Source organism: Oryza brachyantha, chromosome 8 (assembly GCF_000231095.2).
Source record: "Oryza brachyantha chromosome 8, ObraRS2, whole genome shotgun sequence".
Taxonomy (NCBI): Eukaryota; Viridiplantae; Streptophyta; class Magnoliopsida; order Poales; family Poaceae; genus Oryza; species Oryza brachyantha.
Window position 1 is genome coordinate 2,945,549 of NC_023170.2, and position 138,811 is coordinate 3,084,359.

At 40.4% G+C, this 138,811-nt stretch overlaps 17 protein-coding genes, 2 non-coding genes and 1 pseudogene across 21 annotated transcripts in view; 10 read left to right on the forward strand and 10 right to left on the reverse strand.

Annotated features, from left to right (window-relative positions):
- Positions 1–74, reverse strand: part of LOC102710520 (ethylene-responsive transcription factor LEP-like) — a 525-nt gene extending 451 nt beyond the window's left edge. The window contains exon 1 of the mRNA XM_040526592.1: positions 1–74. This exon is cut by the window's left edge and continues 451 nt beyond it. Within this exon, the coding sequence (XP_040382526.1) occupies positions 1–74 (74 nt within the window).
- Positions 75–9,130: 9,056 nt separating this feature from the next.
- Positions 9,131–12,483, reverse strand: LOC107304701 (phenolic glucoside malonyltransferase 2-like). Its single transcript, XM_015840025.2, has 2 exons — positions 11,667–12,483; positions 9,131–9,924 (listed from the first exon to the last, which is right to left on the reverse strand). The coding sequence occupies exons 1-2, from the start codon at positions 12,369–12,371 to the stop codon at positions 9,241–9,243; spliced, it is 1,389 nt and encodes a 462-aa protein (XP_015695511.2). The 5' UTR covers positions 12,372–12,483; the 3' UTR covers positions 9,131–9,240.
- A 2,763-nt stretch (positions 12,484–15,246) lies between these two features.
- LOC121055190 (phenolic glucoside malonyltransferase 1-like) lies at positions 15,247–17,280 on the forward strand. Its single transcript, XM_040527088.1, has 2 exons — positions 15,247–16,118; positions 16,376–17,280. The coding sequence occupies exons 1-2, from the start codon at positions 15,327–15,329 to the stop codon at positions 17,063–17,065; spliced, it is 1,482 nt and encodes a 493-aa protein (XP_040383022.1). The 5' UTR covers positions 15,247–15,326; the 3' UTR covers positions 17,066–17,280.
- A 2,450-nt stretch (positions 17,281–19,730) lies between these two features.
- Positions 19,731–21,764, forward strand: LOC121055140 (annotated as a pseudogene).
- Positions 21,765–22,008: 244 nt separating this feature from the next.
- On the reverse strand, positions 22,009–22,933 carry LOC121055185 (nuclear transcription factor Y subunit B-11-like). The gene has a single exon (XM_040527078.1). The coding sequence runs from the start codon at positions 22,908–22,910 to the stop codon at positions 22,134–22,136; it is 777 nt and encodes a 258-aa protein (XP_040383012.1). The 5' UTR covers positions 22,911–22,933; the 3' UTR covers positions 22,009–22,133.
- Positions 22,934–34,324: 11,391 nt separating this feature from the next.
- Positions 34,325–40,606, forward strand: LOC102710808 (LRR receptor kinase BAK1). The gene is made up of 11 exons (XM_040526669.1): positions 34,325–34,470; positions 36,211–36,343; positions 36,417–36,488; positions 37,083–37,226; positions 37,879–37,950; positions 38,076–38,147; positions 38,229–38,341; positions 38,465–38,596; positions 38,674–39,015; positions 39,096–39,490; positions 39,734–40,606. The coding sequence occupies exons 1-11, from the start codon at positions 34,395–34,397 to the stop codon at positions 40,046–40,048; spliced, it is 1,866 nt and encodes a 621-aa protein (XP_040382603.1). The 5' UTR covers positions 34,325–34,394; the 3' UTR covers positions 40,049–40,606.
- A 1,921-nt stretch (positions 40,607–42,527) lies between these two features.
- Positions 42,528–44,682, forward strand: LOC102705366 (CRS2-associated factor 1, mitochondrial). The gene is made up of 5 exons (XM_006659112.3): positions 42,528–43,114; positions 43,221–43,348; positions 43,517–43,742; positions 43,820–43,947; positions 44,043–44,682. Exons 1-5 carry the CDS (start codon positions 42,577–42,579, stop codon positions 44,304–44,306), a joined length of 1,284 nt encoding a protein of 427 aa, XP_006659175.2. The 5' UTR covers positions 42,528–42,576; the 3' UTR covers positions 44,307–44,682.
- Positions 44,683–49,337: 4,655 nt separating this feature from the next.
- LOC102711092 (IST1 homolog) lies at positions 49,338–52,508 on the reverse strand. The gene is made up of 6 exons (XM_006659821.3): positions 52,240–52,508; positions 52,018–52,150; positions 51,805–51,908; positions 50,982–51,153; positions 50,751–50,891; positions 49,338–50,679 (listed from the first exon to the last, which is right to left on the reverse strand). The coding sequence occupies exons 1-6, from the start codon at positions 52,302–52,304 to the stop codon at positions 49,618–49,620; spliced, it is 1,677 nt and encodes a 558-aa protein (XP_006659884.2). The 5' UTR covers positions 52,305–52,508; the 3' UTR covers positions 49,338–49,617.
- A 1,402-nt stretch (positions 52,509–53,910) lies between these two features.
- LOC102705651 (DNA polymerase I A, chloroplastic) lies at positions 53,911–63,238 on the reverse strand. The gene is made up of 12 exons (XM_015840662.2): positions 63,033–63,238; positions 61,444–62,167; positions 60,822–61,019; positions 59,130–59,797; positions 57,723–58,152; positions 57,040–57,135; positions 56,230–56,322; positions 55,954–56,148; positions 55,371–55,463; positions 54,983–55,195; positions 54,807–54,896; positions 53,911–54,574 (listed from the first exon to the last, which is right to left on the reverse strand). The coding sequence occupies exons 1-12, from the start codon at positions 63,164–63,166 to the stop codon at positions 54,413–54,415; spliced, it is 3,096 nt and encodes a 1,031-aa protein (XP_015696148.2). The 5' UTR covers positions 63,167–63,238; the 3' UTR covers positions 53,911–54,412.
- Positions 63,239–63,573: 335 nt separating this feature from the next.
- Positions 63,574–63,645, forward strand: TRNAW-CCA. The gene has a single exon. It is a non-coding gene; the product is annotated as a tRNA-Trp (tRNA).
- Positions 63,646–64,524: 879 nt separating this feature from the next.
- LOC102705934 (phosphopantothenate--cysteine ligase 2) lies at positions 64,525–67,618 on the forward strand. Its single transcript, XM_040527137.1, has 9 exons — positions 64,525–64,790; positions 64,873–65,002; positions 65,093–65,137; positions 65,268–65,353; positions 65,546–65,598; positions 65,713–65,772; positions 66,334–66,435; positions 66,946–67,065; positions 67,249–67,618. The coding sequence occupies exons 1-9, from the start codon at positions 64,643–64,645 to the stop codon at positions 67,501–67,503; spliced, it is 999 nt and encodes a 332-aa protein (XP_040383071.1). The 5' UTR covers positions 64,525–64,642; the 3' UTR covers positions 67,504–67,618.
- A 1,561-nt stretch (positions 67,619–69,179) lies between these two features.
- Positions 69,180–75,629, reverse strand: LOC102706216 (protein RAE1-like). The gene is made up of 12 exons (XM_006659114.3): positions 75,554–75,629; positions 74,756–74,822; positions 74,573–74,659; positions 74,433–74,498; positions 74,135–74,328; positions 73,491–73,632; positions 73,290–73,370; positions 71,661–71,789; positions 70,754–70,831; positions 70,134–70,205; positions 69,819–69,899; positions 69,180–69,718 (listed from the first exon to the last, which is right to left on the reverse strand). The coding sequence occupies exons 2-12, from the start codon at positions 74,804–74,806 to the stop codon at positions 69,671–69,673; spliced, it is 1,029 nt and encodes a 342-aa protein (XP_006659177.1). The 5' UTR covers positions 74,807–74,822; positions 75,554–75,629; the 3' UTR covers positions 69,180–69,670.
- A 1,507-nt stretch (positions 75,630–77,136) lies between these two features.
- On the reverse strand, positions 77,137–86,455 carry LOC102711371 (transcription factor TGAL10-like). Of its 2 annotated transcripts, none has more exons than XM_040526840.1 (9): positions 86,343–86,455; positions 85,193–85,272; positions 79,220–79,454; positions 79,001–79,111; positions 78,812–78,871; positions 78,643–78,720; positions 78,500–78,554; positions 77,843–78,405; positions 77,137–77,744 (listed from the first exon to the last, which is right to left on the reverse strand). In XM_040526840.1, the coding sequence occupies exons 2-9, from the start codon at positions 85,243–85,245 to the stop codon at positions 77,592–77,594; spliced, it is 1,308 nt and encodes a 435-aa protein (XP_040382774.1). In that variant the 5' UTR covers positions 85,246–85,272; positions 86,343–86,455; the 3' UTR covers positions 77,137–77,591. The 2 variants fall into 2 exon arrangements, with proteins under 2 accessions (XP_040382774.1, XP_040382775.1); XM_040526841.1 differs by having other exon boundaries at positions 85,193–85,299.
- Positions 86,456–97,720: 11,265 nt separating this feature from the next.
- Positions 97,721–100,548, forward strand: LOC102711642. The gene is made up of 2 exons (XM_006659823.3): positions 97,721–97,970; positions 99,526–100,548. The coding sequence occupies exons 1-2, from the start codon at positions 97,767–97,769 to the stop codon at positions 100,546–100,548; spliced, it is 1,227 nt and encodes a 408-aa protein (XP_006659886.3). The 5' UTR covers positions 97,721–97,766.
- Positions 100,549–101,236: 688 nt separating this feature from the next.
- Positions 101,237–105,839, reverse strand: LOC102711911 (putative disease resistance protein RGA4). 2 transcript variants are annotated; one of them, XM_006659824.3, is made up of 2 exons: positions 102,108–105,839; positions 101,237–101,999 (listed from the first exon to the last, which is right to left on the reverse strand). In XM_006659824.3, exon 1 carries the CDS (start codon positions 105,829–105,831, stop codon positions 102,127–102,129), a length of 3,705 nt encoding a protein of 1,234 aa, XP_006659887.2. In that variant the 5' UTR covers positions 105,832–105,839; the 3' UTR covers positions 101,237–101,999; positions 102,108–102,126. The 2 variants fall into 2 exon arrangements, with proteins under 2 accessions (XP_006659887.2, XP_015695439.1); XM_015839953.2 differs by having other exon boundaries at positions 102,081–105,839.
- Positions 105,840–112,370: 6,531 nt separating this feature from the next.
- LOC102712194 (double-strand break repair protein MRE11-like) lies at positions 112,371–117,709 on the reverse strand. The gene is made up of 19 exons (XM_015840026.1): positions 117,554–117,709; positions 116,798–116,955; positions 116,531–116,621; positions 116,258–116,377; positions 116,105–116,173; positions 115,918–115,994; positions 115,724–115,826; positions 115,531–115,638; positions 115,381–115,443; positions 115,233–115,304; positions 114,687–114,755; positions 114,213–114,275; positions 113,722–113,776; positions 113,528–113,610; positions 113,262–113,375; positions 113,094–113,165; positions 112,850–113,002; positions 112,575–112,727; positions 112,371–112,406 (listed from the first exon to the last, which is right to left on the reverse strand). Exons 1-19 carry the CDS (start codon positions 117,707–117,709, stop codon positions 112,371–112,373), a joined length of 1,815 nt encoding a protein of 604 aa, XP_015695512.1.
- Positions 117,710–122,115: 4,406 nt separating this feature from the next.
- On the forward strand, positions 122,116–125,482 carry LOC102706674 (sm-like protein LSM7). The gene is made up of 6 exons (XM_040526982.1): positions 122,116–122,138; positions 122,234–122,245; positions 122,378–122,459; positions 124,435–124,506; positions 124,852–124,904; positions 125,212–125,482. The coding sequence occupies exons 2-6, from the start codon at positions 122,243–122,245 to the stop codon at positions 125,296–125,298; spliced, it is 297 nt and encodes a 98-aa protein (XP_040382916.1). The 5' UTR covers positions 122,116–122,138; positions 122,234–122,242; the 3' UTR covers positions 125,299–125,482.
- A 1,929-nt stretch (positions 125,483–127,411) lies between these two features.
- On the forward strand, positions 127,412–127,492 carry TRNAL-AAG. Its single transcript has one exon. It is a non-coding gene; the product is annotated as a tRNA-Leu (tRNA).
- Positions 127,493–127,682: 190 nt separating this feature from the next.
- Positions 127,683–131,685, reverse strand: LOC102712467. Its single transcript, XM_015840232.2, has 9 exons — positions 131,160–131,685; positions 130,567–130,725; positions 129,994–130,041; positions 129,814–129,876; positions 129,591–129,683; positions 129,357–129,500; positions 128,964–129,071; positions 128,095–128,146; positions 127,683–128,012 (listed from the first exon to the last, which is right to left on the reverse strand). The coding sequence occupies exons 1-9, from the start codon at positions 131,511–131,513 to the stop codon at positions 127,978–127,980; spliced, it is 1,056 nt and encodes a 351-aa protein (XP_015695718.1). The 5' UTR covers positions 131,514–131,685; the 3' UTR covers positions 127,683–127,977.
- A 207-nt stretch (positions 131,686–131,892) lies between these two features.
- LOC102712747 (vacuolar sorting protein 18) overlaps positions 131,893–138,811 on the forward strand; it is a 9,405-nt gene continuing 2,486 nt past the window's right edge. Inside the window, exons 1-17 of the mRNA XM_006659826.2 lie at positions 131,893–132,121; positions 132,216–132,428; positions 132,541–132,680; positions 132,772–132,867; positions 133,279–133,346; positions 133,458–133,559; positions 134,522–134,660; positions 134,773–134,913; positions 135,004–135,123; positions 135,296–135,352; positions 135,453–135,512; positions 135,879–135,986; positions 136,252–136,412; positions 136,818–136,896; positions 137,543–137,605; positions 137,769–137,902; positions 138,573–138,678. Coding sequence (XP_006659889.1) covers positions 131,944–132,121; positions 132,216–132,428; positions 132,541–132,680; positions 132,772–132,867; positions 133,279–133,346; positions 133,458–133,559; positions 134,522–134,660; positions 134,773–134,913; positions 135,004–135,123; positions 135,296–135,352; positions 135,453–135,512; positions 135,879–135,986; positions 136,252–136,412; positions 136,818–136,896; positions 137,543–137,605; positions 137,769–137,902; positions 138,573–138,678 — 1,965 coding nt within the window. The 5' untranslated portion in view covers positions 131,893–131,943. The remainder of the gene's footprint in view (positions 132,122–132,215; positions 132,429–132,540; positions 132,681–132,771; positions 132,868–133,278; positions 133,347–133,457; positions 133,560–134,521; positions 134,661–134,772; positions 134,914–135,003; positions 135,124–135,295; positions 135,353–135,452; positions 135,513–135,878; positions 135,987–136,251; positions 136,413–136,817; positions 136,897–137,542; positions 137,606–137,768; positions 137,903–138,572; positions 138,679–138,811) is intronic.

Genomic DNA, 138,811 nt, shown 5'->3' on the forward strand with positions numbered 1-138,811 from the left:
ATCATCATCTGCTGCGGCGTGACCGCCGCCGCCCCCGCTTGCTGCTCCGTCCGCTGCTCCGCCGCGTCCTCCATTGCTGACAGCTTAGCTACCACTGCCTGTGCGTGGTACTGTGGATAAGCTGCTAGGTTTAGGGTTTTTAGCCATGGATTTTATAGGAAAGCAGCGAGGTGACAAAAATTGGTGGAGACGTTGCGGTCGAGTTGGCTGCATGCATGCATGGATGATTCGTCGTCAGGATGGCTTCAGAAAGCGTGCTTAATTTTTTCCTCCGTGTTTTCCTCGACATGATAAGCCCATGGGACTAGCTTTGATGAGTTTGCATATTGTCAAAGTTCATTCTACTGTCGAGTACAAAAAAAATATCATCATTAATTTGTAATCCCAATCACACCAAATTTTCTCCTTTTTTTTTGCAAAACCAGAAGAATTTAAATTCAAAAGTAGTTATAGAAATGTAATGTTTCAAAAACAGCATTCACAATGCTCCACCGTGACGAGTGGTTTCTAACTCGTCATATAAAAGGCGCGTCGCTATGGAGGATAGAAGCAGTAGGCTCAGGTGGATTGAGGGGGATTCTCCTGGTCTCTGCATGGCACGATATCTTATACAGAGGTAGATCTAGCGGGGGGCTGGGCGGGGCTCTAGCCTCCCTACACGCTGATCCCCTATGAAAAATAGAGGAGAGGGGAGGGGGAATAAGGGGGGCTGAAAGAGGAAGAAGATAACCAACCCCCAAACCTTTGGATCCTAGATCCACCACTAATCCTAGATAGAGTATCTGCTAAGGCACAGCTTGACGACACGTTGGGTTGAGATGCAATACCATACCGCCCAATGGTCCCTTCCCCATTGTCATCTTGCTCATGCAGTTATGGTAGCAATGAACTCGTGTCGACGACAATGACATCAGGAAAGACCAAACTAGGGTGAATGCTACTGGCTAGATTTGGAGGGTCGAGGGACGGCTGCTGGGAAGGACATACCAGGAGAATTAGGAGGATACACCATCGTTGTCATCACCAAACCTGAGCTTGTAAGCATATAGTAGATAGGGAAAAGGGGGTTGCCAATGAGGAGCTATTGAGCTCTTTGCTATCCGACGTGCCTCCATTGAGCAACTCCCATATCCACTCAATCCATGCGGAATTGTCACTAGATGTCCATCGAGGAGCTACCGAGTTCCTTTCCAATCCCAATGCACCGATGACAAGCTACTCCCCATTCCCTCGATCCATGTTGTCAAGAGGTTGTTGGCCTCGGCCCACTTCAATCCGTTCCGTTGACCTTGCCTCGCCCCGAATAGCGCCATGACGAGGACGATGACATTCAATGGTTGGGCTGCTAGGGATGCATGCGGCATTGTCGTATCCAGTAGTTATGGCAGTGAGATTGGAGGGGGAGACACGGCGAAGATGCGGAGGCGGCAAGCTTAGAGATGGAGAGACGATAGATATGTGGCAGCGGCAGTCCGCATCTCTTGTAGCTTCCATGTCGCCTCTATTGAGCTAGTCATTGATCTACCACAACTAGATCTGTAGAGGTCCTAGGGAGAGAGGAGGGGAGAGCTCACCATTAGGGAAGGAGAGTGGAAAGGGAGAGTAGACAGAGTGAAGTTGGAGAAAGCGGGGCAGAGGGAAAAGGTATGTTTTATATTAAAATCTAGTTTTAGGTATGTTCAATGTGGGGCTTCCATGTAAATTAAAAAATTACGAGGGATGAAACAAAAATGGCAATGACCGATATGAAGAATTAAAGCCACATGTAAAGCTACCTGCTTTATGGGTAAAGAGATTTTGACATTGGTCTACGTAACACCTAGAGACCACTCGACAACTGTCTTGCCTTATGAATGCACTTATTTATTCTAGAAAGAGTTTATTTTCAAGCAATTAACGTATTAGAATTTGAGAAAATAGGAAATATATATATTGACGTTTGAAAAGTGAAAGATAAATGTAGTGTAGTTTGAGAAAGTGAAAGCTGTTTTAGTTTTCTTTAACTTTGTATTGGTAAATGTTAGATGTGTCAAAAAAATTGAATGTTTCTAGGAAGACATGCTGATTGGGCTCGCTTCCAACTCACTATGCAGGCATCATCGACAAAATTATGAACAGGTCACAAGTCACACCGTGGCTCTGGCATGCAACATCGGCTGTTGTATAAAACAGCTGATCACCATTCCTCTCCGTACAAATGTAGCAGACATACGAATGTTCTGTGCACCCCTTTTTTGCTTCTTCAGTTCATCCAGGTAGTACAGAGCACTAGTACTGATGAGTACACAACTGACCAAAGAAACAGTTCATCCACAGACAACTCAGAAACCTCCAAGAGATGTTCTGAAAACAGATTAAAGAACACAAAATGGTGCCAGTTTTGTTGGGCTTGGGCATCAGAATCAGATTAATATGTATCCCCAAGTTGGGGAGGCAGAAACATGTGTCAGCCAGCTCTCTGGGTCTTTGGTAGTTGGCACTTGGCAGGCAGGGGTGACACAGTTTCATGTCAAGAATGCATAATCTGGGAGACACTTCATGCACCCCACTACTTCAGACAGGCACCTCAGCTTGAGTGCCTTTACAGAGTCAGTGTTCCCTTGTTTCCTGAGACCTGTGTTTAGAGCAAGTTGTATAGTCAACTGCTAGCTCCAATTTATCTATAGTTAATCTAATAGTTAATTCATACAACAGTTACCTACAAACTATTAATATATGGTCCCACATGTTATACACACACCGTGCCTTGGAGTCCGTGCTACAGCTGGCTACAAATTAGTAGCTCACTACTCTTCTATCTCCTCTATTATCTCTTTAAAATATGTTTATAGCTGCTATTGTACCTGCTCTTATACAGACCTAATGCAGATGACATCTAGTGCAGATTCATTTTGAAAAGCAAACAATGAGAACAAGGACAGCAGGATAATCAACCAACGGCTGGGTTCAAGTTTTACCATGTCATCTAGGATAACACTACAGATAAATTATTTTGTCAAAAGTTGACTCTAAGGAAATACTACCTCCTCCGTACAAAATCGTAATTATTTCTAGATTGTTTGGCATTAATTAAGGTAAAAAAAAAGAAAAGACTACGGTACCCTCATTTAATAAATGAGGAATGGACTGATGTGTGAGGGTATGTGGGTATGAAATGAGAACTATTTTGAATGTAAAGTGATTGATATATACAAGTATGCTATGAATAGTTATGAAAATAATTATATTTTCGTATGAGATTAAAAATCCAGAAATAATTAATTTTATAACGGAGGGAGTATCATACAATAAGATTATGATCTGACGAGGCAATAAGCCAAATTTGTCTCGGATATCTTCTCGTACCAAAAGTTGTTTAGTGCGGAAAGTTTCATAAAAAAACGTAACACATAAATTTGATAATGTTTCAAGCCAAAACAATACATGGATTTTCATATTGAGTTACTTATCAAGAGAGACTGCAGGTGCTATCCATAACTGCATTACTAAGGCCTTGTTTAGTTTCCAATTTTTTTTCCAAAAACATCATATCAAATCTTTGAACACCTAAATAAAGCATTAAACATAGATGAACCAAAAAACTAATTAGACAGTTACGGAAAAAATCTTGAGACGAATCTTTTGAGCGTAATTAGTCCATGATTAGTCATAAGTGCTACAGTAACCAACATGTGCTAATGACGGATTAATTAGGCTCAAAAGATTCGTCTCGCGGTTTCTAGGCTAGCCGTGAAATTTGTTTTTTTATTCGTGTCCAAAAAACACTTCCGACGTCCGATCAAACATTTGACGTGGCCCTTCTCCTAAAAATTTTCTCAATCTAAACACCACCTAAAAATTGGTAACTTTAAATTTAATAGTACCAAATTTTGGTTTCGATATCTAGCTACAATCTATATACACTTTCCGAATCAGTCATTACTAAGCATAATAATATGATAAAGATGAAGTTCATAGGTGACATTTTGGCATTCAAGCCATGATCTTGGCCAACTTCACGTAAAAACTATGGATGCATTCAGTTCCCAAAAATTTTTAGGAGAGATGTCACATTGACGCGTACGATCACACATTTGAAATATTAAACGTAATCTAATTACAAAACAAATTTTGGATTCCGTCTGAAAACCATGAGACGACTTTTTGAGTCTAATTAATCCGTTATTAGTACATACTGGTTACTGTAGCACTTATGGCTAATCATGTAATAATTAGGTTCAAAAAATTCGTCTCATGATTTTCCTCTTAACTGTGTAATTAGTTTTAATGTTCATGTATATTTAATGCTTTATTTAGGTGTTTAAAAATTCGATGTGATATTTTTGAGAAAAGTTTTTGAAAACAAAACAGGGCCATTAAAGACATATAGGCCGGGATGGGCTTGGGTCGTTCCAGATAATTTATAGTCAGCTCTATTTCAAACAAAAGTAAACTAAAGTTTCACTCTCTAAATTATTTGCGGGCCGCCCCACGGTTCGTCTTTTCGCTGATACCTATGATTGTAAGTCAAAATTTAATTTTAATCTTAAAGTTAGGGATGATTTTAGTGTTTTTATCATAGCTTATTATTTAGTCTTTTTTATATCACCACTACAAGAATCATGTTAATTGAAAAATTTCCGTCACTGATCACTGAAAAACTGTCACCAAACAACATCTGTGATGGTTTCAGAAATCATCATGGATTGAGCATCATGGATTGACCTGCGTGCCGGTTTGTCGAAAAATATCACAGATTAACAGAATCGGTGACGGTTTTAAACCGTCATGACAGAGCCCAAGGCCTAGTTAGTCCAACCAAGCCTATTCCTGTGACGAAAAATAACCGTCACGGATAGCTGCCACATGGAATATTTTTTGTCACAGATTAGCTGCCACGTGGATATTTTTCTATCATGGATTTGAATCGCCACGTATGTGCCAAGTGTTCGCCAAGGTGGATGCTGATGTGTCATCAATGCCACGTAGGATTTAGCCTATGTGTTTTGTGGCCCAATTCGGTTTCTAGGAGCTTTTGGCCCATTTATGACCTCATGATTTTTTTTTTTTTGTTTTGGGTGATTTGTTTTTTTGTGGGGTGTTTTTTGGGCTTTTAGTCATCATTCAGCCCAATCCAAATTGGGCTACTGCTAGATTTTAGCCCAACTAAAATTCAGATGCTGCTAAATTTAGCCGAATACAAATATTTCATCCATAATTCATGGAGGGAGAGAGAGGCTGCGGGCTGAGGGAGGGAGAGAGTAATACTTGGGCCGAAAAAGGCCCAAGTACAGAGAGAGAAATTTTAATTTATTTTCTATTTATTTTAATAGGTTAAATGAACTTTGTGGTATTAAAATTAGTTATTGATGTTTGAAAATTCATGGAAATTTCAGAGAATAATTTAGACCATGTAGAATATTACAAAATACTTTCCAGATATGATTTTAAAAGGAAATTTGTAGTTTCCTCATTAATTCACTTTATTAAATTGCTTCAACTTTTAATATATTTTTCTAGAAATACAGTATATAAATATATGAGGTTTGCTTCAACTATCTAGCGAATATAGAATCCTACCATAACACACTAGACAAACTAGCACAGTTGTGGGGTGGGTTATCTTCAACTAGCAGGTTTGATTCTCGTTGGGCGCACTTTTTTCTTCTATTTTATCAATTCGAGTTCTTTTTTCCTCTTTAATTTTGAAATGCCAACTCCGAATTGTTGGGCCATGCTATGGGCAGCATCCTAGGCCAACTCGAGTAAAACATTGGGACAAATAAAAATATTTAAGTGCACATTGGGACATTTAGAACAAGTGGTTCAAATGGTATTTGAACAAGTCTAGGTTCAAATCCCACATGATGCGGATTTTAAGCCATGCGCACCATATTTTTTTTAGTTTGCCATGTTATGAATCATATACATGTAACATATTAACACAATTATTTTGTTCAAATTTAACGAATCGTCTTTTGGGTTTGATTCTTCTGGCAATCACATCTTTTATTTTTCTTTGCACTAAATATGTTTTATTGTTTTTCGTTTTGGGCTAACAATAGTACGATGAATTTAAAATTATGCGTTGTGACAGTCCTGATAAAACTGTCACGAGTTAGCGTGCGTGAATATCCACTGGGCTCATCCGGGATGAAAAACAAAATATTGTCATGGATTACTTTTGTCAGTGACGATCTGTAAATCTGTCACGGATTAACATGATTCTTGTAGTGCGCTTAGAACATGTATATAAAAAATTTATTTATAAATTATTATTGTTTGTACATATGTCTTTTAGCTTTTTAGATCAAAAATCAAACAAACAAACATGGTGATTGCTTGCCTGGGTCGTCGCACCTCACATGCTAGATGGCTTGATGGGCTACTTGACTATGAATGACTGAATGCGAAACAGTTTTTAGTATACGGGTGTAGGTACATCCGTGTGCTTGCATGCCATCTAAATAGTCATTAATAAATATAAAAAAATAGTAGGCTTCTGTGGCAATTATATATAAAAAACAGTAGGCATAAAAAATGATTTAAAAATGGTAGGCCCACGTGGGTAGCTGATAGTGGGCCCACCTGTCAACTGCACACAAAAAATGATTTAAAAATGATTTATTTCTTTTGGGTAGCTGACTGTGGGCCCACGTGGGCCTGTCATTTTTAAATCATTTTTTGTGTGCAGCTGACAGGTGGGCCCACTATTTTTTGATATATAATTGTCACGTAATCGTCATGTCAATACCACGTGGGATGAAAATCCAGTCAAACTAGCCATGTAGGCGCCAAATCAGCCAAAACCGCTCTCAAAAGCGCTAGGGACCTCTTTTGCGCCGGTTTTGATAGTTTAGGAACCGGATATATCTGGTTTTATGGTCCAAGGACAAAAAAGACGATAAGTTAAAGGGATCTCAAATGAACTTATTCCTAATAAAAATGCACGAGCATATTGGCCCAACGTAGACTTGCCTCTGCATAAGAGTGTATACAGCAGGGCCTGTTCTTTAACTAAGTTATCTCATTTTTCTTGCACATGCTTTTCGAACTATGTTTTCAATATATATATATATATATATATATATATATAGAAAATTTAGTTTTTAAAATCATATTAATTCACTTTTAAAATTGAAAAATCCAATAGTGAACGGTCTTTCAATGAATCAGTAGGTAATTAAGGTAAAGGATAACAAAGGTAGAGGTAGTTTCACGAAGACAACTAAAATACACTATCAACTTTGACGCTAAACACACAAAATATATTTACTTGACAAACTAACGCACGAAAAAAATATCTATCGATCAACAATACAACGACTCAAATTTGCAGGCCCACTTTCGAATAATCCATCCAAATGACACGTCAAACATACAAGAGAAGAAAAAAACACACACACACACAACAGTTTGCCTACACTACACATGATCTCGATAGCAGCGAGTGCGACAAGCTAAAGATCGCATCACAACCTTGGATCGTCCAACATACTACTCACCTAGCCTTCACCGATCGATCGCCTCCGTATACCCAACGATCCATGTCATATGACTCATCCACGCACTATCTTCCAAACGAACGTTACAAACAATTTAATGATCCCGTCACCGTCGACCGATGATGACCAACACACGTATCATTACACACGTAACACTACGGATATCTATAAAAAAATGTTTCTTAATAGATAGTCGAAGAATTAAAGTCTAAAAATGGTTTTGTTTGTAATCCCTCATTCCTAGCTTCCCAATGCAGATTTAGTACTAACCAAAATATCATTACCAAGTACAACCAATCATTAGCATTTCTCTGTAAATAAAAAGCAGGTGGACTAGCTTCACCACCACCAAGCGAATAAACAAATAGGGACAGGCATCACATTGCCGTCTGCAACTCTAGCAAGCAAGACTCTCAGTCAATTGCCTAGGAGTACTCCTAGAAATCATTTTTCTTTTTTGGGACACGATCCCTCCATATATACTGGGACGGAGTATGAGATATCTCCACTTTACTAACTACGGACAACTTGCAACATAGAGGTTGGCCAAATAATGTCATCTGCCCGCTATATATGTGGAGTACACGATGAATCGGCGCAACACCTGACCATGGATTGTGTTTATGCAAGGCGGGGCTTGGTCGCTAGTGTTCCAGAAATTAGGTATCCAACCAATGATCTAAACATCTATCAAGGGGACTTCCTGTTGTGGTAGAAAGAAGAGTGAAGTGCACCAACGGTCTCTAAACTTGTGTGCATGTATCTCTAGGTCCCTAAACTCTTAAAATATATTTTTGGATCCCCAAACTTGTTCGGGGGTGTTATATAGGTCCAAACGTGCTCCGACCCACTCCATCCGCTGACGTGGCATGCCACGGTGGCACCTACGAGAAGGGAGAGAAAAGAATAAGTAGGAGAAATACTGACATGTGGGACCCACATGGCACCATCAACACGTAGGCGCCACCGTAGCATGCCACATCAGCGGATGGAGTGGATCGGAGCCCGTTTGGACCTATATGACACCCCCGGACAAGTTCGAAGACCCAAAAATGTATTTTGAGAGTTCAGAAACCTAGATGACACATGCACACAAGTTTAGAGATCGCTGGTGCACTTCACTCTAGAAAGAAAGTACGAAAAAGGTGCACACGAAGCAGAGAAGAACCTTTGATGGATTGGTGATCTACAGAAACGCGCACATCTTTAGCAATGATTACAACAAAACACCAACCGATGTCTTGGAGTGGGTGCTGCAATTAATTCGAGACGTGGAAAGCGCTTTAATTTTGTAACAATACGTTACGTGGCCCTGTAAAAGAAACTCTCTTCTCCCTTTAATTAAATGGGAGAGCTCCTGTCGATTATCTAAAAAAAATATCCCCACTTTGTTACTTATAATGTTATTTTAAATAACGAAGGATATATATTGATCCGGTATTTGTATCTGACATAAATGTACAAAACCATACTTTTAATTTGTTGGACTAGATCATCCAATTGAATTACAAACAAAGCAAAATAAAAAATACCAGAGAGAAATTAATTATTAATAATGGCAATTGATATATGTAGTATGAGAGAGGTACTCTGTTTTGAATGTCTTACTAGTTATATCTATATTTATTTTTTATCAATATATATTATTTATATATATATAGATAAATTAATTATTAATAATAATTATCTATATATATATTACAATGCTAAAAAGTTTTACGACGTGTTCTGAAAGAGAGCCAGTAGCCATGAGTGACTAGTATAGCCAGCCAAGGACCTCGGCCTTGAAGGCGTCCACGTGCGTCGGGTCGATGGACACGGAGAGCTGCACCTCGCCGTCGCGCCGCCCGCCGACGAGCACCATCTCGCCGTCGTGGTTCATGGACACCAGCTCGACGCGAGCCGGCTTCCCGAACCCGAAGTCGGCGGCGTCGTACGCCCGGAACCGCGGGCTCGCCGCCACGTTCGCCAGCCGCGAGAACGGCAGCTGCTTCACGCGCGCGATCGCCGACCCGTCCACCCCGGCCAGCGGCGCCGCCTCCATCTCCGCCACCGCCGCCTGCGCCGCCCGCGCCGCGCGCAGCAGGCCGCGCTCGCCGCGCAGCTCCGCCGCGTCGGGGCAGCTCGCCAGGCACATCCTGACGCAGTTCCCGAGGTACCCGTCGCCGACGCGCGGGTCGAGGCGCGCGCGGAGGTCGGCGAGGAAGATCAGGTACGTGTCCTCGCCGGCGGCAAGCCCCTTGGACCGGACGAACGCCACCCAACCCATCGCCGCCAGCGCCACGAACGTCGACACCGGCTTGTGCTCCGCCGCCGCCGCCGCCTCCGCTGACGCCATCTCGTCGATGCGCCGCTTCAGCGCCCGGATGCCGTCGGCGCCGAGGCAGAACGTCCGGCGCGCCAGCCGGAACCGCTGGCTGTAGTCGTACTCCCCGCTCGCCTGCACGCATGCATGGATCCATGGCGGCGACGGTGATCATCCGCCGGCCGGCCAGTTCTTGATCAAAATTAACACTGTAACAAGTGGTTGAATTAACCGCGCCCTCGGCGAGGGACCGGACCACGACGCGCGCATGCCATGGCTTGCTCCGCGACGTCTCCCCGGCGAACTCCGCACGCGGTTGGCATGGCGGAAGAACCAAAGGGAGAAGAAGCCATGCTTGGATAGCGTACGAAGCAAAGGTTGACGACACTGGCACTTCACGAGCAAGCTCACACATATGCGTGATGAGTTTAAAATTTTGTTTTGAAGAACCGACCAAAACTTTTTTTTATCTCACTCCTGGTAATTGGTCAAAATTCATTTAAATTGATAAAAAATTCAGTTGATGTTTTTCACAATTTGAAAACTACTCACTCCATGTTTGAGAGAACGATGATTTGATCGTTTGTCTAATTCAAATTATTTTTGGAAGTAAAATTTTGTTTTGTTTTGATGTATTTTATCCATAAAATTGCTTTAATCATTTATACAATTTTGTAAATAAGATAAAGGATAAAACGTGCCATCGAAATGCCAAAACGTCATAGAAGGGGTTTGTAAAACCAACAACAGGGTTCAACAACATTTGATGACAATATAATTCAATATGATTTGACAAAATTTGGTGAGATTGGACAAAATCAAACCGTATGTTTTCTTCTTATTTCAAGTTAATCAGTAGTCCCTCCGGTCAAATTTATTTGACGTTGGAAATAGTAAACTTGGTCCTCCCAACATATAAATTTGGTCGGAGATGATATTAAATTGCACCCTCAGTTTTATAATAGTTAATTAATAATATTTCCGCACTAGACAAATGTTATTTTTTAAAGACTTCGGCTATTACTCCACCGTTGTTTCATAATGTAAGTCTTTCTAGCTTTTTCTAAATTCATTTATAGATGAATCTATATAATTTATATATGTGTCTAGATTCATTAGCATCCATATAAATCTACGCAATGCTAGAAAAACTTATATTGTAAAACGAAGTGAGTAATAACTTTAAAATATTTAGTTTAGAAGAATGGAGATTATGTATAGATTTAACTTGAAAGATAATTTAACAAAACCATATGTTGTTGCTATATATATATATATATATATGTATGTATGTATGTATGTATGTATATATATATGAAAATTAGATTCTACTACCAGGTGTAGCTACTCCCTGCACGTCCATGATGAAAAATATTTTCATAACTGTTTCTGCTCCCACGCAACAGAAAGTATAGACACGGTTAAATATCATGTGAATGATACAACTACATGTACAGAGTTTGTACTTTCTGTTGGAAGAAATATGTATAGAGTTGTTTCTGCATCTTAGTAGGATAGAGGCTTCCATATAGGAAAATTAGATCCTACTAACATGTGTAGCTACTCACTGCACGTCCATGATAAAAAATATTTTCATAACTGTTTCTGCTCCCACCCAATAATAGAATAGTAGTTATGGTTATTTTTCAGACCGTGTCTTTCTAAAATGATAAATTATGAAACAGCATGAAGTATTCTATCAAATTCTGGATGAACTTCTGTTATCGAGAAACAGTTTTGTTCGCGTTTGATGTATGCATGTCACGCAAAATCTAGTTAGTTTTGGACAAGTTATAGACTTATAGTTAAACAGGATTTGAATTTTTTTAAGACAAACATGATTTGAAATTAAAGCAAATGACCGGGGTTCCTTTTACCTCGGGAAGCTTGGGCGCGACCATGTTGAGCATCCGACGAGCGAGCTCGCCGCCGTCTTGGTTGGGGATGGCATCCTCGCGGCTGTAGTGCGGCTTGGTCACCGGCGAGCCCATGCGCGCGGCGGACGACCACGCCTCCATGAACTGCCACACGGCGCGGCCGTCGGCGACGGCGTGGTGCACTGACACGCCGAGCGCCAGGCCACCGCCGCCGCCGCCGCCGAGGCGCGTGGCCTGCACGGACAGCACGGGCGCCGGGAGCACCCGGGTGTCGAGCTCCGGCACGAGCGCGACGAACGCCGCGACGTCGTGCGCCTCGTCGCCGGCGAGGCGGCGCACGTCCATCGCGTCCGCCTCCGCCTCCACGAACGCCACCCCGGCGTCGTCGTCGTCGCCGCCAACGGCGGCGCAGCAGTCCACCACGACGTCCCCCGTCTCCGCCACGTACGCCAGCCTCCCGGCCAGCGGCCTGTACAGCGCGAGCGTGGCGGCGAGCGCGCCCTTGACCCGCTCCACCGCCGCGGCGAACCCACCTCCTCCTCCTCCGTCCGCCGCCATCTCGTACAGGAACACGCGCTGGATCGGCGGCAGCACCACCCACGGCGTGTCGAAGAAGGACAGCTCGACGCGATCCGCCCCCGGCGCCGGCGACGACGGCGCCACGCGGTTCACCACGAGCACGCGCACGCCGGCCGCCTCGCCCATCCCGCCGGCTCAATCACTTCGTCGCTTCCGCTGTCACTGGAGCAGCAGCTGAGACGACGATTCGATCCAACCACTGGTCGGCTCGACCGTGACCATCGAGACCATATTTATAGGCAATTCACCAAACCGAATAGAGATGAACTCCATCAAATGTGACACCATAAATTTCGTGGTTGGTTTGATTCACAAGTCATTAATGCATTATAATACTCAAGATTCAGACTGTAAAAATTATACGAGTGAATTGCATGGACGGTAAAAAACATGTAAAGCGGGTGCAAATTAGTACACCAACTTGAAAAATGGATATTTTCATACAACAATTTGTATGATACGTGCATACCAAGGCAAAAAATGCACGTGGAACTAAAAAATTAAGCAAATTGTATCTGAATAAATACATCTCTACAAGTAACTTGATTTATTGGTAGGAGATATATAGCTAGCACTGTTGGTTGCCTAAAAAATTTGAACTGAAAAAAATATATAAGTAAATTTCAAAGCTTTTAGCAACCATGGTAACTAAATAAGCATGAACAGTATGATCTTAGGGATGAACAGTATGATCTCAGGATTAATAGTTTATGACTATGTTTCCTTGCTCCTCGTCATCATTATCAATTCTTGGACATTTGATTTAAGAAAAAAATAATTATCTTGTGTGGTTGAACTCCAATTTCATACCACAAGAAACTCTCATCTTTAGGTAATATGGTTCTACAATTATCCTATTTATTGCCACAACAAATAAAAGAACACATTGTTTTTCATAATCATCTTGTGGCATGTTATTACTATAACAACAACACACGTGCATAGCTTTTTTTTAACCTACACATGCATAGTTAATCATGGTTTACACGAACTAGACAAGTTATTATACTGAAGTGAGCATTTTACAAGTTATTGTATTAGATTGTACCCACCTCACAAGTTCATATATTATTAGTGTAGTTTACTCAAGTTATATTATTAGTACATTTATCGATCATTAAGAACTTTAAAATAGGAAATAACTGCATTACATCTGTGAACTATTCCGTGAGTACGAATTACTCCCTTAAACATAAAAACGGATACTTTTCACCCTCAGCTGTCAATATCTGATGGATAACCCCTCAACCAGCTGTAAGGGCGGTTTTGGTTTAGATTAGTACACATGGATATCCGAAAAACGGCCACGTGAATTGGAACTACAGTAACATATAAAACATCACTCGTTTTAGAGCAAAAAGTGTCATTCTCGTGATCAAAAATATTTATTGTATAGGAGGATAAGATTCCGTCGAATTTCTAAAATTTCGACAATCAGTAATTAATTAAATGATTAGTTTAAATATGATACAAATAGATTTCCTCAAAAAATAAATAGTATCATAAACTTATTAGATTTTATAAATGTATTATAATTTACATGATTTATGTATGGAATAAATAATCATTATTGCTTATATATTCGACGTAATCCACGCATACTAATATATTAATTATAACGCATCCATTAGAAACTTTTTATTTTCGCAAATTAACAGTCAATGCTGGAGAGAATAATTCAATCACAGTTGATAGAGACGAACTGTAGCATTTCGCTATATACCAAGAGCTTGGAAGTGACGAACGGGCCCATAGCCTAGTGGTTAGAAAGGCTCCTCGTTGGAGCGAATTTTTTAGAATTCTAACGGTGTTGTGAGCGTATGCTGCATTATTGTACTGTGTTTAAAAAACGCCGTAGAAGAGTACGTACTACACTTCATAGGCGTATTTTGGTCGTATATATGTGCAACCAGGCATAGATGTGATCGAGAAAATCGAGAGATTTATTCAGGTGATCGTGCGTACGTAGTTCCTCCCTGTTTTTTATATATTCAACTCGTTGATTTTTAGATTTATCTTATTTAAAAATTTACATAATTATTAATTATTTTATTGTGATTTTATTTATTCTTAAAGATGTTTTAAGTATGATCTATAGTTCTATGTTATTTACACAAAAGTATTAAATAAAATAAATAATAGACTTAAATAAAAAATAATATTATTAAATTAAAAGACAGGGAGAGCTGCGTGTACCTCCAAATATCCGGTTGCAGACAAGGGTTTAAGACCGTAAGAGATGACGTCAGAAACATTAGAAGGTTATGGAGTCTGCGTTTCAGATTTTGCTTTTTTCCAACCAACATGTTGCAGGGATAAAATCGAGTATATTCTAAAAGTGACGATATTCTGTGAAGCCAATATAGATAGTGGAATTTATATCCTCATTTTTATTATGCTAGCTGCAGGCAGGAGCGGTAACAGGCGTAAACATTTTTCATATCAAATTTAAGGGTTTGGGTTTAAAATAGGTTGCAAATAAAATTATATAGTGTTTTGGACTTGATTTTTTAAGTATTAAATAGAGTTATGAAAGAACCCAAGGTTCTTGGCCCATTACCACTCAATAAATAATTTTATTACTAAATCTTAAAGAAAAATATTTTCACCATATGAACTTTTTGGCCGTCACCAATACTGATATGGCCAGAGAATCATCCCCCATATTTTTGTCATAATTATTATTTTTATATACCCACGTGCTGACAGTTAAAAACTGTGTCATTCTAGTTCTTGAAAATACTTATAGGGGGTGACAAAACAACATATTTAAAAAAATTATAAATAATATTTTTATATACGTATTCTTAGCGAATGAAAAGTCAAAGCTAGAAAATAAACTTTTGTAAAAAAAACCTAAAAATCAACTCTAAATATAAGATTAAAAATTTAAATTTTAACTTATAAGCATAAGCAAAAGCTAAAAGATGATAATGGACATGTACATCTAGGTGTGTTAATCGACCCTTTATTTTGGGCTAGAAAATTTAAAGGCTAGATTTAAAAAGTGAGTTTTATAGATTTTTGAGCGATTGAATATATAAGGACATATGAATCTTGGACATAGAAGTATACAGCTTCATGTGGCTGACCGCTGATCAGAGCCGCCACCACTTCTCTTGGAAACAATTGCAGCCGCCGCCACTTCAATCAATTGCTCGCGTCGCGTCCCCCATGGCGCCACCACCGCCATCGGTCACGGTCATCGACGAAGCCCGCGTCGCCGTGCCACGGCCGACGCTCGCCGCCGCGCCGGCACCGCTCAAGCTGTCCCCGCTCGACGCGCAGTGGGTCGCGCTCCCGCTCATCCAGCGGGTGCTCCTGTTCGACGACGTCCCGGCGCCGTTCGAGTCCGCCGTCGCGTCCCTCCGCGCGTCCCTGGCCGCGACGGTCGCGCGGCTCCTCCCGCCGCTCGCCGGGAGGCTCGTCCACCTGCCGGACACGGGGGAGGTGGCGGTCGACTGCTCCGGCTCCCAGTCCCAGGGCGGCGTCAGGTTCGCCGTCGCGGAGTGCGACGGCGCCGACGCGGCCCGCCTTGCGGGGGAGGCGGACCACGACGTCGGGTTCCTGGAACGGCTCGTGCCGGTGCTCCACGCCGACGCGCTCCCCGCGGAGACGATGGCCGTGCAGGTCACCCGGCTGGGGGGCGGCGGCGGCGGCGGCGGCGTGGCGGTCGGCGTGGCGCTGCACCACGCTGTGGTGGACGGCCGCTCGGTCTGGAGGTTCCTGGAGGCCTGGGCGACGGCGTGCCGCGGCGAAGACCCGTGGAGCGCCGCGCCGGCTCCGACGTTCGACCGCGGCGCCGTCGCGTTCCCCGGCGGCGAGGAGCTCACGAGGGACGTCCTCCGGAAGCACGCTCCAAACCTGCCAGTGGTATGCAAATCCACACAAATTCACCTTCATTCTTTGAATTTGAAAATCTTTTACCCCCTTTTCTTTGAATTTAAAAGGACCATGTAATTTTAAAATCTAAAATGATTTTCGAAAAAAAAAAGTTTCAATTGGCAACTGATCCCAATTGTATTAATCTCATTTGGCGTAATTACTTTCATAGATTTGATTATTTTTTAAAAAAACACTCGTAATTAATTTCTTAAATTTGGGTATTTGGCGCCATTTTTGATGAGCAGGCGACGATGCCGCAGTTCCTCGTCGAGGGCCGCGTGAATCTCTCCCGCCGGACGTTCACCATCGCCGGAGCGCAAATGCACCGTCTGAAGCAACGCGTCGCCGGTGGCCTCACGGCCTCGCCGGCGCCGCCATCAAGCTTCGTGGCACTCGCGGCGCTCTCCTGGGTCTCGTTCGTCCGGAGCAAGAACTCCGCAGGCGCCATCGCCGACGACGACGAGGAGGTCTACCTCTTCTTCTTCATCGACTGCCGCGGCCGGCGCGCCGCGTTCGACCCGCCGGTGGGGGAGGGCTTCTTCGGGACGTGCATCTCCGGCTGCCTCGCCGTGGCCACCGCGCGGGACCTGCTCTCCGGCGACGGCGGGCTGGCCAGCGCCGCGGCGGCCGTGCAGGCGGAAGTCCGGCGCGCGGCGGAGGACCCGCTCGCCGGCTGGGAGTGGATGTCGCTGGTGGGGCGGATCCGGCTGACCCGGGTGGTGAACATGGCCGGGTCGACGAGGTTCCCCGCGTACGAGGCCGCTGACTTCGGGTGGGGCCCGCCGAGCCGGACGGAGCTGGTGACGATGAACCACGACGGGCAGGTGGTGCTCGTCGCCGCCAAGGGCGGCGCCGGCGGCGTGCAGGCATCGGTGTCGCTGCACCCGGCGCACATGGACGCGTTCAAGTCGCATTTCGAGGGCTACTTAGATTAGGATGCAAATCGATCCAGTTCGAAACGGAGTGATCATGTTTCTGGTATTTGCATCGAAATTTTGTGGTGTTTTTTGAATGAGATTTGCTTCGGTAGCTCGAGGTATCAAATCATTTCTGATCGTTGCATCTAACAATGCACATGCTATTCAGCTAGATCCAATGGTACAAAACGACTTAGTAGCTCGAGATATTTTTTGAGATATTTTTGGTTAGATCGGAGCAAATCTTTTTTTAATTACTTATAGCCTAAAATACGTCGTTGTCAAATTGCCGACCAAACTGTTAAGGTTTTGAGCAAAAAAAAATCATGTCCGGACATCTTAGGTTGAACGTGTTGACAAGGAATAAGGATTTTCGAAAATTTTCCTTCATCGGCCAAAAGTCTAGTTTCCGACGTCAAGAAACGACATTTACATTCATATATGTTAAGCCATAAGTTGCATCATCTGTTTTGTCTACTGGTGTAAAAATCAAACAAAATACGCTACTCCCTCTGTCCCAAAATAAATCAATCTTTTACTTTTTACCTATAATATTTGACTCTTCATCTTGTTAGAAAATTTTTTATGATTATTTTTTTATTAGATGATAAATCATAAATCGTACTTTATATGTGACTAATTCTTTTTTAATTTCTTAAAAATTTTTAAATTGAACGGATAGTCAAACGCTAGACACGAAAACCTAAAGTTTATCTTATTCTGGGACGGAGTGAGTACATTAGTGGCTTGACAATGGGAGGGGTTAGGGCTAGGCTGGGCTGGCCTGACATCTCCGAGCAGGTACAATAGCAGATTTTAAGCCATCTATAAACATATTTTAAAAAAATAAACATAAGATAGAAGAACAGTGAAATACAGATTTATAGTAAGCTGTAGCATAGACTCCAAGACATAATATGTGTATGACAGGTAAGACATGATAGTATATGTTTTGTAGATATCTATTATATAAATTGACTATTAGATTGCTCTGGTGTTGGTGTTGGCCTGGAAGAAGAAAATGAGCCAAAATAGTCCTTGAGCCCGAGTCCAGCAGATACCTGAACCTGATTAGGTGGACGACGAGGGCTGACGAGATTGGTTAGTCTGGCTCAATGTTGTCATGTGTCAGTGGAGACGGGTCGACGGGAGATCAGCAGCTGAGGGAGGTGTGGGGTACATGACCTAATTAGAAATGATGGGTGAGAAATTAGGGCTTATATTGCATTCCCAGGCCCACTCACCCATGGGGGAAAATATTCAAACTATAATAGTTTAAAGATATTAATGGTTAAATTTTTAAAAGTTTTAGGTTGCTAAGAACACGTATATAAAAGTTTTATTTATAAATTATTCTTGTTTGCAAAATCGTCTATAAAATTTTTATATACGCATCTAAAAGCTAAAGCTAAAGCTACAAAATAAAGTTAGATGAAACCCCCAAAAATATTCCAGCCGCGGCCCGACGTTCGGCCGATCGAGGCTACCAACACTAGGCCGCATGGAGGCCCAAGCCCATTCCACCCAGTCAACAAACTCAACGTGCAGCTTTTTCTTTTTTTCTGATCTCACGTATGCCAGAACCTCTTAGAGGATCTCTAACGGTCCACAAATCACAAGTTGTACTGTATTAAAAATATCTCGACAGAAATATAGCAATTCTGTTAACAAATTTTGAAGGGTGACATGATCGAAGGCATGATTAATTATATTTATGGAGTAGCGTTGTTTCCCTACCGCACTTTAGAAAAAACACATAGAGAAAAGTCAAACAACATATTTATAAATAAAATATAACTTTTGAATAAAAGCTTTATATGCTTGTTCTTACCGTCTAAAAGAAAAGGCCGGAAAATAAAGTATGATAAAAAAAATCACTAAAACAACTTTAAATTCGTTAAAAGTTTAAATTTTGGCTTATAAACAAAAGAAATGATACACTCAATGTGTCGTCATATATATGTAACTGCTATAGATACGTCCACCGGCGTAACAACTAACAAGTACTTCTTATATGTTTTTTATTTGATATTGTTGATTTTTTTCTAAAGTTTGTTTTTTTCAATTTCTTTTGCAAATATGCAAAATTACCATTAGTACTAAATTAAATCGTAACAAAATAAGTACTAATTATATAATTTTTTTGAATAAAATAAAAAATAAATGTAAAAGTTTAGTGTATCTTATGATACCAAAATTTTAAGCTAAAATTTTTTATACCTAAAGATATTTCTTAATACTGATAAAAAATCATAAACATAAAAAAATTAGGCGTATGTCTTGAGAAAAATATATATGACCTAAAAATGATGGCGTTTTCGACCGTTTTCACTCAACGGACATGGACTGCCGAGCCCACCGCATCTTTGGCATTCTGACAGCCTCTACCATGTCCGGAGACACGTGGCACGTTTATCCAATTTAAAATGCTCGCTACACGTGATCGTATATATACGAGCAGCTACCGTATCAGGTTGTAAATATATTTTAATAAGAAAAGATGAAAGAGAAAATACCAATGTGCTATAGATTTATAGCTAGATACGGTACACGATATATAAATGACAGATGGAGCATGATATTAATATTTTATAAATAATTATCGTATAAATTAACTATAAATAAATTAAAACTAACAGCTGCCACTGACCAACTAGCTGCTGCTGTCGTATTCGCATCTACCATGTCGTCGTCGCCGGTGAGAATCCTGAGTGTGACCCATGTCACGGCGCCGGAGTCGGCGGCGGCCGGCGGGGAGCCGCCGATGATCAGGCTGTCCGCGATGGACGCGCTGTGGCTCACGCTGCCGCTCATCCAGCGCGTCCTCATCTTCGTTGACGGCGGCGACAGCGGCAGCGGCGGGATCCCGCCGCCGTTCGCGTCGCTCCTCGACGGCCTCCGCGCGTCCCTCGCCTCGACGCTCGCGCGGTTCCCCCCGCTCGCCGGGAGGCTCGTGCACGTGCCGCGCGCTGGCGACGTCGCCGTGGACTGCTCGTCGTCGTCGGGCGGCGGGGGCGTCAGGTTCGTCGCGGCCGAGTGGCTCGACGCCGACGCGCGCCTCCTGGCGGAGGATGCCGACCACGACGCCGAGGCGTTCGTCCGGCTCGTCCCGGCGCTCCACGCGGGGACGCTCCCGGCGGAGGCGCTGGCCGTGCAGGCGACGCGGCTGGACGGCGGCGTGGCGCTCGGGGTGGCGATGCACCACGCCGTCGCCGACGGCCGGTCTGTCTGGAGCTTCCTCAGGGCGTGGGCGGCGGAGTGCCGCGGGGACGCGCCCGACGACCCGCCGCCCGTTCGACCGCGCCGCGCTCAGGCTCCCCGGCGGCGACGACCTGACCAGATCCGTTCTCCGCAAGTACGCGCCAAATCTGCCTCAGGTATGTTTTCGTACGCTTTCATAATTTCCATGTATTTTGACCAAATTAGGAGTTTTAAGCCACAAGTTTTTGTTGAGACCATCAATGTCATTTCATTTGTGTAAACAGTACAAATATGTATTGATCTACGTATGTTTGAATTAGGTTCGAAAGAGTAGATTTCACAAATTGCAAATGTCTTGTCAAAATTATCAGTTATTTCAACCTTAGTTGCAAAAAAACAGCAGCAATAGCAAACTGTCAAATCAAAAGGTATGCAAATTTATTTCCTATTTAAGTTTGCAATTCTCTGGTAAAACCATTAGCTATCATTGCAGTTTATTAAAATGCCAAAATAAAGCTAAATCGAACTAATCCTTCCTCCTTCGGTTTGTAATTAATGTACACCGTTAACTTTTGATCATTTCTCTTATTGAAAAAATTATCATTTATTTATTATATTTTTTATAATTACGTGTATTTTTAAGCTCAACTTATATTTTTTGTATTTTATTATATAAATAATCAAACTTAAATTAAAAAGATAATAGCATCAAACATTAAAAATCGGAGAGTACTTTTGACATAATACTATAGTTTTATGAAATCTATTCAATCTGAATCGAACAAACTAAATTTAATTTAATTACCCGCATGAATTTGCGATGCAGGTTACTGACATGCCCAACTACCTCGTCAAAGCCCGCGGGACCGGCTTGCAGCTGTCTCGCCGGACGCTCGCCGTCTCCGGGGAAGACATCCGCCGCCTCAAGCAGCGCATCGAGGACATGGACACGCGCCGGCGGCTAGCGCAACCCACGTCCAGCTTCGTCGCCCTCGCGGCGCTCGCGTGGACGTCCCATATCCGGTGCAAGCGCGGCGACGTCTCCCCCGACGACGACGTCTACCTCTTCTTCTTCGCCGACTGCCGCGGGCGGCTGGACCCGCCGGTGGAGGAGCGCTACTTCGGGGCGTGCATCGCCGGGTGCCTCGCGAGCGCGGCCGCGCGGGACGTCCTCGCCGAGGACGGCGTCGCCGCGGCAGCGGCCGCGGCGCAGGCAGAGGTGCTGCGCGCGGCGGAGGACCCGCTCGCCCGGTGGGACTGGATGGCGACGGCGGCGGTGCTGCCGCTGGAGCGGACGCTGAGCGTGTCCGGCTCGGCGCGGTTCCCGGCGTACGAGGCCACCGACTTCGGGTGGGGCGCGCCGGTGCGGACGGAGCTGGCCACCATGCGGCGCGACGGGCAGGTTGTGCTCGTCGGCGGCAGGGGCGGCGACGGCGGCGTGCAGGTGTCCGTGGCGCTGCACGCCGCGCGCGTCGACGCGTTCGAGTCGCACTTCCGGAGCTGGCTCCAGGATTAGCACGTGATGACGCATATGCATACGTGTCCTGCACGAATCTCGATGCGGGAGAAGCGGCCACGATCTGTCCGGCTTGCTTAATTAATTGTGTCATTAGCGTGTTTGATTTCATCAAGTGTTGGTTTAATTATGGAATCTTTGGTTCGCTTGGGTTTGAATATTAATCGAGATCTCCTAGTTGAAATTTCAAATATTATTTTTCTGGAATTTTTAAACTAACCTACTATGAAACATTTCACACAAAAAAATGGCATTAGCAGCAACAATTGATTAACAGGGTAATTAAGTGATAATAGTAGTTTAATTGCGTCGTAATATGATCGCCTATGCATGCCTAGCTAGCTAGCTAGCGAAGTCGATCGATCCGCTTCACCATTCCACGCCATGGAGGTGGCCGGCGAACCCCCTCTCCGCGCCGCCGCCGCTCTCCTCCTCGCCGCCGATGCCCTCGTACTCCATCACCCTCGACCCGTCGCCGCAGTACGCCTTGCTCCCTGCCGCCGCTGCCGTTAGCGGAGCGTAGAACGCCGCCGTCGTCGTCCCGGCCGCGGCGCCGTACGCGGCGGCGCCCATCATGAGCCCGACGTCGCCGCCGCCGTCCTGCGGCGGCGCGAGGGAGGCGAGCTGGGAATGCGCGTCGACGACGGCGCCGTCGGCGCCGGCGCCCTCGCCGTGGCGCGCGCCGAGCACGGCGGCCTTCTCGCCCTCGGCCTCGCGGTAGCGGTTGAGGTAGGACTTGAGCGGGCCGACGTAGACCTCGAAGCCGAGCGTCGTCATCGCCCACAGCAGGTCGTCGCCGTTGATGGTCTTCCGCTTCTCCCGCTGGCACTTGTCGGAGGCCTCGCCGGTGACGAAGCTGATGAACTCCGACACGCACTCCTGCACCGTCTCCTTCGCCTCCTTGGAGATCTTGGCGTTCGCCGGCAGCGACCGCTTCATGATGCGGCTCACGTTCGCGATTGGCAAGAACCTGTCCTGCTCCTTCGCCGGCGAGTCGCCGCCGCCGCCACCTCCATACCTGGCGCTGCTCCCGCACCCGCCGGCCGCCGCCGCCGCCGCCGCGGCTGCGCCCGACTCGTTGTCCGACGGCGGGCTACCCACCGGGCTCAGTAGGTGGTGGCTCTGCTGCCCGCCATAGCTCTTCATGTGCAGTGCAGCTAACAACACAACACTAGCTTAGATAGAGAGAGAGGGGGGGGGTGTTAATATGGGAGTTGAGGATGGAGTGGTGCTCTCTCCTTTTAAAGTAGGAAAGGAGGTGAGGAGATGCGAGTGGGAGGACGGTATCGATGCGGACACAAAGCCAACATAAGGACATCATATAATATGTGTGTCGCGACATTCTCCTTACGACGCGTTAACCCGTTAGAGCAAGTATAATAGTAAACCGTAAGTCGACTAAATATTAAGATAAAAGAGATGTGAGAAAAGAGAGAGGAGAGGAGAGGTAGGCCGTAAACTTACAGCGGGCTCAGGAATAAGAAACAAGAAACTCTATAAGAGACAAATGAGTTATATATTAAGTATCAAGAGCTAACTATTATATGGATGAACTGAGAGAATATTATGAAGAGTCTTGTTGGCTATATTATTAGCCTTGCTCCTGGGTAAACATGTAGGGATAATTACAAATTTATCACTGATTTAAAACGCTAAAAAATTAAAAAATATCACTGGAACAATCATTCTAGTGATATCCTTGTAATTTTAAAAAACTAATGGTAAATTTGTAAAAGCCCCAAACATGTAATAGTTAACTGATTAAAATATAATCATACTTAGCATGTTACATTTATTGAACTTATATTGCCTATCCTTTTGTCGGTAGAGTCGAGGCAAGTAGATGACTGACTTATATTTATGGTAATTTCGTGTTGCGCATATAACCTAAGATAAAACGGAGACGATAAAGAGTGGGGTTCGGTGAGAAAGGCAGTTGCGATTGCCGACGGGCTCGAATATTGTGTTGAAGAACATGAGACCAGAGTTCCAAAAAGATCAAGACAGGGGGGAAACCAAAAAAATATTCCAAAGGATATCATGGCACAGTCCACAGCCCGGATGATCACCACTAGCTAGCCACCGTGTCACCTCAAGAAAATTGGTATCTACAAGGATTTTTGATTTTTCTTTTCTCAGGTTCCTAGGCCAATGGGAAGGCATCACATTAGTGGCATTGATGCAATGCAAATCTTTCTACCCCAAAAAAGGGGGTCACTCACTCACACTTACATCTCATCTCATATAGCTTGGCTTGGTTAAAAAAAGATTTTTTAAGGTACCCTTGGACGATTATGTACTGTCCATTATTTTGGATCCAACGGATCTGATTTTCACCGGTGGTATGAGTAGTGGAAATTTTATAAAGTAAAATTAAAACTAAAATATATAATTTTATGATAAACTTGTGTTATATATCATATTAAAATAGATGGATTAGTAAGTATATATTATCGAAGTTTTAAATAAAATATTCAATATACTTATAAAAATACATAGTTACATTTAAAAAACAGAGAGATTTGTTAGTAGAAGGCACCGTAACGGTGTCAAAAAAAACGAACAGAGAGATTTACATATTGTAAGCCCATTGCAAAAGATGGCATCTGCAAGTGCACAACATTTGTGAAAAAAAAATTGTGGCATGATGAAAATATCCCTGCTCTCTACTTCATTTGTGATGGAATATGGTATCTTGTGCATTTCATAAAAAGAGAAAAAGGCAGGACAGAAAAAAGGGCAAAGGGGCCTTTCTGTGAGATGCTTCTCTTATCCCCTTTTCCACTCTTTTTTTTTTGTTCATCTTGGCTTCAAAGTTCTATGGATTATTCCTGCCATCACATCGCTCAATAATAGAAGAATATATGTGATGACAACTTGGGGGCAGAACTACGCGGATTAATTAGCATAAACCCTAGAAGCTTAAGGTTGAAATTAAATTAGGTTTCAGTTTCCATTTCAGCTGCAGGCTTCTGCACTAGGAAATCAATTCATGGGGGAGATGTTATGCTCTTGGAGGGGTTTGAATGGTAAACGGGCGACTAGTTTTAGCAGCTGGAGAGCTTTGTTTAGTTAAAAGAACTGAGAATGTGCCATTTGTCAGATTCTGGAGCAAACTACGTACTGTCGTAAGAGCAGGTACAATAGCAGGCTATAAGAGTATTACCAACAGCTCATGCATCTCATCCTCTATCCTATAAATAGAGGATAGAGACTAAAAGTTGAGCTCCAGCAGAACATCTATCCTATTATCTATTTTTAGATGTCATCCATATTAAGATAGAAAAACTCTATATTTAGATGTTCTCTCCAATCCTCCAAATAGATATAGATGATGCCATATATAGATGATCTGCTGGAGTACAAAGGATTATGAAAGATGAAAATGTTTTAGATGATCATTCAAATGAAGATATGGATGATCAAATTTAGATGAACTGTTGGGGATGCTCTAAGCTAGCTATAAGCATATTTTAAAGAGATAAGAGGAGAGAGAAGAGAAGTGGACTAGTCAGCTACAGCACAGGCTTCAAGACAAAATGTGTGTATGACATGTGGGGTCAGATATTAATTATGTAGTATATAACTATTGTATGTTTTGACTATTAAGTTGTCTATAGACCATTTGTAGCCAGCAGCTGGCTATACTATTGAACTTGCTCTAACTACTTATTATTTAGTGTTTAATATATTGGTCTTTCTCAGCTGGACTCATTTCCTCTGTTGTGCTCTGACAAATATTTTAGATAATGAAATAACATCCGGCGTCTCTGCATCAAGAGATTTGTATAACCACTCATTTTGTAGTTGTAGTAGGTTTAACCAAACATAGGAAGCCAAAAAAGTATTCAAGCTTTCTTAAATAACATCCAAGCTGCATATATATAGGCTGTTATTAAATCTTCATCCATGCTTGACAAGGGTTTATCCGCTCTTTTTTGGAAAAAAAATGTGAAACGATGTATTTATAAAATAAAAAATAATTTATAAATAAAACTTTTATACACATGTATTAGTTATCTAAAAGCAAAGGCGGAAAAATAAAATATAATAAAAAATTCTAAATTTAACTCTAAATTTAATATTAAAATTCAAATTTTGTCATATAAGCAAAGTGGAAAAATGATGTGATATATTCCATTGACAAAACACCAGCAGCAGTACTGCAGGCGTGTGTCAACACCGTCGGATCGGCTATGTGGACGGTCAAGATCAAAGTAGGACTCGTTTTAATTAGTGCCTTTTTGGAATCTATAAAAAATTTTAGTGAATATTTCAATGGATGCGTGAGTCATTTTTTGATATGAACCTACACAAAAAAAATATTTCAATTTTTTGTATGAATCTAGAAACAAATGGAGTGTTTCTTGGGACGGAGACACTATTGATCTTTTTACGCTTTTTCATGGGAAATACATTCTGAAAAATTTGGAGATATTCGGAGCAGGAAGATGCAAAGGCTAGAAATGTGACCCGTCCAAATTATATATAAAAAGTTACAATGTGAAGATCGCTCTAGAGTTTGAGCAAAATTCTGGGTATTTTCATCCATAATGCCCATCCAATACTCAATTACTCAAAACTCTGGATAACATGGCAATTGGGCCTCCAAAACAATCCTTCAAAAGTGTCATTAGTGTGCTACTCTTCTTCATTTTTCAAGGAGTGTCAGGAAATAAGTCTGAAAAGAGTACAAGACATGGTAAACCTAAAGGTGTTTATCAGGCCAAAGCCCAAAATCAGCCCAAAAATTGAAAAAAGGACCCAAGTGAAAGTAGATGAACTTTGTCAAAAGTTGGTCCTTTTGTTGGCACTTGCACTTTTTTTTGCTCCTTTTTTCCCCCTCAGCTTTCAAGCTTTTGCCCAACACGTGGACAGAACCTTCTAAAGCAACCTGTACTTAACAAACACAGATTACAGAGCACAACTCCCACTAGCCAATAAAATAGTGTAATAAATGTTTAGATTATCAGAGCTAACCATGCACACAAATATAATAGTAATCCACGTTTCTTCATTTTTAAGTTTTTGACTTTTCATCATCTCCGAGTTGCAACTTTAGCAGCTTCTTGATGGATGGGAACAGTAAAGTATACAAGTGGAATTAACATCATAAAAGTATAGTTAAATTAAGATAATGTAATAATATATAAGAAGCTTGAAGAGGATGGCTGGATGGGTGCGGTGGTGTAGTTATGGCTGCATGATCTGAATTTGTATTCTAGTGTTCATAATATATTTAAATGTATTATTTGAATGTATGATGCTGTATTTTTTTGACGTAGAAGTTTGATCAGTCCTCTTAATACGATTTTTGGATATAAAAGTTTGATAATTTATATTATATAATTATTTTTAGAGTGAAGTGTAGCAGCGGTCTCTAAACTTGTGTGCATGTGTCATCTAGGTCCCTGAACTCTCAAAATGCATTTTTGGGTCCCCGAACTTGTCTGGGGTGTCATATAGGTCCAAACGGGCTCTGACGCGCTCCATCCGCTGACGTGGCATGCCACGGTGGCGCCTACGTGGCGCTGACATCACCTAGCCACCACCCGTGCTGTCACGGGCCATCTGTCTCCCACTCAGGCAAACACACATGTGAGAAGGGAACGAGATAGCACAACAAAGGAGCGGAGGAATCGAGAAAAGAATAAGGAGAGAGATACTGACATGTGGGACATACATGACCCCACAAACACGTAGGCGCTATCGTGGCATGCCACATCAGCGGATGAAGCGGGTCGGAGCCTGTTTGGACCTATATGACACCCTAAACAAGTTCGGGGACCCAAAAATACATTTTAAGAGTTCAGGGACCTATATGACACATGCGTACAAGAGTAAGGACCGCTGGTGCACTTCACTCTTATTTTTATAAGTATCAATTATTTTGATGTGACTTGTTTTATCCCTACAAATACTTTAAGCACGACATGTATTTTTGAATATTTACACTAAATTAATGGTTAAATGTCGAATATAAAAGTCAAAATATCATACATTAAAATATAAACGTAAAATGTACATACCACGGGTACACTTTCAATACTACTTTAGTAAGATTAAGGATATGCATCTGATATCTGTCAACCCTATCTTTTATCTTTTTCTTATGCTTATAAGCCAAAATTTAAATTTTAACATTAAATTTGAAATTGATTTTGATGTTTTTTCATTGTAGTTTATTTTCTAGCTTTGGCTATTAGATCATTATATATATATATACACACACATATATATATGTTTTACTCACAAGTTATTTTCCGTTTACGAGTTATTTTCCATGTTCGACTAGAAATCCTTCAACAGTTACACAATTTAATAACCTTTGGAATTTAGTGATATATTTTGATATTATGGAGGTCTCGAAGACACAAACAAACAAAAATAAGACCAACTACGCACCCTACTCTTTATTTAACCATTGCTAGTCAAAATTCAAGCAAAGAAGCTAACAGAATAATTCATACCAAGTTCACCACTTTTTCTTTGACTTGCTTTGCGCAAAAGGCCACTAGCACAAGATAAATATAAAAATTAATTTGTAGGAGCATAAAGGAAAAAAGATAGGGAGGAACATTTCAACGTCGCAGGCCACCACGGCATAATATATGCTATTCGATAAAGTAAAGCAGCTACTGTCTAGTTGACACTTGACAGTGATAATCAATAACAAGGATCTAATGGATTATAACATCATCATCATCATCAATCTGCCATCTCTTTCTTCAGCTGGATTTGATGTTACCATCAGTCCATCACTAACGTTAACATCTCCTCTTTGGACTGTAAATTACATGCAAACCTTTCTTTCTTGGCTAGTTAGGTCCTGGCTGAAGAGTTTCTGATAGCCACGGAAGGTGGAAACTCTCCTAAACAACACTTATTTTATTAGAATCTGGAATTTTAGATATAGAAAATAAATTAGAAGTCCGGAGCGAAAAACCTATTTTTTCTAAATTGTTACCCCAAACATGACCTTAGTAGCAGTATGAAAATTAGTTGTGAACCATACAAATGACAAACATAGCATAATCAAATATATTGAGTGTAGATAGGCTGCTAGCTATTATGAGGTGGATTTTCCTAATTATGTGGATTATGTAGGTAATTAGATGATTAATTGTCAATACAGAAAATTAACTTTCATAAACGTAAAATGGTAACTGTATCACCGATATGTGACATGTTTGCTACATCACCGATTAAATGGCCGACTTAACGGCTGAGTCAGATGTTTTCCACGGCACTACTCCAATTTGATAATTTTGGACGAGATTAATGTCCAACTTTTATAATTTTAACTCCTTAATAACATTAAAAATATTTAGATATGACTTATTTATTGTATACATTAAAATAAAAAATATATATTCAAAGATAGTATGTTTGAAGATCGTGCCGCTATCCAAAGTGATAGGAATTAAACTGAAGAATGTACTATAGCTAGTAGTAGGAGTACATGTCTAGTAAACTTCTAAAAATATAGTGGAACATCAGTACCAAAGTAATTAGTCCCAATAAGTTGGGTATCCTGATCAATAAAGCATGGACCATACAGAGATGCCATTCTACTGGACCTTTTCCGAATCTTGTCCTACGTACGCTTGCTTAAAAGAAAAACTTTCCAAAACCCAAACATGATCTTTTTTTTTCCAAATAATTTTCATCTCTGTAGTTATACTGTTTTATACCAATTACATGGTACCGTATTATCTATATTCTTTTAAAAAACAATTAAGTGGTAGTAGTGAGATGTGAATACAATAAAATCACATCAAATTCAAAATAAAGTTTTAATTATTTCTAAATTTTATTTGAATGCAGAGGAGCTGCCGTAGTTTTAACGCTTCCGTTCAATAGCACGGACCTAGACCTTGGTAGTAACAACGTTTACCAGTGCAAAAGCTAGCTAAGGATGGAAGATTGAACGCCAAAAGAAAAATAAAGGCAAAAATCATAAACCAATTCCAAATCCAGTGCTGCTATATGTACCATGATTTTTTATACGATAAAACATTTCTCTTCTAGTTAGATTTTATGATCCATTAACACTGCATGTTTTTCTCTTATCCTCCGCGCCATTGCATTTGATCGTATTAAGATAAAAATATTAAATTAGAGACAACTACGTACTGTTACCTTCGTTTCATAATGTAAAATATTTGATTTTTTGGTTATAACGTTTGACCATTTGTCTTATTTAAAAAGTTAGTACAAATATAAAAAATAATAAGTCATGCTTAAAGTTATTTTGATAATAAAATAAGTCACAAGAAAAATAAATGATATTTTCATAATTTTTTAAGCAAGACAAATGGTTAAACACTGAAAAAAAATCAAAACAGCATTTTCAAAACACGGTGCCGCTCAAACAAGCAGAAGAGTGATCGAGAGGGTTCTATTGGTAGCTCGGTGATTCGTTAAAAGAAGAAAAGAAAAAATGGGAGTCCCTAAACTTTTGAAAACAAGGCGCCGCTCGGCTCGAACAAGCAGAAGGGTGATCCATAATAACGTAACGGGTAACCAAACCACACGTACGCACGCACGCCCGACCATCCTCCTGCCACAGAGACGGGGGTCACGGAGCAAATTAAAGGCGGCCCTAATCGCAGCCGCACATCGGAGCACACCCATCATCCATCCGTCCGTCCGTTTGGTTTCGATCCCGTCTCCTGGTCTGGTCCCCGTCGTAACAAATGGCAGCAAGAGAGAGGGGAGGGGAGCAAATGCGCACGAGCGGAGGAGGAGGCCGTTCCGTTTTGGGTGCTTGTGTGGGGCCCACGTGGCGGAACGGGGAGGTGGTACAGTCCTGGCACACCGTCGTGTTGACCGGATCTGCTGCGCCAACCCCCCGCGCGCTCTCCATCGCTTTAGCTTCAGTTGAAAGCAGTGTTAATTAATAATAATAATTAGTACCTAGATAAATTTATTTTTTTTACGATGTTTGACTTTTATCTTATCTAAATTTTGTAATTAGTATTTTTATTGTTGTTATATAATAAAATATAAATAGTATTTCATGTGTGACTAATTTTTTAAGTTTTTTTAAAATTTATAAATAAGACGGATGTTGAACCGCTGGACACAAATCAAAAAATAAAGTTTTTTTGGACGGGGTAATATTAGCTCTATTCTAAAAAAAATACTTTATTTTTAAATTATCTCGTATACTGATAGAAAACTATAAAATTGTAATGCTCTTCATATTTTGAAACCCCAATATATTTGTTTTTTTATCCTTTTAAATCTCATTATTGTTTGAGCTGGCCCTTGCATATTAGTTAAGTAGGGAATATGTATTGACCAAGAATACCACCATACCCATTGCGAGTAAAGGATATCACATGTAACCAAACACCTAATAAACTTTTTATACATGGCAACACCAACAATTCATAAGATGACTATGTTAATTATATGAATCCACCATGCCACTCCATCTACATCCTTGTTGCCTCTGCTATTTGATGCTAATTAAGAAGTACTCTTGCATAGTTGCGTTTGTTGGCATCACCTCTCGCATTGCTCTTTTGTCTCACTGTGGGTGCTCAGTTGTAAACCAAACCCCATTGTCTATGACAAGCATATATGCTGCATGCATCCTTGTCACACTCATCAATCATCCATCATGGATGACCAACATGGCACATGCAAAACCAAGTGAAAACGATGGGCTAAGCTCCTAATAAAACCAAACTGCTGCTTGTACATATCCCTAAACTATCTATGGAATTTATGTTTTTCAACATAATCCATGAAATTATGTTCAAACATTGCCCCATGTATTTCAATTAATAATAAAAAGAAAAACAGCCTAGTCCTCTTTTCAAAACAGTGTACAGTAGATAATTGCAGTCTATGCTTCATTATGAAAGGGAGAAACCACCTGTTCTCTAAATATAGTTTATTTTATTACACACATGTAATAAAATTTAACATCTAATGATAAAAAATATTTGTCATTTAGGAACAGATTTGGTCCAGCTTCTAAAATTCCGATCATCGTAAATTCCTAAATGTTTAGTATAAATACAATAATAATCAATAAAACGGGAGATGAACATATACATACATTACAACCATCTGTTTCATATTATAAACTTTACATGCAAAATTTGCATTAGTCACTAGCTGTATATATTCGTGTTATGGGAAAGAGAAGATGATTTTATTATTATCAGTAATATAATGATATAGGCTCGTGGAAATTCTCCTGGTCAGTTAAAAATGCAAGATATTTTCCTCCAATGAAAATGCGACATTATTAGAAGGCTGAAAACTACAAATTCGTTGGTAACAATATGTACAGAAAATGGTATGAGCTGAGCTCAGAGAAGGCCAAGCACTCCTGTGGACGCTGTTCAGCCGTCCACACGGGATCCTATTCCCGCTGGGCCCCACTTCAGCTGGCCTCCACCGATCTCGTTCCGTTGACCCCGTTCCCGTACCACACCACAGCATCCCCACTAATCACCTCCGATTCTTCCTAACAGCAAGTCTATTGTAGCCAACTATTAGTTATACAATAGATTAGATTTTCAATTTCCCTCGGTTATATATTTAATTATCTATTTTAAAGCATATATAAAAGTAATATCTCTTACTTATGTATTTAGGTGGTGTTTAGTTTAAATTTTTTTTTAAAAAACATCACATCAATTTTTCGCATACATATTTGAAGTATTAAACGTAGTCTAATTATAAAACAAATTTCAGATTCCGACTGGAAACCGCAAGACGAATTTTTTGAGCCTAATTAATTCGTCATTAGCACAGGTTGATTACGCACGTATGGCTAATCACTTTCTAATTACGCTCAAAAGATTCGTCTCAAGATTGCTTCCGTAACTGTGCAATTAGTTTTTTAATTTATCTATATTTAATGCTTTATTTAGGTGTCCAAAGATTTGATATAATGTTTTAGGAAAAAAAATTTAGAAACTGTAAACAAGGCCTTAATATAACTGTCTTAGGCTGAGGACATACTACTACTATGTGGAAGTATCTCGTACACTAGAGTCAACTATCTTTATTTTTTATTTTATCTCTTCTTCACGTAGTCACTTCCAATATGCTAGGGTTATACTTGTTTTAATATTATTTTCTATAAGAGTTTTATTTCATTAAATAAGATATATTTTTGATGATTTGGTAGTCAATATTAACTATGTAGGCCCATATAGTTTTACAGTTACAACGGCTTATAATCAAATTTTGAAACCTAATTTTGATGTGATATTTTATGGTTTTCTCACCTGAGTTTATTTCATAACTCTTCTTTGCTTTTGAGTCACTGAACATATATATAAAATTCTTACATATAAATTATCTTATCTTTGCAAAACCACAATTTCGTCTTTTCCTCCGAAAACCGAAACCGCTGGAGAAATAATTTATCTTTTACTCGTACCGCTCATGAAACAACAAATTGAAACCCAGAAATAAAACCCCCTAAGGGGAAATGGCAATCCAACACTAAACCCATAATAGTTATTTCCTCCGTTTCACAATCTAATATTTTCTAGCCTTGTCTGCATTTATATGGATGCTAATAAATCTAGAAATATATATAAATTATATACCTTCATCAATTGATAAATTTAAACGGAACTAAAAAATATTATTATATAAAATAAAGCATGAATTAAGGGCCTGTTTGGATACTCTGGACTTTTTTTAAGTCCCTATCACATCGAATGTTTGGACGCTAATTAAAAGTATTAAATATAGATTATTAATAAAACACTCGGACTATTTCACGAGATGAATCTACTGAGCCTAATTAGTCTATGATTAACGAATGTGATGCTACACTAAACATTTGCTAATCATGGATTAATTAGGCTTAAAAAAATTGTCTAATGAAATAGCCTTTATTTATGCGATTAGTTTTGTTATCAGTTTATATTTAAAACTTCTAATTAACGTTTAAATATCTAATGTGACAAAGGATTAAAAAAAGTCTCTGATCCAAACAGCCACTAAGTACCATCCCGTTGTGCTCTAAGAGCAAGGCTAATAATATAGCCAACCAGCTGGCTATAACACTTTTTATAGCCAGCCCTTAGCCCACTCATATATTAGTTAGCTCTTCATCATTAATGCAGGACCCACATGTCACTCTCAGAGGTTTCTTGGTTGTTGTGTCTAAGCTGGCTATAAGCTTACAGTCTGCTTACACTCTCTCATCCTCTCTCTCCTCTGCGTAAACATTTAGTTAGTTTATAGTCTGGTATTATACTTAGCTCTAACCCCACCTCACCTGTGCCCTGTCTCGTACCGCAACGCAACCAAAAGCCATCGCATCATCCATCCAAGCGAAGCGACGGTATAAAGCGAGGCGACGAACTCACTCAAAAGAAAAAAAAAATATCAAGCTAGTAAAAAGAGGTCGTCGAAAAGCGGGAGGAGGAAGAGGGGATCGATTCGGAGAGAGGTAAAAGCGGCGGAGGCGGAGGCGGCGAGGGGGGGGAAAGCTGCGCGGGAATCTGCGCCGGATCGGCGGCCTGGCCGCGCGCGGCGGCGGGGGCGGAGGAGGAGGGTGGAAGGGAGGGAGGGACGGGGGCGGCGGGGGGAATGTGTGGCGGTGGAGGGGAGATCTAGGGCGTGCGGCGGAGGATCGCGGCAATGGCGGTGCCGCGGTGGGCGGTGTGGGCGCTGCTGCTGCTCATCCCGGCGGCGCGGGTGGCCGCCAACATGGAAGGTGGGTGGGGGGTGGGTTCGGTCGTCGATCTGGGGTTTGTGTGGAGTGCTTGCTGTGGATTGGGGCTTCGGGGCTGGGGTGGGGGGTGGATGATTGCTTGCTTGGTTTGGTCTGCTTCGATTTTGAGCGGTGCGGTGATGCGGCTGGGGTTTTTTCGCTGCGCGCGCTGTGGGTGCCAACTGCCAAGTGCTGCGAGACGTTGGGATGATTTTGGTTTGATGCGTGCCGCTTTGTACGGATCCTGCCTTTTTTAATCCCCCTCTCGCGCGCTGAAGAATCGGAGCCGTTCCGCGAGTTCTTCTCCGGACAAATTTGGATTTCTCTATTGCTTTTTTCCATTTTTACTCTGAACTGGTTCAAAATCTGCGCCGAAATACAGAAGGAAAAAATAGGGCTAGTTCCTGCTTTGAAATTGTGTAACTTTTATGCAAAAAGGCGAATTCCCGGGAGCTAGTCTTCGCGTTTGATTTTGATTTGATTTCTCCATGCATTTGCATCGAGTGTTTTGTATACCTTTCTATTGAGGCGTGATGATGCGCCGATGCTGCGAGGTGCGGAGATTTCTCCTTTCGTTTTTCTCTTTTCTGCTCGGATTTTGAGTTGAGTTTGTTTGCTGAGGGCTACTGTGGCATTAAACTGCTTTGGCATACGCTGCTTCAAACTCGTTGATGTGCTTATCTGCTATGGTTGAGTTAATCTAGTTCGTACCCGTGGTTGTTAGGTCTGATTAAGACGTCTAATGGCGTGCTTTTGCTATTTCGAGCCATTGTTAGATTCGGGGTGACGGTGCCAAGTTCGTGACATAATTGGTTACCTTTTTGTGCGCGTGCGGGTTGGTGGCTAGGTGATTTTCAAGCGGGCCTTTGTGTCCAATCATGGCACACAACGGGATGGATTGCTGCTCGGTTGCCTATGATGTTCTCCAGCGTGGCTTGTTTAGTCTGAGATCCCAGTTGATTAGGCTTGCTTGGGAGTGATTACGACATTAACGGTGTGACTGATGGCACAGGTAGTGTTGTGTTCAGACTGACGGCGCAAAACTGCTAATTTTGGAGTATGACTGGCAAATTCTAGCATGGGGATGTGCCCTGTGGGTCAAATTCTGTATCCTGGAACAATCGTTAGTTGTTGTGTGAACTTGAAGCTTCAAGTACCTGAAGCCTGATGGTCATTGCTTGCAGTAGCTTGTATTTGGAAGCTTGGTTGTAGTAGGATATAAAGAGGGCAAGTTAGTTTTGTAACTTTCTTTTTCGTTTGACCCTTTGATGCTTTTCATACTTCATCTGGAGTAATTGATAAGGAAATTTAGAATCTTATTAATGACTTGCATTCTCATAATTGAGATGTTCCCATAGTTGAAGATATTTTGGATTTGTACCAGTGGTTTAAATCTAGTGTCAAAGAGTTGCATCTTTCATGCACTTATTTGCCCCTTTGGCATGTACTAGAGTAATAATTAACTTCTTGTTTAACAAATTATACATGAACGATAGAAATGACAAATTTTTGACATGCAAGTCAGATAGAATTATGCCAGATGCCATACAAACACCACATGAATGCAAGCTGACCTTTTTGGTTTTACTCTCTTTCTTCATGATGATTTGGAGTGTTTCTCTTTGGACAAAACTGTTTTAAATCTCCACAAGAAATATTAGCTACTATACACGCATGGTGCTCATTGATTGTTTGGTTAACTTTTATCCATCTGTTGTTTACTCATCATTCTATTATTGGCAGGTGATGCATTGCATAGCTTGAGGACTAATTTAGTTGATCCTAATAATGTTCTACAAAGTTGGGACCCAACTCTGGTCAATCCGTGCACTTGGTTTCATGTTACTTGCAATAACGACAACAGTGTTATCAGAGTGTACGTGCATCTTTTTTTCTAGTATTCAATAACACATCTCATACATTTGTACTGAATTTATCTCCATTTTCAGTGATCTTGGAAATGCTGCACTGTCAGGTACTTTGGTTCCACAACTTGGCCAACTAAAGAACTTGCAATACCTGTAAGTTCTCTTCCTGTTTCCGAGTGCTGTGCACATGCAAATCATTAAATGGCACCAGCTGCATATGGCACAATCTTTTGTCATTGCTCTGACCTTTGAGTTTAGGTTAACGCCTTTTAGTTTGATATACAAATTCATAATAAATGATCTATTTTGGAAATGCCTAGTACCTTTCCCATGCGAGTACGTGATAAATGTTTCACCTAGTTGTTCTTGAGACATTAAAAGATGGAAACATGACTATATCATTAGAAATATTCCTAGCTTGTGTTTGGTGCTCAGACCAATTTAAGCCAATCAGTGAGTATTAAGTGTAGTGTGCTACCTTTTTAGATAATTGATAGCAGGGCTATGATCTATAGCTTGGTTGGCAGTGCAAAATGATAACTTAGAAAGTAATCATGGTAAAAACGACATAAACTATTGCATGCAAAACTTGAACATCATAGGAACCATAGATGGCCTCCAGTGATTGACTGACCATGCTGTCAAGTTTTTGCAACGTATCATGAATCAATTACTTTTTTGTGGGCTTGCTTCACCCCTTTCCTTTTTTTTACCAGATTGTTCATTATTTTCTTCTTTGTGATGCAGGGAGCTCTACAGTAATAACATAAGTGGGATGATACCTAGTGAACTTGGGAACCTCACAAACTTGGTCAGTTTGGATTTATACTTGAACAACTTCACTGGTCCAATACCAGATTCACTTGGGAACCTATTGAAGCTACGATTCCTGTATGCTTCTCCTTTACTAGCTAACTGTTTGTCATAGAGATATTAGAGTTCAGATGTTTTAGCTGTTCAGTTATTTTTGAACTCCCAACTTATGGATTTTGAATGTTCACTTGTTTAGAACACATTATCTTAGCATACTACATCAGATAGAGATGAGAATCTGATATATTTGGATAGAGTATTGGTTCATGGCAATATAAAGCCATTGTGTTGAGAATCATGCCGATATGCTAGCCATATAGCTAAATTGGTTTTGTTGGCCATTTTACCTGATATCAATGGACATGCAAGGATACATATTTTGGACGACAGATCTTAATGCTCTGCCATTGTTTTACCAACAAGCACTTAAAAGTGGAAAACCATTATCATGTGTACTATAAGAAAATGATTTGGTTTGATTTATATTTTCCTGGGCTGGTCCTTTCATTGGACTTGGTTGTGCATTAAAATTATATTTCTGGAGTGCTGTTTATGTGATGATAGATAGTTTTTGCTATTCCTCACTTTTTTCCTGATACTTTAGGGCATCTCCTGTGCTTCTTGATTTCCAAAGTAGAATTTTCAAGAGTCTTCATTATATTTATTTATCCTCTATCATTTTCTGTCACTGTTACTAATTTGGTGACTCTTTTTGTATCTGTGAGGGTAGGCGTCTTAACAATAACAGCCTTTCGGGTTCAATTCCTAAATCACTAACTGCTATCACTGCCCTACAAGTTCTGTAAGTTATTTTCCCCTTTTATCATATACTTGCTTAATCCTTTTTTTTTCAGCATGATCTTTGGTTTTCATTATGTGGTCTAATTAGTGATTAACCCATGGGCAATGTTTTCTATTTAACTATAGAGATCTTTCAAACAACAATTTGTCTGGAGAAGTTCCATCAACTGGTTCCTTTTCATTATTCACCCCCATCAGGTAAAACTAGATTTATATTAGTTGCACTTCACTCTTCTTTTCTGATACACTGTTGCTATTTACACTCGTCTGTCCTTGCAGTTTTGCAAACAACCCTTCCTTGTGTGGTCCTGGTACCACAAAACCTTGCCCTGGTGCTCCTCCCTTTTCCCCACCGCCCCCATATAACCCTCCAACTCCTGTGCAATCACCAGGTGATTTGTTCATAATCACTGCTGTGCAACAGCCAACACATTTCTTTTGCACTGGCGTGTGGTACTTGTGCTGGTATGGAACTTATTGTTGTGGTTCTGACAAGAATACCTCATATTCTGTAGGGAGTTCATCTAGTACTGGAGCAATTGCTGGTGGAGTGGCTGCTGGAGCAGCCTTGCTATTTGCTATTCCTGCGATTGGTTTTGCATGGTGGCGGCGCAGGAAACCCCAAGAACATTTCTTTGATGTACCTGGTAAGCATCCAATAGAACAAGGGAACTTAGAGAATAACATTGAGTCAACTTACATGAAGGTTCCTTATTTGTCACAGCTGAAGAGGATCCAGAGGTCCATCTTGGCCAGCTTAAAAGATTTTCACTACGAGAACTACAAGTTGCAACAGATACTTTCAGCAATAAAAACATTCTTGGAAGAGGTGGGTTTGGCAAGGTCTACAAAGGAAGACTGGCAGATGGTTCTTTAGTAGCTGTCAAGAGACTAAAGGAGGAGAGAACACCTGGTGGGGAGCTACAGTTTCAAACAGAGGTTGAGATGATTAGTATGGCTGTACATAGAAATCTGTTGCGTTTACGTGGGTTCTGTATGACACCAACAGAAAGGTTGCTTGTGTATCCATACATGGCTAATGGAAGTGTTGCATCACGTCTGAGAGGTATTTACCTTCCTTTTTCCGCTACTACATCCCTATATCTTTCAGATAATTAGAGGATTGATTTGGATTTTATTTTACAGAACGGCCTCCATCTGAACCTCCACTTGATTGGAAAACAAGAAGAAGGATTGCATTGGGTTCTGCTAGGGGACTGTCCTATTTACATGATCATTGTGACCCAAAGATTATCCATCGTGATGTCAAAGCTGCAAATATTTTATTAGATGAAGACTTTGAAGCTGTGGTAGGGGATTTTGGTTTGGCCAAACTAATGGATTACAAGGATACCCATGTGACAACTGCAGTACGTGGAACAATTGGGCATATCGCACCAGAATATCTTTCAACAGGAAAATCTTCTGAGAAAACTGATGTATTTGGTTATGGGATCATGCTTTTGGAGCTTATTACAGGACAACGTGCCTTTGATCTTGCACGTCTAGCCAATGACGACGACGTCATGCTATTGGACTGGGTAATTGACTAACGCAATCCTCAATTTGAGTTATATTTTTTCCTCGATGTTGTGCTTGGAGTTAGATAAGCTAATTTTTCTATATGTCCAAAAGGTATCATCTAAAAACAGTACTTACAGTAAGGTTTTAAAAACAGCTTGTTCTTGCACTATGCCATTTTCAGCTAGGATTAACATATCATGCAGTGAGGAGTTCTTGTTTTGTCTGTTTACCAAAATAATCTGGTTCTGTGCTTTGTGCAGGTAAAAGGATTACTCAAGGAGAAAAGGCTGGAGATGTTGGTTGACCCAGATCTACAGAACAACTACATTGATGTTGAAGTGGAATCACTAATCCAAGTCGCGCTTCTTTGCACACAAGGCTCCCCTGGTGACCGCCCCAAGATGGCGGAGGTGGTGAGGATGCTTGAAGGTGATGGCCTTGCCGAAAGATGGGAGGAGTGGCAAAAGGTAGAAGTAGTACGGCAGGAGGTAGAGCTTGGCCCGCACCGGAACTCAGAGTGGATTATCGACTCAACTGACAACCTTCATGCAGTTGAGCTATCAGGACCGAGGTGATGACGGCACACCGGTATCTTGCTGCTAATTCTTGTACGTCAGAAGAATGATGTCAATCATCCTAGTCAAATCCCCATTTGTTCATACCAACCAATGGGCCCAAATTTAGTCAGCTACAAGTATGTTTTGATGTATATTGCTTGATTGGCTCCTTGATGTGCTGCCATGGATATCGGTGCCCCGAAAACAGCAGAGCCCAAGGAAATATAGTACCCTGAGCGGCTGCTGCAGGCTTGCAACAAGATCCCAGTATGTTCAACCTGACAAGGTAGCAGGTAGGAGTGAGTTGCTGCGGCTGTTTGCTGAACCTTTGTTAATTGTACTGACTGGTGACATCTAACTATTTTGTACCAAATGTAAGGAAGAATCCTGGTATCAGTACTTTGTCTCCTCTCGGAAAGGTTCAGAACCTTCGTATGATGCAGTTGCCCTCACTGTTGTACTCTATTTGGACATTTGATAACGATTGTGTTTACTGTAAATGATACCTAGTTCTCAATCAAATGTACCTTCTGCCCAGGGATGAAATATTGGGTAGAAACTAGAAATTGCTTTTTTTTTTCTTGGGTGGATTGGGCAACCTGGTTTGTTTATGTTTAATAGTCTCCATCATGAAAGAGTAATCTTTAGTTCAGCGGTACAACGTACTCCCTCTGTTTCAAAAAAACGAATTCTTCGGTTTTCGTGTCCAACGTTTGACCATCTGTGTATTTGAAAATTTTTTAGAAAATTAGAAAAAAATTAGTCACACGTAAAATATTATTTATAATTTATCATCTAATAAAAATAAAAATATTAATCGTAAACATTTTTTGGATAAGATAAAGAGTTAAAAATTGAAGATAAAAAGTGAAAAATTGGTCTATTTTGGGACTGAGTACTGGTTTGTTCCATTTCTCGACGGACCGGCAGAGAAGGTACCAACTTTATTAACGAATCTTATTACTTGGTTACGTTTGATAGCCCAAATTATCAGGCGTATAAGATTTTTACACGTAGCCTCATCTTATTACTCGTTATAAGCATAAGTAAAATTTTTATATACATGTTCTTGACATTTAATAATGAAGACTAAAAAATAAACTATGATAGAAAATCCTTAATATTAACTTTAAATAGTTTTAAAATTAAATTTTAGCTTATAAGCATAACTGAAAAGATAAGTGTGATAATATCTAATATATAATTTTGTCCATTAATGTACTTCATAATATATTATAAACTACTACTAATTGTCCAAAAATAGAATGTATTTTTGGGTATACTTTTGTATTACTATCTCCTATCCATTTATATTTTAGAAAGGATAGAGGTAACAAAAATCACCATCATACGAAAGTACTTTGAAAATAGTAAAATATTTATGTTAGTTTAATTATTAGTAGAAATTTAAAGTTTAATCTTAAAAATTTAAACGGTGGAAGTATGACTCAAGTAAACGCTTTGCTCTTGGCAAGCGTCCACATTCTCACCTATTTTTGCTATTTGTGGAGAAGGTTATCTGCCTGAAGTTTTTCCAGGAATAATTAACTTTTTATCACTTTTAGAAATGACGCTAACATATTTGTCATTGGATTCACATGTCATAGACATACGAGGACCCATATGTCATAGATAGTGGATGGTAAATATGTTAGATACCATTTTCAAGAGTGACAAAAAGTTAAATGCAACAAGTTTCTTATGTTACATTCAGCTTATTAACTTCGGTATTTTTGACCATAGAAAAAGTATCACTTCGAGCATTTATAATAAAATAGTATTTTCTCCATGTGTAAATATAAGACGTTGGCTAGTTTAAAAATGAAACTAGCTAACGTCATTAGGGAGTACATGTTAAATACGTATCAGCTACAACATTGACCGGTAAAGTTCAACTTGTTTCTTTCTCTCCGCTCACTCTGTCTGGTCACGGATGCAATAACTTTAATGGCTCATCTCATTTCTCGTATATAGTTTTACATGGGCTGTAATCTTTCAGTTATATTATTCTTAGCTTTTTCTTTGTTTTTTATTTCTATGTGCACGTTTCTCGAATAATAAAAAGAAGTAAAAAAATATCCTGTCTAATTCTTTTAACAATTTAAACCATAGAAGGTAACAGAATCCCCACATAAAATTTCTCGTATTTCAAATGTATCCTGTCTAGTTGGGATGTAGGATTTGGAAACTCCTTTCATGAAAGAAAAATAGAGTGATTTATTAGCTCAGGATTATTTAAGTATTAACTAAAATAATTCGAAAAATGGATTAATATTGTTTATAAAACATCTTTCCTATATTTTTTTTATAAAATACATTATTTAACAGATCGAGAAGCACACATATAAAAAAAGGAAAGAGTAGAAATTAGGAAAGTGTACATTCTAACACACACTTAAGTTCAAAATGAGAACTAATCATATCTAACAGATCAAATATGGATTTGAGAACAATTTGACTTCTAAATTCAAAAAGGGCCCAACAAAACCCAAAGGCCAGAGGTAGGAGAATGCGAAGGGTTTTCGCTCCCTGACTCCGACGAGCCCATGCTCCTCCTCCGCCGCGCCCACCCGCCGCGCCGCCCCTCCGCGCGCCACCTCTCCGGCCTCCTCGACCGCTACGGCTTCGTGCCGCCCGCCTCCCTCACCCCCGCTCGAGAAAACACCCCCCGCGCCGCCGACTCCGGCAAGAAGCGGCGGCCCAGGAAACCCCCCTACCGGCCGCCCTCCTCGCTGGACCGCGGTGGCCGCCCCGCCGCGCCCTCCGACCTCCCCTTCGACTTCCGCTTCAGCTACACCGAGAGCTCCCCCGGGGACCGGCCCATCGGGCTCCGCGAGCCCAAGTACTCCCCCTTCGGCCCCGGCCGCCTCGACCGCCCCTGGACGGGCCTCTGCGCGCCCGCCGTCGACACCACGCTCCGCGACATCCACGCCGAGGACCCCGCCCCCGCCGCCGAGAGGGACCTCGAGGACGCCCGCCGCCGCCACCGGGAGCGCGTGCTCGGCGAGCCGCTCACCCCCGCCGAGTGCGCCTCCCTGGTCTCCAAGTGCCAGAAGAGCCGCACCAAGAAACAGATCAATCTTGGTAGAAATCGCTATTAATTTTTTGTTGCTAAATTTGCTGCATTTCAGGTTGTGATGATGACTGACGATGGTGATGGTGAAATTCAATTTGGTTGATGGCTTTGTAGGGAGAGATGGGCTCACTCACAACATGCTGAATGACATTCATAATCACTGGAAGACCGGCGAGGCGGTCAGGGTGAAATGCCTCGGCGTGCCGACCGTTGATATGCAGAATGTGTGCCATCAGCTTGAGGTAGCTTCATCTCTGTAGTGTCTTATGTCTATAAGAAATTAAGAATCCTCTTTATCTGCTTTTGCTATGTGAATATATTGATGCTATTTTAGGATCTTATGGTTGATGTTAGCTTGTTCTTACATTACTGTCTAGTGGAGGCATGATGAGTACTGCTACTTCTTTCAGGATAAAACTGGTGGCCTTATCATCCACAGGCATGGTGGTCAGTTGATACTGTACAGAGGCAGGCATTATAATCCAAAGAAAAGACCTGTTATTCCGTTAATGCTGTGGAAGCCTGCTGAGCCTGTGTACCCGCGGCTAATTAAAACTACCATAGAAGGTCTGACGGTTGAGGAGACAAAAGAAATGAGGAAGAAAGGCCTGCGTGTTCCTGTTTTGACAAAGCTAGGTAAACACTGTACTCACTTTCTTTTGCTTACATACATGTCATTAAAGATTATGACTTACCAGCTGGTGCTATGTCAGCCAAGAATGGATATTACGCTAGTCTTGTCCCAATGGTTCGAGATGCCTTTTTGACTGATGAGTTGGTCCGGATAGATTGTAAAGGATTACCAAAAAGTGATTATCGGAAAATTGGAGTGAAGCTTAGGGTGAGTTTATTGTGTAAACATATGTTTAATATGTGTATTTTTCGAAGATGTCCCATAACCAAATGCTTTATAACCCTCGTTTTTTTTTTCTGTAGGACATTGTCCCTTGCATTATTGTCTCTTTTGACAAAGAGCAAATTATAGTGTGGAGGGGAAAGGATTATAATGGAACCATACAGGATCATGCACAGAAGATACCTGTTCCAGTTCTTGAAAAAGAAAGTGCAGGAGTTGAGAGCGAGAACGGTGATCAGGAACAAACATCAAGTGACTGGTCGTCTGACGAGTGCTCTCAATTCAGTAACTCTGATGAAGTGTCAGATGACCAATCAGTTATTTCGGAGGTAGACTCTGATTAGACCAGTCAGATATTTCAGAACCTGCTGTTCATGTAGTTGTCAAACTGTCGCTAGATATTCAAAGTTGTCAAATGAACATTTCCTGAGATACCATCTTGTGTATTTTCTAGTCATCCATGGCTAAATAGCTACATTTCCAGAGTATGACACGAGTTGGTTTGGATGGAAGATTCACATCAAATAGTTTGCTTGAGACTCCAACCAGTTGGTAATAGGAGGATTGATATATTGATCTATTTGACTGATCACCAAGATAAGTCCACGATGGAGCTGTGAACAAAAGTGTACAATTCTCATTTGACTTTTTGTAAAGCCTATTGAACAACAGTTCTATCCAGTCTTTCCTGGCAATAGAGATTCTATTCATTTATGTTTCTGTTCCACCGTCTGACAATTGAGTTGCATTTTATTTTTTTCTCTTAGTTTTGTAGTTAAGAAACTGTAAAAGGTCTTCGTCTAGGCAGTGCAACGGTTCACTTACGAGTTCTAAGGGCAAGTTTACTAGTAGAGCCGGTCAATTACTATTAGTAAGGCCACGTCATTTAATAGCCAACTTTAGAGACTTGTGATACAATAATATAATATCAAGTTATCTCTACACAACACAAAACAATAATTTTTTAATTCAATCAATTGAATATGCATTGGCCAGAACGTTTACATGCACCTAGGAGCCTGCAACTTAAGCTTAAACAAGCTCCAACTTCATTCTCTCTCTTACATTCTCCCTCTTTTGGATGACATGAACTGGCTAATAGTAGGCAATATGGCCTTATTGCACCGGCCCTAAAACTCCTGTGTTCTGGATAGGATAAATCCAGATCAAAATTTGAGCTTTCACATGACAAGGCCGCAGGCACAGCATTACTGATTACTGTAGAATGGCAGGGTGTCCTTTTGGCTTTTGTAAAGAAAAAAACCAAATGAAATATTTGCAATGAAAAATAATTTATAAATAAAAATTTTATATGCATGATTTTAACGATATAAAAGCAAAGGTTAAAAAAATAAATTATGATAAAAACATCAAAATCAACTATAAATTTAAATTTTGGCTTATAACTATAAACAAAAGTGAAAAAATAAGATAGTTCTTTCGCGCTTCATCTTTTGGCTGCTGAGAGAAGGAATTGAACATAGTGGGAAATTCTTCTGCTTTAGATTCCATGTTTAGTATGTTTATAAATATACATTTTGAATGAGGGTTGATTTCGTATGCATTTGGATTCCATCATCCCGTTCTAGTAAGCCATTATGGAATGATTTTCTTCTGTTTAAAGTCGGTATGCTATGAATCAGTGGAAGTGCATGTTTTTTAAGTAGATTAGTTTCGAAATAGGGTTTAACGCTTCATTAGATTCAAATTTACATTTTGATGATGGTTTAGGCTTGGTATCAAATAGAAGGGGGTGAATGGGAAGAAATCCACAGTTTTCCCAGCAGCCTAGCTCCTGTGTGTGTGGTATCGTGGCATGGCAAGTTTAGTGTCGTATCATTAGTTCCCTAAGAGTTTGACCGATATAATTACCAGATCCAATACATTAACATTAGTAAACCAAATCGCTTAATAGTGAGACAAAACTCCAACATACTAAACATAAAGAGAAGATACTCCCTTGGTTTCTTTTTTTTTTTAATGTTTGATGCTGTTGATTTTTGAATTTATGTTTAACAATTTGCCTTATTAAAAAATATAGAATTATTATTTATTTCATTGTGATTTGCTTTATGATTAGAGAAACTTTAAGTATGATTCATAATTATGTATATTTGCAAAAAGAAATTGGAGGGAGTAGTAAATACTTACATACAGTAGAAACACACAGCCCTGCAACTCTTCAGTTGCTGAACAACATGGCAAGTTTTTCTTTCGAAGACGAGGGCGAGATATTGCAACAGGATGAGCAATTGGTGAACTATTTTCTTCTGCTTCAGAATCTCAGGCAGATTAGATTAGCACACAGTACGGCTACCGACTATGGGATAAACAAATTCATCAGCCAAGGTAAGATATTGGAGGAAACCAAACTAGAGAAACACAGTTTCCTATTTGCCGGGGCAAACACAGTTTCTAGTTTGATTCACTCCAATCCTCACGTTGGGTGACTGAATGTTCACCTCTCTGAATTTTGATTGAATGCCAAGATACACCATTCATTGTGAGATATTAGAAGAAACTGAACCATCCATCTTTTGTTTCAGATGGGTTTGATTCAGTTCCCTCTAATCCTCACCTTGAGCGGTACATTTTTATTCTTAGAATCTCTCTTCTTTATCTTTAGAATTTAGCTATCAAGCAATCTGCTGAAGGTGAGATATTGGAGGAAAACAAGCTGATCAATGATGTGCAGGAGTTGTCATGATCGGTCAGTTTGTTTTCATCCAACTCTCACTTTCAGTGCCTGACAAGAACCTCAAAATTATGTAGAACAGTAGAGATCAGGAACAACAAGACCACACATGTTAAGGTTGCTACGATAACCTTGCAATGGACTGTGAAGGACTTGCTCTGTAGCTCTGTCCAATTTATAGCAAATCTTAAGCAGGGCATCTGTTTCTGTTTCACCTGTCTTCATGCCCAATGTGTTCTGTCCTGAAAATGAATAAACTTGTACCCTGTACTGTGTACTAGTGGTCCTTTGCATACAGCTTAATCAGACTTGAGTTTACTGCATGAGACCATCCTCTTTTTCTCACAAGACTGAAATTCTGGCAAAAGTAGCTATTTCAGGGTTAACTGTTAACTCTCAGCAGACTGAAATTCTTGAAAGTAGCTGTTCCAACTTCCAGGGGTTAAATCTTGAACAAGTTAACTTCTGTATTAATTACACATGCCATACAAGGCTATGTGTACGTTAAGAACGCCATTCTCTCATTAGTTATGGCATTAATTATCTCAGTGAAATGAGGGCACAGATCACATTTCTTACATTTTTATTTTGTTATATCAGTGGTCTTATGTCTTGGGGATAATTAAAAGGTCTAAGTACAGGAGAAACACAAAGATTGAGTTTTACTCACGAGTTTTACTCTCATCCTTTCTTTTGTACCTTGAGGTATCGGTATCTCGCGGTACCAAATTGTTTCTGATCATTGGATCAAACAGTGCACATCCTACTTAGCTAGATCCAATTGTAAAAAACGATTTGGTATCTCGAGGTATAAAAGGAAGAATGGGAGTAAAACTCTACAAAGAATAATGCTTAATTGGAGCCAATAAATGTCACGCCACCCATATGCTCAACTTTATCTTTTATGTCTGATGATTAGACCCTTCTCTTAAATATATAGTGACCACTATTATTTTAATAGTGCAAGTTATTTTACATCACTGGCATAAAATTACTTGGAATGGGACAAAGCCCCCCACATGTTAAGTAACAACAAAGTGGCGAATCCCTCCCGCAGACAGATACATTACCAACACATTATGGAAATACAGCCCCCACATCTTCAGTTCTGTTCTTCATCTGTTGATCAAGATAGCACATTGTCCAAAACTAAGAGGTTGCAACAAGATATGCACTTATGAAACTGTCCTCCATCTGCTCCACGATTTCAGTTCATCATATACAGTAAAGGTAGCAACTCTGGATGAAATTTGTTAGGCAAGGTAATATGTTAGAGAAAAGGAAACTAGACAAACATCACTTTCTAGTTTGATTCCCTCTAATTCTCACGTTGGGTGACTGAGTGTCTACCCTATCAATTTTCACTTAATGTCTGCACCCCCTCTGAATCTTTACCTGGAGGTACCGAAACTGAACCTTCGGTTTGTTTGTTTTTTTTTTCAAATGGATGATTCCGTTCCCTCTAATCCTTACTTTTAATGATGCAATTATATTTGCAGCAGATCTTCTCATTATTTAGTGACATAATTATATTTGTAGCAGATCTTCTCATTATATTTACACTTGTAACTACAAGTCAATCTGCTGAAGATGAGATGTTGGAGGAAAACAAGCTGACCATCTGCTGGAGTTGTCATGATCAGTCGGTTTGTCTTCATCCAACTCTCAACTTCAGTGTCTGACTAGAACTGAAGAAGTTGCCCTGCAGCTCAACCCAATTTATAGCAGGGTTGAGCAGGGGCATCTGTTTCTGTTTCACCTCTCCTTCATGCCCAATGTATACTGTTGTGTCCTGTCCTGAACGAATAAAAGGCTGCCAGACTTTTGCCCTGTACTATGTACCGATCCTTTGCGTGCGGCTTAATCAGACATTCAGACTTCAGTTTACTACCTGAGAGACATTTTTTCCTCTCAGAAGACAAATCAACTCATCAACAAGATAACTTTGGGATTAACTTAACATTAAATCATTAATAATAACTTGACAAACAATGGAGTAAATTACCCATATCTTTTCGCTTATACTTATCTTATAAACCAAATTTTGAATTTTTAACATTAAATTTAGAGTTGATTTTGGAGTTTTTTTTATCAAAGTTTATTTTTCAGCCTTAATTTTTAGATCGCTAAGAATACGTATATAAAATTTTTATTCACAAGTTATTTTTTATTTGTAAGTATATTGTTTGTTTTTTTCCATGATACCCAAATAATCACCCCCTAATCACGTAAGAAATCAAGATACATACACCTCAAAGAATGTGAATACGGCAGCCGAGCATAAACGGTCTATTAGTTTCAGCTTTGCAATATTACATAATATCCGTTACATAATATAAAATGTTTAACTTTTTTTGGTTGTAACGTTTATTCAAAAGTTTAATACAAATATAAAAAATGACAAGTCGTGCTTCAAGTTCTTTTGATAATAAAGTAAGTCACAAGCAAAATAAATGATATTTTTATAATTTTTTGAATAAGACAAATGGTTAAATATTGCAAGCAAAAAATCAAGAAAGTAGTTTTTTATTTTATTCTACTTTTCATTTGGAGGTTGGCTAACTTTCAGAAATATGGTGCAAGCACTAAAAATTCACCATTTACACACATAATACTCATTTAGGTGCAGCTCAGCATATACAGACTACTAGGCATCATACTTACCATCCAGATTCCGGAATAGGAAGGAACAATGTTCCCCTTTATTTTTTTTTAATTTCTTGTGGAGGTGGTAAATATTATGAAAATTTTGGTACAAGCAGAACACATTTACAATTTACAGACATTGAACAAGCCAAGCATTGACCTAGTAAAACTGCAGTACCCTCCTTTAAGTATCAACTCAGCATACACAGAATATCCTGGCAACAGCCAAATTCAGGAGTAAAATAAGGCTGAAGGAGCAACATAATAGATACTTCGAATCATGCTGATGACTAATTTGCACCCAGTTTCCACCCTCATGGTTTTGATGAGAAGAGATTGGGATAGGAGAAATATGGATCGTCCTCCATCGATGGAGACCTCTGAGGCACATGAGAAGGCACATAACCCTGTGTGTCACTGGAAAAGGAATCCTGGTGATCGAATACTGGTTTCTGTGTCACCTCAGTTTGAGGATGGCCTTCCTTGCGGGCACCATCACTGTAGTTCTCATAAGCCTTACTATTCTTCTTCAGATCTGCAATGCGCAGTTGTGCAAGGTTTGCAGCAGCACGGGCTGCTGATGCAGCTCTCTCTGCTGTTTCAGCGGCTGTCTGGGCTGCAGAAAGTACATCATCCAAGTCAATATTTGCAATGTTCTCGGTAGAGGTCGAGTGTAACTGTTCTGGCTGCTTTGAGAACAAGTAATCTGTAGTTGTTGGAGGTGGGGTCACTTCATCAATTGTCCTTGTGAACATTTCTGGATCTGTTGGCTTCACTGGAGGAGATGGAGAAGGTGAAGGATTTGACTCATATTTCTCGATCGGAGAGGGGGCAGTGAATGGTGGAGGGGCAAATGGAACATATTGATTCTTTTCATTGGGTGAAATTGGCATAGTTGGCTGAGAGAATGGTGTGGAAATAGGTTTTGTATCTTTTAGCTCAGTCATGAAAGCAGCATTAGCTGTTGGATTTTCTTCCAAGTCACCCGGGTTTGAGAATTCATGCGAAGCTGGTTGGGAGCTTTGAACATTTGAGAATTCATGAGAAGCTGGTTGGGAGCTTTGAACATTTGAGAATTCATGAGAAGCTGGTTGGGAGCTTTGAACATTTGAGAATTCATGAGAAGGTGGCTGGGAGCTTTGCACATGAGAAGATGGCTGGGAGCTTTGCACATGTGTACCAATATCTGGGGTTGGAGTATCAGAAGGTGGACGAATTGCTGCTTTGGGGACTTCCGGCAAATCCAGCGAGTCAAAACCAGTATCAGACTCATCGTAGTCTTCATCAGGATGCTCTGTAGCACTTGCAGCCAGTGTTTCCTCATGTTTCTCCTTTGGAAGAGGAAGGGTAGAACCATTGAAGTAGGTTGGTCCATTCTAACAAAAGAAAACACATGTAAGATTCAAAAAAACAAGCTAACCATGCTTTCTAGTAGGTAAATATTTACCAATAGATCCTCATGTGGTTTAAGAAATTCTGTCTCTGTGGCTTCTGGATCCCAATCAATCTCATGCTCCTCAGCGATCTCCTTCAGCAGCTTCATCTTTGCATCAACAGGAGGAGCACGGATAGAAAGTAGTTCGATTATCTGGAGGAGTTTTAATTCCAGCCATTTCAGTAACAATATAATGATCAAATGACATAATTAAATTGCTTTGAATTGAAGTCGTTATATGACCTGCCGGTTGACTCCACAATCTGGCATCAACTCTGTAGCTGCAGCAACAAACTCCTTCCCGTATTTAGTTGCAAACATCATCTGAACTTGCATCAGTTCAGGCAGATCTGCACACCTGGGAGCAGCGAAACATATGCTGGAAATTGCTTCTTTGAGATCTATCGGGCATTCTCTGGAGGAGTGAAAAGAAGCAAAAGTCAAATCTATTCATCTCGTAGCCTGGACACGTAGCTCTATTCAAATAATGCAATAGTTTTGTTACATAAAATCCATAACTGATGTCTCTTACATAATCGTTCAGAAGGGCACAGTTTAAGAACGAAATTAATATTTTTTTTCGAAACATCTAGACAAATTCAATAATGTCTATTGTAAAATGTACTTAGCACAATCCAGCAAATTCAGACTAACGCAAGTGCAGATGTATATGAAATTAGTAGCATGGAGAGGGTTATAAGAATCAAAATCATAGCAAATAGGATGTAAACAAAGTGATGCGTAGGGGCGGTCTGGACCAGAAATGAATCATATCAAATGAATAATCTAATTGTTGTAGTGGTAAACTATTATGCAGTTAAGCGGGACCTTTGGATTTCGACAAAAAAATCAGCCCTATGGCAGTTTCATGCATATTACACAAAATACTAACTAATCAAGCACAGAAAAGTGCCAGTAGTGGCATGCCATAATCAACCAAAAATGTCATACGCGCAAGTGAATATCTTAGTGTATCGTCTCTTAAACATGTTTGGCATCAAGTCGGCCTAGATTACGACATAAACAAGTGAATTCTACTGCTATGGAATGATGAAACATGACGAACTTTTGTGTCTCGATGATGGGCAGGCGGACGGCGATGAGCTCGCAGAAGAGCTCGAGAATCTCCTGCGCCGCCATCATGTTCTCCTCCCGGATGATGTGCTCCACCTGCATCCGCCGCACAAAGAAAGCAGGTGCACAAATCAGTCCCCCCCCACCACCCCAGATTCATCCCACTCCTTAACCCAACCACCAAAATTCACCCCCTCCTCCTTACCCTGATGCGCGCGGTGGCCTCCTGCCCGGCCTCGAGCAGCTTGGCGATGTCCCGCCGCATCTGGCGCAGCTGCAGCTCCCGCCGGTTCCGCAGCAGCTTGATCCGCGGGATCGTCAGCTTCAGCAGCGTCTTGCTGCAACAATCGAATCGAATCAGAGGAACACAAAACCTCACAAAGAGCAAATCCACCCCCCCCCCCGAAGATTCCCAAGAAAACCGCACCATTTCGCGCCGCGAAACGCGCCGCCGCCGCTGCCGCCGGCGCCCTTGAAGAAGGCGTCCAGCATGTCCCCACCAACCCAAAAAAAACCAGTCGATCCGACGAGGGAAGAAAGCCTCGATCGATCCCGCAGCAGCTGCGGAGGAGCAGCGCGGTGGTGGCGGCGGCGCCGCGTGGGATTCGCGACCTAAATAGCGGCCGGTGGCGAGGGGGAGGGGGAGGCGTCGTGCGCGGCGGCCGCGGCGACGTCGGCCGGTGTACGCGTAGCCGCACCTGCTCCACTTCGGGAGGGATCCGGGCCGTCCGGGGGGACACGTGGACGGTGGATGGGGGTGGGGGCGCTCCCCGTGTTTGTTTCTGGGTGGAGCTGCGCTGTTGTACGGGGACGGGGAGGGGAGGAGAAGTCATACGCTTTGCTTCGCTCGAAAGGAATTGGGGATTCCATCCTCCGATCGGACGGTCACGATGAGTTGACAAATTATTAATTTTATATGTTTTTTTTTGAGAATTTTGCACGGAGCATCTCCAATAGAATGTTAATCCTTTTGTTCATAAAACCTTGCAAAAAAGCAAGGTGTATGTTTGCAAATTAAAAATAATATGTAAATAGCATATTTATATACGTGGTATTGACAGTCTAAACGTCAAGATTGAAAAACAAACTATAATAAAAAAACCAAAATCAAATCTAAATTTAATGGTAAAAATTTAAATTTTAGGTTATAAACATAACCAACAACAAAAAAGATTAGCGTGATAATCTAAAAGGACTACAATAATAATAGGTAGCAGTGAACATCCTTCCCACTGGATTTTACGTATTGCCTTAACCTTATAGTAGGTATGATAGCACTATAAGCTAGCTATAAACATATTTTAATGTGATAAGAGATGAGAAGATCAAGTATAATAGCAGGCTATAAGCTGGCTAAATGCTTATGTGGAGGAGAGAGGGGAGAAAAGAGAGCAGTAATGGGCTATAATCTTATAGTCAACTTGGATACAATAACCAGAAAATTATGTGAGAGAGATATGTAGATCCTACATTAATAATAAAGAGTTAACTACTATATAGGTGGGCTAAAAGAATACTACAAGAAGTCTTATAGCCAGCTTGTTGACTATATTATTAGTTTTGCTCGAAAGAAGAGCAGCGAGCCAGTTGTAGCACGAACTCTAAGACACATTAGGTGGGCTAAAAGAATACTACAAGGAGTCTTATAGCCAGCTTGTTGACTATATTATTAGTTTTGCTCGAAAGAAGAGCAGCGACCCAGTTGTAGCACGAACTCTAAGACACATGTATATAATAAATAGGACCGCATATTAATTGTGTAGTATATAACTATCGTAGAAATTAACTATTAAGCTGGCTATAGACAATTTATAGACAACAGTCGGCTATACTATTAAATTTACTATTAGTGTACTCCATACATCTCAAAATAAATAAATCTAATGTTCAAATTTATGATAAATATGTTATATTCAATACTATGTTTATCTATTTTAGGATAGAGAGTATTACATACAACTAAATCTAAATGGATTTAAATTAAATTAAGATTAGTATTTTTTATAGCAAAAAAAGATAAAATATTTCATGAAAATATATTTTACTTATTTTAAGCGTTATTATGGTATTCCTTTTTACCATAAGAAAGCACCTGTATTTAGCTACTGCATATAAAAATACCAGGAAAAACAAAATGCCACTGCGAATAACAATAACAATATTATGTCAGCATGCTGAACAGGTCTTATGGACAAAAACGACATGCTTCTGCACTTCCTTCATGATCAAGTACCTAAAGTCTCGGTACACAGGTCAGTATCTACTGGGTATCTACAGTCACATCCATTCTAAGCTATCAGACAGACTACTACTAGTGTACATTCAGCCACTGCCAGCGCTAGCGAGTCTTCAGTCTTTCGGTTATTGGATGCTCTGCCTCTGCCACCAAAAAAAATGGACGTGTCATCTTCTTGTGGGCGGCGCTGGGGGGTGGCACTTCAAGTCCTGGAGCGGCTTGCCCAGGTAATGCTGGCTCAGTCCGCTGTATTTCGTCAGGATGGACGGTTGGACAGAGTCTTCGTCGCATCGGCGATGCACTTTTGAGGCAGACGAATGCGTTCATATGGCCATGGATTGGGCAGAAGAAATGGGTGTGGATTCTATTTGGCAGCATACCAACTCTTCGCATACTTGGCGTCGACAGCTAGGTCGACCTTCAGGATGTTGGTTCCATAGAAAGGCTTGGACATGCAATCTACGACGATGGCCTTGGCCACTTCAGCAGATTCTGTAGGCCCTTCCAATATCACTTCATCATGGACCTGAAAATCACAGGCAGCATTTCAGGGCAATGAACAAGTTCATTCTGGGGATCAAGATAAAATACTCTGAAGAACAAAAAAACGTAGTTATCAAATATGATGTAAATCTTGCTTTGCCTAATTCTTTCAAACGAAAGAAACCATGGTGTCCCTGATGAGTCTGTGCCTATTTTTACAATTACTAGCCTAATTACTTATCATTGTAAGGTTAAGGAGTGTTATTGTCATCAACCTGCAACAGGAGTCTCCAACCAAGCTCCTTGAGGCGAGCATTTCTTTCTATCTCAAGCATTGCACACATAGCAACATCTGCTGCACTGCCCTGTGTATCACAAAGACTTTATACACCCAAAACTGAACATGAATCATGACAAAAATATAATTGTGCCATAACTAGTAAGAAATTACCTGCACAGGTGCATTTATGGCAGCTCGCTCGACATGACCTTTTTGACCAGGACCTGCATGAGTCATGCTAGGAAACTGGCGTGACCGCCCGAGCAAAGTGTAAACTTCACATTTTTCAAATGCAAGCGCTTTCTGTGTCTTTTGCCAAGCTGAAACTTCCTTTCTATCTCTATACCAAAGTTTGAGTGTATCCCTTGCCTCCCTAACAGAAACCTGGTAAGACAATAAGCTAATAAGCTATAGCTCCAGAACTGATTGCAACAAAACTTTTATAAAATAATATGTGATAATATTGAGCACAAAAACAAGATCAAACCAAACAACAAAAACTGCACAACAATGAAGATGACAAATGCATGCATAAGCCTGTAGGAATAGAAGCCCATACCTTCCAATCCCGAGATAGCCCAACAGCAGTCTTTCCATATGCAATGGAGAAATTGAGCATTTTAGCTTTCCTCCTCTCAGCACCAAAAGCATCCTAAAGACATCAAGTTTCGTTCAACTCCATGACAATTAGTATATTACCCTCATTACCAATCTACCGGGAGATTAAATATTAAAAACAGTACTAGAAGATATATGCCCAATAACAATTGATAAAAACTCTAATACTCTATGCAACTTCAAAGCAGAAAGAAACATGAGGTTGTATAACATGTAATGTATGACAAGTGAGGTTGCTAAATATCCATATTATCTTTGGATGAAACAATTATCCATGTTAACGGACAAATTAAGTGGAGCTCCCGACCAGGCACAACTGTCACATCATTCACATGTTAGAAGTTATATTTCTCAATCACTTAAAAAGAATTATAATTTGACAGTATGAACTACAAATGAAGTTAACCATATTGCATCTTATCACAATAAAGCAAATAGGACCACATATAATCTTACGTAATTCAAATGAAATCAAGTATAACTTCAAGAGATAATCTGCTGACAGAAAAAGTTAGTGACAGTACCTTCAATAATGGCACTGGGGGTTTCTCTTGACCTGGTTGAGGATGCCATTCAAGCAGAACTTTCTTTTCTTCAACAGCATCACGAATATGCTGGTACATATTCATGGCTGTCCTAGAATGAAAGTCACCGCCAGCCTTGAAAGCTTCCAGCATGCTTTTACAATTAGTAAGATGTGCTAAGATCCTCAGTTCCAGCTACATGAAAAAAAGACCCTTCATAAGGTGGAACTGCTAAGCGTAGTCACAAAACTTGCTATTGAGAACCACTAAGCATACTTGGCCATAATCAGCAACAATAAGTGTGTTTCCTGGAGCTGCCACGAAAGCTTGGCGAATCTTATACCTATCCTTTTCAAGAGCAGGTTGATTCTGCAAGGTAGATATACTTAGTTCAAAAAATAATATGTGCAGAACAAGCCAAATACTGCAGAAGTAATAACAAATTTAGCACCACTCAAACTATTAAAATTGAAGCATTTGTCAGAAGTAATAACAAATTTAGCAAGGGTCCAAACACCCATGATGATGGAGCATCGTAATCATCAAAAATCCTGAAATATCAGACAGCTCAAGGGCTAATGAAGAATTCAAATGTGCATCCTGATGCCTGAGGCTGGTTACACAAAATAAGTTACCGGACGGTAAGCCAGGTCCATTTCATCATTCCTATCATATTTCTACAGAGCATTTTATTTGTATTGCAACTGGTAATGCGGAAGTTTGAAGCTATCATTAGTTCCTGAAAAATCGAAACTGTAGCATATGCAACTTTAGTTGCTTAGTCCATGAAGCCCTTTTGTAGCAGTCATGGTGGCAAGTTTATGCACAAAAACAAGAATGCCTGGAAAACACTCATATAGTGACTCTTACTGCTTATATACACAGTAAGTACTCAAACCAGGCAAATCAGTGAGAACTGAGAAGTTCCTGATGGCAATCTGCAACAACTTTCTTTTGTCTTGCAAGAACTTACAGACCATTTGTTCTTTTTTCATCCTTTACTTGACAATAGTGTGTTTATTGACAACCATATGTGAACTGTGAGATACTGATGCAATATTCCAAAATAATGTCAAAGAGGCATACCTGTAAGTTTGGTGTTCGTGCTGACAAACGTCCAGTTTCAGTATTTATATTTAAAGAACAGTGAACGCGCCCTTCATTACATGATATACGATCTCCCTATCATGGATAAAGAGGAGTCAAGACTCAAACAGTAGGTGCAACCTAGAGCTGAGACAATTTGTATAATGAACTGCTCAAATGTAGTTAACAATGCCTCAAAAAAAATGTAATTAACAAAAACTTTAACCCTTTCCCTTCAGGTACACCATAGTTGTCCCTCACACACACACTACATAGGTTAGAGCAGCATGAAATCTACAGCATTAGCACCCTTAAGCCTCAAAATATATCTCAAAAAGTCAAAACTGACAAGCGACCAATCATGGTATAACCAAAGTATTAAATTGCCAAATAATGATATCAAACATCAAAGAACCAAAATTCAAACGTGATGGATGACTGATACTGAATTTAACAAAGTTCCATACTTCCCCTAAAAAAATTGCATGCTGAGCAAATTGCAACATTTTATGGTGCATGCTGCAGCTCAAAAGTTTCAAGCACATGAGGTGGAAAAACATTGGAGTTGTCAGGACTCAGGACATAGCACACCAGCACAACTTGATTTGCATTATCATTTATCGGTGCATGCAATTTGTTGTCCAGAATGACAACTTGAATCTGTGAGTAAGATCCTGGCTCACCTGCAATGGAATAATGAAGCTGGATATCAACTTGTCAATAGAGCAGATTTCACATAGAGCAGCAATGGCATGACATGCTTCCCTTCCCTTCTTTCCTCCACCAAACGCTTCATATGCAGTTCCATATGGGGAAGAGTCTTCTACATCCTGCTCCGTAAGTTCCAAATTGCTCCCATCTTCACCAAACTCTTGGTCATCATCAATCTTATATATATGATCTGTGGGTATTTTACCAGCCAAACTCCTCAATGCGTCCCCACTGACTGAAGGCCAGCCACTCGGGGTAAACATATCAATTTTAAGATCTTCCACAATACTGAAAAGTTTGATCGTGCGAGACTTTGAAGTCTTCTTGCCCTCTGTAGCTATGTTTTCATCATTTGGTACTTTAAACGTTTTACTTTGTGGCCAAGTTTCACCAAGCTTATTTCTGCCACAAAGATTTGTGCAATTAACAACTCCTAAAAATTATAGTAAGCAATGATAAGAAGGTACAAATGTAAAAAAAATCAGTTTCTCTTTTCACAGGAATTACACAAAGCAATAACTCGCAGTTATTAATTTATTATTAGAAATTACACAAAAGAAATGAATAGCACACATGGAATGATGGAAAGCATAGAAAGATTCTCCCTCCTTTTCCCACTCTTGTTGCAAAGAGTTATTCGTCCTGGACACGAAAGAATGGTTGCTATCCTATGTAAACCATGTATCCACCATTGAATATAATGAACAGCAAGCAATTAATGGTTTTAATGCGAACTAGTGCAAAAATCAACGATATCCTTTTGCAACCATTCCCAAAATGACATGCTCAAAAAGACATATTGGCACAGAGTATATGCAAATCAAGAAGACAAACATGTCAAAGAGAAAGAGCCCACCCACGCCCACACCCACGCGCCACTAACGAGAAGAACGAGTCGCACACTGGCACACTGCCAATGCTGCCGTTGCGCACGTTCCTCACTCACGCGCGATGATCGGACGCGCACCATACTCCATAACGGATTTGCCCTCGATGTCCTCTTGCGCTATATTAAAAGGGAGAGGCAGGCTTGTACTAGGTATGATCTACGTACGATAACTCTCATCCCAAAACAAAAACCCTCGATCATCAGTGCACGAGGAGACCGAAGGGCTAATCTCTTCGTCGTTCTACGGTGATGCCCATCACCATCTCCAGACAGTGCAGGTGGCACTCTGAGGGCCATCGCCACCCGCATGTCTCCATCACACGCACCACTACCACACGCACTACAACTTCTTCCATGGCACTAATGGCATCTTCATCTATCGGTCAGTGTTTTTCCGCACTATGATTCAGTGATCATATTAGGGCCTAAGGCTAAGATTAATGCAGTAATGCTAACAAAACAAAGATATCAAGCAAGGTGGTCGAAATACCTATTTTCGATGCCAGCAAAGAAAAGTTGCCGAATTTGAGTATCACTATTCACATTCATGTACTTGGCATCAGGACAATATTTAGATGCCCAGTTCCGAAACTTGTTTGCAGCTAATTTTCGTTCAGCAACAGCAGCTTTCTCAATCTCTGAAAGGTAAGCACGGTCAACAAGCATTCCCTCTGTTTCCATCTTTACAAGAAGGGCACCAAAGGGACGCCAATACTCTTCGTAGAAATCGTACATTGTTCCTCTAGGGCAACCATCAAAAATCCACTCCTTTGCTTCAAGCTTGTTTTTCAAGCTTTCATAAAGCTTTAATGTACTCATTGAATCTAGTGAAGAATAGCAAATCCACAACTCTCTATCCTCCCTTTGTAACTTTTCAACTGGCTCAATGGATATGATTTTCCCTTCCGATCCATCTTTCCTGACCTTTTTCCGACCAAAGATAGTTTTCATTGACATCTTTCCAGTTTTAGGTAAATCCTTCAGAACAGTGTCCATGACTCTCTGATCATTTGTTAGTCCTTCAAGTGAATACCCACCATCAGTTCTCCTGGAAGAATCCCATAGGCGTGCAAGATGCATTGTATCAGCATGAAATCCAGCAAGCTTGATTCCACAGTTTTCAATGATATGGCTATCAAAGCTATAGTTATGCCAAACCTACATGATGAGGAGAAAAAAACAGGTAACTTCAGGCAAGCAAGAAAAACCAAATATAATAATAGTTGATGTCATGATTGATCTGTAGTTTTTATTCCAAACTGCACAGTAATGGCTTGAAGGCTGAAACAACTAATTAGCATCTTAATTTCATACTCCCTCTGGGCTCCAGTCATGAAAACATGTTGCTTTGGACATACATTAAGTCAATCTTTGAGCATTAATACTCATAGGTGTATATGTCTCCAAAGTACTATACCATCCAGTAAAAAAAAAATCGGGTTTGTTTGAAGTCAATCTTTAAAAATTTGAGCATCAATATCTTTTAACTATTTAGATTGGATACAAGAAAATCATATTTGTAGATTAATCTCAAAACGTACTTTCATTTTTAGCATTTGGTTAAAACAATAATCTTAAGGTAGTCCATTCACATTATCACTCTTGGGTAGGTTTTGGCAGGGGATCAGGTAGGATGTTTTTTTTTTGTTATAAATCCACAATTTCATGGTGTTGAGAATCATGCAAACTGTATAATTATAAACTACCCCCATCTATCCATAAATATAAGAGATTTTGGGGCTCACCCTTTGTCCATAATATAAGGGATTTCAGGGTACTACTTGTCCCATCAATCATCTATCATTCAACCATCTTTCAATTTTACCCACAAGGCCCCAACCACCCTCCCACTCTCCAACCACCCCTAATTTATTGAGGGGCATCATAGTCTTTCCTCTTCTTAATCTCTCCAAAAGTGCCCAAAATCCCTTATATTTGTGGACAGAGGGAGTTGTGAACTATATTAGTTATTGTTAATGTTGAAGTGTAGTTTAAAAGTAATAGGAAATGGTTGGTAGTACAATTTGCTCCAAACTAAGACTAATCTAAAGTAACAAAACTACAGTGGTAATAGAAAAAGGCAAAAGGAAGTATTGCACTTCTATATTTCATCCAGCGCATAGAGGGAAAAGGTAACCACATTTAATTTACTCCAAGATAAATGAAGGAATTGAAAGTAAACCTTTTTGATAGATGGATCTTCAAAGAAAGGAGCAAACTCCATTAGAACATCCCTTCCACCATCAAGCACATCTACCCATATGCATGTTTTGCCATTTCCAAAATCAGCCTGTCCATCAAAATGTCCTGAATAGATACTAAAGCATATTACTTCTCCATGACCAACTGGTGTCTCTTCTTTGACATCAATATTCGCCACCTGCATAATATTGTACTATCCTAAATTAGAATGTACATTTGTTGTTTGATATGCAATAAAGTTGTAAATAATTCTGAGCAAAGCTTGGTACCCAAGAAGTAGAAAATGAGCATGTTAGATCATGTAACTAAAAGAAACCAATGATTATTATTAGCATTTAATATTTTACATTTTTCATGACATCTTCTGTAAACTCTGCAACTTACATTGTCAGAGAAGATACATGGAAGAAAGCATAATCTAACAACAAACACTTGATATCAGCAGTAATTGAGGACCAAACAAGATACCATAGTAGTACCTATCAGAAATACACTTCTTTGATAAACACAAATTTGTGAGGCGTTACTCGCTAAAACCTAGATAACATAGCAAAAAACTGATATACTGATAATAGAACTCAAGCAGGCTTTTGGCGAAATACCTCTGTGTCACATGCATGAATAAAGCCTCTGTACTTTGTAGTAAGCAGCTTAACAACACTCCTAGCTGACTCAACATTGTCGACAACCAAAACTTTGTCATAGATGGCAGCAAGCACCTTCCGTGCATTTATTGCCTCACTGGTCAAGGACGTTTTGTCTGGGATATTTGGAGTCACTTTCCTCACAATGTGTTTGTGCTCCTTTTTGTCAGGGATAACATTAGCTTTATTAACCACCAAAGTTGTCTCTGACTTGGAAACTTTAGGCAGAGAAGAATCCACCGTGGGAGAATCGTGCCAAGGGATTTCTGCACTAGAGCCATTAGGTGTGTTCAGTGGTTTCATATCATTATTGACAATACTGAATGGGGCAGGCACAGCATGGGCTGACTGATATATCACAGGATGCTTAGCCAAATCTGTATCGACATTTCTATTTACAATTGAATTAGATGGTCCTCTTTCTCTTAGATCATACAAGGAAGGATAGTTTGAACTCCTGAGATCTTCTGAGGGGTCATGGCGTAGATTTCCAACCCGCAAAGGAGTAGTGCCATTAGAGATGTTCTTTTTGACGTTATTGGTGGTTCTGAGGAAATATATCCTCCTGGTTTCATCCACCCATTCTTGTATGCTACTTTTTACATTTAAGTTGGCATACAATCCAAGCTTGAAAGCACCAGTTCTGCTAACCCCCATGCCTGAACTAGGAGAATAGTCTTGCCTGTGAGTGAGAACCATTTGCAAAGTTAAGAAGCACACAAACAATGTGACATCATCAGGTAGTAAGGTAAACGCTTGGCATTTAGGTTAGTGATAGTAGAATCTAGCTACTCGGTTGATTACTATAACCAGGCATAATCAGAAGCACCCAACAATGTGAAATCATCAGGTAGTAATGTAAATGCACAGCATTTAGGTCAGTGACAATAGAACCTAGGCATAATCATATTGCTATAGAAGTGGAATGTGACTACATAAGGAATGCTATCAACAATACCTCAAATGAGCTGACAAAGACTGCATGTCTCGTCTAGTTTACCTTCCCTAAGGAGGACGACGATTAACCAATAGTAGTCCCGAGGATTGTATGAGCAAGGTCCGAACTGTTTCTATTAGTAGCAGCATGAGGAGCCCAGAAGGGAGAATAAAACCGACACCGCGTTTCCAGAAGAAACAATTTGATAAGAATCATGCGCTACGCTGTGAATGAGCAGATGAATCGACCGAGGGCATACACACAAGAACAGAACCTAACTCTACTTTTTCCTCCTCTCCTCTTTACTGCCCCTGCTATCCTACGAACAGACCAGTCAATAATGAAGTGGAAAAAAAATCTATCCCAAGTCCTACACAGTCTAATTCACCACATTAGAATACGTGATTTTCACAAGCGTACACCTACCCATTAACCAAGACATCACCCTCTGCATCCATAGAATACGTTTTTATTAGTTTTTCATCACTAATTAGGCACTTCCCAACAGCTTTCTGATCATGTTTCCTCCACCTCCATGAAAGGAACATTCTAACAACCTCGAAAAGCTTATTCAACACACGCGCACACACACACACAAAAATCCGACTACCTTCCTCCGCCGGCGAAGGCCGGGCGCGACAGGTAGCGGGTGCGGCGGAAGGGAGACGACAGCCACGGTGGCGGCGGGAACCGCCGGAGCTGCTGCGCCGGCGCCGACGACGGCGGCGGCGGCGCCACCGCCATGGACCTCGCGAGCCGCTTCAGCTTGGACCCCGCCCGCCTCCCTCCTCCTGCTACGCCTCCCCCCACCCCGCAACCGAAGCCACAGGGCGCCGTGTTGCGCGACGCAGGGTGGCGGTGGCGGCAGCGGCAGCAGCAGCAGCAGGCGAAGGGCTCGCGGCGGCGGGCGGGCGGAGGCGAGAGGGTTTGGGAGTTGCGGGGGGGAGGAGACCAAGGGGGAAGCGAGGGTTTAAGCGGCTCGGCTAGCGGCTTCAAAGATTACGCGATTGTTCGAAGAAAGCGTAAACACGTAATGGCGGAGACTCTATTCGTGTCTCTGGAGTAAAGGCGTATTACATCTCTGCCTATTCGTGCACAAGGCGTATTTCCAATTAATTATTAAAGGTTTTGGTAGAGCCTACTAACAGGCCGGATCCGTGGCGCAATGGTAGCGCGTCTGACTCCAGATCAGAAGGTTGCGTGTTCGATTCACGTCGGGTTCAAATCCCCCGATCCTAATCCGGATATTTTTTAAATATTCTTCCCAAAACCAAAATCATATATCTCTAGTTGATATTATTGGACATGTCCATTTTCAAGATTCGCTATTATATTTTTTTTCGTATTGATCATTTATTTTTAGATTTTCTAATCAAGAACTGATCTCTCCTTGGTCAAAGTCAATATCTTTTCAGATTTTGATTAAATTCCAAATATCATTACCTTATTAAACTTAAATATTCAAGATTCATTATTTTTTTCCTCATATTTTGTTCAAAATCGGCATATCGGTTGCAATCGTTTAGCAGTTGTAACTGCTTATAAGCCAAAATTTGAATTTTTAAACTTAATTTTCGACTAGATTTTATTGTTTTTTCATCATGATTTATTTTACAATTTTGCTTTCAAGTTAATATGGACTATATGAAAGTTTTACCTCTAGATTATTTTCCATCCAAACAAAACATGTTTTTGCATTTTCTTCCCAAAAAAAAAACAACGGAGCCCTCTTTTCTTGAACAGGAGCTACTTCCTATGATCCAAAATAAACAAATCTACGACTTCTACTGAATGGACATATCATATCTTGTTTATCTTGTTTATTTTGGTACCGATAGAGTATTCTATTTTCTTAAGATTCTATTATATATTTATATTCCTGATAAATCAAAATCACATTATCTCTTCATATAAAAGATACTGTTTTTTATATTTTTGTAATCAAGAATTGATCTTTTGATCCAAGCTATTATATTTTTCTAGATTTTCTTATCACAAGAGCTAATCTTTATTATCTTATCGAGTTCTTTCAGATTTTCCCTCTTGTTGATGAAAATCCAAAAGCTTCTATTTTTACTTTATTTTATTTTAGCTTTGCTTTTGGCTCCACAGAATCTCGCGATCTTTCAAAGAAAACGAGATTCGTCCCCATTTGCGACGTCGCTGCAGTCCCGTCGCTCAGAAGAAGAAGAAGGCAGCAACGCGAGCGCGAGAGCGATCATGGCCGCGGATCCGAGCGCCGCGGCGGGCGGAGTCTCCGAGGGCGAGGCCGCGGCCTTCTACCGCGCCGCGCCGCCGCTCCGCGACCGGGGCCGCGTCGCCGGGGACATCGCCGGCTTCGTCGCCCGCTACTCCAAGAGCGCCGCCGGCGAGTCCCGTCCCCTCCCTTGCCTCTCCCCTGCTCCGATGCGCCACAGCGCGAGGTAGCTGAGCTGTTGACCCTGTGACAGGGAGCGGAGGGGGAGGGCTCGCCGGGGTGGTCTGCGTCACCTCCGGCGGCACGACGGTGCCCCTCGAGCAGCGCTGCGTCCGCTACATCGACAATTTCAGCTCCGGCCAGCGAGGTGCCGCGTCCACCGAGTATGCCTCGCTCCCTCCTTTGCTGCTCCTCTTCTTTCCTCCGTGCAACTGTTCGTGCCAATTTTCAGCATGTTGGTACCCCAAATGCAGGTACTTTCTCCAAGCTGGATACGCTGTCATCTTCATCTATCGTCGGTGAGTTCACAGGCTAGTTCACGATCATTGTGTAGACAGTCAAAAATACATTTTGCACTTTGTTTGTTGCAAGCTGATGCACCATTTCATGGAAGAGTTGTGAGTGACATCAGCGAGCGCCTCTTTGTAGTGGGAGCAAGCAACCTTACTGTAGATTTCTTCCGGAGGATTCCTTTCTTGATTTATTCGAGCTTGGTGAAGAATCAGATATCCAAGGTTTGGGGATCGATCTTGAATTATCTGTCATACAAACTGAACCAAATCCAGTTTTGAGGTTACCTGTTGTTTTTTCTTGTTTTCCTTTTCTTTTCATTTATTTAATATTTGACGTTCTTACTCAGATCACCTTTAATTGATATGAAATAGAAAGACTAAATGATAAACTCTCATGTAAGTTACTTACCTCAGTCCCAGAATCTCATGCCACGGTTGTCAAGGCAGCGATAAGCAATTATCGGAAGGTATAAGCAGTTCTGTTTGTACGCCATGAATCTTGTCTCATGCACTGGTTACAACTAGTTATAGGTCAGATTGATACAGTAGTGTGACCAGTGGCTTGTTCTCCTTGATTGCAGGCAATTGATGAAGGCCTATTGTTGAAACTTCCTTTCACCACTATCTTTGAGTACCTTCAGGTTTTGCACGTTATTCCTACAGAAACATGTTATCATAGTCATGCAATCTTAAAGAAACAGAGGTCTCAGTCAATCTTACACAGTGATGCAAACTGGGTCTGGATGTGCTGGCCGATTGGCCCATGCTCATTCATTTGCTTGAATTAATAATTGAAATGCATATACACATATTTGAGAAGCAATTAACTAAAATGTCAATCATCAATTGAGTGAGATGGGACAATGGCCAAGTATCTAGCCCAATTGCATCTGTGCTCACACATCTACTAGTGCAACCATTACGGATATTTGTACCTTGTTTCATCAGACATATTATTGTATGTTTTGTTATTAAAAAAGAATTCAATCACTGTTTGGCTCCATTACATTATGTGGTTGAGTTAGGGACGTGGTTAGGTGGCAGGGATTTTGAAAAAAAAAATTAGACTTTTGGCTGTCTTAGATATCTGATGTTATAGGAGCTTGTAAATTTTTGGTTATTTTCTACAAAAGAAGATTAACCTTGGGCATGCCGTTACACTGATGAGGAATCTGAAATATCTGTTCTGCTTGTTTTTCCAGCTATTGCAAATGGTAGCCGAAGCGATGAATTGCTTGGGACGCCAAGGAATGTTTTACCTTGCTGCAGCAGTTTCTGACTTTTATGTTCCATGGGAAAGCATGGTAGGCTTTACTCTTCTGATCATGTCAGTGTAATTCTCATAGTAAGACAAACAAGTAGCCTGTATGTCCATTGCATTTGGTGTACACTCCCTCCTTCCCAGAAAATCCCAACACTTGTGAGTTTGAATCTGGAGCACTATGTTCAGATTCAAACCCAACAATTCGTTTTTGTCTGGGACAGAGGGAGTATCAGTTAATGATGCTCGTAGGCTTCTATATGGACTTTGTCATTGCAAATTATAGGTGCCTGTTTTTTTCCCTAAATCAGATGATCCTTGTTTAAGAGATCTTATCCCTCTTACTTGCACCATTTTAGATTTATACCATTGCAAAATCTGGAAACTCAGTAACCATGTATTGATATATGGTTTTCTTTCTGGTATCAAAATGCTAGTTAGCTAGCATAGGAGTGGACTCCTTGTTATCAGATGTTTCATGTATATTGCACCCCATACACTAGTAGTTGCAGGTGACTTGGTCATTATATATACCTTACACATGTTTTGGCAGGCTAAACATAAAATCGAGTCAGCAAGTGGCCCTTTGAACATGCAACTCAATCAAGTTCCAAAGATGCTTTTCATTCTGAGAAAACAATGGGCTCCTTCAGCATTTTGTGTATCCTTCAAGGTTAGTTTGATGTATTTTCACACTTCCATCGGGAGCTACTGTTGCTCAATTTTTTTTTTTTGTGCAATAAACAAAGACTCAAACTTTGCCTTCATTCTGCTTGTGTTACTCTCAAAAATCTCATTTTCTATAGTGTAGAAGACTAGACCTGCCTCACTAACCCCTAATACCTGCAAATTACAGCTTGAGACGGACCCAGATATCCTTCTGGAGAAGGCAGAGGCGGCTTTGAGAAAGTATGGTATGAACGTCGTGGTTGCCAACGAGCTAGCGAACTACAAAGATGTAGTTGTGATGGTCACAAGCAATGGGAGGACAACGGTGCGAAGGCCTAGCAAAGAGGATGACGTCGAAGAACAGTTAATTGATCTCCTGGTAAAGATGCACTCTGAACACATTGTGCAGCTCAATCAAGATCATCAGACATGCGCAACCTGAGATAATAACTATACCAAACCGAACCCGAGTATCAGAATTCCTTGGTGGCACATAATCCAAACTTGTTACAGGATGTTACAAGCCATGAGCTGAACTATAGAATAGCATGTCATGTCAAAAAGAACAAGAACGATCAGAATGCCCACAAACGGTGCTAAAGTATGTATGCACCACACATTCAGGTGTCAATGTTATGCCTGGTGCTTCGTAACTCGCTGCATACATAACAAGAGAGAATTTTTCAGGAGTTTCTTTTCTCGATCATCTGGCTGTGATTTTTGGACCTTTTGTGTAGTCATCCCCACTCCTGCTTCAAATTCCCAAGCAAACATATTGTTGTTGAAATTTGACATTGGGTCTGAGATTATTTCCTGCGGCTGAGTAACGTTTCCCTCGTATCACAGACTAAACAGCTCAATTTGTTTGTTGCATGCCTAAAGAAGATCTATCAGAGCTTTAGAGAGCCAGATGACGAGGAGTTCATCCCTGTTTTGGTCTCTTTTCCAATGGTTTCAGAGCACTGAACATGAGGTTGTATGCACTATTAGAGTAGTTTGGGTGAAGGTCGATTGCAAGTCCAAATTGATTTCGTCAATAGTGCAAATGGAGAAAGATGTGGAAAAATTATTGGCAAAAATGGAAAAGAAGAAATTATTTTAAATTGGACCATGCATTATGGGCTCTACCTTCCCGCTAGTCAATTTGTTGTCCTTTGTTGTTGCCGGGACATGTAAAATTGAACTCTATTGGCGTTAGAGTTTCGTTCGTAGTTTCCAAAATTTTCAGTTGCTTAGGCCCTATTTAGTTCCCAAATATTTTTTTTCAAAAACATCGCATCGAATCTTTAGACATACAAATGAAGCATTAAACCTAGATAAAACAAAAAACTAATTGCACAGTTAGGGGAAAATCATGAGATGAATTTTTTAAGTCTAATTAGCGCATGATTAGTCATAAGTGCTACAGTAACCGGCATGTGCTAATGATGGATTAATTAGGCTCAAAAGATTCATCTCGCAGTTTCTAGACGAGTTGTGAAATCTTTTTTTTCATTCGTGTCCGAAAACCCCAGATCCGAAAACCCCTTCTGATTTTTTCGGATCTGGGTTTTCAGACACGAATAAAAAATTGAATTTCACAGTTCGCCTAAAAACTGCAAGAATCTTTTGAGCCTAATTAATCCATCATTAGCACATGTTGGTTACTGTAGCATTTATAACTAATCATGCACTAATTAGGCTAAAATATTTCGTCTCATGATTTTCCCCATAATTGTGCAATTAGTTTTTATTTTTATGTATGTTTAATACTCTATTTAAGTGTCCAAAGATTCGACGTGATGTTTTTTGAAAAAATTTTAAGAACTAAACAGGGCTAATCTTCGCGGACGTTTCTTTTCCTTTGCCTTCTATACATGTAAACCCAGCTCTCCTGATGTTTTCAGTTACGCGCATTTCATCTGCCAACGGAAAAGAAATGGCAGAAACACGTTGCAAGCTTTGGTTCTTTGGTCGTTACGGTCATCAACACTTGATCTGGTATTCTGGTACGAACTCTATTCCTGCACACTTCACCTTATACACTAACACTATCACATCTGACATTAACATCGAAGGGAGTGCATGAACACCAAGCAACATGATCTGAACAGTTAATTGTCCTTCAGATGGGTACCATTTCAAATTCAAATACACCATTCAGATTCACGGGCCAAACCCCCATAAAGTTAATTTGCACTGCTGATTGACACCGTTAAATTTAGTAGATATCAGAACATGGTGATAATTCTAACAAAGTATCAAATTACATTTGCAACAATTTACATCACTTGCAACAGTTCCCTCGGAGGCTGAGTATGCGCCGCTCTGATTATATCGACAACAGAAAATAGTCTTGGAAGAACTTGATAAACATAACTTAAAAGAGGGCTAGACATTCTAAATAGATGCATGCTAAGACCTGAGACTAAACCCCTATCTTCAGTGGCTACGAGTAGACTGACATTTACATCTACCAGATGCTGACACGAGACTGGACACAACAAAATTGATGACCAACCAAGAGAAAAGCATCCTGCAAGATGGACACAGAGAGGTCCTGGATAAACATAGTCTTCCAATATACATGATTTCTCGTGCACTCTTTGGTTCTGCGTAGCTTGATGTAATCATTTCCTTCCTGTCGTGATTCTTGGCTTCCCTTTAACCTCAGATTCCTATTCAAATGAGGGAACATGAGTGCAGATGCATTGTAAGACAAACTTTCAGGGAAAAAAAAAATCTCAGTATGATAACAAAACCGTAAACCAATATTACTTGTGGACTATGAAGGTAGATGGATGTCTTTGCGGTGGCAGGGTTGTGGTTTTCAGCCCCACGGCTCCAGTCATAGCACACCTGCTTAAAGTAAATATGGTTAGAAAACTATTCTTCTTCAGAATTTGGAACCATAATTAATATGTACATTCAAGATGCCTAGCTCATTGCAGAATTGTGGCACAACAAAAAGGAAACGACAGAAGAAATCTAAAGTCAATCTGGTAGGAAAACATAGCATGGAAATTGCACATAAACAAACCTACTTACAAACTAATGAGGAACAACAAAACACTCAAGCATCACTTTACTTACCGCATAAGCAAATATCGACCCATCAGTGTTAAAGGTACTGCAAGGAATGGGAAGAGGGCACCGACTAAAAGCCTGTGTGCAAACAGTGAAACAGGAAACGAATTACTATGTTCTGCATAAAATAAAGGGATCCATATGAGAAATTGATTGTGACTAAAAATACTAAGCAGTTAGCACACTAAAATGACCCTACCTGTGCTAAGCAATCCTATGATTGCAATATTGAACACAGTTTCTACAAGATGAACGGATATTTGATGGCAACTTAGGCAGATGAAAGCATATGTGATAAGATCATTCATGCCGTCGAGTGAAAATATAAGATGATTTCATTAAAAAAAAGATAATTGCATAACAATTGTTACAAGGCATTACAATGGTGAGTAGATACGAAGATATGATGTTTTTTAACACAGTTTTAAACTTATAAAAGAAAGTTTGTGAGTTTTAAGCTTATTAAAAGAAAGTACGCAAGAATATCTATGCAGCACATTAATGTCACAGATAAGGCAAGTATGACTACTAATAAGTATTAAATTATTGAATATGACTCAAGGGAACAAAATTCAACTGCAATAGTTGGTACAGATGGAACTTCAAAAGAGTCTTTGATGTCAGACCTTCAGTCTTTGTTTGCTATCCTTATCCCAGAAATTGAATGCACCATCCGATCCAGCGGTTGCAAACGTGTGATGAACCTGTGCCAGGTGATAGAAAATATGAAACCTTGAATGTAACTTCACAAACTGTGATTTCCAGACTACAAAACTTTACAAGTTGCTAATGTTTTCTCAATGATGGACAGCCTATAGATGCTCTCAACTCAGTGAATGAAAAATATCATCAAGAGCACACAAAAATCAAGGAATAAGATCTAAAATAGAAATAAAAATAATAATGCAACCAAAAAAAGGAAAAAAAAAAGTGTTCTACGATATATGCCTAACATACTGTATTTGGAGTATTTTGAGTATATTATACTCCTACCATTGAATTTTATAAGGTGCAGTGTCTGACTTGATAGTATCCTCCATTCCAACACACAATTCCGACCATTTATTTCTTTTATAGAATTACGGTATTTTGTGGATAACTGCAGAATCAAGAATAGTGTTGCGTGGAAATTTAGGAAGGCTAGAACCTAATGGTGCCAATGTGGGCTAAGCAACTATCTAGTAGGGAAAAACAAAAGGCTTTCTGGACTAGGGCATGGGGCTATATATAGAAAGTATACATATTGTTGAACCATCTTTGTTCAAATCATTGGAATCATGGAAAATATCTTTATATTGTTAAATGGAGAGGATTAAGATCAAGGTATTTTGTGGAAGACAGAAACTGTGCTTTTACTACAAATTAAGTGATGGCAGAAAAGAGAAGGCACCATAACTCCTGCATAGGCATTTTACATAACAGCAAAAGTGATTAATACTACATGTCTGTATACACACAGCAAAGTAAAGCCATTCAAGAAAATACTATAAATATGCGAAATATAGGAACATGTGAGACACAGAGAGATCTTACTGGGTGAAAGTTCAGTGAATTGACAGAGAAAATATCATTCCCTTCCCTGTGGCATTTGAATGTGAAATTTTTGCTTTGCTGTGACTCATCAATATGATGCACGCCAACTCTTCCTTCAATGGAGCCCACCTTGAAACAAAAACAAGGGTCATACCTCTTGTAGTTTCGTCGAAATACATCTCATCAAATGTCACATGAAAATGATGATAAAAGAATATAGAAACTATTCTCAGATACTGATGAGCGTTCTCTCTGATATGTTGATGTAGAACAAGGTCAAGGTTGGCAACAGGTAAACCTTGGTTGGTCCAAGCTTATAACCTACCTTGCTAGACATCTGCAGGCAGATTATAAATGGGAAGATGCACAACTATAGAAATTGTCTTATGTACTGAAGCTCGTGTTATGTGGGGAATCCCCTTTGGGCGGCACAGGCAGGAAGCCGGCCAGCCTGGGGGGCCCACGAGAGTAATTAGGACTTTAAAGTTTGACTAGGATAAGGTTTGTTAAGTTTGATTAGGAATAGGACTCTAAAGTTTGAGGAGGATAAGGTTTGTTAAGTTTGATTAGGAGTCGACTTCTTGTAAGGATATATAGCCGGTTAGTTCATGGTTATTGCAAGCAGAAAAATTAGTTCAATCTACCTCGTTCAATCTATTCCTCTACTCTCCCCTACCAGCCGGTCCATGACTGCATCGAAGAGCTGGCGCCAGGGGTCATCGTCCTCGGCGCCGGCCATGGGAACGGCGGAGGCGGTTGATGAGGAGGGATCGATGGAATCTGATACCAAGATGTTATGAGGAAGGGGAGAGTAGGGGAATAGACAGGAATAGATTGAACGAGGCAGATTAAACTAATTTTTCTGCTTGCAATAACCATGAACTAATCGGCTATATATAGCCTTACAAGAAGTCGAGTCCTAATCAAACTTAACAAACCTTATCCTACTCAAACTTTATATAGCAAGCAGAAAAATTAGTTCATGGTTATTGCAAGCAGAAAAATTAGTTCAATCTACCTCGTTCAATCTATTCCTCTACTCTCCCCTACCAGCCGGTCCATGACTGCACGAAGCGCTGGGGCCAGGGGTCATCGTCCTCGGCGCCGGCCATGGGAACGGCGGAGGCGGTTGATGAGGAGGGATCGATGGAATCTGATACCAAGATGTTATGAGGTAGGGGAGAGTAGAGGAATAGACAGGAATAGATGGATTGAACTAATTTTTCTACTTGCAATAACCATGAACTAACCGGCTATATATAGCCTTACAAGAAGTCGAGTCCTAATCAAACTTAACAAACCTTATCCTACTCAAACTTTACAATCCTATTCCCAATCAAACTTAACAAACCTTATCCTAGTCAAACTTTAAAGTCCTAATTACTCTCGTGCCGCCCCCGCCCCCCCCCCCCCCCAGGCCGGCCAGCTTCCTGCCTGCGCCGCCCAAAGGGGATTCCCCACATAACATCTCGTAATACTTTTTTGTGCAAAATCAATACTAGCTGAAAACCACCATTGGGTGGACACGAACAATCATACTACAACCATGCTAAAGACCATAATAACAGGGTCTGTCTATATAAACATTTAGTGACTTAAATATTTTTTCTTAAAAAAGAGTTGCATTACCAAAAATCCTTGTTGATCTGGGAATGCAGCAAGACACCTAGTCTGGTATTTGAGTGGTGATTGGATGCGCTTGAACTCCGCCTAATGATCCAAAAACAATAAAAACAGTCAGTTCAATATCAGAAGTCACAGAACAAAAGTGAGCTCCATTCTTCATTTTTAAGGACAGAAAATATATAGTCAATTTACAGACACAGTGACCTGAGGATTCTGCAAGTTGAAGACAACCAGATTACGATCAGCGGTTCCCACAATCATAAGGGGATAGTTCACTGTAAGTGCGTAACAACGCTCTGGAAGTTGCTGAACATGGACAGGATTTGATTGCCTTGTGTCCCAGTACCTACAAATAGCAGAGTGGTTAGTATTGGATGTCAATTACAACAGTTATAACAACAAGATCATTATTGCCAAAATTTCCCTTCGCAAATGTTTTGATAATGCCATTTGGAATGCTACTATAATTTGGTAATGCCGTTATACCTATGTCATTACCAAAATTTGGCTCTCATGATAGCAAACCAAGTACAGGCTACAATAGACAGTAAATAAGAACAGATGATACAATGTAAAATGCGTACATAGTAATCAAATAGACATCTTGAACTTAGATGTTTAGCCCTCAAACTACCCACATCAAATCTCATTAGCAATTAGGACCTCCCCAACCATACAAGCTAAAATTCAAAATGAATATTTCTATCAATAACCACAAGGCATAGATTTCAAATTTATAGTAACTAGTGGATAACTATCTAAATAGAGTGGGCAATATGTATTCAAATTCCATGCAAAAGTGACAATGAGAGTGATGCTGAGGCTACAAAGGATTAGATTTCTCGCACCTTAGGGTCTTATCCCAGCTTCCAGAAACAAGAAGATTCATTTGAGGAACCCATGCAATCTCCTTGACAGGTGCATCATGCATTGCAACAGTCTGAGCCTGCCCACCAGACAACAGAGGCCACATCTTTACCTGTTTATCACAGCCTCCAGAGAATATAGTAGTTCCATCATCCTTCCAAGCTGAGCAGAGAACCTGATAGAAGGAAACAGATCAATCAATACACCCAATACTAATACTAGAAAAACCAATCCAGCACATTACGGAAGGTTCTCTCGAGAGAAATATTGAGATCATACTGGCTGGTCATGTGATATAGATGCCTTTGGCTGACTACTCCCACCAACAATCTCCCAGCATCTTACCTGCATCACACTCAAACATAGTAAGAACACATTGATAAATGCCCATTGAAAGTTTACACGAAAAACAATTTTACCTGGTTATCCCAGGAAGTTGCCACAAGAAGATTACTCTTTGGGCTAAAACTGAGGCTCGATACAGAGTCACCTGGGTTAGGAAGTACCTGTACTTACAATTTGAACATAAATGTTTTACAGTAAATATGTTGTGTTTACAAAACACGAACATACAAGGACAATTATTGCATAAAGCACCACACCTCGAATGATTTGTTTGGATTCGTGTTTGGAGTAAGGCCAAGGGTTGCCATCTCCTTCTGCTTGATCCTTCAAATTTAACAAATATCATAAGAAACCAACAATGCCAAGTCGCTCATGCAATCACCCAAGCAAATAAACCATCTTAGAACAGCAAAAACCAATCATACATGCTAGTAAACCAAATGGAGAATCTCCATAGAAGCAGCACGCCAAGGGCACACGGAAAGCAATGCAGCCCCAGAATGCAACTAATGCTAACCGAATTTAGCTGACCAGATTGTGTAATGACAGCTAACGCACACAGACCCTCGGTTCACCTCACTAGAATTGCCTACCACAGGTCAACCCAACCAAAAATACCAAAAAATCGCTAGATGAATGTTGTTACATCGAAGTGCCAACCAAATCATACTACACGCCCGTGGCGGAACAACAAACCCTGTATCCATCTCCGGAGCCACTCCCATCCCACCCTGGCGTGAACCCCCGGGATCCAAGCCCCCTCACTCCAAAAACAACAAAGAGATGCAGCTGCGATCCCACACCCACTATCCTACCACCGCATTGGGAGCGAGCAGCAACCGGAGCCCCACTGGGAAACACCCCCGCACAAGCATCTCCATCGCCATCGCCACCGCATCAAGCCCCGCAGCACCCCCCAACACAACCCAGAACACACCCGCGGCGCCGAATCCAACCCGGGCGAGAGAGAGAGAGCATGAACCCTAGCGCAGCGAACAAGCAGTAGACCACAGAGAGAGAGATAGAAAAGGGGGGGGTGCTCGCGAGGGTCTCACCGGACGTGATCGCCGCCGCCGGAGTAACTCAAGCGAGGGGAGAAGAAAACCGCTGCTGCCTCTGCGCGATGCGAATGCGATGGGGTCGCCGGCGTACGGCTCCGGAGGGGGGGTACTAGTAGCCGCGCGCCAGTATAGCGTCGGATGCACGCTGGGGCGATGACGTGGCGCTATCCTCCCCGTCCAACGGGGAGCCGCGGGTCCGTGGACGCCTTCGGGGCTAGGAAAGCGGAAACTTGGAGACGCCTACTTGGCTGGAAGGCGGAATCGTTGCTGCCGTTGGTATGTTTAAGCGTGGATTTGAAGCCAAGTTATTACCGCTCTAGGCAAGCTCTTCCGTTGCCCGTGAGTACAAAATTAACCGCTCATTGGCATGTTTAATTCGGATTTGTGATAAAAAAAAAAGTCCTGACTTCTAGGGAAAAAGTTTCTCTTCTTCTAAACACAGAAGGGATCTTTTTAGGAACTTTTTTTGTATAGTCTATCAAAAATCAGTATTCCATAAGGAGGGGCTTTTAGGACTCTTTCTCTCTCTTTCCACCCATTGCCCCTCTTCTCTCCCATCTGCGCCACTGCTCGCCCACCTGCCCGCTCGTCGGTGCCCGCCCCCTCTCTACCCCTATGACGACGTCCGCCGAGGCCGTCCCCACCCGCCGGCGCCGAGCGGGATTCCGACCGCCTGGCCGCCAACGTGATTTGCCGTCACTTCCACCGACGCGATTTGTCGCTGCTGCCCGCCCGCCGGTGGATCTAGCGGCGCTGGTGGAGAGGGGTGGCAAGGGTAGGATCTCAAGGGTAAAATAGTACTTGTACCCTATAATAAGTCTTTTTTAGTTTCTCTTCCTAAACAGAAGGTGCTATTAAAAAGTCCTAAGGACTATTAGGAAAAAGTCCAGAGATAACTAAAAGTCCCTCGATCCAAACAGACCCTCTGTTGCCATCTTTAACTTTTTCAGATTAGTGCCAAGATTTGATAAAACAACAAGCTAAACATACAAATTGCCAACACAACCTTGCCAAAGTCTGACAATTCAAGAACATTCTACTGTCAAAACTTCTACAACAATTTGGCAAGTCCTCAAACTAGACTGTAACCAATCTTACACTCTCTTTCTATAATTTGGCAGTGTAGAAGTTTGGTAGGTTTTCTTTTTTTGGCGATGAAGTGAACAAGCCCCATTAATATCGAAATCAACCTTGCCAAAAATTTGCATTACCGTTTTTCACAAAGTAGATTTGTACTACATCCGTCCCTAAATGTTTAACGTCATTGATTTTTTTATACGCGTTTGACCATTCTTCTTATTCAAAAAATTGATATAATTATTAATTATTTTTATATCATTTTATTTATTGTTAAATATACTTTTATGCATATATATAGTTTTACATATTTTTTTTAAAAAAATTAAATAATACGAATGGTCAAATGTGTATAAAAAAGTTAACGGCGTCAAACATTTAGGGATGGAGGTAGTATGATGGAACGTTTGGTTTTTGCATTAACACATTTTTATATGGTAAAAGACATAAGTTTTTTTTGGAGTTACCAAATACTGACAAGGAAGAGTAGGTTTGCTTGGAATGTATAGTATCTTGTCAAAGTTTGTTAATGCCAAAATTCAGTGAATTATTTGTATGGGACCGGTTCATTACAAGTCGATCAGTGAGCTATGAGATCATGGCTTATCCATTGCAAACTGTCAGCTATTAACAAGTTGAGCGACACAAATAACTACCCCAGCAAGTTAATTACTGTATATTTACACGTCTTTTTTAAAAATTCAAATTCAAATTCATCTTCTTCTTCCTCTAGCTACTGCTGCTGCTGTCCTATGGTGAACAAGTCCATTTCTTTGCTATCCTCGCAAAATGCAGAGCTCACTCACACTGAAGTACTGAGCTGGAGCTCCCTCGTCCTCGTCCCAGGAGAGCTAAGAAATCTTTCTTCGTCATCCTCCTTCTCCACTGATCGATCAGGGAGGGAATGATCAGTCACGGTCACGGAGATCACATCTATGGCGAGACTGGGGGCAGCTTACGCCGGCTCGCGCGGGCGCGCGGCCCAGAGAGAGCTGAGCGCGCGGAGGCGCTGGCAGTAGTCGCCGAGCGCGAGGAGCCCCTGCGCCGCCTGCCTCGGCGTCAGGATCCTGTGCATGTTCTGCAGCGTCCCCAGCCGGAGATGGTCGGCCTGCACACACACGCACGCGGCGCGGCCATGGAAAACCGTCAGAGGGAGGAGGTGAGTCCGTCGAGGGCGAAGCAAGCTGGTGATCGATCGCTGCTTACATGGTCGACGAAGGCGACGAGGCCGTTGAGCCTGCCCATGGCGCTCCCCATCTGCGCCATGTAGCCGCCGCCGCCGCCGTCGGCGGAGGAGGGATCATGCGGCGAGGCGGCGTTGTCGTCGCCGGACGAGGTGGAGGCGACGGCCTCGGCGAGCATCGAGTCGGCGAGCGTCTGCTTCAGCTTGTCCATCCCCTGCGACAGCGCGTCCTCGAGGTGGCGCGCCTTCTGCTGCAGCCCCTGCACCTTGGCCACCTGCTCCTCCGTCATCGCCTCCAGCTGCGGCGCCAGCACCTTGATCACCTCGGAGGGGCGGAACCCGGCGATCCAGAGGAAGAACCGCTCGGCGGCGGTCCTCCACACGCCGGACATGACGAAGAACACGTCGCGCTTCGCCGCCTCCGACTTCGCCCGGAACAGCTCCTCGTAGTGCTCCAGCCCGGCCTCCACGAGGATCTTCAGCTGCAGCTCCGACGCGCCCGCCTGCAGCGCCGCCCTCAGCTCCCTCGTCTGGCTGTTCTGCTCCTCCACCCAGTGCGCGTACTTCAGCTCAAACGTCGCCACTCCTGCACCAAAAAAACACACATTTCAGAATCTCCATTACAATTCTTGGCAAGCTCGACGATGTGTTCATGGATTCTTGGAGAGAGGGAGGCCGACCTGAATCAATGGGCGCTGGTAGGCTGGGTGGGCTGTTGCTGCTGATGTACACGCCCTGCACGCGAAGCTCAGCCATCGTCAGCAATGGCAGATTGGCAGCCATGGAGGATCTGCTCGTCGTCACACAAGTTTTTTTAGGTTACCTTCTGCCTGGCTCGGGTGATCTCCTGCTCCAGCTGCGCCAGCTTCATCCGGCTCGTCTCCAGATTCTGGATGTACGCCTGACAGAAATCGAGCACCCAGATTAATCAGCTCGAAATCGGAGTCGATAATCATGAACAGATGAGATGAATTTGTGTTCGTTTTGTGAACCTTTTTCCGTAGCCGGCTCTTGCGAGCTGCTTCTCTGTTCTGCGCGAGCCTCCTCTGGATCTAGTCGAGAAAACGACGAACAGTCGAGTTGTAGTTTAATTATCTATGCGGTTTAGTTCCGAGCTACTAATGATCTAGGACGATTAGTTTAATTATAAGTTTTTTTTTTGTGAGAGATTTGTTTGCCACCTTGTCTCGAGGCCTGGACCCTTCCTGATCGAAGCTGTCCGACGACTGCCTCGGCGGCGCGTCGTGCAGAGCGGCGTCGTCTTCGTCTCCGTGCTGCAGAGGCAGAGCCACCTGATGAAGAGGAAGAAGGTAAATCAAGAAATCGTTCAGTCGGTCGGAGATGCCTGACGGCGAAGGGAGCTGCGCGGGCGCGAGACAGCGGGGTTGCTCTGGGTTTACCTGGCTCTCGAACTTGGGCTCGGTCATCACCGGGTGCGCCGGCGCGACGACCATCGCCGTCGCCGCCGGCAAGGCTGCGGCGGCGCGCATGGCGACGTTGCTGCTGCTGCCGCCGCCGCCGGCGGCGTCCTGCCTGATGAACGGCTCCCCCCACACGCCGGCGGCGAGGGGCTGGTGCCTCCGCTCAGCGTAGATCCCCATCGCCGCCGGCGCCGAGGTCATGTACCTTGGCGCGCTGCTCGCCACCACAGCAAGAAGAAACACACGAGTCAACACCACCACCACCACCAACCAACAAAACCAAGATGGTTGCCGCTCCGATGTCAGCTGAGCCGGTTCAGTGAATATGTCCGAATCCCGACGAGCTCCCTCCCCGCTAATGGCGACGCCGCTCTCTCTCTCTCTCTCCTCTCTCCTCGCGTATTTGATTGCTTTGTTGCGTGCTGGCCTGGACCAACCCACGCACACGCTCTCTCTCTCTCTCTCTTCTCTCGCGATGGCGTCGTCGTCGTTTCCAAGACGACAAAGCGGGGGCACAGAAAGGTGTCGCCTCGGCCTCGCCTTGTTCGCTTCCGTCTCCGGTGGCGCCGTCGCCGTTATGACGCGGCGATGGCGTAAGCAAGCCGGCAGGTGGAGGGGGACAAGGAGGACGCCGCCTGGGCTCCTCGCTGGCCAGTGGGGCCAGCGGCGGCGCGCGCCCCACGTGGCAATGAGTGCCTAGGGCCTATGGGGCTGGATCGATGAGGTTGGCGGTTGCGGCTTGCTGCGTGTAGATGAGCGGTTCGGTCATTCTGTATTTGCTGGTTGCTGCTTGTGCTGTCAACCGGTTAGGCTAATGTGAAAGGTTTTTTTTTTTTTATTCATTAGGAGGTTTGATTTGGTGATGGGTCTGAAATTATAGCATTCATCTTATTTTTTTTATTTGATGTAGCGAGTAATCCTTCTTCTTGCTTAAAAAGTTATATAACTATTTTGCTATGACGTAATTTATTTCTAACGAACTTTAACCTTGACTTATACTTTTGTATTCATATAAAATTTTTGAATAAATAAATAGTCAAACGTATATCAAAATTCAATAGCGTCTTGCTCCTACGAGGGGTTTTGGGTTGGGATAGAGTTATACTCTCAGCGACAAATCTATCGTTTTTACAGGTATTATTATTTGGATGTCCGTTAAACACGATAGAGAGATTTTATATATGTACTACATTTTTCTCGATTTACTTATATTGGTATTATTGTTACCGTAAGATCTTAGGGTACTACGGCCACGGTTGGCTATCTCCTTCTTAACCTCGGATTCACTCGTTTCTTACGTGGACACTTCACAGCTGCTTCTTAGAAAAACAATTAAAAATATCCTACCTAGGATCTCATTACTAATAACATTGGTCATGAGTGTTTTCAATAGAAAATTAGCAAGTCTAAGGACCGCCAAAAGTCTCCCCATCTTTTAAACATGTGTTAGAGACATGCTTGTGTGTGGTATGCAGTGATACCCTTGCGTATACATCTTCCGTGTAATATAAAAGAAAAAAAAAAGACACCTCCATGGGGTACCACGCACCTAAAACCCCTAACGTGCAAAATAGTCTCAATCCCTTATCACGCGTATGTTTCTTCTTTTGACTTCAAATGCATACACATATACGCTAGAAAATCCCAATTAAACTCCTTAAAAACGGATTAATCAATGTCGCACAAAAATCTAATCAAGAAGATAAGAATACACTGCTAAGATCTTATAGCTCCAAAGGTCAAGGGATATAAGATAAAACAAAACCATCATATATATATATATATATATATATATATATATATATATATATATATATATATATATATATATATATTTATTGTCTCCGAGTCGCAAAAGTATGTCACGTGATTCAACAATGGATAGATCTTACATCCTCACTCGGGCAGGCAGCCGATCCGACGTGGCGTCCCACGTCATCCCAAATGGTGATGGATCTAGCACGGAGATTAAGACTAAAGCCTATACTAAGTTTTATTTAAATTTTATATCAAAGATTAATATAATATAAAAGATGCTAAAACTTTATCTAATTTATTTAGAGTTCTCTAATATTACTGGCCAGATCCGCTGGCCATCGCCACTGTGACAAACAGTAGGAGCTAGGTCTAAATTTTGCCCTGGTGGCGATACGTCATCGTATATTTGGAGAGGTTTTTTTCATTAGAATGGCTTATCTCTTCTCACGGAGGAGGAGAGCGGAGACGACGACGCAACGAGTGGGTGCGGGTGGCGACAGTGACGGCAGCAGGGACCGTGTCGTCATCGCTGGCGTCACCGCGCATCAGCATTCATCATGGCCAGGCGGGCTGGCTCGATCGGTCGGACGCGTGGCAGCCGTCCGACCTGGCCATGCGGTGGGCCCAATACAGCAAGCATGTTCTACCAGCCGGTGTTGTTGTAAATAGTACAGTTCTGCCTAATATACCTAATAACTTTATTTTTTATTTTTTCGTATTCAACATTTGACCATTCGTCTTATTTGAAATTTTTTTGTGATTAATAATTTTATTATTATTAGATGATAAAATATGAATAGTATTTTATATGTGACTAAATTATTTAAGTTTTTGCATAAATTTTTCAAATAAGACAAATAGTCAAACGTTAGATACGGAAAAACAAAAAATAAGGTTATTATGGGACGGATGTAGTAGCATGTATAATATGCTTTATTTAGAGCATTTTTAACCATTCATCTAAATTTGGTGATCCATATCTTTATTTGGATGATCATATAAACTAGTTTCATTCTTTATATCTCAATGTATTGCACTAGATCATCCATATATGATATCCTCTATGTCTCTTTGGAGGATGGAGAGAAATCATCCAAATATGAAGATTCTCTCTACTAATATGGATGACATCTAAAAATAGATGATAGGATAGCCGTTCTGTTGGAGCTCAATTTATAGTCTCCATCTTCTATTTGCAAGATAGAGGATAATATAGATGAGCTGTTGGGGATGGTCTTAGAAGTGGTGGAAGGATTTTTACATTATTCAGGGTTTTATGATAGTTTATTTGAGAAAATTACAAGGGTGTCATTATAACTTTATAAAATTAGAGATAGGTTATCTTGACCCGTATGCCATTGACTCATGTGGGCCCCACATATCATTGAGATTGAGATAGCAATGTCATATCTCCAACTTTGCAAAATTATAATGACACGTTTGCAGATTTTCCTAGTTATTTAAAGGCTGAAACAATTCAATTAATTAGTAAAAGGTTAAATCTATAACTGTCATGTGATATACTTTAATATGAAAATATCTTGTCGATCATCTCATATTAAATTTATCTATATTTCACACATATCTTTCACAGCATATCATTTTATTATTTAATTAGGGCTATTTAATTTATTTTTCTTTCGAACTAACTTGCCTATAGTGCTACAAATGCACTTTGCGTTATGACGTGGGGTGGGGAGCAGTTCTTATTAGAACATTATGAAAATATTTTCTCAGAGTAAAACTGCACGCAAATAATTTTCATATATCAAATATAGTAAAAAATAGATAGTAATGTCTTTTCAGTTTGGTTTGAAATATATATGCTTCTCATTTATGCACTTAGGGTGTAACTTTTTTTTAGTTCTTCCTTTGTACACCCTCGTGACAGACCACATCAAAGTTTTGGATGCAGAGAGGCTTCTCATGGGCTGCTCGTTCTTATTAGCCACAATCAAAATATGATTTTTAAAACTTAATTTTAGATGTTTTTTCACCATAGTCTAGGTTTCAATATTGACTTTTAAATAGCTAATATATATAAGTTCTAATCATTAATTAATTTTAGTTGTGTCCATTTCTTTTTCAAATTTTATCAGCTAGAGCTCAAACGATCAAGGTTGTCACACGTTGAAATAAAATACTTTCTTTCACGCTAAGGGGTACGAGTAGCCCAGAACATGTATATTTCATGTTAAGATGCTGTTCCATACAAAATTCATATACTTAAAATGACCTCTAATATAACTTATTAAAAGCGGAAATATACAAATTTTGCACGAATCACACGCTTTGGTAGCCATAAACCCTCCTTCCGTTGGTAAGGATGATCACATGTATCATTGCCATGGTACCCACATACTCTATTTGGTTCCATAATTCTTGTTGTTTTAGGCGAGAATATGATAAAACTTTTATAATTTTGACTATTAATAACTTTTGAAATATTTAGTTTGTAATTATCTTTGATTGGGATCAAAGTTTTTGTCTCCTTTTTGGTTAATTGGGATCATCTTTGGTTAGTGAGCTGCGTTTAGTTGGCGATGATGCGTCTCTCACAACGTTTGAGCCGCCGGTGCATCGTCAGCTAACCAAACCAGCAGCATCCTGGGGAATCTTACTGTTTCTGGGGGGTGGGGCCCACTCAACGCCATGGCATGCAACAAAGGAATCAGGATCTCTCCTTTGCAACCACACCTTGTGCTTTCTGCACTGTTCTGGTCAAAACTAATGATCCTCTCTCTAATCTTCTACTCCCTCTATATTTTTATGTATAATACCGTTGACTTTTAGGATTACGTTTGACCATTCGTCTTATTTAAAATTTATATCCAAATATGCAAAATTATAATGCATACTTAAAATTCCTATAATAATAAATTATATTATAATAAAATAATTAATAATTATATAATTTTTTTAAATAAGACGAATGGTCAAACGTGAACCTAAAAGTCAATGTCGTTATATAAAAAAATATGGAGAGAGTACTAGATTTCTAGTTAGTGTGAAGCTACATGCATATCCAACAGGACAAGTAGAGTAGCTAGAGCCCTGGGATTTTATGCTAATAAGATAATCTCGATTAGGGGATCATCATTATCTGCCATTTAACCGAAAGCTATATCTATATATATTCTTGATGATGATGGAAGGGGAAATCGGTATCTTGTTTGGAAGAAATTAACTTACCTGACTTGATTTAATATCGTCGTTTGTATTTTAGTAAAATAGTCTACGTGCTGTTCAGAAGCAACTGTCATGCCAGGATGGGTGATTGGGTGTTGCTGGTTTATTTCACTCTCTCCAATTAGTCGAGCGTTTAATTACCTTGATTTTTTTAGATAATGACCTTGATTTAATTATTGTTGGTTACAAGAAATAAGTTGACGCCTGTTCATGTATTGGAGCTAGATTCCTGATTTTGTAAGTGGTTGGCTACCTGGAAGCTCCCCAAACACGAAAATGCTAACGAGCAAATGCTCAGGTCCGTTAACCGCATGAATACTTCGTATTACAAACGTATACTTTCTAGATACATTTTTATAAGATGGTACTTTCAAAGTAGATATTTTAACTCAATGTTAAATTTTCTATATATAAACTTTCTAATGTATAAAGATAAAACTTTATACATACAAACAAAAATAATAAAAAGTTTGTATTTATAAACTTGCTAGGCATATAAAGATGTTCGCGCGAGCTAACAGGCAAGTGAACGAGGGTTTGTCTATTGTACCGACTCACCAAACATGACCCTAAAATATTTGGATGAATCAACTATTTAGACCCTACAAATAGGGCTTTTTAAATTAAATCGATAAATTTTAGGTGTCCTAAATTTTAAAGATAAGTTGATAAAACTCTAAGCCAAGTGTACACATATACACTTGTCACACACACACACACAAAATCTCCCTCTCCCATGGATTCTCATGTAGTCATGTTGTACCACTAGATGGAAATTCCAAAAGATGGGCATGGCCCCAACCCTGTGGTGGACCTGATCTCACTTTGTTGTTTATGCAAATGGCCCACTTGCTCTTCTAAAGAACTATTAGCACAAATGATTAATTCTGCTACCACACTGTTTGCCATGTCTAATAAGGTTGTACAAAATGACCTTTCTTTTGTGTAAATTCAAATGGAACACTATTATTTGTAATGGAACACCAGCTTTTTAAAAAATCTTACCTAAGTTTGTGGATGTTGAAGTGGTCTTCAAGGTATCCTGGGTAAAGCTCCATATGATGCTTCAGTTGATCACCGTATATCTAACATATATTTCTCCAAGTGAGAGACTGAAAGATTGATAAATCATTTCAACTTAGATACATAGTGACTTCAACATAGATCCTGAAGCATAATGTGTTATTGGTAGTTGTTAATGTATATTATTGTTACTACTGCTTCAAATATAGAATTTATGGGGTAGTGTTTTGTGAAAGTCTAGATCCTTAAAGAATTTTATATTCAACAAAGATTAGGTTTTCTCTTTGAAAAGGAAGAGAGGATATATTCTTTTCTCTTGTTTCTGAATGGCATAAGAGCAAAAAAGCTGTCGGTATGTCATCTGTGCCCAATGGACTAAGGATGTGTGGCGATGCATCAATATGAAAAAATAAAGATATGCTCTTATGATATATTAGTATAATACCCTATAGGAATTATTAGGAAGATATGGTCTTAAAAGAGGTTTACATGTTTGATCACTCTCAGCCTCTCTGGAATATTCCAATTACAACTGTGGAGATTGGAACTATATTCTAAGGTAGCAAAGTTCTTAATTATTCAGTTATGAGAAATTTACATTTGATAGTTTCACAATTGAAAAGAGCAGAAGTACTTGTATATAAACAGAGATGAGGAGTCATATTTTAGTTTATCAGAAAACTGTTTCAATTCTGAAAAAAAAAACCCAACAGATCCTGATGCAGTGATTTAAACAGAAATGAGGAGTCATATACCTTAAGTTTGTTATGTCACTTTATGGGTTTCTTCAAATTATGGTAATCTACAAGGTAAAACATTCTACTTCATGTTTTCCATGCATGAAGATGAACAATGTAATATAAACAAACCTTAAAAAACTAGCACATTACTCTGCAGTGGGAAAACATTCTCGTCCATCTAACTTTTTTTCTTTTCTTTTCTTTTTTTGCGAGCATAAAATTTCTAGTCCATGTGACCTGATATTGACAAAATCTCAAACGTCTTTTGTGGCTAAGGTGTACAAAATGAAGCTATCATGTTCAAACTTAATAAAATCAAACAAAAGTTAACAACTAAGAGTAAACTGAATAAACCAGACAAAATTGAGAACTGATAGTAGAAGAGGTTGTACCTTCCTTTGAGGATGACCAGAAAAAATCACCAAATCTACCAAGTGAGCACTGAAGCAGGAAGAAATGGCTCAAGAGCTCCTCATATATGCAAGGGCTCTGGATGAGCTCCAAAGGACACACACCACTTGGCCACATGAAACCATGAACCAGGTTATATAAGGGAGCCACCTGCTTTTTTTTTCCCCTCAGAAAGGAAGAGCCAATTGCAGAGCTGCTTTTGCTAACAAATGTTATCACCAGGGCCTCATGCTAGCTTAGGATGCACTAATTATTCCTTTTTAGTAAACTAATCAGGTGCATATGTCTAAAGTTTCCAGTAAATATATTGCACCATCACCTAACTACTGAGGGGGGTAGAAAAAGGAGGTGAAGGACTCAGATGTACCAGAAAGATGGTAACTTTGGGGGTGTAAAAGTTGAAGAAAGAAGAAGGCTTTTCAAGTGCCATTTGCATCCATGCATGCAACTAAATCATCCTTGGTTTTACTACTGGCACCTGATGAACCTGTACAAATGATCCACACTGTCTGCATGCAAAACTCAGGTAGGTAAAGTGAGAGCTTGAGGTTAAGTAGCTCTGTGCAGACACACACAAACACTAATTGCACACTGATTAGGCAGAAAGGCCTGTATAATGACAGACCAAGAAAAGATAGTATACTTCCTCTTAACCTAGTCGGCAAAGTTTAAAGTACTAACTGGAGAAGCTTGCTTGACTAACCAATCCTTCAAAGGCACCTAGCTTGCAATCATTACTGTTATATAGATTTGCAGCAAGCAAGCTAACATATCCCAGAATCTCACTGTTTTGATTAGCACAGATGATCGACTAACCAAGGATGTGTTGGATCACTACAAAGCTTATCCGTACTTTTTAATTTGAAGCAAAATTGTCATTGACTGTGTCACATTGACTGCGCTGAAGGCTCATGAAGACATGCTTATCTTATACATACAAGGTTATAAAATGAGGAAATATTCATAGTAGCACTAGTATATGATGGCTCTCATGTTACTTGATTCCTTGCATGCATGATGCAAGTATTAATTAATTAAAGATCAAGGAAGGTTTAACTAGATTCAACACCTTAATTCATGCAGTGGAGCTTCCCTTTTGTAGCATGTCCTCTCAAAGAGGCCCTCTTTACAGAATTACTAATCCCACTTTTGTCAACCATATCTGTTCATGATGAATGCTGCTGGTGTTCTTCATCCATGTTTGCTTTTTCGGTGGCATAGCAAATCATCATTAGCAACATATATAGCTAGTACTAGCTAGGTTACTACTGTTTATTTTGTTAACTAGATGAGTAGTTCTAATTAGTTAACCCAATCAAAACTATAAATGCACCACACTGTTCAGCTTAAGACAGCTTGTAAGCTCAACTTAAACAAAGAGTTGAAGTAACATAGTGCCATGAGTAGTGCAGCAAGCTAACAAGTACTTAACAATGTACTGATCTCCTAGAATTCATGTAGCCAAAGCATCAACTACTCTGATCAACTATATATCTCTGAAACTTTTTTTATGGATGACAGGATGTGACAGACTAAGTTTATCATCAATACGTTATTTTTTTGCTATTATCACCATTTTTCTAATATATGCAAAGTAGAATATATAGTGTTCAAAGATATATTTTGTCAACATTGAGAAAACAGATAACATCATTCTTGAACTACCAGTCCACTACAAGTGGGAGTATAGATTGGTGCGTGGCAACGAAGCATTCTCCTTTGCTCCAGAGGCTCCAAAGAAGATGATAAACCTTTGGACCTAATTAAAGAAGATACTCTGATGTAAAGCATGCACAGGATGGATTAACAAATTCATCAACAGTGATTACTTGATTAAGCCACAATCTTTATTTTAGTATGAGGCCCCTAATGTGTGATGGGCCCATTGCTGATTGCAACATTATCAGAACTGCCTCTGCCTATGTACCCATCCAGGATTTCTTTCCAGTTCAAACAATTCCTTAATTTGATTTCTTGAATTCATAACATCTTCTCCTTAATTTTTGTTCTTTCATACTTTGTGCAACTTGATCTATCAATCCCTCTTCTTTGCCGCCATCTCGCGGTACCCATCATTCTATTTGCAACCGTTTTATGCTTTGAGAATAGTTTGTTTACCCATCATTCTTGATTAAATTTTTCCTATGTTTTCTCTCTACAATCATGCAGTAAAGGAGATTTTTCTTTGTTTTTTCTCTACTTCATTCCTACAAATCGAATGGTTTTCATATGAATCCAATCCTTAGGAATCTAATCCGTTGTATTTCCTTCAAAATGAATATGTCCTTAGTATTTTTGCATTATATGAGTATAAAATTAGAATTATTAGTATTTTTGCAATATATGAGAATATAATTAGAATATTGAAATGAGGTCCATAAACAATTAACTAATAGAATTAATTAGTTTCAGCCACATCAGCATGTTTCATATTGTCTAGCCCTCACAGCAATAGGTGCTAAACTAAAGTGCTTGATTGGCCCAAAAGTAGCTCTCAGTTTCTTGTGTTCAACATGTAGTTAACCATAAACAGCATGGATTCTTCTCAAGAAAAAAGAGAGAGAAACGACTGGGAGGAGAAAAGGAATTTGCATGGGACCAACAGGAGAGAAAAAAAAGAAGAGAAGGTATTGAAAGCACTTGCTGAAAGAAAGAGTGGCACCTCAGGAGGTGAGAGAGGTTCCATTTCACTATAGAGCTAGAAAGAGTGGTGCTGCATGACTAAGATTCTCACATCACAATTGCGCTTGTATATATACAGCATCACTGCATCAGCGTATGCATGGCTATATATACATCCATACATGCATGCATCATGCATGCCATATATGTATGTGTTTGCAACTTGCTAGGGAATATAGAACTTTAATTAGACACCTAGATTTTGCGCCATATATGTCTACTAGGTGCCTACTTGGAACATAGATATTTTGCAGGAAGCAATGTAATTTCTACATAAGACTTCTTCTCCTCCTTCTTCTTCTTCACCTTGAGAGGAGGAAGGATTTTCCATTTTCAGTGTATATTGTCCGTCTTTTCTCACCAACTTAAGCTTTTAGACACAATTAACTTGTGTATGTAACTCGATCAATATGGTGTCTCAGCTAGAGGTCTTGAGTCCGAATCCTAATTGACACACAAATAAATAAACTTCTATTCCAATCCATGCCTGATGCTTCAGAGGGCCTCAAGCGAGGGGGAGTATTGGAGTATAAGTGAACCGTTCGTCTTTCCTTACCAATTTAATCTTAAACTAGTTGCTGCATGTAACTCAATATGCGCGATGTGATAACACAAAATAGTCAAATTGGTTACTGAAACTAGAGAAATTTCTGCATTGCTCTGGTTTAACAATATATTGTGTCATTTCAACCGGAATTACATGAGGTTTTAGTATGTGCACAAAATTAACATAGTACAGTTTTCTCCCATGTAATTAAAAAAAAAACTAGTGCAGGTTGGTGTGTCATCACCATGGAGTAGGGACCGCCTCAAACATGGCCTCAGTCTTAGGATCAAAAGCTGTCATTCAATGAGCAAGAGGGCGATTTGATAATTTACTCTACTGCCAGAAAGAGGGCAAGAACTAGTTAAACATATCTCAATTACTCAATTAGGTCTTAAGATAATTCTGGATATTTTCTTTGTGATAGTTTGTTGATCAATGACTAGATGCAGATGAGAGGGCGATGATTTTTTCTGTTGTTTTCGTGGCGATGATTTCGTGTGCAAAAGCGCAAGTGCTGAGCGCAATGGAATTTGGCCATTTGGCTGCACCATTCGGCGATTCCTTTATGCTTTATTTCTTTTGCAACTTGCGTTACCGAAGAGTCACCAGGTGCCAGATCCAGGAAATTTGCAAATTCTCGCATGAACTAAACTGTTATATTAGGCTATAAAACTCGGCCCCCCTGGCAGATTCGGGGAATTAAACATATATTTTGCCAATTTGACCTACCTGTTTTGCCGATAGAAGTTTTGGTTAGCATTTTTTCCATCCTTGAGGAGGTGCTATGAGGTATCACCGTTTTTTATGTAAAGTTTAAGAGATTTACTTCGGTCCAATAAAAAGTATCTCGAGGTACCGGTACCTCGTGGTACCAAATCATTTCTGATCGTTGGATCTAATAGTGCACATCCTATTCATTTATATCCAATGGTGGAAAACGATTTGGTACCTCGAGATACCGGTATCTTGAGATACTTTTTGTTGGACCCGAGGAAAATTTAGTACCTTAACTTCTAGTATCTAAAGTAACAAGAGGTATCAAATTTTACATGGAAAATAGTGGTACTTTTGGTACCTTTTCAAAGATGGTAAAATTGTTCTTTTTAAATATACGATGCTATTGACTTTTGGAAATAACATTCGACCATCTGTTTCACTTAAAAAAGACTATGAAAATAGCACTTATTTTATTGTTTATTTTATCATCGAAGGTACTTTTAAGCATGATTTATATTTTTATATTTATACTAAATTTTCTAATAAATAAATGATCAAATGCCATGTTTTAAAGTAAACAACAATATATATACAAAGACGGATGAAGTAGTTGCGTCGAAAGAAACGTCGATTGGCATTACTGTACGTCAAATTGGAATTATGTATATGTTAAAAGCTTGAGTTTTTTTTTCCTTCAGAAGAATATTTTAAAAAAATACTGGAGAGTTATATACCCACACGTCATCACATAGGGAGTATAATAAGAGCTTCCACTCAGATAAAGTAGCCATTTACACTGCAGTTAATCATCGTTTATATCACAAAACCGGGATTACCCAAGAGTGCAACACGTAGTCATACACTCAGATTGGCTCACACATCTACTTTGGTGAATCAATCAGGATGAAAAAAGATATCAGATAGAGAGACAAAGTCTTGGATAACTTGATTGCTAATATAATAGTTTATCAGTTGCAAAGCTTCAACCTTGTTAGTTAAACACTGATCATTGATTAGGAGGAGGGCACTAATTCGTACACTCAAGCCTGAAAGCCAGACTTTTGACAACATGTACTAGAAGAATAATTGGCACCACTTGTTTTGTCCTCCAGAATCAAAGCAGCAGCCTGTTTATTTTTTGTTGATCAGATGGTTACCTGCAAAGATATGAAGACTACATTTGCATCTCTCTCTCTCAAAGATACTACTACCTCTGTTTTATAATATAAGATGTTTGACTTTTTTAATTAAAACGTTTGACCATTCGTCAAATAAGTAATTATGGACAGCACTAATTAACAAGAAGCAAGATACAGTCAGGATCGGAGGCTGGCTGAGTAGCAGTGACATGCACATGTGAATGAGATAGGCATTGACTTGGTTAGTGATCACCAAATGATGCGCTACCTTGAACCACCAAACCAATTGGGGTTATAGGTAGCAACTAGGTTTTTTTTTTTTGCTGAAAAGAAGTGCAGGTTTTCATCTGTAGCTGCAGAGAAAGGTGAAACAGTGTCCTTACAGATCCACATACAATGAGCCTTTTGTCCCACTCACAATGCAATAATTTGGCCAAATGATACAAGCAATTGATCAGCAAATACTACCTAGGTTTCTAAACATATGATGTTATTGATTTTTAGAATCACGTTTGATCATACATCTCATTAAAAACTCAGTGCAAATATGAAAAAAATATAGATCATGTTTAAATTGTCTTTTAATGATAAATAAATGATACTCCCATAGTTCTTTTAAAATAAGACGAATGATTAAATGATATGTCAAAAAGTCAGCAATATCATATATTTAAAAACCGAGTTAGTATAATGAAGTAGGCAATGTCAAGGTGTCATCTCTGCCTCACCTTTACTACCCCTTTCTTGATCCTTTGCATGCATACTCATAGGTTGGGCTGGGTGGTTAGCTAGGTGCCAATTTGTGCCATACATGTATTCATGGAGGACCCCAACAGCAAAGGCAAAGTGCTTTCACAAGATTGTATCAAGCTTAGGGGACTAAAGTTGTGGAGGAATATGTAACTGAATAACACTGTTGTTATGTGCCTCACTAAACATGGCTTTCAGTTGCTTATGAAGCTTTAAGCTGACTGGGGCTTGCAGGGAAAAAAAGGAGGATGCAACTCACCAAGTGCAGGGAAAGTTGCAAGATTCACCATATATGTAATGCTTTTGACGATGTAGAGATGTAGGTTATTCTCATGTAGCTTTCAGTTGGTGCCTGGTTTAATTTTGGAATAGTGACATGTAGTTAGATCTGCTATATTTACCACCTGTAGAGGTGCACTTATTTGTTTTGATGCCTAAAAATAGGTTCTCGATGGTATAATCAGGGGTGGAATCAGAAATTTATTAAGCCTGAGCTTAACAATGAAATATAAATCTTTTGAATTTTAACTAAAAAAATAGTAATTTTCTAATGCGATTTTTGGGCTAGACGTAGAGCTCCAGCCAAGCTGCCCCACGCCTGGTACCGCCCCTGGGTATAATATAACTGGATTGTAAATTTGTAATCATATTTACCAAAATCTCAGCATCCTACACCACGATAAATTCTTAGAATAGTCCCTGGATTTCACTTATCAAGATATCAACAGAAAATTGCATGCACAGTAGTATTCTGTTTGCTGGCATCAAATGCTTTGTATGATGCATCATCATCTGAATGTATCAAAAGATTCATAAGTACAATACTACATTCGTAAAACATACAAGTAAATGCGCTACAATGATCACAATGCCTTTTTTCTTCCGATCACAATACATTCTATTCTCCTTGTATAATTCTAATAGAGAAGAAGAAAAACCGAGAAACCTGTCTTATGACCTGGTATTTACATACTGATGCAACTGTCACAGAGATAACCTTCACTGATCATTTCTTCCCTGAGATGCTGGAAGCTGGGTAGATCCTCCTGACAGCCCAGAGGATGCTGCAGCCAGCCTGCTGCTGCTGCTTCTTCTCCTTGCTCACCTGATGCTCATGGCTTCTTGCTGCACTGCCCTTGTGTCCTCTGTGCTGCACTTTCAGAGCACTGGCCACAGCTGCTTCGTACACCATGCCTGCAGAGATAAACTGCTGCGTTTTCCCTCTCTTGTCAAGAACAGAGTGTCAGCTTGCTTGATTGCCTGTTTCAGGTGGCTGAAAAATCCTTGCGTGTTTGTAGTGGTTGATGGTGCAGCAGAAAGGAATTGCTGTCTTGGCAGCCAAGGAACCGAAACTGAGGTGGTGTTTAGATTGAGAAAATTTTTGAGAGAAGTGTCACATCAAATGTTTGATCGGATGTCGAAAGGGGTTTTTGGACACAAATGAAAAAATGAATTTCACGGCTAGCCTACAAATCGTGAGACGAATCTTTTGAGTCTAATTAATCCGTCATTAGCACATGTTGGTTACTGTAGCACTTATGGCTAATCATGAACTAATTAGGCTCAAAAGATTCGTCTCAAGATTTCTTATATAATTGCGCAATTAGTTTTTTTTGTTCATCTATGTTTAATGCTTTATTTAGGTGTTCAAAAATTCGATGTGATGTTTTTGAAAAAAAAATTTGGGAACTAAAAAACTGACATGTGTCTGAATTCTGAATTTCTGACGGTGTCAAGTGTCATTGGTGGTCAAAGTATGACTCACGTTCCACGAACCAAATGAGAGATATTCCTTGAGAAAAATTCAGTCTTTTGGGCTCTTCCTGGAAGACTGGGAAGCAGGGACACGATTTCAGAGTCAAGTACATGAATGACGCTGATGGATGCTATGCTGTCTTTATGAAGTATTATTCAGAGTTGCAGCTTGTTTGACATGTTTGGTTTTTTGTGTGCTTCGCCCCTCTTTCGTTCGTTAACAAAACCAGATTATATTTTCTTTTTCCACAAACACGCAAAAGACTTTGCGTTTCATTTCAACTGGAACTCTATAGTTTCAGGTTGATGTTTTCTTCCGTTTTTGAGAGGTATAGGTATTTGTGTTATTCACGAGGTATATACCTCCAGGTTAATACTATACCATATTATATATTTCTTTCTATACCTCCCAAGGACCAAACTCCAGAAAAATATCGCCATTAGCCAATTATAATCTGGTCTCCTAATTAGTCCAACAGGTTTAATTTTTCTACCTCTGAAATAGTGGGAAGGTATATATACCTCTCTCCAAGAATGGGAGAGAAACTAAAAACATGGAGGCTTCTATCACTTTTTTTTTCTGCCGGGTCGGCCAAGCTAGGCCGACCGAAATTTATTAAGATAGGGGGATAATGTACAAGGTGATCAGATGATCGAAACACATCGACATGAAGCTGTCGAGATTTAAATCACTGAAACGAAGGAAGAGGGGAGGCAGACTACCCCCAACTCAGTGCCCTTTGGGTCTAGCACGCAGCCTTCGCTATCTCTGAAAGTGCCCGCCTCCTTCCAAATGATCACCTCCGCTCCAATGTCGTTGAACAATCGGTCCGCCATTGCTGGTTGGTGATTAAACACCAGTTCTCTGAAAGTGATTGCTGGTTGAACAATCACTGCAGCAGGTCCGAAAGCTAGATGCGCATCGTTTCGCTTTTTGGAGGAATAAGCGAAAACATGTTTTGCAAACGAAAAATAATTTATAGGTAAAACTTTTATATACGTGTCCATAACGAGTGAAATGTGTAAAATAAAACATGATGAAAAAACCATAAAATTAAGTTCAAAATTAAGTTCTAAAATTTAAATTTTGTCTTATAAACAGTTGCAACTGTAAAACGATGGAGCCCATCTTCACACCATGTCCCAAACCCGCCTGGTATAATTATAGGTGAGAAACAGATGGCGGCAATTCTCTTCTTCGATCTGGCAAATTGTGCAGATTGATCGGTTGGGCCATTTTCTCTTCCGTAGGTTGTCTGCCATCAGGCAACGCTCACGGAGGGCCAGCCACAGGAAGAATTTGATTATAGATGGGGCTCGCAATTTACAAATTAACACCCCTCCTTGGAAGAAGGAGGGATTTGTCAAATGAAAACACTAAGCTTCTAATAAGCTTTTTCGCTTCTTTTTTTTGCTGGAATGACCGAAGGAGATCATTCAATGTAATTAAGGTGGAAGAAAAGTTTATAGGAAAAGTTTTACATCGACAGCTGGCTGTCGAGAAAGTATATGCACCAAAGCACACGCCGCGAACCATGTGCCAACCATCCAAACACACGCTACAGAGAGAAAAGCCAAGCACCGAACCGGTCATCGCTATGCGAGACCGATTGCCATCAAGCTAACGACACCACTACGACATGAAGACTCTACGTCCATCCATCCAAAGACTGGACAAGATTTTCACCCAAAGCTCCTTGCCGAGGGAGGATGAATACCTCAATAGTGCCCTCAGGAGGGTTACTATGCCCGAAGGTGAAGTCACTGTTGGCCAAAGAAATAGGCTAAACTTTCGCTCGGAACCCCTACCACCGTGGTACGTCACCCAATCTAAAACCACCATCTGAACATTGGCAGCACATGGCTTCCGCCACACCCGACCGACGCCCCTTCGTCGGCCGGCTTCATCGAACCACCATCCCTGAGAGCTGGCCCAGGACCTCTCCGTTCCACCACCCGTCAGCCTCCTCGCCAGATCTGGCCGAAGGAGAACCCGATATTGGATGGTATTGCTTCAGCAGCCTGAGCTTCACCCGCTGACAAGCTGCCACCTCAATCCAATCTAGAAATTCCCCGCAGAGAAAGGGAGGAGCTCCAGAAAGGATGAGGGTGCTAACCGACAAGGAGGAAGATGACCCACCGCCGCCAGCTCCCTTATCACAACCATCTAGGCCTGCGTCGACGTCGGAAACATTGTCGCTCTGGCTCCGGCGCCACCCACCGTCGCTCCTGTTGCCCGACTGCCGCTCCCCACCTGGCCACCACGACGGCATCTCCAGTTGCCTAGCCGCCGAGGCCTGGCAGCTCGCACCCGCACCTTTTTCGCTTCTACTTGACTCGCACCATACCTGGCCACTGATGCATGGAATTTTCTGAACTAGTGATATATACAATGAATGTACTACATTCAGCAAATTAAGCATCATTAAGTGAGATGCACATGAACAAAAACATAAAAATCAACATTTAGGTTTTTTAGTATCCCAGCAAATTGGGACTAAACTTTGGAACTTATTGTGATTACAAATCTTAGTCCTGTAAAAAGAAACATCAGACTTGACCTTTGTGATACTAATTTCTTCAACATCAAGAATTCGTGTAGAGCCGCCACAAGGCTCACCAGTTCATGATGCAAGAAATATAACGTTGATGCCTGACATGTTCTTGGGTTAATTTCACCGACGCAGCAGAATCGACATGCAGCCCATCAGTCACCTAGAAGAGATGGTCGTGCAACCATGCACTCACCTTCAAGTGTGCTCATGTCATTTCAGGGTGGCCATTTCTGACATACTCCATGAAACTGTTGCTCTGTAGTTTACTACCACCCATCTGCAAAATGAAGCCTGCACATGCTGCATCTGAAGTTACTATGTCATCTTGTAGAATGTAAAAATTTCCCATCACAGTCACATGGCAATAAGCTGGTAGCACTATCAGCAACTGTGTCCTTCTCTCTTCTTGGCAAATCCATTTGGACTTTGGAACTAGCTGCTAGCTAGCTAGCCATGGGTAAGCACCCATTAGTTAAACAATTCCACACGCCCTTTGATGGATCCTGCATAGGTCTATTATATTCATGGTGGAGCACTAACAGTGCCTGCTGCTCCATGAATAGATTACTCACCTTGAGGAGATCGAATTCTTTTGCATGGAGATCTGAGAAGCATGGAAGAAGAATCTCATTAATTGCCATATTATGATCAATGTTGACTTCTTACAAGATTGGATGGAGAAGAAGTTGCATCACCGCAAGATAGCCAGTTTGACACACACCACCAATCAACCTCCACAAAACTATAAAAAGTCACTTTCTACTTGCACATTTTGAACCTTCAGATGGCTAGCTCAATCTGGACCGTCGACGTGTCATCAGACGATCCAAAGCTAGCGCAATCTCCCCATAAGTAGCCAGTAATCAGTGGTCACTAGTAACATCTTCTGCAACTAATACTCTCCATTAACTGCAAGTCAATGGACACACCATCTTATTGATTTTTTTTAATCAAGGCTATGGCCTTTTTTTATTGATACCATGGTTCAGAATATGGACTAGAAGTACTTCAAGGTCATGTGCATCATCAGCACATGAGTGCATCACCTCAAAGACTCATCCCAGCTTCCTCCTCCATGCACAAGGCAGTCTCCAAAGCCCCCATAGCTCCCAAACCCAAGAAAGAAGCTGAAGCTGTCTCTGCTGCAGCTCCAGCATCTCCACATTTGCCTCCAAGACCCTGCATTCCTGCAGGACAGCACAGGGAGAAGGTGTAGAAGACAGGAGCAAGGTTGAGTGCGCAGAGAGGAAGGTGTGGGAGATGGATGGGAGCAAGTACAAGCCAAAGGGATCCGCCATGGCCGGCGCCAGCAAGAAGCTTGCCTATGTGCTCCTCCTCCTGCTGGCCATGGCCGCTGCTGCGCTGAGTGTTGTGGTCCTGCACAAGGTCAGGGAGCGCCGCGCCTTTGCTGTCCTTCTCCGGGAGCGTGATCGGCAGCTCATCGCCACGCGGATCCTCCTCCAGGTATGGTGATGGGCCCTGCATGATCTTTGCCCACTACTCCCATGTATGATTTGCCTGCATTGCACTATGCTTAGTTTCTGAGGCGTTTTGTTTAAGCGAACAAAGGAGCAAACCGGCTGCTATATGTTAGTGGTTGTTTGTAACTACAAGGTGCAAAAGAAATTAGTCTTTCTCACATTTAAAATTTATATTGTAAAGAAGAGTAAACTTTTAGAAGTTTAAAGCAGTTGATGAGTTTACAAGCTGTTCTTACTAATAACAACCTGGTAGTTTTTTCTTTTGCTTGACAATGATTCGATCCTTAAAACACAAACCTTGACCATGATTACCAAACTTAGTGACAGGATTCAATATATAAAGGATACATTTTTGGGAGTTGGAATAACATACCCGAATGTACATTTTTCGCGTCCAAACGTTTGACCGTTCATCTTATTTAAAAATTATATATATTTTTTAAAAAGAAACAATTGTAAATTTACCACTAGTTTGAAATGTTATTGCAAAACTGCCACTAGAAAATTACAAAAATACTATTAGAACTATCATTCGAGTGGCATCTTTGCAATTTACAAAAAAACAGTGGCAAATTTGCAAATGCCCCTTAAAAATAGTCACATATAAAATACTATGCATATTTTATTATCTAATAACAATAAAAATACTAATCATAAATTTTTTTCATATAAGACAGATGATCAAACATTGAACATAAACAATGCAAAATGCAGTTATTGTGGGACGAAAGGAGTATTTGTGAACATTGACTTGGAATGCAGTGATATTTTATATTTGTGAATTATTGCAAATAGTTATGTATTGAACAATATCCACAGGAAAGTTTTGCGCTAGAAGCATAATATGAACCGAATTAAGCCAACTATGTATTAACTCCCAATGCACGAGGCCTGTCAATTGTAACAATTAGGTGCTCTGTTTGATCTTAGCATTGAGAATGCTACATCGAACATTGTTCTGGTCGGTGCTCGATCGGCCAGAATTTCCCTTCTAAGACTATGTAAGTCAAACAATTCTGCATTACACAATACTAGGCTTCTAATATGTAAATTCAGCATTGAAACCTGTTTGATACTGATAGTGGGCTTTACAATACTACCAGTGACCTGATATTAAAAACTAATCAGGTGTGTTCTTTTAGGGCTTTCCCAAAGTCCATGAAATTAAGATTATAGTGCTCCAAACATTTATTCATTTACCATCGGAAATTCTCCAATAAAGCAATATATGGCTTTTCTGTATGAACTGTGTTCCAGAAAAAAATGGGTCAGAAGATTGTATTTAGCAAATGAGCATTTTTCTCGTCCTTAGAAGGTACCACTGTTTTCTATATAAAATTCGTCTGATACTAAATTTTATATAGAAAACAGTGACACCTTCTAGTACCTTCTCAAGAATGGTAAAATTGCTCTTAGCAAATAGTCTGCAGCAGATACGGTGATATGTACAGCAAAATATCATTCGGTCCGCTTCTGTTTTCTTTGACAGCGAACCTTATCTGAGTATTGAAATGAACATTACTGCACTATCCTTACAGAAAGAGAAGGCATTTAACAAAGAGATGAAGAGGAAGTTGGAAGAAATGAAGGCCACAACATCCTCCCTAAGAACTCAGAAGACAGACCTGAAAACGAAGATCAAAGGACTGGAAGCCACATCCATGGACCTAAAGAACAGAGAGAAAGAACTGGAAGCAGCTCTCACAATCAAAAATAGCCACATCAGAGAGATGGAAGAGAGAGCCGCAGGTACAAATCCTGACCAGATGGCAGCTCTGATGGAGCTCCTGCAGCGTAAGGAAGCCGAGCTTGAGGAGATTAAGGTCAGGTTCCAAGATTACAAGACAACAGAACGGAAGAGTGTCAGCAGCAAGAGCCCTCCTCTAACAAACAATGCAAATTTAAAACCTGACAATGCAGTAGTCGAAAAGGTTAAAGCAGAACAGAAGAGTTCTAGGAATACCAGTACCACAACAACAGAAAGCAAGAACACAAAAGACAGATCTTCAGAAGAAAAGCAAGTGAAGTATACTGCAACTAGCATGGAAGACAATGGCTTACAAGACAAAACAGGTGATGTCCTCGAAGATATAGATGATATCTACGGGGAAAGCCATTCAGGTAAGGCCAAATTTCCTAGCCAGAAGAAAAAGTTTCTTACTAACAGTCGAGCAGGCAGCCAAGAAGAACTGGATAGGTTGGGACACTCAGGCAACTCCCTTGACCAGGACAGTGACCGCGTTAGATACAATAAACTTCTGGAGAAGGAGATTGATAAGGTTTCTGATGAAACCAAGAAGGAAAAGAATGCTGATGGTAACTTGGAGAAAATATCGAAGCATATAAGTGATGGCAATAAAAACAGATTGAAATATGCTGTGGAAGACAAGGCTTCTGCTGCTGCTTTGAAGCCCAATATGTCTGTAAATGATGATGAAAGTCAGCAACAAAACAAGAGACACAAGAAGAAGAAGACCAGATCCAAGAAGAAGGTGATCGATTCTGCAGCTATTGGTGATGATGGTGAAGTTTCAAAAGAAAAGGAAGTAGATTCCACATGAATCCCGAAGTGAGTTTTGGACGAGAAAAAAATCACTGCACTACAATGATAGAAAACCATGGCTGAAGAGAATATACTAGATAATTGGAGAACATTTGTGAACACCAATGCCATTTGATATGCTGAAATATTTTGGAGAAACAAAGGCTGGGAGTAGCGGAAAAAAAAGTACTGATGAATTTATATCTCATAGCAGTATAACATGTTTTCTACAAGATTTGCTCCGGTCTAACAAAAAGTACCCCGAGATACCGGTACCTCCAGGTACCAAATCATTTCTCACCATTGAATCTAGCTGAGTAGGATATACGCCGTTAGATCCAACGATCAGGAACGATTTGGTACTGCGAGGTACCGGTACCTCAAGGTACTTTTTGTTGGACTGAAAAATTGCTCGTTTTCTACAACATCATGATTGGTCATAAAATGGTTTTACACTCTGATTTGGAGTAGCTCATCATTAGGTTTCTAGCATGCTTGACCATTTCACCCTGCACCTCATGAAAACTATAAGAAAGTTTTTAACTGCCGAATGAATCAGATCACAATAGTAATTAAAACTACTGACATGGCACATCCAGAAGTCGTTAAGCAACGAGTATCAGTGTGAGAACAAGTTCGACGTGGAAATGCAAACTATGCAATAGTAAAGAAATGAATAACAAGCATTAGATGAATACTTTAGGCAGAGATGATGTATATATGGAATTAAGCTATTTCAATTCAGATTTACATATAACATTAAGAAACTAGTGAGCATTTAGATATGGCTAATTTTATCATCCTTGAAGAGGTACCACTGTTTTCTATATCAAATTTTACATAGAAAACAGTGGTATATCATGGTATCTCCTCAAGGATGGAAAAAATGCTCTTTAGATATATGAACACAAGTACTAGAAAAGAAAGATACATTATTGTATTTAGAAGCAGCGTGCAAACCCAAAAATCATGTGTAGCATATAAAGGAACCGACCTTTCTCAGATATAGATAACTTACTATTGTTATCAAGCATAACACATACTACTGGAAAAGCAGCGCTACTCCGATAAATTTAATCACTCCGGCAATTGCTTTTCTGGGCAATTAGCTGAGCCCAAGAACATAGTGCATAGTCAGTTCACAAGCAGAATAAAACCAGTAGTCGAATTATCAAATGCAATGCGGCCGATGGATTTCTGTAGTTATCCGTTTTCGCCATTGATCTCATTCTCATCACATCTCTCATCTTCTTCTTATGGCTCCATACCTCCATGCTACGTACACAGCTATATCTTGAGAAAATGTAGGTCCTAAATATCGATCTGTACATAGCCACAAAGTGGTGGCAATGGACAGAGACAAGCCTTTGCCTTTCTTGGCATCATCATTGTCAATTCTTTCTCCTCTTTGAAGGTGCAGAACCTCCATCCACAGGAACTGGCCTCTTCTCGATGAGAGAACTCTTCATCCTTGAGCATGAAACAAAAGAAGCAGTTTCAGGATATAAAGCAAATTAGAAAGAAAGAAGAAATGCAGGAAACGATGTGGACCTCTGGATTAGTAATGAAAATACGTACTGGAGGGGGTGGGTTAGATTCAGCAGGAGAGGAGGAAATGCTTCTTCACAAACATCTTTATTTTTCTATTGGGCTCTGGTGCACTGATTTTTTTATCTGGAATAGAAGAAATCAAGTCATAGTACTCCCCGCCTGGTCTGCAACGTTTCTGCAGGTCAGGGCATCCGTGGTATATTCTCAGGTATTTGAGCGATGGGAGCCGCTGCTCGATACCCCGTGGAAATTTCTCTATCATTGGGCACCAATGGATATTCAACGAAACAAGCGAATGCATGGTGTCCATCCAATCAGGCAGGGTTTTCAGCCGAGGGCAATGCCATAAAAATAGGTACTTGAGGGCTGGGAGCCGCTGGAAGAGACCTGGCGGCAACATCTCTATACCTGCGCATTCGTTGATCTCCAACTGCTCAAGGAAAGCGAAGCCATCCATCCCATGATCAGGCAGAACTTTTAGTGCATCGCAGCGATGTATCCTGAGATCCGTCAGCTTGGCCAAATCTCCAAGGTTTGAAGGCAGTGCCATCAAACTTTTACATCCATCAATATATATTGCCTCAAGAGATGGGGGCAACATCGGAATCTCCACCAAGCCTTCACAGTAATCTATGCCTAACTTTTCCAGCCGGGGCAGAGGAAAGATTTCTTCGGACGAGCAGCCCTTCTTCCCCTCCAGCGTGTGACATCCTAAAATATACAAAGATCGAAGGCACGGCATGCATCGGAGCTCCTCCATTGGCCAACAAACAAAACAGTTGCAAAACCCGATGAACAACTCTTCCACGAAGGCGAACCAGCCCTGAAGCTCGACCTGCTGTTTTGACGGGTTCAACATTGATATGAAGCCGTCGTTACTCTGTATGCGCAAAGTTCGTATGGTGGTGGGGGGGTTTTGACCTTGGTTTTGCTGCTCCTCGAGAGGAGGCATCAAGATGTCTGCCACCAGCCCGACTTCCAAGCGGACAAGAGATGGCCAAGAGCCCATGGAAATGCTCAGAGGAAAAGCAACATCACCTGATGACTCACGGTAACAAGATAGCTTTTTCAGAGCTGGGCTCTGAGGAAGAGTTGCCAGCTTTCTGCAGTTCTTTATGTTTAGCTCTTCGAGCTGGGGAAACACCAACAAGCCAATCCAAGGCTCTCCTGAGCGTGTTTCTGCCCAGCTTTCCAACTTAGGCAAATCCTGTAATTCCACTCTTTTCAACTTGGAGAAAATCTCTAGGGAGGTATTACATCTTGTAGTTTCCACATCCACGTACTTGCATAACGTAGTCAGGTTGTTCATGTTGCGTAAACGCAATTTCTCAAGTGAGGATGCCAGCCATATTATTGGCATATCCTTAAATCCTGGACAGTTGGAAATAGAGAGTTCTCTTATGCACGGAAACATTTGGGCATCTCTCATCCATTGCGGGACTGCTAGGGCACTGTACCCATGCAGCCCCAACATTTTGAGCTCACAATGAGGTACAAGAGACTCCAACACCTGTTCCTCATTATTCTTGATCTTGTCATTTGCAGGAACGTATCCTTCCTTGCGGCCCCAATACAAACAGAGATGACTTATATTCTTTTTCTCGTGGAGATTTACCTTTGATCCACTCTTTATTACTTTCCGCAAATTGTACAGTTCCAACTTATTACTAAGTTGTCGCATGTCTTTAAGCTCGCTGATTCCACATCCATCGCTTGTGTGCACAACAAATGTTGTCAGTGTGTGAAGATTATGCAGTAACCTAAGATTTGGTGGCATCTGTTCCAAACTATCACAGTTCAACAGATGAATATGGCTGAGCTTCCTCATTGTTGCCAAATCTTTCGGTAAATATTGTAGATTGTGACAACGATTAAGCCTTAATGTCTGCAAGTTGTACAACAAGCATACTGAATTTGGCAATGCAACCATGCTTGAGTAAGAAAGATCAAGATAACGTAAATGTGCTGAATTTAGGAGCTGGTCGTTGATACCATAATAACTGATTTGATAGCACAATGCTCTTAATGGCATCCATTTTAACTCATTAAAATCCTCTCCCACTGAATAAGTTAATAATAAAGTACGCAAAGATGGTTTGCCATTCAGTAATCCACTAATTTTTCTTAATTCTGTCTTTGACAGTTGCATGTGATGGACATCTGCTATGGATGCCTTTTTCTGATCCAACTCTTGTGCAGATGCACATTCGTCATTTGTGACATCTTTTGCTAGGTCATGCATTAGATCATGCATTTTACATCCAACTTCCACATAAAAATCACTAGACATATGAACAACATCAAGAAAGGACCTCCAGACCAACTCGTTGAAAATGAATTCACCTTTCTGTGTATAATTCATTGTTTCCTCTTCAAGAATATAACCGTTTGCCATCCATAGTTCAATTAGTTTATACTTCTCCATCTCATAATCCTTCGGGAAAATTGCAAAGAAGGCAAAACATTGCTTCATTTCAAATGATAGGTGTCGGTAGCTTAGTTTCAGTATGGGCAATACTTCATCTTTGCCTCTACTGGTATCGCAAATATTGCTATCTGCAATGGCCTCCCATTCCCATGCTGCTTGTTTTGAACTCATCAAACCACCCATTGTCTTGAGAGCAAGAGGCAGTCCCTTGCACTTGTTGACTATGCAATTGCCAATCCTAACCAACTCTGGTTGTTCTTGTACTTCTCTACTAAATGCCTTGATTGAGAACAATCGCCATGAATCTTCTTCACTCATGCATGATAGCTCATGGGGAGGAAAGGAGCCCATTATTGAAGCCACACGTTTACTTCGGCTTGTGACAATTATCATGCTACCTAATCCACCTATAGAAGAACATAGAATTGGCTTTAGGTCCTCCCACTTTTGGTGATCTTCATTCCATACATCATCAAGAACCAGTAGAAATCTTTTCCGGCCAATAACATCTTGCAGTTTTCCTCGCAGCAGCTCAATTGTGTCACCAAGGTCACATCTTGCTTTTGTAGCCAACTCAATGACAGATCTCACGACATGAGGAGCTTCAAAGTTCTCTGACACACAGTGCCACAAATGCAACTCAAAGTGCTTCTGGATCCTGCTGTCGTTGTACACCATCTTCGCTAGCGTGGTCTTGCCCAAGCCCCCCATCCCTATAATGGGCAACACCTGCACATGGCGCTGACCATCCTGTTGGTCTAGCAGCAGCTTCACCAGGACCTCTTTGTCATCGTCTCTGCCAAAGATGTCCTCAGACTCGTCCAGTGTGGAGTGTGTCTGCCGATATGGGATCTGCGGTGGTGGCAGTGCTTCAGTGCGTACCACTAGGCCAAAGTTGTTCATCTCGGTCACCAGCTCGTCGATCTTGTCCAGAACATGCTTCAGATCCTTGCTCGCCTTGTAACGGAAGACAAGCCTGTGCTTCTTTGATGAGAAAATATTTGTGAGTAGTACCTTGCTGGCCATGGACCTCTGCCTCAGGCTCTGCGCTTCTCGACGCAGCGCCTCGTACCGGAAGTCGTCGAGGACGTCGTCGGCCTCGTAGGCGACGGACCTGAGCGCCTTCATCCACATCTTGACGGCCTCGTTGGTCTTGCTCTTCTCCTCGGCGTCGGCCAGCAAGGATTGCACGTACACCAGGTGCCGTTCCAGCCTGCGCCGGTAGTCATCGACGCCCCACATGCGGGTCACGGTAAGGACGAGCTCGTCGGCGGCCTTGCCGGCCACGCCGCGCACCATGGGGAGGAGCAGCGACTCAGCCATGTCGCCGGCGTGGCGTTGCTCACTAGCTTAGCCTAACTTAACTATGGGCAAGAGAAGTTGCAAGTGAGATCTGATGGAAAGAAATTAAGGAGAAACTTGGTAAAGTGGTCGGAGCAAAAGAACCAAAGGTTACGGGGCCTTGCCATCAACCTTAAGCATCAAGTAAAGTTGGTCAAGCGGCGAAAGGGCATGTAGCCCAGTGGTTACATAAGGCCTTAGTAGCACTTGATAATTGTAGTGGTACGATGTGTATCTGTAGTCTGTACTCAATTGGTTAATCCAACAAGATTAACTGTGGTCACAGCTAAGAGCATAACTTGATGCTAGTGGAGGAATCACAACCAATTGATGGAACGTGATGCTGGTCTGTACTCCATTTTGTGTCCCAAAATACAGCCCTTCTTGGATTTAATTTTCGCACAATTAATACAAGAACTTTTCAGATGATCAGGTACATAGGAAAGGAAATACAAGCAATTTAAAATTCAAAACTTGACCAATGATATGACTGGAAGGGAATATTTTCCCTTACCTGCAGTCTTTACTTAAATAGCCCAGAAATACTTATATTTATATTTAGGAACCAAGGATGTATCTTTTTTACTGTGGCACCACATGTGCATCAATGACATTTTTGTTGTTACTCTCCAAAGCGAAATTATATGTGCATATTTCATGTTACTTCCATGCAAAAAACAAAAGGCAGAAGAAAAGGATCCAAATATCCAATGATAGTGTGGCCAATCGTTCTGCCGTCCACATCAATCTCCTAATCCATGGTCCTACTCACAGCCTGTGAATATTATTGAAAGAAAGGAACGTACGAAAGAGTCTCTGGCATAAGGAAATAGCTTTGCTACCCAAAATCAAGGAAGAGGGAAGGAACTTGGTGGACTGGATGCTTGCATGAGCAAAGCCGCAGTCCCAACTCTTACCTTAGTGGTGTTTGGGACAAGGGACTAAAGTCTCAACTAATATTTAGACACTTATTATAAATAGTAAGCATAGACTATTAATAAAACTCATTCATAATCTTGGACTAACTCGCGAGACGAATCTATTGAGCCTAATTAATCCATGATTAGCCTATGTGATGCTACAGTAAACATGCTCTAATTATGAATTAATTAGGCTTAAAAACTTTGTCACGCAAATTAGCTCTCATTTCTATAACTATTTTTATAATTAGTCTACGTTTAATATTTATAATAAGTGTTCAAACATCCGATGTAACATGAGACTAAAAAGTACCCCATCTAAACATTTAAAGAGTAATTTTATAGTCCTTAAGAAGGCATTAGGAGGGACCACAATTTTAGTGTAGGTACCGACACTAAAATGATACCTACCCAAGGACCGTAAAATTACTCTAGTTTAAAACCTTAGATTTTTTTCTCATGTATATATCTTTGTTTTTTTTTCATTATAGTTTATTTTAGGGTTTTCTCATCATAGTTTATTTTTCAACCTTTGATTTTAGATCCCTAAAAACACATATACAAAAGTTTTGGTTTATAAACATAAGCAGAAGCGAAAAGATGACGCTGGAAAACTTCTCCTGACATAAGTTCCGTCTGCTGCTGGTATTTCATTAAATGTGTTATACATCTTTTCTTTATAAGTTACAAAATTATAGTGTTGCCTAAAATCAATAAAATGCATTTTCCATGAAATGTGTTACACATCTTATTTATAGGATACGAGCTCGTACGATGGAGTTGTGCTAGAGAACTCTGGCGATGGGATTGTGTCATGCCCCAATTTGGTATCACCGTACAATGGCACCAAATAAGGCATGCCACGAGAGAATGGCATGTACCATCTCCTAGATAACCGCAATACCAATACCATCTCCCACAACTTTCTGTGGACTCCTCAAATGCAACTGTCCCAAGAGCCACTTTTCAACTCAACACATGCTGATTTCCCAGACCACATCACACCTTTCACAAAGAATGCTAAAACACGAAAACTATGAGAAGAATCACCGAGCACCCGCCCATAACTATGAGCATAGCTATTCTGAACAGTTAGTTAACCTCTGTAGAGGGGGTACACTTTACCCACCCGACGTGAGCTTACTCCCTTACTTGCCGAGTGAGGGAGGTTCATGACAAGGCCTTTCCAAAGCCAACATAAGGTCACCTCATGCTAACAAGCGAGGTCTGTAGACTGATCACCATATTAGGTCCTAGACCATGATGTCCAGGAAGCCCGGGGTGCATCCCTGTTCTTTTCCTATGAATCCATTTACTCTGGCATTCAAGGTTTCCCTAAGCTTACTAGTTACTCAGCTAGGGATATCCCATTCCACCTATGTGGTAGTACCGTGATATGCTTGGATGCAATTCCAAGGAATCGGTCCTTAAGCACAACCACACAGGCATCACACTAATACCATGTGTCGTGGAGATTTTTCTTTAAACTCATTTTCTTTCTCGAGACATCTACCCAAGTGTCGGGTTACCATTCATAAAACCAAGTTTTACCCAAATGTTTCTCAAATTTTAAGTTTTAGGGCAACCATCGGTACACGCACAAGGGTGCGCGAATAACGAGGCACAATGGGTGTGATTACAAGGGAAACATGATTTAACAATTATAAAGGGAGGTAAAATGCAACAATGAAGGGTGGGCCAGTTGTTTACATTGCAAACTACATAGAAACAATTTAAGTGTAACCTAGCAACGCATGATTTTTGCAATAAACATACTTATAGTCCCAATTATAGGGGCAATATGGTTAGAGGTGACTTGCCCTGCTCAAGGTCTTCATGATTTTCAAGCAAATCCGCTTCCAATGAGAAATTTGGCAATTGATACTGCACACAAACAATTAAAATCTACACAAATACCAAGAAAAGGTTCAAATTAGACTAAATAATAGTACCACTATATAGATCTCAATTTTATAGAATTACTAGAACTAGAACGGAGTCAATCGGAGTTATGAATTGGAATATATGAATTTTAGAATTTGTTTAGAATTTTTGGATTAAAGGAAAAGAATTTTATGGATTTATTGGTTTTTTACAAGGAAGAATGTTCTAGATAATATTCCTATGGTCTATGACAAGTGGGGCCCATAGGTCAGTGAGACAATGGGAGGCACATTAGACTTTGGAGAAGAGGAGGATAATGTATGGCCTAGCTTTACGGGACATAGAGGATATCAAATAGACTTGAGCCATTTTGGGCTGGTTAAATGGCCTTTGACCTAGGGAGGTGGGGATGCGACGACATGGGCCGGCTTGTTGGCCCAATGGGAGTGAGGCCCACAAGGGGGAGAGACATGGTCGGTGCGGGACGGCTAGTCGGTCCAACGGAGGAGAGGTCCAAGAGGACGAGAGTGCCGAGACCCATATGAGGGATCGACTTGGGAGAATAGGGCCCACTTGCCACAAGCTAGGAGACGGAGGGACACGTGGCGCCTTTGGATTGGTCAAGATGGACATATGGGCCTAGGTTGTCAATGGCATGAGAGGAGATGAGGAGGGTGCACTGGTCGAGTGGATGTCGAGCGGTTGCTCGCACCGCACCAAGCAGAGGGGGTGGCAATAGCTTGCAGACGGTGCACAACGGCAACCAAGCGGCAGCAGAGAAGCTAAGGGAAGTTCAGCAGCCAGCAATGCACTAGGGAAGGTCGGCGGTGGCTAGAGTGCGGGTGGAAGGTACAGGACTGTCTCCAGGAATTGGAGATCTGTGAGCAAAATGTAAATGAAGCCCCTAAAGTGCAAATGGCGGTGAGATATGTATCAGTGTGACGGCATAGACAGACATCAAACCAATCACTAAGACACGACATTTCAGTTGCCACCGGATGGCATGGGCTGAATTTAGAAATATGGGCCCTTATCGTTTGGCCTAAAAAAGTCAAACAATATAGTTGTGAATGAAAAATAATTAGTAAATAAAGCTTTTCCATATGTATACTTAACAATCTAAAAAGCAAAGATAGAAAATAAACTACGATGAAAATCCCAAACTTCTATATACATGTTCTTATGGTTAAAATTTAAACTTTTGGCTTATAAGTATAAGCAATGAAAAGATAAGATTGACTAAACCTTGTAATAATTGGCTTGCAAATTGGTTCATTAATATAAATTGGTTTAGAAATATTTACAGTGTTGGTATGAGTGCACGTGACTGATGTGTATTAGGTTTGATATCTGTGCCCGGAAACGGTTGGTTTGTCTCTATGTGTGCAGGTGACTTGAGGTCAACCCTGGTAAATGAGAAGGACTAGGACTAGGTTTAGGGAGAAACCAAGGTTTGGATGGTCGGGATGCCATGTGACATGGTTGGACTAGTGTCGTGATCTTTGGAGGTCAACATTGGTCAACGGTGAGATCGAGACTAGGCTCAGGGAGGAGCTGAGCTCCAGACGATCAAGGATGCCTGGTGACAATGTTAAATACAACGTGGCACATGGTAGAGGAACATTGTGTGGGGATGGATTTATAACATGCTTCACAAGTTTTATGTGCAAGCATCAGAGAAATTGTGAATAAATATGGATGGAAAGTTGAGAAAGAAAAATATGTAAAGTTGAGAAATTTGGAAGTAGAGAATTTAATTCATTAAATTAAATTTGGTTTTAGAAATTAAGTGGATGAGTCCTACTCGGAGAAAAAACCTACTCCTATTAAGACTAGGAGTCCTACTCCTAGTTGGTGATGGGGTTTTTGGTACAAATAGATGAGGGGTTGAGGCATAATTTTTGTATAACATTTGTGTAACTTTTGTAAGATAGGAAATTAGAGTTTTAGAAGAGTGTTTTGTACGCACTTTGTAAATACAACTTGATGCAATAAAGTTGATATACTTCTACTGCATCTTTTGAATTGTGTTTTTGGCGGTGAGGTAACGGCGATGACTTTATCAGGTTAGATGGTTCTTTTTATTTCTGTAAAAAAAGTTTAGTTGATTAGTTTTCCTACCATTCAATCCCCTATGGTAGGTTTGGTTCTTATGTTTCGATCCTACACGTTCATTGTAGACTTTAGATACCATTTAGTTTTGGGGGGGCTGAGCAGTCGCTTAGACCGCTCATGACTTTGGACGACCCTAGGGAGGTAGAGGGCGCCGACGGTGGCGAAGACGTGTGCACGATGCCAAGAAAGGAGAGGCGAGCATCCATGGTGGTGGGGTGAAGAGGATAGGGGCGCAAGCGTGCATGCGATCGTGGCAGCAAAGAGAGAGGAAGGCACACACGTGTGTACGGCGAGAAAGTAGCAGGCAGTGGGTGGCACCTAGAGGGAACAAGCGCAGAGGTGGGTGGATTCCAAGAGAGAGGGGCTCACCAAGGGAGAGGAGACATGGCGGTGGCTTGGTCGCGGGAAGTGGGATGCCTGCGATAGAGGAAACCAGCGAAGAAGGGGGGTGCACGCCGCGCCCAAAGGAGAGTGGCGGTCCAGGGGGATGTGCGGCGGCGGATAGTGCGACAACGAGCTAGCTGGTGGGGGCGAAGTGGAAGAAGGGGAAAGGGTGGGGAAGCTTGAGGGATTTAGTGGTGCTCGAGGTCGGTCAGGAAGAGGTGGCATGATGGAGCCAATTTTTTTTATATATAATAATTAATCACTTATTAATTAAATATGTAGTAGATATATATTGACAATAACCAAACTAGGATGGACGTTGTTTCTCTTAGAGTGTAGATGTGGATGCTATTCCGCGGAGTGTCCAGAACTGGACACAAACACGAGTAGCGTCCAACATCCGGGTGCAGCCAAACTAGCTCGTCTACGATGAAAACTCTACAGTACATTTACATACGCGTGGATCGGTCATATGCGTTGCCTACTCTCACAATCGTACTCTAGGCGAGCCCGCGCCGGCATCATGGCGGCATAGGCTTCGCCCTCACCAATCAAATCAAGCGTGGAAAAAGCCGCCCAACGCCTTGCTAGTCGCCACTCATCACCAAGGCCACCACCCTCGTCGTTATTGTTTGTGATGGTCACCGGCAGCCCAAGCACTCATTGTCAGGTAACGCATATTCACTTCATAGAAAATGAATGATAAACGATTATCTGATTTCATGATAGTGATATAAACAATAGAATTAATTACTAAAAAATTAAAAATCTACTTTAGAAATGTGAGATGATACTTATATGTAGACACAGTTTTTTAAAAAAACACACGATTGAACAATTTGAAAAGCGTTCACGCAAAAGCCGAAAAATAATAATCGTAAGAACTCAACCATAGTGTAGGTATAGCAACATAGGGAGCAGACCTGGAGGCCCAAGTCACAGTGAATACCATCCCATCATCCCCACCACTATATTCTATAGACACACTGCTGGTCGGTTTGCTCAAGGATCGTAAAATTTTTTAGTATCTTAATATATTTCTCAAGGATTGTAAAAAAAGTCATATTTATGGATACACAAAACAAATAAACGGTTAGATTTCACTCATACTGGTAATAGGATTCACTAGTATGGTGTTCTGTAATTGAAAGCACCCTAATCTCTAATGAAGGAATGGAATGTAGCTGATGGATTACAGAATTTTATGCATTAATCTCATCACCTTCTTCTTATGGTTCCATACCTCCCTGCCACCTGCAGACAGCAATACCATGAAAAATCAGAGCAGAGGTTGTGAATATCCATCTGTACACAGTTACAGGAGCACTTGACTAGCTGACTCTTGTTCTGAATATCCATCCGAATGTAGCTGGCTACAAAATAGTGAAAAATGGAGAGGGGAAGCTGCAGTGATGAACTTACAGGAGTCTTGCATTTCTTGGCACCATCATGGCCATTCTTCACCACAGTTTGGTAGAAGGAAGTCAGATCTGTCTTCCTCCTCCTTGAAGACGCAGAACTTCCATCCGCAGGAACTGGTCTCTTCTGGCTTGCTACCTGAGGAAGCTGTTCATCCTTGAGCATGGAAGAACATAACAAGTTCATGATGTTATTGGCAAGGACACTAGAACTCATAGCATTTCCTCTAATATCAGTTTCTGATATGTTTGAAACAGGAGATAAAAGGAAGAGCATACAGAAGTTTCAATAAGCTCATTTGATTTTTGATTTTCTTGTTCATCATTTGATGAGCACTTCAACTCCTGGAACGCGCTTTGCGTGTTAGTTGGCAGGCTTTGGGAGCACAGTAATTCTCCCTTGGAGGGGAGGGAATCTTCATCCATGAGCTCCTATGGAGTAAGAATTAACAGCACTGATCTCTATTTTCATTTTTTGGCTTAAATCATATCTGGTAAGTGCAGAAATAGAGTTTTTCTGTACCTTCATGCACTGATCCAGTTGAAGTACCATATCTTCAGCTTTAAAATCCTTTGCTGCAGAATTCAACTTATTCTGCAAATTCCAAGCAAACAGTTTGCACTTAGAAATATGTGATGTCCTGGATCACTACACGGATAATTAGAGATGCATGTTGGTAACAGATCTTACTTTTACTGCTTCAATGTTTTTGTTCAGACAGGAGTGAAACGCCATACTGTCATCTTTGCTGACAAAATCATGCAGTGCACTTTCCAGGTCTCTTTTGTCAAGGATCTGCATCTTCTGTAAAACGAGGATTAAATGTAGTAAGTATACTTTTCTTAGTTACCACTAACGTGAAATTATCTAAAGAAATGGATATCTGAAGCAAAATACAGCCGTCCATCATGAATTTAAAGGACACCAACAAGCAAAATACAGCCGTAAATTAGTACCAAGTCACTCTCCGCAATTAGTTCTTCGACATTTTTCTGGCCCAGTTCATTTGGTTCAATTTCTTCAGAACCATCAGTGTGTTCTGCAATATAAACAAAGAGTGAACAACAGGTCACATTAGTCAACAAGTATTAAGATGCAATTGAATGACCAAATGTCTTGGCCAAGTTTATCATGAGGCATAAACAATTACTTCGATGCCTTTGAGTTGATCTTGAGAAAAGAAGGATCTCATTTGGGTTTGCAACCTGTAAAGAATATGTTATAAAACCAATCCCGAAATCTACATCGGAAAACAAACGCGGAAGCATAGATAGAAGATCCCAAATTTGACAATGATACCGAGGCATAATATTTGTTAATTAGGTTCAACCTTAGCCTAATTCTTAGGGCATTAATTACAGGTGCTCCTCCGGATATCGACAACCATCTGCTGACATCACTTCTGGTCAATCGTACTCTCACCTATGCTATAGTTATATTGTTGCCGTATGGTTATAACATGGGTCTCTATTTAAGAGAGACCCTAAAATAAAGTCCGACTCTACTATCACGTAACACCTAGTACAACTCCAAATATTAAACTATAACCGACTACATATGCTTGTTTGACGTAAACTGTAACACAATACATCTTAAAGGAGGTATATACATCAGTAAGTTCCATATTAGTGGTTGAGATACCTTCCCAACATGTTTCTGACCAAACCTCTGTGGGATTATTGTCGACAACCCAGAGTAGTCCACCTGTAGAAATTTGGTGTAGCTTTTTACAATGTTGAGTAAGGGCTGTTTAGTTCCCAAAAACTTTTCCAAAAAACATCACATCAAATCTTTAGACATCTAAATGAAGCATTAAATATATAAATTAAAAATAATTATACAGTTATGGAGAAAATAGTGAGACGAATCTTTTGAGTCTAATTAGGACGTGATTAGCCATAAGTGCTACAGTAACCAACATGTGCTAATGACGGATTTATTAGACTCAAAAGATTCGTCTCGCGGTTTACAAGCAAAATCTGAAATTTGTTTTGTAATTAGACTAAGTTTAATACTTCAAATGTATGTTTAAAGTTTTGATGTGATGTTTTTGCAAAAATTTTTTTAAACTAAACAACCCCTAAAGCAATGTTTTCTATAGACAACCAGTTTTACCTTTACTCTGACTAGTGGAAGTTTGGGCTCTGACCCACTGGTCGCTGTTTTGTCAATAAGATTGCTTACCTGAAACATATAGGCTGAAAATTACAATCTACACCTCATGTCTGAAACTACATTGCTGATAGAACTGTTCAGCATATCATTATTGGGATGCAATTGAATGACAAAAGGGGTTGAGTCCGGTACATTCTACTGGTAGTAGAATTTAATCCATACCGTTGATCTACTTTTATCGGACGGCTATGATTAAATTATACTACCAACAATATTATGTGTAGTAGAAATTTAAAGGGATAATATTGTCCTTTTTATTGTGATTTTTATTGCCAAAAAATAAAATTACAAAATACTACTAATCAATTAATTAACAAAGTACGAAAATACCCTTTTAAATCAATGGATATGATTAGTTCTACTGGTAGTATAATATTACCAGTAAAATGCACTGGAGAAGGACTCATGACAAAATATCTTGGTCATGTTTATCAAGAAACCAAAGAGGTATATTTCCAACAAAAAAACATGTGACTAAGCACTTACAATTTTATTCAAATGCTCATAAAGAGATTCTTCACTATTGTGCTCAACACCCAATTGATCTTTTAATAAGACCTACATGGCATGGTACTGATGAAATTCATATCACTGATTGTAAGTTGGAAGGATGTAGAGACTGACAGTGGCTTACTTCGGCATATTTGAAGGCTCTAACTGATTTTAATGGTAATTTTGTTTGCCTGTACTGTCTTCCCTGATTCAAAGAAAACATAACACTAGTGAGTAGAGACAATGATAAAAGAGGATGATTAGCAGGGCATCATTCTGCAGTAGTGCTAACATTGATTTCCAACAAAACAGCATGCTTTGGTTTTGCTTCAGCATTGCTCAGTGAGGTGGCAACTGATGAGCCTGGTTGGATGATGTGAAAACTCTTTCCAGGAACCTCCTGCAAAATTTAGTTAGATTAAAAAAATATAGATAACACTTAACAAACATTAGTAACAATTTTTTAGTGGCTCAAAATGGGATACCTGGGAATCAGTTAGGCATTCATGCTCATGGCCCCATATTACCAAGTCTAAAAAATGTGGCAGGAGCTGTTCGTTGATGCCATTGGTAGTGCTTCCCTTTCTCCTGCCAACATTCATGAGAGAAAATGTTTTTCAGGAAGCATAAATGCAAGAGAAACCAAAGAATAATTATAACCATGAACCACTTGGAATACCTTTTCTGATGGAGAACAAAAAGATTGAACCAGTCATCTTCACTGTCTGCTTTCATCCACTCTATTTTATGAGGTGTCTAAGAACAATATATGTGAAATTATTCACAATCACCAAGTTAACAGCTCCATGTGCACAGCACATAAAAATTATTGGAATCGTAATTATGATTTTTTATTATATAAGTACCTCTAACATGCTGCTCAATTTATCGTCTCGAATGTTACCAAGGCCATATAGTGCAACAGAAGTTGCACCCTGAATCAAGTAACACAAGTCAAAATTATTATCTGATAATTTTTTGACTACTTGGAGTTGTGTGTAGAACACAAATAAAATAACCTTTTCTATAAATATAGGACAAACTGATATTTGACCAACATCAGAACTGCCAGCATCAACATTCCCAAAGTAGTTCACAAAATTGCATGCAGAAAGGATGTCAATGGAAGACAGGCCATCCTACAAAGAAAGAAATAAAAATTTAGAAGTTGAATAAGGAATTAAGAACTTCAGGAAAAAGAAATACTTTTCATGACTCATGAGCAGAAATATAAAAGTGTTTGAAAGATCCAGATCAGTTGCCAAATTGTATTATGTGTTATCCATCCTTACCACTCCTGCTGGGCCATCATGATTCCCATGTATAGTGAACACAGGCAAGCCGATGTTAAAATTTGGGTCTTCGAAGTTGACTCTCCCAAACCTGAATGATCAGAGTATGTTAAAAGTTCTGAACAATTATTCACTAGCTAGGAATCGATAATGGCCTTGCTTTGCTTAATTAGGTGATGATTTGTCAAAGCCTAGGGAGATAAAGACTAACAAACTTGAGAAGTTAATTCAGTCATGAAGATATCAATTAATTTTAATTTGATGCACCTGTTCTGCATACAGGCTGCCTGATCACTGACAATCTGAAACTGCACAGGCCTGTCGTTTATGCAGTATCGTCTCATGATCTCCATGCTCTTCACCAGCGTAGAGACGGAAGGTTTGTTCTCGTGGAACAAATCTCCAGCAAGAAGGATGAAGTCTACCTGCACAAATTTTACATTGCATCTCCAATCATCATGTTGATTGTTGATTATCAAACAACACTCAGACTTAAGCTAGAAGTTGGAGGCTTTTTTACTTGTTTACTTTCAGCTTACATATATGAACCTGAACATCTGCATTCTGTGTACAAAGTTTTATTGATGTGGTTGATTTCTTTCAGTATTTTTTTTTTGGAAAACAATGGAGAGTTGCATTTTATTTCATTAATACACGACCAAACCCACCCTATGATAGCCTAGTGTCCCAAGGTTAGCGACCTACAAAGGAAATTTTGGAGTAAACTAGCTATCTCCAGCTAGACAACAAAGAGTGATTGTATTACCTTGATGTAATCATCTGAGATCAATAAAAAATTCCTTTATCTAAAAAAAGACACCAAAGAGTACCTTCTGTAAATATAAAATCATGGGAATATATAATGGTGGAGTGCATTCTCGTTAATACAAACACCAGTAGTACAAACTTTTATTATTTAAGGAATCAAACCAAACGACTCCTACCTGATCATTACGATTATATATAAGATGTAACTTGGCAAAAATAAAAACAAAATTAAGATTAGCTTTTGATAAGAAATACCTTGTTAAGTGCAGCTAATGAGAAGATCTCCTCAAATGTATCAAATGAGTCGAACCTGCGGATCTCGTCCTTCTCCAGATAGCCAAGATGGCAGTCAGTAGCCACCAATATGCGCAGCGTGCTGCTTTCTTCTTCAGCCCTAGGAAACAAACACATATATCATTGCAATTAGCAGTTTGGATCACTCCATAGTATTCTAACAAAAGATAGCTTGTTTAATAGAAGGATGGAAGAAAGGGGAAAAGAAATAGCAGTAACAATTGAGCTCTTATTTTGGAAGTATCCCTTGGCAAGATTCATTTGGAATATGGTAGCTTTTGCACATTTAATCTGAAATCAGCAAATAATATAGCTCACATGTTTGGGGCCTAGATACATGGTTTTGATAAAGAAACACACAAAATGATGATTTTAGGTGTGATGGCAATCATTTGGTACATCCATCTTGGAAAATAAAAAATGCAACATATTTTAGAAATGAACTACTCCCTCCATTTTTCTATGTTTGACGTCGTTGATTTCTAGATATATGTTTGACCATTTGTCTTATTTAAAAATTGACATATTATTATTTACTTTGTTATGATTTGTTTTATCATTAAAGGAACTTTAAACATCACTTATAATTTTGCATATTCGTACCAAAAATTTAATAAGACAAGTAGTGAAACAAATATTTAAAAGTCAGTAAAAAAGATCCAATTGAACTAATACACTACAGTTGCTTATGAATCTCTTCTTGGTCCATTTTGCAGGAGGAAAAGCAAAGAAATTTGCAAACTTGCAATTGGGGGGACAGCTACTAAAGCAGTGGCTTGTGAAGTATATGGATCAAGATATGGCTTGGAGGCTCAATGCAAGACAACTGGAGCTGGTAAACCCTAGCTGCACTATCTGGAAACTTGTTGTTAGAAAATTGAAATACAGTTCATTTTGACCTTCTCAATTCATGTGTGGATAGAAACTCCTTTGTTGTAATGAACTACTGATGTATCATGGTGGTTTTAATGGATCCTTTGGCTTAATTAGCCTTTGCTGGTAGTTTGAATATAGCTGATCTTCTGTTGAATGTTGGGAGAATATGGGCATCATCAACAAACAGTGACAAATGCTTTAGTGTTTTGAGATACATTGATCTGTTTAACCTAGCTTCATTTATAGCAATGGAAATGGTAGAGGTGCGTCTCCCTTTCTAAAAAAAAGAACATTGCAAGTCAATTAATTGATTTGAAGTTCTAAAAGGAATTAATTGAAGTAGCATGTTCAGCCATGGGCCCCTCTTACTACAAGGGATTTGACTTTTTGACACTCGTAAAATTAAAATTCGGTTATTTGACATTCTAGTCCACTATCATTGATTTAGATGGTCCCACATATCATACTCACAAGTATCAACGTAAATAATTGGTCAACGAAGAGTGTCAAATCATCAAATTTATCTCTTACTACGTATGTTCCCTGGAGGTGTTTTTCTTGTCACACACACGTATATAGTTGAATTTATGGGACATGCATTCATTTCGATTTATGACTTTGGGGAGGTATATATTTACAGTCATGCGAAAACATTAGTGTTCACTATTTCAGAATAATGCATCTAGAGATATATCAAAACCATATATATCAATTAATTAATAAATCTAGATAAGGCTAAAATATCTTATAGTATAAAACATGTGTAGTATATCAAATGCGGATTACAGCTATCATTTTGAAATGCTTACAAATGGACTAGAGATCCGGTTGTTAATAATATATACATATCGATATATTTGCTACTAAGTATATGATTTCATTTTGTAAATATGATGATACACATAAATGTTCATGAAATTCGTGTATATACATGTAAGCTACCTCCAGGCATATCCCTATTAAGCGTATATATCTGGCGGTTTAGCTCTAACGTGTTCCCAAATTAATTAAGGGTCTCTGACAAGAAAGAGAAAAACCAAACTGAGGCCTTGTTGTTTAGTTTCTAAAAATTTTCCCCAAAAACATCATATCGAACTTTTGAATATTTAAATGAAGCATTAAACATAGATGAATCAAAAAACTAATTGCACAATTGTGAAAGAGATCTTGAGACGAATTTTTTAAGCCTAATTAGGACATGATTAGTCATAAGTGCTACAGTAACCAACATGTGCTAATGATGGATTGGTTAGCTCAAAAAATTCGTCTCGCGGTTTCTAGCCGGAATCTGAAATTTGTTTTTTCATTTGTGTCTGAAAACCCCTTCCGACATCCGGTCAAACATTCAATATAATATTTTTACCAAAAAATCTTGGCAACTAAACACCACCTGAATTAATCACTCCTAATTTAGTCTCAGCATTGGTAGGGTTTTTTTCCCCAATGGAGGCTTGGTGGTTTATATTGCACACACGCATAAATTTCTGTCTACTGAAAATGGAGATTATGAGATGATAGCTAGAGCTAGGTAAACCTCCCAAAGAACACAGATGCAAAAAAGAAAAAAGAAAAAGAAAAGAAAAGGCTTTTCCCGATAATAAAGTGCAAGATTGATGGAGAAAAACAAATCTGTCCATCACACTCAGATGATAGAGCCCATGCACATTTGATAGTAAGTACTATCTTGCAGCTGATGATGAAGATGATGATGAATCGATCCTTACCAGCAATCGATCGGACTGGGGAGTGCGGCCATGGATATTTCGATGCAGCTAGCTAGCTAAGCTGCAAATCGATGGAGAAGTAGAAGCTAGCTAAGAGAGGAGCAATGGCGAGTGGCGAGAGTAGCGTAGCTAGCTAGTTGCGCCGCGCGCGAGAGAGGCTGGCCGGGGAGCTGGGGATCGATCGACTGATGACGACGAGATCGATCGATTTCCGGCCGGGCGGCGGCGCGAGAGACAGACGGCGACGTGCCGATCGATCGATGATCAAAGCCCTAGCTAGCTAGCAAGGTTGTTCGAGCTAGCTCGGGGTGGGGGGTTTGCAATGGAGACGAAGAGGTAGCTAGCTAGGCAGCCGCGCGCAGCTCAAGCCTCGAGATGATCACTCGGTCTTCCGGAGCAAGCTACGCTCGGCTGGCGGTGGCGGTATGCGCCAGTGCGCAGCATTTACCGCATATATATGTACGCATGCCAGCGTACCCACTTACTTATGATTTTACCGCCTTCGTCCCAAAATTATTACCGCATATGTATACTGATGTATGACCATTTTTTCTTACACACCACTACCTCTGTTTCATACATTAAGATTTTTGACCTTTTTTTTAATGTTTGATCATTCATCTTATTTAGTACAAATATAAAAAAATTACACGTCGTGTTTAAAGTTATTTTGATAATAAAGTAAGTCACAAGCAAAATAAATGATTTTTCTATAATTTTTAAATAAGACAAATGGTCAAACATTCCAAGAAAAAAAATCAAAATATCTTACATTATAAAACGGGATCTTTTCTGCCCATAAAAAAAAAGTCAAACCTTATGACCATAATATCTGCGGTTATGTCAAAATTTATGATACATGTAGTTTCTTAATCTATGATAGTAAAACATCGTGTTTTACAAAAAAAAAAACTTTTTTACAAAAAATCTGTACTTTTTAATCACATATTTATTCCGTCCTAAAATATAGCTACAATACTATTTGGAAGGATTAAAGAGTGTGGTGAAACTAATTGGAGGATGAATGTGATCCTTTGGTTTGAAATGAGGAAGTAGATGGATAAATTAAACAAGATGGTTGTGATTATTTAAGATGAGTATCTAATGGAAGAAGAAGCTAATTTTTGGAACAAAATTTAAATATGAAAGATAGCTATATTTTAAGAGGGAGAGAATATTTTTTACCATTGTTTTATCACATTTTAGTAATTTGCCAACATTGTCAATTTCTATAATACACCAATGAGTTTATCAATTATTCTACAATATGGCATTGGGCCAATGATTTTTTGTTTCAGAAATTCCCAAAGTATCCTTATAAACATGTAATGTTAACGATTGATTTATACCATTAGGTGTTGCAAAAAAATATTATTTTTTCATACCATGCTTGCACAACTTAAAAGTATGTTTACATACTTTAATATATTTTTTAAAAATATACGTGGCATATAACGGATAAATTATATTTTACAAACAAAAATAAATACAAAAATATTGAAACTTATTTACAAAATTTACGTTATTTAATGATGCTACACACAAATCAATGGTTAACCTTGCAACTATATAAGAGCCCTTGTGCTATATTTGAAAAAGTAATCCCAATCCAATATCATATTGTAAAAAAATTTACAAACTCACTTATATATTACAGAAAGTGACAATGACAATGTTAATCCTTGAGTTGGGGTAAACTCAATTAACAATAACAGAGTAGATTATCCCATACTTTTTAGAGGTTTTATCACATTATTACTTGGGCTTCAGATCATACCCATTGCAAGTTTGCAACAATTAGGCCTCGTCTGTAATGGGCCGACGGCCCAACTGACTTGCACTATATAGTGAAAGCGTGAAAAAAAAAATGAATATAAAAAAGAAAAACATCAGCACCCCGCGTCCGCCGCCGCCGCCGCCGCCGCCACCACTCGCCGCCAACTCCGGTAAGCCGCCGGCGGGCGCCGCCTCTTCTCCCACCCGCCGTCTCGGATCTTGTAGCGGAATCTGATAGCTCCTCGTTCGCCTCCTTGCCTCGCAGGTTTCAAGGATGGTAAAGCCGTAAACCCTACCTTCTCCCCTCTCCCCTCTCCCATCTCTGGTTTCGGTTGCTCGATGGATCGATCCGGTTTCCGGTTGATGTTTGGGTGGATGGATTGATCCTGTGTTGTGTTTGCTGGAGCAGTCGGGGCGCAAGGAGACGGTGCTGGACCTGGCAAAGTTCGTCGACAAGGGCGTCCAGGTCAAGCTCACCGGCGGCAGGCAAGGTTGGTTGCTAGCCTGTTTGCACCATTTTTTACGTGTTTGGTTGATTGTTGAATCCTGGTACGCGCGTAGAGTTCCGAGTTGGTTTAGAACTTTGGGTGGAATCACATACCGAGAAGCCTTGCAGTGGTAGGGGCAGGAGACGCTAGGTCTGCGGAAATTTTTTTGAGTAGGGCATAATCAATTCGAAGCCAAAGCTCCAGTCGACAGGAACGGTCTAAGATTTCGACCGCCGCATTCTTGTGACTAGTTTTAACATGTCCTCCGAATGCGTACAGCACATAATTTTGAGTTTTCAAATGATGGATGGTAAAATGATAGTATTATGAGTAAACTTTACACATTTTATAGTGGAAGTTGCAGAAAACCACGGGTATTATGACTTGTGGCATATTACCACAAGTTTTATGCTATGAGAGTTTCATATAACCCCCACCTTATTTATAATCTCAATTAAATAATTAGGGACGTGGGATATGAACCCAAAAATCTTGGATCGATGACCCTGGTCAATCAACCAATCTATATATATATATTTGTAATTTACATGAGAAATAATATATTGCATAGTATATAGGAAAGAGAATAAGGGGGAAAAGAAAATCCAACAAAAGATACTAAGTGTGCTGTCAACCATCCAACCCACATATGCCCAATCCACCTCTCTATCTCTCTCATGTTTGTTCCTTATCAACCATAAGGGATGGTGATATGGTTCATGAACCAACCGTAGATCCAGACAATAAACCACATCGACTGCGAACCACGAACCTGGTGACTCTGTTTCAACATGCCTGGTTTTAGTTCAAAACGGGGGTTTAGCACAAAGTTCATGGGCTGCTTCTAAAAAGGGGACATTCTGATTTTGTCTTTCTGAGGGTAACAAAATTGTCACAAATTGGCCTTCTTCTAGTATTTCTAGTCATGGATCCTGCTGTCTGGCCACCCAGTTTAAAAAATATTTTCAAGTCAGAGCCACCTTATCTTGTATCGGGCAGACAAGTAGCTACTTTATCAATTGGCATTTCCTAATTCCTTCATATTCGTTCATAATGAGTAAGTCTATAAATGAGCTCATATTCTTTCATTATGAGCAAGTCTCTAAATGAGCTCATATCAATCTCTTCGACATGGATTTCACCAGCATTTTATTTGCATGCATTTAGAATTTCAGCAGCACCAAAATGTTTCCGTGGAAATGGATTTTATCCAGCTTACTTTCTTCCATATTTCTCTCCCAAGCCCTTCTAGATTTTCTTTTCAATGTTGCATGCTGACAGATACCAGATTCTGTGGTTGCATATTTATTTGAATTACGCCTTGTGTTTTATTTGTAGCTAACTTCATCTAGACAATAAAGGTCACTCTCATGGCTGGCTATCCAGATAATTGTCTGACAAGTTTTCATCTTTCATGTTTTTTCTTTTATCAGTATCATTTTACGTACAGAGTGGTATAAATTCATATGCTCTAGAAACTTCTTCAAGCAAATGAGTAATCTGAACTTAGGTGATATCTCAAGTTTTGACATTATTTGCCATAGTTGCAAGGAGTTTAACTGTTAGCACATTAAGATAAAGATTGAAAATAAACTCGCTTTTCCTATTTCCTAAGCCCATCCGCATATTCTGGAGATAGAGTTTGCCAATTCACTTTGGCCACACGTTTCGCCCTCACCTGCTGATTTGATTACATGATTTATCTGTGGATTCTTTACTCTTGGTATGTTTTATGTTCATCTTATACAAATGTCTGTTGTGAAGAATTATGAGGCAGCATTATAAGGTTCTCTTCAATGCGGGTATTCTTTCCCCTGCACTGACAATTAAACCAATCAATGGCAGGTTACTAGTCCAATTGACAGTAGAATGGTTCCAATTTCCAGAAAACTAGAAATCATTCTTGTTATCTTGCAGTTTGTTGTAATACACTAATACCACACGACACACCATATCTTTAATATTTCTATGTTTGCAGTTACAGGGACTTTGAAGGGATATGACCAGCTTCTCAACTTGGTGCTTGATGAAGCAGTTGAATTTGAAAGAGGTACTGCTGCATACATGATACAGCACTGTTTTGTTTAATCCCCATCACTTTGGACTATAAAATCACAATCTATATGTTTGTTATTTAATCTTACTGAGAAGAAATTTCTGCCCTCATGCATCTTGTATTTTATATGATGTTAGTCTACTGTTGTATACACAGAAGATTGGGCTGAAATACAGCAGGATAATAACATATAAACTAAGTTTTAGTTCTCCCAATGTCAAATAGGCATGACTGGAGGGAGTACTGCTAGTAAACTTGTAGATAAGAAATGCCTTGTTATATCTTTCTTTGCAAAGTTTAATGAAGCTCACACTTCACATATGCTGTCTCATTTTACAGAGCAAGACGATCCATTGAAACTATCGGGGAAAACCAGACAGCTTGGTCTGATTGTAAGTTTCTTTACAGTATGGATTCCAATATTCAAGAGTTATCTATCTCCTATATTATTTATAAAGCTTGGCGATTGTAGTTCTGAGAGGTATTCAATGCCATCTTGTATGATTATTTTGCATTGCACTGGATTCTGCAGTAGTTTCTCTCTCTTTTTTTTAACATGTTTCAATCAGATTCGCGACAAAACAGTGTGTAAATAAATATAATATCAAATCAAGAGCTAGTATTCTCCATGATTCCTTTTGATTTTTTCTGGCTGACTTCATCTTCCTGACACCTAACTCCAATGGCTGTTTGTTGCAGGTCTGCAGGGGTACAGCTGTAATGCTTGTTTCGCCAACTGACGGAACAGATGAGATTGCCAACCCTTTCCAAGCTGATGGGGCATAAACCTGGATTTGCAGATGATTCTCATGGTCAGGATCAAATGCCCTCTAAACATGACCTTACTGGTCTTCCGGTAGAGAGGCCTTGTGTTAACTCATGTAATTTCAGTCTCATGTGACTTACGGCCCGTACTAGGTGGTAATCGATTACGCTGAACCACCCCAACTAATATCCCTGTTTTATGTCAGATACGATGAGTTGCAGTGTACTCTTCTTTTTGTCAAGCGTTCATGCCGTGTATCGCTGGTTATTTTCTTGATTTTGGTTCTTTCCTTGATTCAGTTTTCACCTTCACCCCATGTGTGTGCTTGCAGTTTCTTCCTCATAAACTGCACTGCGAGTTCTTCAAGATGAGGAAAAGGAATACATATTTCTCTGATCCTCATCTTTTTGTTTTTCAAATGCTTATAAGTAAACTTTGAATTTTCAACCTTAAAATTATAGTTTATTTTGTGTTTTTTTTTCATGGTAGTTTATTTTTCAGCCTAGTTTTTTTTAGATTGTTAAGAATACAAATAAAAGTTGTATTCATAGATTATTTTTGTTTGTAAATGTGACGTTTGCCTTTTTTTTCTTTGACAAGCAAAAATATGCCGTTTGCAAATATGCTTTATTTGAGTGCCCTTTCCATTGGTTTCTGCCCCATGTGATTATGTGCAGCTTTGATAGGATTGCTGTGTACTTCTCAGTTTGGAGCAAGGCTGAGTTCTTTCTCATAGATTATTCTCAAAGTCTTTTAAGTTTTTTTTAAAAGCTTTCTAAACTGTTAAACAGTTTGTTTATTTTACAAAAATGTTTATATGTGTTTATCATTTTATCTTTTTAAAGTGTATTTTTAACTAGTTAATTCTATCGCTTATACTTTTAAATAATTATAAAAAAATATAAAATCTTTTATCTCCCAGCAACACGGTCCAAGTGGATTTTCCCTGAATCTGGTCATGTCCGATCGTCAAGTTTATTATTATTGTTATTGTTGTTATTATTATTATGTCTGAGTATCAGAGATAATCCAGTATTCCAGTGCCCATCGGATCCAACATACCAACATACGTATCACTTTGTTGACGCTATCTTACTACACCACATCAGACAAAAGGGTCCGTTCGTAAATTGTAGTGTATTTTTTTTAATAAGAACACAGTACAACGCACGCAACTCTCTCTTAAAACGTATGCACGCAAACCCCCTATAAACACCTCGACGGGCATGTTGTGAGAGTTAACCCAGGACCTCAGATGCTTATTTTGATTGACTAATAATATATAACATATCCATATAATTAATAATAGATTGCATAAGTTCACATGCTCAGAGAAAAGAAACATTTTTCCTTTAAGAAACTAGTTTTTTTGTGGAAGCGATAATTTTTGGTGACGTGATGGTTTTTTTTAATAACGCCGCAGTGAAGAGGATGATGACTCCGCTTTTAAGTTATAGAGATAAACCATTTACTGATAAAAAAGAAGTGATATTAATGTATGATTAAAAAGTATCAACCGATACATTTTAAAAGATGGTATATTTGATTTTTTTTCAAAAACTACTATACAATTTTTTTAAAAAGCATTACACCATTTAACAAATGACTTGGGATGCATACTCAGGTAACCTATTTAGCTATTGGGTACTCTGTCTCAAAATAAAATCATTTTTAACTTAATGTGTTTATAACAAGGTATATAGGAAAAAACCCAAAGTAACACTTATTAATAGTAGAGTAGTATGGTGGATAGTTAGACCGCGAGCTAGCAAGGAGTATTAAAGGAATAAAGTGTATCAATATATATATAGAGGTAGGCAAGAGAAGAAAAGAACTTATTTTTGACAAATGATTACCCATGCTTAATGAGCTATGATTGATGTTATTTAGACAAAGAGGAGTTATTTTGGAGCGGACAGTAGAAAAAGAAGGATTGAACTAAAACGAAATAAGCCCAAGATGTTCCAGTTACGACTGATTGTTTAATTGTCTAACTTGAAATCAGAAGATGGAAGGCAAGAAAGAGCCATGGACAAGAAAATACAACTCGAGTGTGTATAATAGTTGGAGGAATCTGTTGTCCATATAATAATCTACTAAATCAAATTGTTCTGTGTAATTCCATACCGACAAGTTGAGATGGCCGAGTTGGTCTAAAGCGCCAGATTAAGGTTCTGGTCCGAAAGGGCGTGGGTTCAAATCCCACTCTCAACAGATTATTTTTTACTCTGTTCCTAAGCTATTTTGAATTCTTAACAATGCCAACCTTCATTTCTCTCAATTTTTTTGCAAAGCAAAAGAATCGCGTGTTATTTTCACCTTTCAATTCGTAATGAACAGGCAACACAGACCCTATGCATTTGTATTTTGTTACACTGCTCATCTGTATCTCGTTACACGGATCTACTCACTGCATCACCTCATACTGGCTCAAAAACAGTTGACAGTTACACAGTATTGTTGCTGGGAACAAGCTTAATTGCTAGCCTCCAGTTCATTCAGCACTATGCCACTAACCAGAAATTTAGAGACTTCCCTCCCACTGAAATTTCCATGTCAGCATCGCAGTTCAGGCCAGTAACAACGCTGGCCAACTGTAAATTTGGTGACACCTGCTCCTACATTCGAGTCATTGGGTCTGAGTCAACTGGAAATAAAACGGTGCAATGCACAAGTTGCACTCAAGCACAATCACTTGGTCATGGAAAGTTTGCCTGCTCTTGAATTTCGCCAACTGCAGAAAGGAAGCCATCAGGAAGTTCAACAGCCAAGTCATTGTACCAGCATGGAAGTGAATTCTGAGAGCAATTTCTCACCAGGAAGTTCAACAGCTAAGTTAGCCTGAGCATCAGCATCCGTGTTAAATTCCTATGCAATAAGAAAATGTGAGTGGCATGGTGACTAAAGTTTTAGCTGCCAGCAGTTTGGAGCAATTTCCAACTCAGCGCTATGCAATTTTAATAGTACACGAAGCACCACTTGATGACTGCCCATGCTTAATGAGCTATGATTGAACAGGCTTTCAGGAGGCTCATGTAACAAACACTACTGCTGAAACCATGGTTCCCGACAGTTTGAGATAAAATATTAGAAATATATTAAATGCATGGACATGTTTACATATTAGAGATGATGCAGGAATGAACATGTAAACTAGTATAGCATTTGCAATTAGCCAATGAGAAACACAACAAGCTATGTGGAGCTGTAGGTTCTAGCACTAAGACTAGAATAATGCAGAGAAAATCCTTTATTCACCCCTTGACGGTTATCCTCTATATTTGAACCTATGTTATTAATTGTTGTTTAAGGCCATCCAGTTTGTGCAGATTTTGCGCATACCTTACCATAAAGCCTGGTCAGTTTATCATCTTTACCTCATCTTCTCCCTTGTTCTGCTCAACAGGTGAGACTCAGTTCAAAGTTTGAAGAGAGGTGGCATCAAGATGAGTGTGATGTTGGGGACAGCCAGTCAGGTGGTGTGGAGGGATAAATTTCAGAACTAGGGAAATGGATGAGGCAGTTCCGGAGGGACAAACAAGGGAGTTGCCAACTTCCAATGGCAAAAAAAGAATTAACTCAAATGTAACGTCGCACCAATAATTCGTATGCCATACTGCATTGCTGGCTGATCTAAAATAAAATAAAGCAAGCTTGGAAGACAGAAAAGATATGGAATACCTACCCTCAAAACATGGTTGATTTGAAATGTATGAAATCTTCCCTTAATTTCCTTAACCTTTTTGCACAAGTCAGCCATAGTATCATGCCTAGCACGCCAGACATCTTGGACCTGCTTCAGAAAGTCAACATGTTACTTACTGATGCCTGAACTTGAGCTATGCTCATGGATGCAGCACAGTCAGTTTGATACCAAAAAAAATCCTTTGGTGAGGAAAGCTGAAGAATATGACGGATCAAGTAAACCACAAATTAAAAATTTGCTTTTTAAAAATTCTATTTATTGAAAATATAATGTTTTAATAGACACAATAATTGCAGTACAACATTCACTTATCTCTCGATGGCTCTATGCTAGTGCATGAAAAATAGTAGTGAACATAGCCACAACACGAACCTGGTTACAGACAAGCTTAGAATCTCCTTGAGCACGGATATACTTGAATCCTTTCTTGGCAGCATATCTTAGCCCTAGGATCAATGCACGGTATTCAGCAGCATTGTTGGTTGCGATACCCAAACCCTCCCGTAGTTGAGCAATCTTCAGTCAAACAGTAAAACACATCACCAGTTAGTCATGATAATTGAAGATTAAGAAAACACCCCAGCATAGTAATGTTGGTTTACATACCACAGTTCCATCTAGTCGTCTTATTACAGCTCCAGCACCTGCTTTCCCAGGATTTCCTTTAGAAGCACCATCAAATTCAAGAAGACAGGACAGCTGCAAAACATGAGGCCACTGGTCAGAAAAAGTCCCAAGTATTAAATGTTAATATTGAATATCTAGGACACGTAATCAGACATGAAGGAAATGTGCATGCATAGCTGCACATTGCATTGTTCACACTCACAGAACTATCAGGTAATGGCTCTTGTTCGACAACTTTGGGCTGTTTCTTTGACGGTCCGGGTTCCTTCAGCAGATGATTGTTGGTGAGAGAAATGTGAAATGTAGATGTAGCCAACACATTTTCTACAGCAGACACCTATTGATACTCTTAACATTTAGCTTGAAAATGATTGATACTCACCATCTCTAGTGGCCTTTTTAAAGTTGAAGTCCCAGTACCATCAGGTTGCTGAAACAAAAGGCGTCACACACTATGTTATGGGCAGCCGCAGAATCAAGTAGTAATGCAACCACCTTGGTGGATATATTTAATGATCAACTTAACATTCAAGGCATGAGCCTTAGACAATAGACATACATGTGAGAGAAACTAAGACCCTGACAATTTGGGGTGGTTTGTCATTCGGTATTTAAGTATATATATACTACAAAAACCATGCCACTATAGCTCTGACGATGATCATATATATAATACCTAGAAAGGGTGAAGTTCAAACATATAGTATAATGGACCAAAATGGTAATAAGGTTGAACAAGTATAGAAAATGCAAATATAATTAAGAAGTGCTACTGTGGTTACTGGAAACATAAGCTTTATTACACATTTCTAGATGGTGTACATTAACAAATTAACATTGCACAGTTCACTACGGGGAACAGAGAATGATCCTTCAATAGGAAACATGTTAATATATCTGTGCAAACATCGGACATGTTTATCAAAATGCTGAAATTACAACATAGCATCTTTACCTGAAAAGGGCATGGAACTAGGCCATCAAATAATTCATCTCTTGCATCTGCTGCGTTAATGGCGTAAAGAGGATGCCTCAAACCCCGTGCAGCGAGGTATTCTTCTGTTTCTTTATGCAAAGAGTAACCTTTGTACACCGTCACAGAAGGATCACATACCTAGCAAAGCATGTTTCACATAAGAAATGGCTTTGACATGACTACAGGCATTCACTAACATTATTATGTCACCAGCAACAGAAGGATAAATTTTGCATCCCCGCAAAGGAACGAGTTTAGTGTCTCCTAGGTCTATACCCACTACAACGACAAAATGAGTTTAGCATCCCTGCGAAACGGCTGGATAAAGCTACGCAAATGTGTATGAAAGCACTGGACCATCTTGTGGTTCCACCGTTCCAAGAATACAATGCAACTGAGGTGCAGTGATGAGTGAAGTCCAAATGTGCCTTGCTTATGGTGTTTTCAGCAGCAAATGACACAAGAAATTCATGCATTCGCGAGGAGAGATAGAGATAGTGAATGAACATAAACATATGAACTAATGCTAGAGTAGAGTGAACAGTCAGGAGGATGCTTCGATCGTCTTTTACCGAGTTGCTGACTTGAGCTTGGCAATCGCTGAGGCTCTTGTAGATGCCGATGACGTCCCCCTTGCGGACGACATAGAACGGCTCACCTCCGGCACCACCGTCCATCGGCGTCGGCGTCGGCGGCGGCGGCTGGCTACTCTGCTTCGCCGCGGCGGATCTCTTGGCGGAGCGTCGGGATGAAGAGGAGAAGTAGCGCCCGAGAGCAAGGCCAATGGGCGGCGGCGCGGGAGGCCTGGGCACCAGGTAGCGCAGGTGCGGCTGCTGGCCCAGAGCTCCTCCGGCTCCGGCCACCGCGTGCCTCCTCCAAGCAACTCTAGAAATTCCACAGAGAGAAGAAGAAGCGCAACTCCTCATTGGGGTAGCTGCCAGGGTGAAACCAGTCAGGGGGGGATGGAGCCTTACCACCCTGCTCTCCTCCTCCCCGGCAGCCCGCCTGCCTCCTGCGCTGCTGCTCGTGGCGCGCGCAACCGATTCCGGCGACCGGAGGCCGGCCGTGTCGCGGGGAAGTGGCGGCGCGCCGGCGGCGGGGTAGGGTTTCCATCCACTTCCCACTTGGGTTGCTGCCTTGTTGGGCCTTGGCCTCCTCGTCTCGTGTGGGCTGGGCCATCCCAACTGGGCCGCAATTTGGAACGGATTTACTGGGCCGTCAATTGGGCCGGTATTTTCGGCCCATTAAGGCGTTGTGAAAACCTCGCCTGTGTTGAGCCCACGGGCGGAGTCGGGAGACCGCATCGCCTCTCCGACGAGCTCGCGGCGACCGGCCGGCGAGGCGACTCCGACGAGGATGGACGCCTCCGCCTTCGCCCCCGGCGGGCAGCTCTTCTCCGTCGACCCCCTCGAGCGGCACGCCGCGAGGGGCCACGGGGTGGTCACCTCCATGGCCGCCGGCAGCGACGTCATCGTCCTCGGCACCTCCCGCGGCTGGCTCGTCCGCCACGACTTCTCCTTCGAGGACGCCCACGGCACGTCCTCTCTTCCCCCTCCTCGTCCTCGTCCTCGCCCTCGCGGCCTCCTTTGCTGCTCATGCTTTTAGCTGATCGCGCCTCTCTACTGCAGATCTCGACCTCGGGAGCGGCCGCTCCGGCGAGCACTCCGTGCACCGCGTGTTCCTCGATCCCGGCGGTAAGCACTGCGTCGCCACGGTGATCCACCCGGGGGGCCCCGAGACGTACTACCACCACGCCAGGTGGCCGCGCCCCAGGCTGCTCCCCCGCCTCCGTAACTCCCTCGTCAATGCCGTCGCTTGGAACCGCCAAACCATCACTGAAGGTGAGCTACTAGAACCATATACTGTTCCTCGATCAAATTGTGTTTCCGTTCCTGCTGCCCGTGCAGTTTGTTTGTTCTTGATTGTCGAGTTGTTGTGGTTTCGGTGATGTAGCCTCGACGAAGGAGATGATCCTGGGGACAGAGGATGGGCAGATCTTCGAGGTGGCAGTAGATGAAGCCGACAAGAAGGAGAAGTATGTCAAGTTCCTCTTTAAGCTCTCTGAACTGGAAGAGGGCATCAAGGGCCTGCAGGTTCGAGTTGTTGCCAAAGGCCATCGTGTCCCTGTGTTGTGTAGGTGTTATTTTGTTGGAATGAGCTTGATGGAGCAATTTGGTTGTGCAGATGGAGACCACCATGGTTGGGAACGCCACAAGGTTCTATGTGATGGCTGTCACGCCGACACGCCTGTACTCATTCACAGGCATAGGTTCATTGGAAGTAAGTACGGTTGTTCATTGTTCAATTTTATCAGCTGCAAATTTACAAGGCATACACCAATGTTGAATGCAATAGGGCAATCCAGACTGAAATTTAGTGGACAAGAAAGACTAAATTTTTACACATTGGATATCAAAGTCCTCATCAATGTTATTGCTTGATTTGACGACATGAATTAGTAGCCTCGAAAGGGCTACACTATGTAGGCTGCTATCTGAAATCAGTCTGTCCCTTTTTTACAGAGAGATTTGTGTGATTATAACAGCCTGTAATGCCTTGCCATTCTAGAGAGCAACATTCATGCTAACAGTTTCTATATATGATTTTTATCTTACTTTAAAAAAATTTCAGACCTACAAGATTTACTCATTTTCTCATGATGTGATCTCTAATAACCACTATCTTGCACAGACTGTTTTTGCTAGCTATTCTGATCGTGCGATACACTTTATGGAGCTCCCAGGAGATATTCCAAGTAGGTAAGTATTACTTGATATAGTCTATATGGTAGTTACCTACAATTTGTGTTGCACATTATAATATTTTTATTCAGTGAGTTTGTGACAATGTATCTGTTGCATGGAATCCAGTGAATTACATTTCTTTATCAAGCAAAGAAGAGCTAAACATTTTGGATGGCTCTCTGGTTCTGGAATTTACCATGGTGAACTTAATTTTGGAGCTCAACACAGGTGAACTGTAGTTTTTGGATTTAGGTTGGTTTCATCATGTCATCCAATTGCCACTAATTAATTGTTAAATTGTTAGCATGCTCATAGTCATTTTCATAATATACTGAGGCTTATGTCTTCTTGTAATTACGCCTTTTGACCTTATAGGAAATGTGGCAAGTAATGTAATCATCCATTCCTAACCATAAGTTCTTTAGGGAAATGTAAACTGTCTACTTTGGCCACATGAAATTACTTTGTGAATAAAACTTTTATATACGTGTTCATAGCGATCTAAAAGCCAAGGCTATAAATAAACTTCGGTGAAAAAACCTTAAAATCAACTCCAATTTAAGGTTGAAAATTCAAATTTTGCCTTATAAGCACAAGCAAAAGCCAAAAGATGGGGTGGTAATAATAGAAATTGTGTTAGAATGGCAGCCTTGCAATAATTAATGCACAATGTTGTGCCCTCAAGAACTTGACATGAATGATGCCACTGGACAGAACTACAGGACTGCATGAGTACCTTAAAAGATGACCTCCAATGAATGTTCAGGGTTTTCTATAATTCAAACCTTTATGGACTTTAAACATGATAATTCTCTGCTAGCTGCTTGAGCTTCTCTTGAGGGGCAAAATTTAATCTAACATTTATTTCAATGTTTCTTAGTCTGTTGTTGGCACTGGCACACTACATGTTTGCACCTTCTTACTTCTGGGCTGTATTTTGATGATTATAAAAACTACTTTTACAGTTTTATGAAGTCCAGCCCAATGAACTCTTAGAATCATAACACAATGATGTTTCTTCTTTCCTTTGGGAGAATTGATGCAATGCTACTTTTATTAGTTTGCCATCCATTCTGTAATAATCATATACTTATCTTTTCTCTGTTTTATTAAATGAATTTTGGGGAAGTCAGTTTGGAGGACTTTCTTATTTTATATAGTAATTTGTTAAACTAAATTTAGTTCTGCAGCTCTACTAGTGGGGATGAGAACTTCGTCGAAAATAAAGGTTTTTTTGACTACTCAAAATTGGGAGAATCTGGCACCAAGCCAAGGTCATTTGCATTGTCTGAATTCCACTTTCTGCTTCTGATAAGGGACAAGATTAAGGTACAATTCTTTAAAAGAAAACGACACTCTTCTCTGTGTTTATTTAACTTCCTTTCACCATTTTTCTTCCCAGTTGTTTTACTTAACTCAAGCATAACCCATGATTCTTTAGGTAGTGAATAGAATCAGTCAGCAAATAGTGGAGGAACTTATAGTTGATAATTCACCAGAAATTTCAAAAGGAATCATTGGACTTTGTAGTGATGCATCAACTGGGCTTTTCTATGCATACGACGAGAATTCTATATTCCAGGTTAGACCATCTGATTCTTGCTTTGAGTCATGTAATAATTCTTTCAGAGTTCAGATTCCAGAATTGTGTTGCTGATGTATCTGTCATTAGATTTCATCTTCTGATGAGGGTCGTGATATGTGGCAAGTATACTTGGACATGAAAGACTATGCTACTGCACTGTCTCATTGTCGTAATTCCTTCCAGAGGGACCAAGTCTATCAAGTGCAGGTGATTTTTATTGTTTCACGCAGATTGATACATATGGGAACATTTGTACATCGATCTCATGCACTGCTATTTGTTCCTATGTTATTTTTCCCAGTATAATGATAAACTGGACCTTTTTGTTTTATGATGATCAATGACTTCTGTTATTGTATAAAAACATGTTATTTTGTAGGCTGATACTGCATTCAATACAAAAGAGTACTATATAGCAGCTTCCTTCTATGCAAAGGTTAACCTCAAACTGTATAATTATGTTCCTTAATAAATGTTTTAAACTTTTTTTGTTGTCCTGTTCACATTGATACTAAAATATATTTTCTTGGTTTCAGATGAATTATATCCTATCATTTGAGGAGATCAGCTTAAAATTTATATCTGTTGGTGAGCAGGTAATTTACTCCGAACTTTCTAATTTAGTATTTGCATGTTTGTATAAATGACATCGTTCTAAAATACTCATCTGCCATTTGATATTGTCGAGAACTTCTCTGAGATATCTTTGCTTATTGATGTATTCAATTATTATTCCCCTGATCTTTGTCACTGATGCATAGTTCAAGCATTGGCAGTTCCAAGATTGGTAATGAGAAATATAGTATAAATGTTATTAACGTTGTGAATTCAACATAGAGGAAGCGTTTTGTCATTCTTTGGTACACAGTTGCTAAGGTTCACTCTAGTGTAACTATTTACATGACACATGGGCATACTGTGATTTTTTTTGTATGAAATTTTTATATGTCTCAACTTGACAGGATGCTCTCAGGACTTTCTTGTTGAGAAGGCTTGATAACCTAACTAAAGATGACAAGATGCAGATTACGATGATCTCGACTTGGGCTACTGAGCTGTACTTGGACAAGGTACCAACTGTTTGTTTTTCAGCCTTCGAAACTAATATAACATAATCTTCATGACAAGAAGGCTGTGTCCAATTTTCATTTCTGTACAAATTTTTGTCCCCACCCTAACAAAGATACACAATTCTCTTTATCATTAAAAAAGTACAATACAGTAAAATATGTGCTATTAGTATTGGAAAATATTTCTTCAATCATGATTTCAGTATACTTGTACTTGTGGTTATTGTGGGGGCTTATCCAGTATATTTTGGTGTCATATTTGTAGATTAATCGCCTCCTGTTGGAAGATGGCACAGGAACCAGTTCAAATGCTGCAGCAGAGTCTAAAGACTCAGAATATCGTTCAATAGTAACTGAATTCCGTGCATTCCTAAGTGATAGCAAAGATGTATTAGATGAGGCAACAACAATGAGACTGTTGGAAAGGTATGTTGTACTATTGTTGCACAGTATGTTTCAGTGATATTTTAGTTTGTTTGAATTCTCGGTTGTGTATCGTACAAGTAACTTACATATCTTTGAATAGAACCTGCGTAGTTATAATATTTCATACATTAATATAATAAAAATGTTGATCAACACATGAAGAAGAAGAGGCTTGATCAAGAGAAAGTTAAGATAATCACAGAGCTGTAATGGCCTTTTACTAGCCCAGGTTTTGTGTACAACCAGTAGGATCTTTTCTTCGGGACACCATCTCACCTTAAAAGCTTATTTATTTAAAAGGGAAAATACTATAAACCTAAAGGGTCCTGTGTTCTCTCCATTTCTTTCAGTGCATTGCTGATTATACGTGTAAGTCCCTGAGTGAAATATTGAAATCTTGTGCAGTTATGGGAGAGTGGATGAGCTGGTTTATTTTGCTGGTTTAAAGGAGCAATATGAAATTGTGGTTCATCATTATATTCAGGTCAGTGCCAGGCATTTATCATCTTAAAGTTGTTAAACACTATTTTGTGTCGAGCATAAAAGTGGTACATACCATACACTGCCAAGTGCTAGCTATTAACATTGTATTTGTTATAAAATATGTTGGTGCAAAGATATGCATACCTTAATTATTCAGCCTACTATGGTCTATGGGTCAACACAAGAGTTTGTTATGGCACGAACTAATTGATTATTTTAGAGAAGAATTCATGTAACATGCTCTGGGATGGGGGCTTTTGCCAGACCAGATAGATCAGGCTAGGGTTAGGGCCATGCCACTAGCCTATGCTTTGGGCAGGCTCAGTGCCAGTATGATCTTGCATTCTTACCATAGCCTATGTTCAAGTTTCTTTTCTATCTATGCCCTTTGAGCAATTGTAGTCTTTAGATCATTCTTATGTGTAGAATAGTAGGAAATGGGAATATTTGTGACATTAATGGACTTTGTCAGACATCTTTCGTTGAATCCAATTGCTTCAAAATCAGTGTGTTCAGTTATCTTGGAAATATCATAGTTATCAAATCCATTCTTTTTACCTATTATATGGAGTATCATTCATGCTTGAAACCCATTGGCATTAGCTCAGGTGTTAGGTCCTGATGCATTTTACCTTTTACTTTGTCAGCAAGGAGAAGCAAGAAAAGCATTGGAAGTTCTTCAACGACATAATGTTCTAGTAGAACTTGTGGTACATGATGTCTTTAAATTTATTCTTTCAATGCTCCAGTTATAGAACTCTACAAAGTTTATTATTTGTTCTAGTTCATTAAGGTGCATTTTTACACAGATTTGTTATTACACATTTATTTTTTCTAACTCTAGCCATTTTTCTTTAACCTGCTTTGGTGCAGTACAAATTTGCTCCAGATTTAATCATGTTAGATGCTTATGAAACTGTTGAATCATGGATGATGGCAAGAAATAAGTTGAATCCAGGGAAGCTTATACCGGCAATGATGCGTTATGTGAGCGAACCACATGCCAAGTATGATAAGAAAATGACTTCTTACGCAAACCATTTCCCCTATTGGCTATTGCTATAATACTATATGAGTCCTTGAATGTTACGTTATATTTAAACAGCCTTACTGTGTTTCATCACACCAGGAAATTTATGAATTCTATATATAGAAACATTTGTACATTGAAATGAATTTGCTGCTACTGGTGGAAGTGAATTTATCTCTGTTGCACTTAAAATCCATATGCATATTGTGATACTTTGAAGTTTGCCGAGTCAACTGATCAGCCGACCAGACTGTATTAAGAATTTGGATAGGGATTTACAAATTTTCACCAGCGACAGGGATGCCTGTCAACTGGGCTCAATGCCCAGAAGGAAAAGAAAAAAAGCAACCTGTGCTGGCCACTATCTCTACAGATTTACAGGTTTGAACAGTCCGGCTTGACACCAAACCTCAATCTCCGAACAGATTGCCTCAGGGTTTTTGGAAGTCTGGTTGAATATGCATGTTTCGTTTCTTCCAAATCGACCAGCATATTAGCATGCAAGCCAAGTCGAAAGCTCCCTGTAGCTCGTCTGAAAGCACTGCTACGCTGCCAGCTTTGTTTATAAGCTGTGGAACAGATTGCAATTCTATGTAGCTACTTTATTTTCCATAATCAGGATGATGTGATGAATGTAATTCTTGCAGGAACGAAACACATGAAGTTATCAAGTACTTGGAATTCTGTGTCAAAGATTTGAACAATGAGGATCCCGGAGTGCATAATTTGTTGCTCTCACTATATGCCAAGAAGGTAAATCTTCCAGTAGTGAATTATTCATTGCTGTTGCTGTCTGTGAAATTACATCTTGCTATTGTTACAAACTACTACCTCCACATCCCATATTATACATACTTCTAGACTTTTGGGGAGATATTAAGTTATG

Excerpts from the sequence above, each read along its gene's own strand:
- LOC107304701 (XM_015840025.2), bottom strand. The coding sequence starts at position 12,371 with ATGGGCGAGGCGGCCGGCGTGCGCGTGCTCGTGGTGAACCGCGTGGCG. Across the intron at positions 9,925-11,666 it reads TCGCGCCCAAGCTTCCCGAG|GCGAGCGGGGAGTACGACTA; the intron begins GTAAAAGGAACC and ends GCATGCGTGCAG.
- LOC121055190 (XM_040527088.1), top strand. The coding sequence starts at position 15,327 with ATGTGGCTGACCGCTGATCAGAGCCGCCACCACTTCTCTTGGAAACAA. Across the intron at positions 16,119-16,375 it reads ACGCTCCAAACCTGCCAGTG|GCGACGATGCCGCAGTTCCT; the intron begins GTATGCAAATCC and ends TTTGATGAGCAG.
- LOC121055185 (XM_040527078.1), bottom strand. The coding sequence starts at position 22,910 with ATGAAGAGCTATGGCGGGCAGCAGAGCCACCACCTACTGAGCCCGGTG.
- LOC102710808 (XM_040526669.1), top strand. The coding sequence starts at position 34,395 with ATGGCGGTGCCGCGGTGGGCGGTGTGGGCGCTGCTGCTGCTCATCCCG. Across the intron at positions 36,489-37,082 it reads CTAAAGAACTTGCAATACCT|GGAGCTCTACAGTAATAACA; the intron begins GTAAGTTCTCTT and ends TTTGTGATGCAG. Across the intron at positions 37,951-38,075 it reads ATCACTGCCCTACAAGTTCT|AGATCTTTCAAACAACAATT; the intron begins GTAAGTTATTTT and ends ATTTAACTATAG.
- LOC102705366 (XM_006659112.3), top strand. The coding sequence starts at position 42,577 with ATGCTCCTCCTCCGCCGCGCCCACCCGCCGCGCCGCCCCTCCGCGCGC. Across the intron at positions 43,349-43,516 it reads ATGTGTGCCATCAGCTTGAG|GATAAAACTGGTGGCCTTAT; the intron begins GTAGCTTCATCT and ends TACTTCTTTCAG. Across the intron at positions 43,948-44,042 it reads AAATTGGAGTGAAGCTTAGG|GACATTGTCCCTTGCATTAT; the intron begins GTGAGTTTATTG and ends TTTTTTCTGTAG.
- LOC102711092 (XM_006659821.3), bottom strand. The coding sequence starts at position 52,304 with ATGCTGGACGCCTTCTTCAAGGGCGCCGGCGGCAGCGGCGGCGGCGCG. Across the intron at positions 51,154-51,804 it reads CCCATCATCGAGACACAAAA|AGAATGCCCGATAGATCTCA; the intron begins GTTCGTCATGTT and ends TCACTCCTCCAG. Across the intron at positions 50,680-50,750 it reads AACCACATGAGGATCTATTG|AATGGACCAACCTACTTCAA; the intron begins GTAAATATTTAC and ends TTCTTTTGTTAG.
- LOC102705651 (XM_015840662.2), bottom strand. The coding sequence starts at position 63,166 with ATGGCGGTGGCGCCGCCGCCGCCGTCGTCGGCGCCGGCGCAGCAGCTC. Across the intron at positions 55,464-55,953 it reads CCCCAGTGCCATTATTGAAG|GATGCTTTTGGTGCTGAGAG; the intron begins GTACTGTCACTA and ends TGATGTCTTTAG. Across the intron at positions 54,575-54,806 it reads GTTGGAGACTCCTGTTGCAG|GTCCATGATGAAGTGATATT; the intron begins GTTGATGACAAT and ends TGTGATTTTCAG.
- LOC102705934 (XM_040527137.1), top strand. The coding sequence starts at position 64,643 with ATGGCCGCGGATCCGAGCGCCGCGGCGGGCGGAGTCTCCGAGGGCGAG. Across the intron at positions 65,599-65,712 it reads CGATAAGCAATTATCGGAAG|GCAATTGATGAAGGCCTATT; the intron begins GTATAAGCAGTT and ends CCTTGATTGCAG. Across the intron at positions 66,436-66,945 it reads ATGTTCCATGGGAAAGCATG|GCTAAACATAAAATCGAGTC; the intron begins GTAGGCTTTACT and ends ATGTTTTGGCAG.
- LOC102706216 (XM_006659114.3), bottom strand. The coding sequence starts at position 74,806 with ATGGCAACCCTTGGCCTTACTCCAAACACGAATCCAAACAAATCATTC. Across the intron at positions 74,329-74,432 it reads CTATATCACATGACCAGCCA|GTTCTCTGCTCAGCTTGGAA; the intron begins GTATGATCTCAA and ends TCCTTCTATCAG. Across the intron at positions 73,371-73,490 it reads TCAACTTGCAGAATCCTCAG|GCGGAGTTCAAGCGCATCCA; the intron begins GTCACTGTGTCT and ends TTGGATCATTAG.
- LOC102711371 (XM_040526840.1), bottom strand. The coding sequence starts at position 85,245 with ATGGAGCTTTACCCAGGATACCTTGAAGACCACTTCAACATCCACAAA. Across the intron at positions 78,872-79,000 it reads GGTCCAGGCCTCGAGACAAG|ATCCAGAGGAGGCTCGCGCA; the intron begins GTGGCAAACAAA and ends TTTCTCGACTAG. Across the intron at positions 78,721-78,811 it reads AGAGCCGGCTACGGAAAAAG|GCGTACATCCAGAATCTGGA; the intron begins GTTCACAAAACG and ends GATTTCTGTCAG.
- LOC102711642 (XM_006659823.3), top strand. The coding sequence starts at position 97,767 with ATGGATGGGAGCAAGTACAAGCCAAAGGGATCCGCCATGGCCGGCGCC. Across the intron at positions 97,971-99,525 it reads CCACGCGGATCCTCCTCCAG|AAAGAGAAGGCATTTAACAA; the intron begins GTATGGTGATGG and ends CTATCCTTACAG.
- LOC102711911 (XM_006659824.3), bottom strand. The coding sequence starts at position 105,831 with ATGGCTGAGTCGCTGCTCCTCCCCATGGTGCGCGGCGTGGCCGGCAAG.
- LOC102712194 (XM_015840026.1), bottom strand. The coding sequence starts at position 117,709 with ATGTGTTTGTTTCCTAGGGCTGAAGAAGAAAGCAGCACGCTGCGCATA. Across the intron at positions 115,444-115,530 it reads CTGTTTTGTTGGAAATCAAT|GGAAGACAGTACAGGCAAAC; the intron begins GTTAGCACTACT and ends TCTTTGAATCAG. Across the intron at positions 114,756-115,232 it reads ATGAGCATTTGAATAAAATT|GTAAGCAATCTTATTGACAA; the intron begins GTAAGTGCTTAG and ends TATATGTTTCAG.
- LOC102706674 (XM_040526982.1), top strand. Across the intron at positions 122,460-124,434 it reads GCTCACCGGCGGCAGGCAAG|TTACAGGGACTTTGAAGGGA; the intron begins GTTGGTTGCTAG and ends CTATGTTTGCAG. Across the intron at positions 124,905-125,211 it reads CCAGACAGCTTGGTCTGATT|GTCTGCAGGGGTACAGCTGT; the intron begins GTAAGTTTCTTT and ends TGTTTGTTGCAG.
- LOC102712467 (XM_015840232.2), bottom strand. The coding sequence starts at position 131,513 with ATGAGGAGTTGCGCTTCTTCTTCTCTCTGTGGAATTTCTAGAGTTGCT. Across the intron at positions 129,877-129,993 it reads TAAAAAGGCCACTAGAGATG|GAACCCGGACCGTCAAAGAA; the intron begins GTGAGTATCAAT and ends CATCTGCTGAAG. Across the intron at positions 129,072-129,356 it reads CTAAGCTTGTCTGTAACCAG|GTCCAAGATGTCTGGCGTGC; the intron begins GTTCGTGTTGTG and ends TTTCTGAAGCAG.